Genomic DNA, 107,022 nt, shown 5'->3' on the forward strand with positions numbered 1-107,022 from the left:
GGCCTACACATCACAGTAGTCTGAGGAAGAAATTGGTATCCGAGAGGGTACCTCATTCAAATATGCAAAATTAAATTGAGTGAGTTTTATCAAACAACATAACTGCTTCGATATTAGTACTAAGTCGAAGACTACACGTTGAGGACTGCTGATTACCGGTTTTACAGAATAGGGACACATCCTTCTACTCACAGGAGAGCATGTATTTGGAATAAACTTACCTAAAGTAAGGCACCGAAAATGAAGATAATCACGTTATATTATATTTAAAAAGTTATATTTCAATTAGGCTACATCACTAAACATCCAGGAGGTTGAATGCCCTATTATTATTTGTAATATTTATTTTCCAAAATAAACTACCAATTGTAATAATCGACGGTATTCCCCAGTAATGTCGCATTTCATGTTATAATCGATGACACATGCTGCCATCTGCCGATTCTTAAGGCAACTACCCTCCGAAAAACAAGGCACTCAAAAACATGGCAAATAGGACAACGTTCACGATTCTTTAGTGCTTCAATTTAGCCAAGTCACCATTTTAAAATAATATAACCAAAAAATACTTAATTTAATTAATGATTCCCGGGATTGAAATCGATAAACAATTATGGAACAAATAAATAATTGTAGAATTATTAAATGGCGCCATCTTGTGCCCTGAGATTGCAACATACCGATAATTTGAAATGTATCACTGAATGGACTAGTACTTTGGCAGCACAAGTTTTATTTATTCAGAGTAAGATGTGTCAACATCCAGCATGACAAAAATTGTACAAAGTTCACGATTTAAAAATGAAATATCACAGCAACTTGTGATCTTACACATTTATAGCAAAATTAAAATGTTAATAAATCCATGCTGTGTAGTACAAAAATAAATTAAACTTCAATTCCACCGAGAGAGAAAGAGAGAGAAAGAGACGTAAAGAGTGTGAAAGAAAGGAAAAGAAAACACAATTGTTTATACAAAATCCGATTGTTATTCATTTGTACTTAAATGAACGTAGAAATGGATACATAAGAATAAACTCTGATGAATTCACAATTATTTATATATCAGCTATTGAGCATTCTAACATGTGACATCATCTTTTGTGTTCCCTATGGAAATAGTAACAGGTAAAATTGATATTACAATATATACCAACAGTTGACGAGCAGTTGTGCTTAATATCCCTTTGCCATTGTACCGATAACGACAGTTGATTTTTTTTAAAAAGAAAATAAATACATAAACAAACAAACAAACAAACAAACAAGCAAATAAATAAATAAATAAATGATCATTTAAAAAAAATTGAAAACGTATCAATAGCTCTAACTCTACTGGAAGCGTCACTATATCGACTAGGCTGCGGACACGATGCTTTATAGAAAGGCGAAAAAAAATGCCCTAAAAGGGACGTGTTAAGGATTGTACAATGTGCACGGTTTACGTCAGGGAGAAGCACCTTCGCGTTAGCCCTCTTTAAAGGCAAAGAAGAACATAGCCGACACAACTAACAGCACATTTAAATATGGGGATGCACAAGCACTGTAGTGCTCGTGTACCTGAATTTCATTTTCTTGACCAATAAGCTCGTTGCGGTCGCTCTACGACCAATTCAAAGAGTTACTTTTTCATGTTTACACCGCCTTTATATGCAAAAGTGCTTCTGAAATTCTTTGACTAATAATTTTCTAAATTATGTTGCAACGTATAATTACTGTAGTGTAACAATATATGCATTTAATGCTATTTGTGTCTGAAATAATTCTGAACACCGGGACATTACACAACTCTCCTTATAAAGATACATTTACAAGACAAGCGGGAATAGTCGACCGGCAGCTACATTCATGGGGACAACCCTGTTTTTCCAGCCCTGATTATCATATGTAAATTTTCGCTCGCGGAAATCAAATGATATTTTCCGTGTAAAAACATCAACAATGATGAAACGATGGTGTGCGTGTGCAAAACTAAAGTACTTAGATTAAAAAAAAAAAAAAAAAAACAGGAAAAAAATCGCATCCGTGTTTATTTTTCTAAATTATGTATTCAAAATATTCATGTAAAATATTTCTTTAGCATACAGTAAGATTACTGTTCTGCCTGTTCATTTACGTTTGCATATACAAAGACTATTTCAGTTGCATTTCAGTTCAATGAGGATTAATTTATCACGACACCCAGACCTTGGAATTTCAGAGATCAGGCATATTTGACAAAGAAATACTACTGAGGTTAGAGTGCTTCATAAAACGGCACAGTTTTTAAGCAAAATAGAGCTATATCACACTACCTTTTCTGTGCGTAAACCTATTATATATTAAAGCCCAGTTTTACAAAATTTTGCTCCGATTCGCCTCTTTTAAGGTGTCAGCACATTGGCAATATACGGTAAAACAAGAAAACACTGAAAGATGCGGCCAGCGGCTACCGAACATTCCCTTCTTATCAAATAAGAATTGATGACACATACTAATAAAAGTAATTTTGAAAGATGATATGGGTTTTCGTGTAATGATGTTTACGGCAATGTCGCATAAACAAGCAAAGAAATAATTAAGGAACACTGCTGACTGCATATGTCAGTGTTATCGAACATTCCCTTCTTATCGTATACGAATTGGTAACATAATAAAAGTGCTTTTAAAACATGATTTGGGTTTTCGTGTTATGATGTTTGCTGTGATCTCGCACAAATAAATAAATATGCACAAACAAACAAATCAATTAATGATATATAGGACTTGGAAAAACTCAGAATTCAATAAATTACATCAAGGTCTTGCAAAGAAAGAATCTGACGAAATAATCTGACAAAGGAAAAAGTCTTTGAGCATTTCCATTTCTCGGTTTCCCGTGTCCTGCTCAACTCTTGAATCCTACAATTATTTCGCCAGTTGTTCAGAGGAGCGTGTGCCCCGTGCGGCTGGTACCCGGGGAATGTGCATACTGCAGCAGCTATAAACATGGCGTCACATTATGAAAGCGTACAAAACGTGGATGTCGTCGAAAACTATTTTCGTTAGCCATTTTGAAAGCATGACCAAATAAAATAAACGAATAAATTAAGTGGATGTTGATCAAGCATAGTAGTTTTAAAACATGGAAAAATCTACTTGTTGTACTGTGTGATTAATTACAGCACAGAGTCAGGATGCTTTCCTGCTATTTCCCCAGGCTTCGTCTCCGGAGCGGACGCTACACTTGGATTCCTTGCACCGCCTGCTTTATGCTCTCCAACAGTGCCTTGTTCTCTGGACTCTGGTACTGATCCTGATGCGTGTACATGTCTGTCAGTGTCGTCACGTAGGCGTCAAAGTTGTGTTCATTCATGGGCTCCTGCAGGACACAATGTCAGAATTAGGGTTGATGAGGGTTAGGGTACGGCGGTGACATCGGCCACGAGCTGCAACACTCCCCCATTACCTGTGGAAAATGCCATCAGTATAGTCCTCTGTCATGCTGTAAATGGCACTGACTGCACTGGAAGGTGAAGTGACCATGACTGCACTGGAAGGTGAAGTGACCAGTTTGTTGTCATGCAGGGCGACTGTGAGGAGAGTTACTCCAAACACTGTCATGGAAATAGGAAGTTTCCATGCTAGCAAAACTCCTGTTATTCCCCTGTTAATGTGGTATTAAAAGTGGTTTTATTGTGGATATGGAATCGATTGTGTGTGTTGTGTACCAGCTGTTTAATTTGAACCATGCTAAACATCTGTTTGCATCTGGAGGATCCGATACCAGGCCTTGGCCAGCTAGCTGAATGATAGCAGTAACAAATACACAAGCTGATAAACAAGCTTTTTTCCATTTGGATAAATGACAATGAGGATGGTGTGGAGGAAAATCTGGGGGTTTGGGTAAGATGTGACTAAGACAAAGAAAACTTTCTAAGATAAATAAAAGCAAAGGTGTGCTTTCCTGTTTGTGGGTGGTGGAGGTCATGAGTGTGTCTGTGTGCAACATTCACGAGTAAGATACCTTTTCCTGCCCAGTATACTGGATTAGAATTAAACTCATCTGTCTTTTTCTGCCTAGTAACAAGTCACTGACAATTTTTTTCTTCTGACAACTTTTCTTCTTTTGCAAATAAAATTATTCAGTACCAATAGCATTTACAGTTACCCTATGGTTGTTGTTTTTCTGTCTATTTGTACTTTAAAGATTCTCAGAATTAGAAAAAAAAAGACATTGGTTTTATACAACCAGCCATGTTTGACTTATTGCTAATCGCTAATTGAGTTTTACCAAATGTTGGTAAATAAATCAGTGAGATTAGATTTTAACTATAATGCTGTTGAATAATATCCAGATATTTTTACACTGAAATGTATGAAATCTCCTTCAGAAAATGATTTGCAACCAAAATTCAAAGAATAAAAACAGCATGTCACACGATGACGCCTGTTCTGCTCTCGAGGCCTTCCCTCCTTGGTCAGAAAAGCAGGCCGAGCCAGCATCCCACATGTGTGTTTCTGCAAAACTACAGTGCACACGCTACACTGTGTCGACAAAGAGGAGGACTTTAAGGGGAGGAAATGAATGTGTAACGAGAGAACAATCAGATTGTGGAAAATGGATCTCTTACGCTCTGATGGGTCTGTAAACAGCTGCTATTTCTAACGGAAGCCTCTTTGTGTGGCAGCGGCTTCTATGGGGAAAGGTATAAAGAAAATGCTATTAGCCTGCTGTACACATGCTGCTGTATTCACATCTCAGGGTAAGGTGGAGTTGGGGCATTTGCACTGACAGAGAGTCACTGCTGAACTTGGTTTGAGCTGGGTAGTCAGAGGATCTTCTCTGCGGCTGCACCAATCAGCCGGCCAGTCTTGAATGGATGATTCTCATTGGGCGATTTAAGGCTCAGCTGACAATGAGACTTCCTCCTGCCCAGCTGAAACCAAGCTCTGCTGTAGTAGGGTTGCCATATTGGGAAAAAATGAAACAAAAAGCGAAAGAATGATGCAGAGCTGTACGCAAACTGATAAAGAATGGAAACAGAGACGTCTGGACGCAAATAATAGCCAGCAGTGTGTCATTTGGTCTGGACACTGAAATGCAGTCTCAGTACACATTTAGCATTGTGGTGGTGTAGCTGCCTTGGGTATGCAAACAAACGAGCAAAAAGGCAAGTGTGGCAATATAAAGACTGTCAACTGATTGGCTGACAAATGAACATCTTTATTCTGTAGGATTAATCAACAACTTCATTTGTTTTGTAGTAACATGATACTAAATAAAACAATAGTCAGAGAAGGTGTTGCAGTTTTTTATTAAGATATTATTTGTTTCCTTGTTGTGTATTTTCCTAGTTTGAGATTTATCCTGACTTAAGTATTATTCTCAAAAACCTTTTCATAGTACTTTATGTTTTTAGCTGTGGACAGAGATTCCGCTCGGACTGAACAGAAATAAAACATTCTCATTCTGTTCTCATTCATTCCTGGTCTTGAGTAGAGTAAGTATAAATTCGTCATAGTTTGAGGATAAAAATGCTTCCCGTACCATATTGGTTTTTCTTAATTCAGTGGTAGCTTCTGACCATACTTGCTATTTGAAATCGTAAGGACAGAAATAAAGAAATAAATGAATGTTTATGGGAAAAAGCTGTTTCTGTTATGCTTTCCATATTCTATAAGAGCATAAAGACTTGTTTTAACAAAAGGTACATCAAAACAGAAGGATGAAATGGTTTATGTATTTGGTATAAAAATATAGGGAACAACCTTGAAGAACCACAGGACATGGCTATATTTAACACACACATTCGACTGGAATACGTGAAGGACTCAAGAGGCCAGATTGAAATGAGTAAGTATTCAGAGTTTTACGGTTTTCTCAATCCATGTAGTCAGAAATAAACATGTTTAGGTCTAATTACTTTAAGGAGCATCAGGAAGGTTGAGGCTGATCCATATAGGATGGCCTTTAGGCCTCTTGGTGAGTCCCGTTTTGTTATCTCCAGACTGGGGCAGACGTAAAGGCCTGTTACACCTCCCTCCAGGTATTCCATGAGGCCCAGACCCCGCCACCCCCCCACGGACATGCATGGAGGCCCCCTCGCGTCAGAGCACACTTCCCGCCAGGCCCCGTTTGCCGCCCGTCTGTGTCTCTTACCATATGTGGAAGCTGGATATTAGCTAAACTGTTTATCAATGATTGGCTGAGGCTGGCCAGCTCATGCAGTAGGGAGTCATTCTGCTGTTCAATCACCTTGTTCTCCTCCTCTATAGACTTCAGGTTAGTCTCCATTGTGGTGATCTCGGGGAAGACAAACACAGACACAGGTGTACATGAAACTGATGTTTAGATAGGGCAACGCCCTAGGCATACACACTGAACATTTTTAAAAAGAAAGCACATTGTTTTATGACTCCAGTGGAAGTAGTCTTCAACATCCTCCTGGAAAAGGTGATCTGCTGTCACAGATATATAGATATATGGAGGCAACCAATCAGATTTCGCCAAATTCCACTGGTTTGCAATTAACTTGCTTGTAGGGGTGTACACAGGGGTGGGACCATAGAGGCATTGGCCCTAAGTGAAAGCTGATTGGCTCCTGGAGTGCCCTCATCTTGTCAGACACTGATTCAAAACAAATCATTGGCTAATGATATGGTTGGCCCCGCAGTATGAATTATAGCCCCTCTTAAGCACCTCACCTTAAAAAAATCAAGTGAATTACATTGCTTTACAATGGTTATTTTCACACAATAATATCAGCAAATTAAACTCTAGGCTTCATACTTTGGCCCTCTACTTGATAAGAATTCACATCAAGACCCAGTGTCCTACCTGTGTTCTCAGTTTGATCATATCAGACTCCACTTGTGTATTCGACTCATTCAAATCTTTTATTTCTTCATCCAGCTGCTTAATTTCCTCATCATTCTCTATCCCTGAAAGTAAAAGGTGCAGGTCACAAAACAGCTCAGTACATGCAAGTGCATGCACCTGTGACGCAGCACTTACAAATGCGCACAAAGGCTTAATGGCTACCTGTGGGGTAAACTGAAACATTAGCACGTCACGTATGAAAGCCACAGACCCTGAGAATAATCACAACCGGTCAAGCCTTATGGATGCCCATTACGGATACTTCTTAGGTTCTGAGATGTTATTAATGATGCTTAATGTCATTTGGAAATCTCATTTAATCAATAAAATGCATTTAATCCAAGAAAGCATGACCATTCAGTTTTGTGTTGGAAGACATGGATGTGGTTAAGACCATTTTTGGTTTTTACGAACTACATGATAACTGTGTATCTAATAAGCATGCAAACGATACACGCATTGGCAGTAAAAATATGCTGTGATGTACAACCATTTAGTACGACTGATTAAGTGTAGAAATGTCTGTAATAATTATTCTTATGTTCAGGAGGCAGTGTAATTTCCAGTAATTTTCCACATTTATGTCTGTCATTCACTAATTGTAGGCCATCATTATGTCTCTCTTACTGCCGAATCGCTGCAAAATTTATCAGGACACAAGCCAATTCCTGATTGGCTTGCATAGAAGGACATGCCACATGCAAAATCCTGATTGGCTGTACTATGGCCTGCACAGCAGGGCCTGTATGCCACTGTCTGTCAATTGGCAGCCCCACGTCCTGCATGACGGGCCGTGGCACATGCTGATCTCCGATTAGCTGTGGCATAGCCTCGTGCAGCAGGTTGGTCACTATGTGGAATTCTGATAGGGCAACGGCGTCCCAGAGCCAGACCGGCCTCCGCATGCAGATCGGGGATTGGCTCTGTGCCACGTGGGGGAGGGGGAAGTAGTGATGGATACCTTTGCTGGCCCGTTGTTTTATTGTTAGCATTTCCACCCCAGACATTCTGGCCTTCTTCATGGCTGACGTGGCCCGGGGACACCCGGAGAGGCTGGGGGGGGGTAAAATGTGGGGCGTTAGCCGTAGGAAAGCACACCACCCCCCAAGCCAGCCGAAGGAACAGGAGACTTCACCTGCGGTGGGTCAGGAAGCTGCCGCTGACGTGGCCCGACCCATCACAGCCCGGGGTGGGACATGACATGCCCTCCGTCTTCCCTGACTTCCAGGCGAACTGGGAGCCATTGACGTAGCCGTCCTTCTGCCGCTTAGCCGCCAGGGGGCAGCCAGATGCGCTGCGGTGAGATGCATACTTCCCTGTCACATGGCCCTGGCCATCGCAGCCGGGGACAGGACACCTGGGGACATGGAGGACTGAGGAGTGACAGGGCTTCATGGCCGGGCAAACTGTCAGCGAAATTCTGCTGGTGTCGAGTGGGATTCTGTTAAGCCGTAAGCAGCCATCATGAACCGTGGGGCACATCTGCTGCTATATCTCTGCAGCTAACGATAGCGCTAGATTAAATTCAGTGCTTATCTCTGCAGATAACGATAGCGCTAGATTAAATTCAGTGCTTATCTCTGCAGCTAACGATAACGCTAGATTAAATTCAGTGCTTATCTCTGCAGCTAACGATAGCGCTAGATTAAATTCAGTGCTTATCTCTGCAGATAACGATAGCGCTAGATTAAATTCAGTGCTTATCTCTGCAGCTAACGATAACGCTAGATTAAATTCAGTGCTTATCTCTGCAGCTAACGATAGCGCTAGATTAAATTCAGTGCTTATCTCTGCAGCTAACGATAGCGCTAGATTAAATTCAGTGCTTATCTCTGCAGATAACGATAGCGCTAGATTAAATTCAGTGCTTATCTCTGCAGCTAACGATAACGCTAGATTAAATTCAGTGCTTATCTCTGCAGCTAACGATAGCGCTAGATTAAATTCAGTGCTTATCTCTGCAGATAACGATAGCGCTAGATTAAATTCAGTGCTTATCTCTGCAGCTAACGATAGCGCTAGATTAAATTCAGTGCTTATCTCTGCAGCTAACGATAGCGCTAGATTAAATTCAGTGCTTATCTCTGCAGCTAACGATAGCGCTAGATTAAATTCAGTGCTTATCTCTGCAGCTAACGATAGCGCTAGATTAAATTCAGTGCTTATCTCTGCAGATAACGATAGCGCTAGATTAAATTCAGTGCTTATCTCTGCAGCTAACGATAACGCTAGATTAAATTCAGTGCTTATCTCTGCAGCTAACGATAGCGCTAGATTAAATTCAGTGCTTATCTCTGCAGCTAACGATAGCGCTAGATTAAATTCAGTGCTTATCTCTGCAGATAACGATAGCGCTAGATTAAATTCAGTGCTTATCTCTGCAGCTAACGATAACGCTAGATTAAATTCAGTGCTTATCTCTGCAGCTAACGATAGCGCTAGATTAAATTCAGTGCTTATCTCTGCAGATAACGATAGCGCTAGATTAAATTCAGTGCTTATCTCTGCAGCTAACGATAGCGCTAGATTAAATTCAGTGCTTATCTCTGCAGCTAACGATAGCGCTAGATTAAATTCAGTGCTTATCTCTGCAGCTAACGATAGCGCTAGATTAAATTCAGTGCTTATCTCTGCAGCTAACGATAGCGCTAGATTAAATTCAGTGCTTATCTCTGCAGCTAACGATAGCGCTAGATTAAATTCAGTGCCGGAATTTTCTGTTGACCAAGTACAGCAAGTCTCACCCACTCGAGTTGTTTCATACAGGACTCAATTACCAAAAATAACATAAAAATTGAGAGGAACTGTTTGGAAATTAGAAATGAATTGGGGAGTGAGCCTTTACAGAGGCCGCAGGACTGAAGTGGTGCCACATGATATTCCATTCGGAGGGCTGATCTGCTTTAGCGGATGCCCGCTGGTGTCCTTGGAAGACAGGCTGAGCCTAATTAAGATGAACAGCATGTTTCCTTTCCTCCAAACCTGCAGTGAGGATGTTTGCACACTGTGCTACGTATCATTACTGTGGTAATGATGACGGTCACCTGCAGGTCTGCACAGGAGGAGCAATAGCCTGTCATGGCTTAGGAATATTTAATTACAAAAAAGCATAAGTTTTACTGCGATGCAGATGTTGCGTGTAAAAGCCGCAGCAAAGCAGCATCCGTGATTCTGTAAAACTGAAGGTCGCTTTCCCAGAATGCACTGCGGGAGGGAGCATGCAGATGACTCACCTGATCGGCTCTTGATCTTCTTTGTCCTCTTTGCTGTGCGTGATCTTAATGCCGCTCCTCTTGGCCCTCGGACAGCCGGACAAGCTACATGCGGAGTGAGAGAAATTAACGGATGAAACAAAAAAACAGTCATCAAAGGAGGGAACGGTAAGGTGATCATCATTAGGGGCAACATAAGACAATCACACATTACCAGCAGGTCAGAGACACCAATTCGCTCAGGCACACGTTTCTGCTAAACCAGGAGGACACCCACACGACATGAGACGCGCGGAAGCCAGAGCCATAGAGTTGGCCTGGACTCTGCACCCCTGACTCTGGGGTTGTGAGGTGACAGTGAGGTGACAGTGAGGTGAAAGTGCCGCCACTACAGCTTGCAGTTCACACTAAACACTCAAAATGAGAACAGCAGCAACAGCATCTGCTACATGTAACTGGGATCTTGGAGGATAGCATCAGAATTTGTCAGAAATAAATGCAGATATATTATCCAAATATTATACCAAATAACTAACCAGAAGACCTCACTTCAGCCTGCTGGCTGCAGGGCCCAGCGGATCAGCACCCTAACTGTGATTATAAGTCTATAAACACCCCAGGCGGACATTTTCCTGCATGACTCCTGCTGACTGCGTGGTGATTATGTGTCACTAACTAAACACAGAACATGACATTTGAGGCGTCTTGTTGAAGGGGGTGTCTGGTTCCGACCATCAAAGCACAAATGTTCAGAGCTTCTTCTAGCTACTACAAATTAAAGAACTAATTAAACTGAATACAAACATCCATCTTGCAAATCCTTATCTAGAATAAGGTCAAGGATGGGGTCTGGGGCGATCATGGGCAGCAAAGGGTACTTTCATCCTATTTTGTTCTGTCTACTGTCTATATGTACTGTATTGCACCTGCTGTTTACTTGTAAAATTGCATTGTGCAACTGTGTATTTTTTTAATCCAGTATTCATTGTTCCATTTTTCTTTGTCAGCTGTTCCTCGTGATACCCGTGATGCTCTGCATGAACGCAGTTTTGTTTCATGTGGGTGAAATGACAATAAAGTGACTTGACTTGAATACATTCTGGATGGGATACCGGTCCAGTCCAGGGCAGACACAAGTACACAATCTAGACATTATTAGGATGCCAATTAGACTAACTGCACATTTCCTATCTGCATTAAAACACCCTCATGACGTAGAGAGCAGGGGTTGGATTCAAACCTGCAGCCACGAGGTAATGAGGCTAACCCACAACACAACTAACAAACTACCAAGAAGAAGAGGTGAAAGGTGAAAAGATGACATTCTCCTTACCTCCTGTGGGAGGCGTAGTTCCCAGTGATGTGTCCTGACCCATCACAGCCTGGTGTGGGGCACCTGACAAGACAAACCACCACACTTCACATAGATGGATCATTTGAAAGAAAACCACTTTAAAGTTACTTCAGCAGTCTTGAGGGCACGCATGAAAAAACAGCTCTGTGGCTGTAATTGATGGACCCAAAGTGTGAGAACCAGATTAGAATTCACACAAATGGCTACGGTGATTTAAAAAGTTTTTAAAAGATATCAAAACATTGAATTACTCCGATGAGTAGAGGCACATATAATGAAACTATTAATGAAAATAATTCAGGCTTGAAGCATATGGAAGCAGTATTTTATCCTGGGTTTCTCATTTCCCTGTAATTTTACTGGGAAACATGCAGATAATGAAAGCATTTTAAACAGCAACCAAGAAGCACCCATCTCACTTGATGTCTTGCGCATTGGTCGCCATCATACGGATGCCTTTTTCAGCCATTGGACAAGCAGACAGGCTGTAAAACATGGCAGACAGGCAGGGGATTTAACACAGGGGAACAATACAAGCAGGTCCTGGAATCCCCAGCAAACTGGAGAACGCCTCCCTCTCTGATGATTAACATTTGGATTCATCCCAAACACCTCCAACATCTAAAGACGTGACGCGATCATTTTCAGCTCTGGTGGAAAACGAGGCCGGTGCTAGCAGGACAGACTCATTTTAAAATTAGCACGCATGAATAAACTCCCACCCCCCCCCCCCCCCCCCAGGAGGGTAAGCGGGTAGCTAGAGCAGCGCCGACGTCACCGGGATGCAGCGTGAACACGGCGCTAGTACAGCGGGTCACACCAACCCTCCAGGTATAACCAGCCATGGAGTCACAGGAGAGATCAAATAATTCTTTTCACAGTTTCTCAGATCAGCAGATAAAACGCGAGCACCTTCTCGTTCTGGTTTGATGTTATTCAAACTGAAAATTAATATGCGGTCTGGATGAAATGGGATCTATGTACAAAATCATTTACCGTAATCTACTGGCTAAATTTGCATTAGCCACATTAGAATACTGGGGGTGATGCCTTTTAACCCCCACCCTCACAGTCAGTTTCACATTGTCTCATGGGTGACTAATGGGTGAAGACCACCCCCCCCCCCATAAGCTTAAAAAAAACAACCTAAACCTGCAAGCATGAACAAAAAGACACAACAGCAGTCGATTAGATGAGAAATTCACGGTTGATAATAAGCATCCCCCTAGCAGAATGAGCAGCCCACAAACCCCGCCCCCCCCCAGGATTTACCCTATCAGTTCCTTCTTGCTCTCCTTGCATGGAGGGTACTTGGGCTTGGGGCTGGCAATCGTCACCTCTCCTGGGTACTGGCGGTCCTCCAGAAGGTCCTGGAATGGGTCCAAGTCGGCGGGCTGTGTGTGTGCATGTGTTGGGGGGGGGGATTCGGGGGGAGGTAGAGATGTGCATCCCATTTTAAGCTGTGGCGCAGTGTCGATCACAGTGACAGATTTAGGGCAGGGATCACAGTCAGTACACCGCGGTAACACCCGTGCTACGGCGGGCCCAGCACCTCGCACACAGCGACGCCGTGCTTTCCGGCATTTTCCTGACACCGTGTCACATCTCCTCTTTTCTTTCACCTGACTGGTTGTAAAGTTCATGTAAAACTTCCCACCTCCACATGATTTTTTTTTACATTCACACTCAGAATGTTTGCGTATACGGAACTTCTGTCCCTTTAGATAGGATTAGGATAAAATGTCGGAAAATGCTGTCTTTAATGGAGCTGGTGACCGGGATCATGGAGACCGAATAACCTGGAGACAGTTGTGTATGATGGAAGCCACTTGTTTACACTGAAATGTGACAGACATCATCGCACACCTTAGCCAGTCACCATCCTAGGATTTTTTAAGGTAGGGGACAAAAGAGGGACCATAATTCACCCTGAGGTGCCAACCTTATTCTTAGCCAATGATATGACTTGAACTGGTGAGTGACAGGGATGAGGCATTCTGGGGGGCAATCAGCTTTCAGCTGGGGCAGACCTGTGGCCCCACCCCCTGTATACAACCTGCCTTTAGCAAATGATACACAATCACTTTGTGCACTTGGATAGGAGTCACATGTCCATGCTGTCAGCAAATGACACCCAAAGGCCACTTTCATCTTCCACGAGCATCGTACAGAGAGCTCTAAAAACAGATTGGAGTTTTCATGCTCCACACCACATTACTCACAAATAAACTTTTTAGATTTACCACGCCTGTCATCCCAAAACATGAAATAACAGGCGATGATCGAAACCTCATTTTACAGCTTCTATGATTTTGTTATGCTTTGAGCCTGTGGTTACCTCCAGCCTGCAGAGCTGGAGTGAGCTCACTGCAGTACCAGCGACCTGTCCATAGATGGCACTCTAGTGCAGCTGTGGCTGCAAGCCAGGCAGACAGAACACCACTCACTGCATCCCTTCTCTGTTAACATGGATGGTGAACGGTCACAAGTCAGCTTCCGATGTCAGTCTAAACTATTATACTACCCATTTATTATACATTAATGCAATTTCAAATTGCTTTGGCTGAATGTAGCCAAATAATGACCATCCATCCATCCATCCATCCATCCATCCATCCATAACCACTTCTCCAGCAAAGGGCACATGGTGGAAACAGCTTGGATGGGCTTCTGCTCCATCTAGCAGTAAAAATAATAATAATAATAATAATGGTTATGTGCCAGTATAACTTGGATGGCATTAGTTGCATAGGTTCTGGTGTTTATCTGACTCCTTGTCCCTCCAGGCTGTGTGGGTGCCGTACCTCTTTGGGGCCGTCGCTGTGCTCCAGGGGCAGGTCCCAGCAGTCGGCGTCACCCAGCTGGTAGCAGCGGCTGCTCAGCAGAGCCTGGCGCCGGGGTGACATGGGCTCCAGCGGGGTCAATACTGTGCAGTTACTCTCGGGGGCGCCGTGCAGCTGTGTCATGTTCATGTCCAGCGCTCCCTGGTCCTCCACGTCTGCATCAGGGCTCTGGGGGAGGCATGGATGGATGGAGAGAGAGAGAACGAGAGAGAGAGAGAGAGAGAGAGAAGGACAGCATCACTCGGAGGCTCATACACACCCCTTAAAGCTCCAAATGCTGATGCACCAGCCATGTGACGCATATATCTCCCAGCACCACCCGCCGCCCGTGGCCCTGTGTGTGGCTGCCTGTGAATGTCTATGTGTGGCTGCCTGGCTCATGCATCAAGCACTACTAGAGAAAGTCCACCGACTCCTACAAAAGGCTAAGCTAGCGCTACACGCCCCGTTAAAATCACAGTCACACTCATCACCCCCCCCCATCTCTGAGAGAAAAGCCCCGGCTGACTGAGGCACCCGACCACAGCGGGAGATAGATGCTGTATGTCACAGGAGGTCTGGTACCTGCAAAGAGCGAGCCAATCGCACTCGCTAGCTAGGATATCTGCTTTAATACTAGTGTCCCTTCTTATGAACAGGAGGGATATGCAGTATCTTTTAGCTAAGGTGCGGAGAGCACTCCAATCATGGGGTATATTTCATTTAAAAAATGTACGATGAGTAATTTTCATTAAGCGATAATGAAAATTAACGGATTTTATTGCAGAAATTGGATAGATGGTGCTGTCGTGGATCCAGGCTTCAGGAATTCACGACACCACAAGATCTTTATCATGCTCCGCCCCCTCCGACTCAACGCACCTTCTCCATCTTTATTATGCTCCACCCCACTGACCCAATGCACCCTCTCCATCTTTATTATGCTCCACCCCACTGACCCAATGCACCCTCTCCATCTTTATCGTGCTCCACCCCAATGACCCAATGCACCCTCTCCATCTTTATCGTGCTCCACCCCACTGACCCAATGCACCCTCTCCATCTTTATTATGCTCCACCCCACTGACCCAATGCACCCTCTCCATCTTTATCGTGCTCCACCCCAATGACCCAATGCACCCTCTCCATCTTTATCGTGCTCCACCCCAATGACCCAATGCACCCTCTCCATCTTTATTATGCTCCACCCCACTGACCCAATGCACCCTCTCCATCTTTATCGTGCTCCACCCCACTGACCCAATGCACCCTCTCCATCTTTATCGTGCTCCACCCCAATGACCCAATGCACCCACTCCATCTTTATTATGCTCCACCCCACTGACCCAATGCACCCTCTCCATCTTTATCGTGCTCCACCCCACTGACCCAATGCACCCTCTCCATCTTTATCGTGCTCCACCCCAATGACCCAATGCACCCTCTCCATCTTTATTATGCTCCACCCCACTGACCCAATGCACCCTCTCCATCTTTATCGTGCTCCACCCCACTGACCCAATGCACCCTCTCCATCTTTATCGTGCTCCACCCCACTGACCCAATGCATCCTCTCCATCTTTATCGTGCTCCACCCCACTGACCCAATGCACCCTCTCCATCTTTATCGTGCTCCACCCCACTGACCCAATGCACCCTCTCCATCTTTATCGTGCTCCACCCCACTGACCCAACGCACCTTCTCCATCTTCATCATGCTCCACCCCACTGACCCAATGCACCCTCTCCATCCTTGTTATGCTCCACCCCACTGACCCAATGCACCCTCTCCATCTTTATCGTGCTCCACCGCACTGACCCAATGCACCCTCTCCATCATTATCGTGCTCCACCGCACAGACCCAATGCACCCTCTCCATCTTTATCGTGCTCCACCCCACTGACCCAATGCACCCTCTCCATCTTTATCGTGTTCCACCCCACTGACCCAATGCACCCTCTCCATCTTTATCGTGCTCCACCGCACAGACCCAATGCACCCTCTCCATCTTTATCGTGCTCCACCGCACTGACCCAATGCACCCTCTCCATCTTTATCGTGCTCCACCCCACTGACCCAATGCACCCTCTCCATCTTTATCGTGTTCCACCCCACTGACCCAATGCACCCTCTCCATCTTTATCGTGCTCCACCCCACTGATCCAATGCAGCCTCTCCATCTTTATCATGCTCCACCCCACTGACCCAATGCATCCTCTCCATCTTTATCGTGCTCCACCCCACTGACCCAATGCACCCTCTCCATCTTTATCATGCTCTGCCCCCACCCAGGCATCATGCTGAGGAGAGAGGAGGAGAGGCATTGACCGGCTGCTCCCCACAGAGTCTAGCGCGGGTGGTGGGGGGGAAAGATGGATGACTGGTCTGCTTCAGAACACATTTATAAGCAGGCCCCGTGAGCGCGAGGCAGCCTTGGCCAATCACCGGCCGGGAGTGGTTCCCTGGGGGAGCGGGGGCACTTGAGGGGCAGACTGTGTGAACTTTGTCTAGTTTATCCTGTTTACTTTTTCACTTTGGAGCACCTGAAGGTGAGGCGTTAAAAAAGAACGAATAAAAAATACACACTAGAGAGGAGGGAAGGCAACACTTTGCCAGTGATGCGGTGCTGCACCAGCAGCCTCGTCGCAATTAAAAGTCGGCAGGGGGAGCTGGGTCCGGCTCGCAAGCCGCAACCCAACACGAACGCTCACATCCCCACCGGAGCTGCTGCAGGGCTGCATTTTTTTTCTCGTTCTTTTTCAGGAAACAGGAGAAAGCAAGAGGAGTGCCAGCTCCTTCCTCAGCAGCTGGCAGTGGTGGCAGAGCTCCACGGGCGCCCTGAGGTGACAGCAGACAGTGGGGTGACTGTAGGCGGTGGGAAGGTGGGGGATTCAGAGGTCGTTGACCTTGAGAACTCCAGCATCCATGAGTTGATGCTGCAGCTTTGCTCCACCATGACGCCTGTGTTTGTGTCATGGATACCTCACTTGGGCCAGATTCAGAGTGGCGGGATGCATATACAGGAAAGCTGATTGGCCCTTGCCCCTGTCACTCACCGATTCAAAAAAATTATTGCCTAAGGATAAGGTTGCCCCTCTCTTTATGAATTATTGCCCCACCCCTCCCACCTTATAAAATCCTAGAATCGACGCTTAAGAATTGTCCCTTAGGATCAGAATTCAGCAAATCCATTATATAAAGAGGGAGGTAAATGCAGTACTAACATGCCAGTTACAGGCCCTAACAGATATCACTGCTAACCAGCAAGCACATCTGCTCTGCTCATCAATTGACACTTATGATTTGATTAGTTGGACCCCTGCCATTGTGCCTCCCCCTTTTGTGCCTGATTCTGTCTGAAACAGGCCCCCTACCTCAGACCCAGTCCAGGATAAAAAATTGCAAGAGGGATGGATGGATGGATGGATGGATGGAGCTGTCTTGTTATACATAGAAATCTTAGGTCTGAGCACAAGACAAGGCTTAATGTTTCTCTGTCATTAAAATTGCATAACTTGTATAACCTTTTCATTGAACAATCACTATAATTAGATTAAAAACAGCTCATCTTTTCATGATTTTCACAATTTCCACATTTTCATATTAAACATTCACGCAAAATAAGCAAATTATTTGACTTTCATCTAGGTTCCCTCAGCCAGTTCCATCAGAAGAGGAAAGACGTGACTGGGAAGCGTGGATTTCCCATGAAGAGCCAGCGACGGAGCCACGAGCAGCACTGACACTCTAACAGACACAACATGGCCGAATTCACAAACCGGGCCGTGTGAAAGAGCTCGAGGGCAAGATGGCCCCATGAAATCCCAATGTAGTTATGGTGCAACGACATGCCTTTTCCCACAAAGCTAACAGGAAATGAATCAGAAAAGTCTTGCCAATTGTATCCTAGCAGTGTAAATGAACGCCATTATCACAATGGAGACTATAGAGGTGAGATGAGCTCCCTGTGATTCCTGGTACAGCCTCTAAGCTCACAGCCACAGAAGGATAGAAAATGATACAGAAATGCACCTTGCAACACAGAAAGCAAGCAGTTGCTCGCTGCTGCAGAAACCAGTGGCGAGGCTGAAGCAGATCCATCACGCCGACCCTGGAGCTCCTCAAAACACACCCCCCTCTGTGCGGATGCAGGCTGATGGTCTTTGCCAGGCATGACTGAGGAAATTCAACCCATTTCAAAACCTTTATCCTCATGCCAGGCTTCCAAATCTCAAAACCCAAGACTTTCTCGCCATAATTGTTCTTTCTGGGGTTTGCATCCGATCTACAGCATTTCCTAACCATAAAAATAACAATTTATTTTCATCTTGCACAAAGAACTTAATAATCTGTTATGATGAAGCTTTGCATATAACCTGGCCGGTCACCACTTCTATTTAGTGGAATATGATGACACGTGTATTAATGTATCATGCTAACGCTACAATTGCATTAATTAGCAGGTGATAAAGTAAAGCTCTGTGCGCCGTACAGAAATACAACACAATCTAAATGAACTAACCTTTTAAAGCAGTCTTCAATCTACTGCCAACTAACTGAAATTGAATCACTAATATATGGCTAATCATGTGCTCATTATTATGCTACACCTTGTTAATACTCACAAGGTTTCTCCTCCGATGTCTGCACCTCTTGTACCATCAAGATGCCGATACCTGAGAGTTGTGGTAAGGCTACAGTAATCCCTCGCCAGAAGGTTCAAGGACACAAACAAACAACACAACTGGAATAAGACCTTCAATCCGCATAAGAGGAAGAACTATCCCAGCAAGGCACCTGGAAGTCATCCAGCAAATGCTCATTACCTCAGCACCCTTCAAGCTCCCCTCCCCCCCACCAAAACCACATGGACTCCTGGAAATCAGAGGCCATCAGATCAACAGCCAATCAGAAAAGGTTACATCACATCCACGATCACCAGCTCCCTAGCCAATAAAAAGTGGTCACATCCATGACCTCAGGCTCCCTCGTCAATCAGAGGAGGTTACACCCATGAGAAGTTGCTCCCCAGCCAATCACCGGTCGAATCCATAACTACCAGCTCCCAAGCCAATCAAAGGAAGTCATGTCCGTGCCCGCCTTCTCCCCAGCCAAACAGAGAAGGTTACATCCATGACCACCAGCTCCCTAGCTAATCAGAAGAGGTCCCATCCATGATCACCAGCTCCCTAGTCAAACAGAGGAGGTTACACTCATGACCACCATTTCCCCAGCCAATCACAGGTCATGTCCATGATCACCTGCTTCCCAGCTAATTACAGGTCACGTTGACAACCAACAGCTTCCCATCCAATCAAAGGAGGTCATCCCATCCATGACCACCAGCTCCCCAGCCAAACAGAGGAGGTTACATCTCTGACCCATTGCATCCATATTTACCAGCTCCCCAGCCAATCACAGGTTGCATCCATGTTTACCAGCTCCCCAGCCAATGACAGGTTCTGTCCATGAGCACCAGTTCCCCAGCCAATCAAAGGTGGTTATGTCCACGACCACCAGCTTCCCCGCAAGCTGCAAAATGTCATATTTATAACCATTAGCTCCCACAGTTAATCCGATCCTGTAATCTCTACTCTACTGTACCAAAGAGACGACGCCTTTTCCTTTCGGAGGCACCAGTCACGTGATGCAGAGGAGAGGAAGTCGATGAAGGGGGGGCGTACCCGCGCACAGGGCTCCGGCGGTGGGCCGGCCAGGCTCTGGGGCATCTCGCGGCAGCGCGTGGACAGGTTGAGGATGGCGGTGGCGGCCATGTGCGCGGCCTCCATGTCGTGTGTGTAGTCGAAGCTGCTCCGGCTGCAGGTGCTGCTGGCGCTGCTGCCCCCTCCGCCCCCGCAACTGAGGCCGCTGCTGCTGCTGCTGCTGGGCACGTAGCTGCTGGTGGTGCTGCTGGCGGGGCTCGAGTTCTTACAGTAGCGCTTGGCTGCGGACAGCACACACACACACAGACACACACACACACACGGAGAGGGGTGAAGCTCGCCTCCCTCTGCTCTTTCTGGGACTAGGCCGATGATTCTGAGATGGTCATACCATCAGACGCACGGACCGGCAGGCGGTTCAACATACGGCCGCAGGAACGGGGGACGACTAAGGCGGCAAACGGGCCAGATCGATACCGTGACAGACACGGAGCGAGACGGACGCGTGCAGGCAGCCACCAGGTACCGTTGCTGCGGCAGAGCGGTGAGGGAGAGAGGGAGAGAAGCCTACGATGATGGATCTCGGCGGCTCGCCGGGGCCACGTGCCGGGAGCTGGGGATTTAGAGCCTACTTTAAGAGGCGTCTCCAGTGAGAGCGAGTCGGCGGGAGTGGTTTTCGTTATCGGCAGAGCGGTGCAGCGATCCCTAGGGCTGCGGAGGAAGCCCCAGGCCCTGATCTTGCTCCCCCCTTGAGTCCCTGTCGGGCTGCTTAGCAGCGGATAGGAATGATGTTTCTCAGGTGCTCACACACTGCGGTACCCTTCCCAAATCCTGTGGTAAACATGTCACTGTAGCCTGCGTTAATAAGCTAGCTTTAACTCTTCATAACATCAAGTTGATTGTTTGTTCAATGGGAAGTCCCTGAAAAACTTATAATGCTGGGTTATAAGTAGTTATAACAGTAGATGTACAAGCCAGCAGATAAGGAGAATGGGGCAAAAACGAAGGCAGGAAGAAGGTAGAATTTTGTATAACAGGAAAAACTCCAGAAAAGATTGTGGGATCTGAGAGCTAGCGCTTAATGATCAAAGTCTGCAGACGTACATGGGAAGGTCTATGGAGAGTGTCAGGGCTGCAGCTGGGATATGCATGCTTACCGTCGTATCCCTTCGGGGAAGGGTCTCGCCCTTGGAGCTTTGGCGCGATGGCACGCTTCCCGTAGACGTGATGGTGGTTCTCATAGCTGCTGTTGTAGTCAAAGGTGGTCTTGGAGTATTTCTCCAGCTCCTTGGCCAGGTTGGAGCGCGGGGTGCTGGTGGGGACATTGTTCTTGTAGCCATATTGTGGGATGTCCAGCTGTTTCACAAAGCACATAGGCCTGGAAAATAACCAGCCACAAGGGGGCGCAGGTTGTGTATAAATGTGAATGCAGTCATAGCTGCAATCCTCAGGGGGCAAATAGTCTGGAAATATATGTTGTATGTTTTTACTAAGGTCCATTTTATTGTGTACCTTTAACCTAAAATTTTGGTGATTCGCTGATAATGCATACATGAGTATTCTGGCTGCCAGTATCGTTCAAATTAAACAATAAGCGCCATGCCAACAGCTCAAATAAAAGTCACTAAATAGTCAGAAAACAAAAAAATCAATCATTTTCTGACAGGGGAAGTATGGTAAAAGCAGTGTTGCTACTGGGTACAATGTTAATAAATATTTAAAGCAATACAGGGCAGCACTGAGACTGAGTGGTTAACATTACTGTCTCACATCACTGAGTTTGGGGGTTCAAATCCTTCCTCTGCTTGGTGTGTGGATTTTGCAATGTCTTCTCTAAATTGGCCATTGAGTTTATATGTGCACTGTGATGAACTGGCATCTGATCTATCATGTTCCCCTGCCATGTCCTCTATGCTAGTGTTTCCCAACACAGTCCTCGGGGACCTCCAGACAGTCAACGTTTTTGCTCCCTGCCAGACAGTCAACGTTTTTGCTCCCTGCCAGACAGTCAACGTTTTTGCTCCCTGCCAGACAGTCAAAGTTTTTGCTCCCTGCCAGACAGTCAAAGTTTTTGCTCCCTGCCAGACAGTCAACGTTTTTGCTCCCTGCTAGACAGTCAACGTTTTTGCTCCCTGCTAGACAGTCAACGTTTTTGCTCCCTGCTAGACAGTCCACAACGTGGGTCCCCAAGGAGCGAGTGGGGAAACACTGCACTATGCTGCCAGGGTTGGGCTCCAGGCTCCCGGTAATCCTGTCCTGGACGGAAAATGGATGGATACGCAACTATACTATATTTTACTGTACCTGCAGTTCATTTTCTGTGCCTCAGTCCTGTCTTTCATGTGGTACCTAGTACGCCAATCAATGTGAACATAGGCTGCGCATTTGCTTATTTTTCAGTTCATGCCGTATCAGTAGTGTAACAGTAGTGCAAAATGCGCACACACAAACAAATGCCTTGTAGTTCAGACTGCAGAGAACAAATGCTTATTGTGGTTATATTCCACACAAGTGCACCAACTATTTAGGCATAATACCAAAGTATTTTCATTTTTTAAAATTTTGTCCTTGTACTGTGGCCGGGGCTGTCAGGGGTGCACAATGTGATAAACATCGAAGTCACATGATGCTCGGAGGTCCCCTTATTAGGTAAAATTGCTCATTAATGTTAACAGCCTGATCCGACAAACAGAACTGCATACAGCAGGCAGACGGGGTAAAGAGGTTCAGTTACTGTGCAGCTAAACACTGGAGCAACTAACACATATGATCTAAGTGATTTTGAATGTGCTCTAACGAAAGGTAAAACACCTCACTGTAATGCTGGTATGCGGAAAGGCTTCTCTAGATGCACGACATCGAATCTTTCAGCGTATCTAAATGCAAAAGGGGGTCCGACCTCTTACTAAGTAACTGTGCTTGATAAAACAGCCACTGAGTATACTGTGTAACACAATGATACTGTAATAATAAGGTAATAGCTGAATCACAGGCATTACCTTTTAGCACAGCAGTTGGGATTTGTATGATTTATAAATGAATAAGTTTCAAATAAATGTATGTTCATACCATGATAATAGTATCATCACAGCACCCCCATTGCAGAAGGTAAATAACAATGCTGAGAAGATTGCTGATTTCAGGAGAAGGGGCAGGGTGTGGACGGTACCTCAGCACCCGGTCTGAAGCTTGGCAGGACTTGGGGCCATCACAAGAGTGGTGCTTCTCATGGACTTTGGCCATCTTCTCAGCGGCAGCGATGGGACATCCCGACAGGCTGCAACAGCATTAGAGGGGGTCGGCGGACGTGCCCGGACACTGCCTTTAAATTCCGCTGGCACTGACGCCCCCCCGAACGCTCAGTGACACACAGTGACATTAGGAGTGGCTGTGGAGAAATGCTGGAAGTCTCACGCTGGGATATGCACACGTCAAAGACAAACACGGAGGTGTGTAAGCAAACATCTCAAGGCTCACCTCGGCCTGCATGGTGCTCTCAGGAATGCTTTACTTTATAATACTTTTAAAGATGTGTGTGTGCGTGTATGTGTTATGCATATGTTACATTGTGAGGACCAAATGTCACGTGGGGACATTTTTTTCGGTCCCCACAAGGGGAACCTCAAGTTTCTGAAAATCTGTGACTGCAATCAAAAAACTAAAAATGACAAAAGTTTTGTATTTCATTTGGTTACTTATGGTTAAGATTAGGGCTGGGCAGGGGGTAAGGTTGTAATTGTTGGGATTATGGTTTTGCTCATAGAAATTAATAGAGTCCCCAAAAAGATATCAATACCTAATCTGTGTGTGCGTGTGTGTGTTTGAGCGACTGGCCTGTTTGGAGTTATCTGCCAAAGCAGACTGTGTACATGGGGATGCTGTTGCCACGGAAGCCTTCACCGAATCGCTTCTCTTTGGGGAGGTTATTTGTTTTGAATTATGCTTTTATTTAGTCCAAGTTTTAATTACACCACCAAGTTTGGGTACATCTGCTGGGTAATTGTGCTCCCAACCCCCCCCCCCCCCCCCACGCCCTAGAGAGCTCCACGCTGCCTCAGAGACGGAGAGCCTGAGCAGCGCCGTGGGGGAACAAGGGCTCCAGGCCACGCTGCACACCCGCCGCATCCCTCTCATTCTCTTCCACTTCCCGGCTCCCATCTTTCCCTCACTCATCTCTCCTCCTTTCACCTTATTCCCCAGCCTCTGTCTTTCGCAGACACAAACACGCCCAGCTAAGTTGCCTCTGCTCTCTCTTCTCACGAGAGACACAGGGAAAATAAACGTGACTCGCACAGATTGTACGTCGCTTGCAAGGACCCGAGCGGGCCTGTGACATGTGATAAGCTGACAGAGGGATTTCTGTCAGCAAGTCTCCATGGCAACAAGGGGAAGACCAGAAAAACACACTCATATTTCCTTGAGGTTTTCATTTGCCTTCTCTGAGGAGCTCTCAAAAGAAGGCCTACCTGTGTGTGTGTGTGTATGCCAGTGCCTGAAGCTACTGGCAGCAGTGTGCGTGACCCTGTGTGTGCGGTTCTTGGTGTACATCCAAAGACTGCTTTCCAGATTCCAAAATCAGGCGGCCATATTTTTCGCCTGTCCCGCTATTTATGATTTTCCCCTGAGTAACACGACCTGTTAGCACCTGGTGTCGCACAGCATTTGCTGTGTGCAGTCTGACGGGTAAGGGCTGTGGGTTCGTGCCCTCGATGAGGCTGCTGCATTGCTCGCTAAATATTTCTGCACTAACTTTTTTTTTTTATTTTTAAGCATTCAGATAGTATTCAGTTTAGTATTCGGTTAGCATTCAATTTAACATTAAATCAGTATATTATCAGTTTAGCATTAAGTCAGCATTCAGTTTAATGTTCAGTTCAGCATTTAGTTAGCATTCAGTTTAATGTTCAGTTTAGAATTGAGTTTAGCATTCAGTTAGCATTAAGTTTAGTGTTCAGTTTAGCATTTGGTAGTGTGTCAAGGCCTTGAGAAAATAAATAATACTAAAATAAGAGGCTAAAATGTAAAGCCTACCAACCACTTTCCCCTCCACTCCTAGTTCTTCTTGATTTCAGATTTAAAGTTGTGCTGTAAAATAAAATATGGTGCCCTGGACGGAAGGTCAGGTCCTGTTATCCTTTTATAACTAATGATTGCACTATAGAGTATAATAGTGACACTTTATTCATCTTCCTGGGGAAATGGTGTTTTTGTCCATCCCGTCTTACTTTCCATGAGACAAACAGATACATATACAGGTGAGAGCAAGCTTGGGGGTCACAGCACAGGGTCAGGTAGGGTTCAGCTTCCCTGGAGCAATTGGGGACTGAGGGCTTTGCTTAAGGGCCCAACAATGATATCATTCAGCCAGCCACGTGATTTGAATCAGCAGCCTTCCAATCATGAGTCCTAACCTGCAGAGCCACACATCTCCTTAATATATATCTGTTCTGAATTCTCGTTACTGGTTAGCAGTGAAAAACCAAGCTGATCTAGACATATCGTTAGAAACACACTGTCACAAAAGTGGAGAAACGTGGCAGCTGTCAGAAAATCTCCCCGCCGCCCCCGAAGCCTCCTTCCTCTTCTTTGGTCTCAAAAACACAAACATTTCTTCACAAAAGTTCAGTTTTTAATTAAATATAACAGCTAATTAACCGTGTAACTGCACCTTTGGCCTCCACTTGTTAATTCATACAGGGCCCCAACGCTGTGGGCAACTGCTGTGGTTCTCCTGCTGACTGAACGGTGCGGCGGGGCCCTCAGCTCTTGGCGGCAGCTTGGTTTGGACCGTGACGGTTCAGACGCCCACGCTGACTGAAAGGCAGATAAAACGAGCCGTGCTGAATGACGGCCGAGGCTGCAGTGTGCCGCTCCTCACGGAGATCCGCTGGCGTTTTCTCCTCCCTGATCTGTAGCGCAGTCTGACTGAACTCAAAAATATACATCATTAAAAAGATAAGCCTATGCTTCCTTTGGACACTGGTATTCTGATGCCTCCAGATCATTAAAAGGTTTTTCACTTGGTCCTTCGCTTGCTTTGTTACGTCCCTTAATGCCTTTAAACATTTTATGGATTTAGTTGACGTTCTCTATCCAGAGACACACACATCTTTCATGGAGAGACTTTGACTTCTTCCTCCATGGACCACCCAGAACCAGGGAACCGTAAGACCACAGTCTGCACAACAAACTCACCTACCAAAGGCCCTCCTCAGACAGTCCCCATTTTTGTTCCCTCCCAGCTCCCACCACCACCTACACCAGGTATTCAGTGTTCTTGATTGTTTCAGGTTTCGGATGCTAGAAACTGGGAGGGAGCAAAAATGTGGACTGTCTGGGAGTCGCAGAGGACTTTGTTGGGAAACACTGTTTCCGATAAACACAAATGCCTTTGGACAGCTAATCTGTAAGTGACAATGGCAGGCATAAAATGAGAAGCAATTAGTGCACAGTGGACAGAGAATGGCAGAGATACGACTCCCCATCTATATGGAATCAGGTGTCGGTGAAATCCACGTGGGCGTTGCAGTTAATACCACACGTGAAACATACCTTTACGTTTTATTTATTTAGTTAGTAGATACTCTTATGCAAAGTCATGTACATTTTTGAGAAGGCAACGTCAGATAGTCTCTTGAGCAGCTGGAGGTTAAAGACCTTGCTCAAGGGCACAACAGCGAAATCAGTGTTCTGCGTCTGGGATTTGACCCAGCAACCTTTCGATCACAGGCACAGCAGCCTAAACCACTGAGCCACACACTGCCCCGCTACATATATGCTTGAAGGCAGCCTAGGTAGGCCCATTACTGAGAGACTTGATCCATCCATGTTTGTCCCACAAACAGAGAGACAGACACACAGACAAAAACAAAAGTGGCGTGCAGAAGGTGAGGGGTGAGGGGTGGATGGCCCAGACGCACTCACCTGCGGTGCGAGTTCCTGTTGCTGTTGACGTGGCCACGTCCCGTGCAGCCGGGCGTGGGGCACTTAAGAACATTCTCATACATCGCAACGACTTGACAGGACAGAAGAAGCAAGAGACAGGCAAGGTTAGGGTTCCCAGGGGACACTTTACGCTCTATTAGCGTTAGCGGCAGGAGATCACACGCATGCAGGGGTCGTGCAGCGGCGGCGTGGGGGCTGGTGTGCGTATCAGCGTGTCCGTATACAGCGGCGTGATGCTTTCTGTGGCCGCTCTGGCTGACACTGTCACCGTAGCAAATAGCATCAAACCAGCTGCTGTGTGCCGGTGAATATGCTGGCTTTTCCAGGCTTAAGTGCTTGCATGATGTGTGTTGTTGTTGCTGCCGTCTGGAGCGTGGGGGGGAGGGGCTGCAGTAAACAAGCCACTAGCGAGACACAGTGACATCTCACTCCTGCTTTTTCAGATGTTGGTGTGGCCAACTGGTTAGCCCATCCTGTGGTTGGTGTGGATCCCAGTGCCCCAGGGCAGTGACGGGACACTATACTGTAAAATGGTGCCGTCCTTCGGAATGAGACATGAAACCGAGGTCCTGACTCGCTGAGGTCTTTAAAGATCTCTGGGCATCCTTTGAAAGAGTAGGGTTGGTACCCCAAAGTCCCTGCTAAAACTGCCCACTGTAGCACTATGAAATCTGGCCTTCTAATCATCCCCTATATCTAACCGGTGAATACTCTCCTGCCCCTTCACCACCTTAGCTGTGTGGTGAGCATATTGGCTGTCGCATCATTCAGGTGGGTGATACACAGTAGTGGTGGTTGAAGAGGCTCCGCAGTGCTTCTATAGAACGCTTGGGGTGTCTTGAAAAGTGCTATATAAATGTAACATTCATTCATTTGGATTTAATTAGACAAAACTAAATTCACCTTATAAATGGCCACTGGGGCTAACAGGATTTCCTATTGCATGTTACATCTCTGAACTATTTGAGGAAAGGAGGATGCTTGGAGAAAAGCAGTGCAAAGATAAGGATCACAGAACTGGCATTTCACATGTGTTGCACATGTGATGTATGATGTCAAGTGAAGATTAGACGGGCACTAATGATGTCATCCGCACCATACATCAGCACCATATCTGGCTGCTAGGCAAAGCAGACTCCTTGTTAAGATATCAGTCTGAAAGTCCAAATTTCATCTCTCAGATAATAAGCCGGGGGAAAGGGAATGAAGTGCACCTCTTGAATCATATCCTCCATCTGTAACCAAAATAACACCAGCAGTAGTACAATGAACGGGAAATCCCTGTACGTGACTCAAACACCCAGCATCACGCTAATCATCGACAAGGACAATCAGAGACGTACACTGCTTCTGCTCTTCGTGCCTTGTTTGGATTCTCAATTTGGTCGACTGCATCATCTCTATAAAAAACCCATGAGAGTTTTTCTCTAATAAACACGATTCTTAGCATTCCATACCATTCAATTAAACTACCTGGCATTTAATTGAAAGCATGGTTTGGAAACGTATCTTTTAAAAAAAATTTATTCAGATACATTTCAATAAATTTTACGTGATGTTTCATAAATGTTATGTGATGTTTCATAAAGTAACACACATATATCCATACATAGCACAGCAGTCTGCTGTATGTTGTCCATGGCTTATATATTCTGTTATATAAGCATATACACATATTTAAAAATTCCACAATCAGTTCCTCCAATCATCAAACACAAACTAACTCGCATGGAACTGCATAGCTGATCTTTGGCCTTATTGCAAGCTTTAGTGATCACTGCAAGACACATTCATGTTTCAAGCTTTCAAGGCGTCTGTTGTTTAACATAAACTGGGGCAAACTACCATCCAGCAATCACATTGGATTAAGGTGCTTGATTAAAACCTAAGGAAGCCTGAAAAATGGCGGCAGATTCAAACGCTGAGTTTTCCCTTGGTGGCGATCAATCTGGATCCACGGTGCATGCATAGCACCCATGAGATCCGAGATCATTAAGAAAGCTGAACCAAACCAAAGGAAGCTAAATATGAGAAGCAATGGTATCCCTTGGTAACCTGTGAGTCCAAGTGTCCAGCTCTCCTGTGAAGTGAGGGACATTTGGAGATTCCTTGCTGATCCAAGGCTTGGGGAAATTAATGAGTCGTTACATTCGAGCCCTGATTTTCTGACATTTAGGAGGCTTAGATCAGGAATGGAGATTTTTTTCTTAATGTATGAGAATTGCTGTCAGCAGTCAGGATGAAAGTGGTAAGTATGATAAGAGCCTAAAATTTTGGTCTGGCTAAATAATAAATAATAATAGTAATTAAACTTAAAAACAGAATTGGATTGAAAAAATTTAAGATTGAAGTTGGGCACATAGGGAGAGAAACACAGAGCAGAATGATGAGGCCGCCGTGACACACTGCTGCTGACGGATCAGCATGCGTCTGAGGGCCAGGGGCACCCCCTGAGGACCCACTGGAGACACACATTACTGCACGTCAGGGCTACTGGAGTCTGGGAAGAACAGGGCCCACTGTTGTCTACCATGCATGCATGTCTCAGGTAGCTGCACACATTTTGATTTGAATAAATACAAGACTGAATACAGGGGTCGGGCCACAATGACACCAGCTGATTGGCCTGCAGATTTCCCCCTCACCTGTCACTCACCAATTCAATACAATTCAATATCTTTGGCTAATATTGAAACAAAAAGTCCTAGAATTGACCCTGAATAGACACGTTACTACTTAGAATGGAACAGGGGGCTTGAACCAGCTCATGAGCAGTAAGGTTGGGGCCAGACACTTGGGGGGTCCTTTCTTTGAGTAGCAGTCTTCTTTATCGGCTGTCAGAAAAGCAAACAAGCCTTGTCCCTGTTTTTATACTGGATTATGAAAAAGGGAAACTTTAATAAACACCCCATTGAGCGAAAGACTAGCTGGGGTGAGTCTCCGGAAAAAAGCCACGGCATCCTGCTCCTGATGCGATCAGACAGAGCAAGAGGAAGAGTTTGCTGCCAGGAATCACCAGGGTTAATGTTTATCACAACCTTGGAGCTTCTGCTACACAAAACCATGAGAATTCACATTAATCCAAGCGTGGAGACGCCACCCATCCTCACATTACATCAGCGGGTGTTGCTAAATGTAAGTCCAGGCACCGTGTCGCTACATAAAGTGCTAAATGACACCAACTGTCACGTCTACCTGATATTATATGACCACTACAGCAAGGGCAGGCGGAGAGGAAGAGGCCTTCGGCTCTCTGGGGGGGCCTGACCTTCCGTCCAGGGCACAACGGGGGACCCACCTGACCACACTGAACGGAACTTCACAAAATATACCAAAGCAGGAAAACGGGGCAAGTCTCAAGGAATTATAATTAAAAAAAGAAAGCTGTGTGTGTGCGTGTGTGCATGTGTGTGCTTGTGTTGGAATTGTTAGAGGTCAGTGTGGGGAGCTAGCGGGAGAGTGAGAAACACAGCGGCCAGCAGGCAGGAGCAGATGAACTAGAAGCATATGCTTCATTGGGGACGAGGAAACGGAGGTGGCATGTGGGCATCAGGACTGGCGGGCATGCGGGCATCAGGACCCACAAGCGGTCGGGCATCGGGATCAACAGGCATGTGGGCATTGGGAGTGACGGGCATGCGGGCACTGGGACCAGCGGGCATGCGGGCATCGGGACTGGCAGGCATGCGGGCATTGGGACGGGCAGGCATGCGGGCATCGGGACGGGCGAGGATCGGGACCGGAGGGCATGCAGGAATCGGGACGGGCGGTCAAGCGGGCATCAGGACCAAAAGGCACCGGTGGTCAGGCAGGCACCAGCACCGGCAGGCATCGGGACCGGAGGGCACTTGGAAATGAGCAGAGAACGAGGGCCTGTCACGGGCCGGTCCGCTTACTCTCAGGTGGCACCCTATCCTTGTGGGGGCAGCCTGACAGGCTGCGGTGGTGTGGATAGAGTCCGGTGACGTGGCCTGTCCCGTCACAGCCAGGGGTGGGACACTTGCTCTCCTTTTTCTCCCCCCGTGAAGACTCTGAAAACACAGCAATAAAGCTGCTCACCTACAGCCTGCTCACACTCCCCCCCACATCGCTAACTGATCTCACTAAATAAATCACAGCATCGATTGAAACATCTGTCCTGTCTCCATACAGCCCTGATACTTAAACTGACCCCAATACCAACCCAGGAATCAAACTCCAAATGGAAAGCCCTTTCCCAGTTACAATACAGGAGTAATTCTGACACCCCAGATTTGTGATGACATTTTTAAATGACAGATAATGGTGTGACTCCTGTTACCTAAACGAGGATGGCTTATGAATGTATCTGAAGTGTGTCTGCCTCATTTATAAAACATTTATAAAATTCTGATGGCATTAAGCATCCCAAGAGATCCTGCGGATTCAACGGCTGTTCTATCCTGTTCTACCTTGCTAACTGGTCAATGTTTTTATAGGATTTGAGATCCTATGGTAAAACACAGAGCTATATTTTAGCATGTGGCTGTCTTTAATCAGTTTTGCAACTTAGTTGGCTAAATGAAAATGAAGATACAGATATGCATGTGAGCGGAATTTGCCTTAGATTATAATGTGAGGGTGTGAGCCATCACGCACCCACCCAGACGGCTGCGCGTGCACACGCACGTACGCATGCACACACACACACACACACACACACACACACACACACACACCCTGCAGCCCTGGTCTGACTTTGAGGCCCGTCCCTGTGGATCTGAAAGCACACCCCCAACCCAGACTCCACCTGTCCACTTCCTCCTTCACTGATTTTGGCAGCTGATGAGAACCCAGCCGTGACGGGCACCCGCCCTCCCTCGCACCGCGTCCCCCCCCCCGCCTGTTGCCAAGGCCTCGGCCAGCCACTGTCCCCCGGGGGGGCCACAGAGACAGGCTCTCGGCGAGTCTGCCTGACAGGGGAGCCTCTAATTAAACGTGAAATGTGGAGCTAGCCAGCGCCACGGAGGAGAGCGGTCCCTGGACCGAGGGGGGCGGGAGAGACGGACCCACACACACGCCGGCCCGGGGGCTGAGGCGAGAGCTAAGCGCTGACGTGGCTGCTCTCTGCAGGACCCCGTTGCATCGCCACCAGGCATCATTCCTCACGACTTCCTTGGGAGTGTGCTGCTCTCGTTGGGGATGGGATCCGCTCCTGTTCTCAGCTGCTCCCCTCTCCCCGCTCTCGCAAATTATATGTGCAGGCTTGAAATATGCAGATAAGGAGCAGAAATGGGCAACAGATGTTGGCAATAAAGACGAGACACAGCACATCCATTCACATGGCCTCATCCTGCCTGCTTAAATAATTGGCTCATCAGGCAATTAAAATTCGATATCTCCCGGGTGCACACAGGCGCAATAACACACACACACACACACACACACACACACACACACAGGAACACTAATACATTAATACATAGACACAAACATACACACACACTCACTCGCTCACAGATGTGTGCACACACACAGGGGCACTAATAAGCACACACCTGCAGACACACACACACATACACACACAGATTAGGTATCTATAACTTTGTGAGGACTCTCAAAGGTGAAAATAACAGTGCAAACAGTGAGGACATTTGGTCCTCACAATGTAATATATTAATAACCACTAAGATACACACAACTACACATGCACAGTCCACGTATTCATATGAATGGGCATAACCCTAATCCCAAAACTGACAACCTCAACCACTACCATGCCCTAAACTTCACCATACGTTACCAAACAAAATGAAAGACTTTGGGGAATTTTATCTTTTTGAGTGCATTCATAAAAATTTCATAAAACTGAAGTTATCCTTGTGGGGACTGAAAAAATTACCCTAAATATTAAAGTTACGGGTTACAGGAAAATCTGATCCCCACAATAAATTGATTACAAAAATGGGCGCGCACACACACACATGCACACACACACATGCACACACACATACAGGTGCACTAACAAACACACACACATATGCACACACACACAACTGCACTATCCCCCATACACAGGCACACACACACATGTGCACACATAGGCACACACGCACAAGTGCACTAACACACACACATACATGCACACATACACACACAGGTGTACTAACACACACATACGCACGCAAGCACATAGAGGCATGCACACACAGACACGCACATAGACACCTACTGTACACACACACACACACACACAGAGTCACTAACAGATGCACACCACCACCCTCCCCCACGCACAAACACAGACACATACACAGGGCGCTGGCTCATTGCAGGAGTGGGCAGAGCAGTAACATTACTAATGCCCATTAGGGAGGAATAGGTATTGATTGTGGTGAGGACAGGTATGGTGGATTGTCCCCGTTAGCTGGGATAAGCATCCCGCCGGCCTGCTATCTGTTATCACTCTTTCTAAGGCTGGGAGGCTTCTGTCGCACCGCGTCTCAACCATTAGTCCATCCGTCTTTCCGCCCGGTACCTTCCGGAACACAGGTGCTGGGCCCTCCGAGATCTGACACGGTTAGATTCCCTAAGCAGCTCTCCCGGAGATAAACACGCCCCTCCCCCGCAGTTTCCATCCCGGCCACATGTCTGATCCGGCCGTAAGCCGGGCCGGGGGGATGGGGGTAGCAGTAGAGTAGTGGGTCCGTCACGGTGCTGTGACTCATCAGTGCAGATCAGGTGTGAAAAGTGATGCAGAGGCACAGGGGTGTGTGCATGTGACCACGCATGTGTCCTTTACATCACAATGCCCAGTCAGGAAAGCCTCTACTGATTGGTCGCCATGCTTCTGGGCCACGCCCCTGACTGACACACAGCACAGGTGACCTCCAAGTTCACCTAGCAGCTAAGAAGCAGCATCTTAATTTTGGCTGGCAAAAGAAGTGACATCATTCAAGGCCCCGTGATTCATAGGGCAGGAAGAAGCGCCTTTCACTGTGTAATGTCACATATTTGTGGCATGCTCCTTTTTTTTGGTTTGTTTATTAGACATCGATTGGAGCTCTGCGTCCTTCCCCAGGCATACAGTGAGCTGTATTAATCAGGAGCCCAAAGGCTTCCAGCACGGCCAGCATCCATGCGGATCGATGCCAGTGACAGCGGCTCGCGGTTCCAAAGCCCTCCGCCGGCGTTAAATATAGCCTGCCGCCATCCTGCAGCCGAGTCGGCCGGCTTCCGCTGCCACAGGAGGTGCTGCCCGCGCCGAGAGCAGCGACTGCATCCTGCTGAGGTGAGGCCCCAGTGACGCGCGCCGACGCCACAGCCGGGTCACCGCTCTGCGAGGATGCCCAATCGGAAGTGGGCGGTGGGGGTAGGGTGTGGCTCGTTTTACAGTCATACCATGACATGGATCTGTGTCTGTGTCTGAAACACTGAGTCTACCACACTGTATGTAAGCAGTGTGTGTGCGTTAAATACTGTGTGCTTTGGATGCATTAAACACTGTACGCTGTGTGTGTGTGTATATGAGAAACACAGTGTGCTGTGTGAAGCACTGCACGCTGTGTGGGTATTAAACACTGCACGCTGTGTGTGAAGCACTGTGTGCTGTGTGTGTGAAGCATAGTGCGCTGTGAGTGTGTGAAACCCAGTACGCTGTGTGTTTAAAACTGTGTATAGTGTGTGAAGCACTGTGCCCTGTGTGCGTTAAACACTGTGTGCTGTATATGTGAAATACGGAACGCTGTGTGTGAGGGCTGGGCAATATTACTTCGATATTATATCGCGCATATATAATAATCACCAGGGCTTCAGATGACGGGTGAAACATTTGGCCGGACGCCAGCTTTTTAGCACTATATGGACATTTATTTACTCCCACAGTTTGGTCATAAATAAGCAGATTAGTAGTACGGCTTAAATATTAATGATATGTGTTTTGTGACACCCAAAAGTTAGTAATCTGTAAAAACTTGGCATATCTTTATGTTGGAATACTTCAGTGCACTGAAGTGGTGGTGAAGAAAGGAATAGCTCAGGAGCCATGACATCTTTTAAAAGAGGAGATATTGTGGATAAACAAGGTATCGTGATGTTGGTGGTGTGGCGGTACTTTCTGCAGTTTAAAGTCTGACACATTTATTAAACATAAGGATATTCCGAATTTACACTTATCGCTAACTTTTGGGAGTCATAAACTGCATCATTAATATTTTAGGCGTACTATTAATCTGCTTAACAAATCGTGGGTGTAAATAAATGTCCATATAGTACCGAAATGCTGGCATCCGGCCAAATGTTTTGCCCATCATCTGAAGCCCTAGTGATTATCGCGCATGTGTTATATAATATTGATATGATATCGCCCAGACCTAGTATGCGTTAAACCCCGTACGCTGTGTGTGTGAAACACTGTACACTGCATGTGTGTTAAACACTATGTGCTGTGTGTTTGAAACACTGTGTGCGTAACACTGTACATACGCTTTGTGTGTATGCGTGTGTGTGTGAAATATACTATGCTGTGTGTGTGAAACACTGTACGTTGTGTGTTAAAGACTCATTGCATATAGTGTTATGAACACAGAGTAAAAATGCTGTTATAGACACCGCATATACTGTTGTTGACATGGTATGTATACTGTAATGTTATAGACTCTAAGGTGTCTATAACATATCTAGTGTCTAGTGTCTACAATATATGAGTCTATAACAGACGATACACACTGAGTCTATAACATTAAATGCACTGTGTATAATACTATGCACACTGAGTCTATATCATTAAACACTGCGTGTATAACACATGTCCATAACAGTACGCACACTGTGCCAATAACACTACACCTGACGTTAAGCAGTACTAAATGTTATATACTGGTACTATTTCATTTATTAGGATCATTTCATCATGTTTGTCCAAAGTTGTGAGCTGTAGGAATCAGGGTTAGTGCGAAAGCAGAGCAGAAGCTGGGATCTAAACCAACACCCTTAAGGTTACATGTCCATAGCGTCAAGGATTATTATGAATGGATACTAGAGTAGCAAACTCAGCTCCTCCCATTAAGTGGGGTCGCGACCCGCCTACCTTTCGGGTAATACGCCCGCCTGGCTGCGTCCTGCTGCAGGCGGGCCTTGCGCTCCTCGGCCACGCAGCTCCGGCGGGGGCTGTGCTCCTGGTGCAGGTGGGCGCCCTCTGGAGTGCCGCGGTCCCTCATCACCTTGGCCCGCTCCGATTCCAGAGCGATGGCCTTCTCCAGCAGTGACAGGTTGCCCTTAGTGATGTCGAAGGCCTCCTCGGAGCGGTCCGAGACCACAGAGGCGGCGTCCTCCTCGGTGCCCCGGAACGCACCACGCTCCCGCAAGCCCCTGCCCACCGGGCCCAGATGCTCCTCCAGCTTCATCAGGTTGGCCATGTCAGAGTAGCGGCGCTCCTGGGCAAGGCAGGGCAGTTGGTGGTCCAGGGTGGGGACATGCAGCTGCGTCTGTGCCAGCTGCGTCTCGCTCAGCTTGCGCGCGAGGTCGAAGCACTGGGTACGCAGACACTCCAGACTGCTGAGGCACACGGCCTCCTCCTCACTTTGCTCCAACCGGCCACCCCGGACACCCGCCTCCACTGCCGCCTCCAGCTGCTCAGGCAGCACGGCGCCATGCCCCTGAGCCAGCAGTTTCAGGGAGTCCACCGTCTCGCGCACCACATCACTCTCGACGTCCAGGCTTAACTGGCCACCACGCGCCAGCCGCTCCCTCTCCTCGTCTTCCTCATCATCGTCCTCGCCAGCGCTGTTCGATGAGTTGCTGTTCATCTCCGACTCGGTCATGGCCTGGTAGGCCGCGTCCTCGGCAATCTTGCCCAGGTTCAGCAGGGATTTGGCCACCAGCTCATCATAGTTCTCGTACTCATCTGCGGCACCAGCACTGGTGCTGATGCCGCCACCATCTTTCTCGGCCACCTGAGCTGCTTTGCTCTGTCCACTGTTCATCTGACCGCTCACTGTCGAAAAGAGAGCGAGCATTAAGTGCACAGGCTCCGACTGAAGGCACCATGTGGTGAGGAGCTGAGGTATGTCTTAAAAGAGAACAGGCTGAGATATGCAAAAGCTTACATATTTTTTTCCATGCAGCTCACTTCCCATAAAAATTGTGGTGACTCCACAAACAAGATACAATTATTAAGCATCTATCTCATGATCTTTAGGGATGTTGAGGGCAAAGTCAAAGGAAAAGAATAGTCAGATATATCATCATGAGAGCAATACTCACAAGCTCCTATTGAAGTGAGGGAATGAACAGATGAAGATGAAGCTAAACATTTATGGAGGTCTGCCCTTAAACCTCTATCAAGAATAAACACTGATCACAGTGTTCATGTGCTAACAGTCCTCTTGGTTATTGGCTAATAGAGGAATGGAGTTTTGAATGTGAAAGTGGTGTGTATTTCTGTGATTCTTTGTTGAGATTATAGCTAAAATCTTTGTACAAGCTATTTGTGCAGGACAACATTCATCACAACTTATGAGAGGCTTAAATTCTAGTGTCGAGATGTTTGAATAAAAATATCTACAGTATCATACCAAAATTAATGGGACAGGCTTCTGTGCTGCCCACTGCAATATTCACATGAATTCTCAAAATATCCACAAATATTTGCATATTTTAAGTTGCATGTTTTAAGACCATTGGTGCATCCCATGACAAGTAAATAAATTGAATCTTAAGTTTCATTACCAAGTTAAAAGCATTTCCAACATCTATGCAAAGTTACTCCTACCTTCCCCACTTGTGTGTTCTTCATAATCCTCCTCCTCCTCCTCTTCTTCTCCTTCCTCCTCATCTTCCTCTGCTCCGTCCTCCAGTGTCTCCGCCTCTAGCTCTTCCTCCCTCTCTGCCTCACAGACCTCTTCTTCCCCTTGATCATCATTGTCCTCTGAAAATTCCTCTTCCTCCATCTCTTCTTCCTCCTCCTCTTCATCTTCCTCCTCGTCATCCTCATCCAGCTCCTTCTCCTCCACCTCCTCCATGCCGTCTGTCTCGTAGCACTCGTCCAAGGAGGAGTTGTCGGCGTGCATCAGCGTAGGCCTCCTCTTAGGGGAGGGCTCCTGTGGCTGCCTGTCCTGAGTTTTCCTCTTCTTAGCCAGAGGGCAGCCATAAACACTGTAGGTGTGAGACAGGCAGACAGCCAGGCAGACAGACAGACAACCAGGCAGGCGGACACAGAGAGACACACAGCTTTTAGTTTAGTGCTCGGCACACTCTTCAAAACCATAACATCTACCTACAGTAGTACAAGCAATCAACGGGAATCCCTACTTATCAATGCAGGGGCATATGCAAGGGAGAGGCTACAGGTTCAATTGGCCCAATTCAAAGCTAATTGGCGTCTGGAGTGTCCCCTCCCCTGTCACTCACTGATTAAAAATACATCATTGGCTTATAAGATTGGCATCTTTATATGAATTTTGACCTTTCTTATGCCCCCTACCTTGAATGAATCAACATCAAACCAACCCGTCTATCTGTGTTTCAGAATTATTTTGGATTTCATCAAAGCTAGTATCACAACCCAAAAATGAATTAATATTAATTGATGTTTAGAAAAACTTACCAAAAGACAAGGGTACACTGTCAGAAAAGTACCAATTTGTACCTTTGAGGGTACAATTACTTGTTATTGGGGCTGTACCCTCAAGGGTCTGCAAAGTGTACCCTGGCTGTAGGTAAACTTTCAACCCTTTCAACCCTAACCCTAACTTTCAAGGTTTAGAAATGGACTCTGAGGAACATGTCTGTACCATTTGGGGTACATTCATGTTCTTTATACCTTGGGGTATAATACTGTACCAGGGCTGTACCCTTTTTTCTGACAGTGTAGGCAGCCAGCTGGGGGGCCCCTATAACTAGGGGTACCATGTAGACAGATTTCCAGAAGTTAATATTATATTCTGTCCATAAATGTATCATATAACAACATGTCTGTTATTTGAATTTTAGTGAGTTTTCAGGATAGACAAAGTTCCCCCTGTAATGGATTATCCCTATTTTGAGACTTCATGCCACCCAGCTTTCTTTTAAGACTGGAGTCGAGTAGTAGAGGCTACCGGCTGTTTCACTGCCAAGCAGACAGGCACAAAGTAGCCTAGCTGAAGAAAACAGCACAAACATACAAAACTACCATTACACCTCCCAAGCCTATGATACTGTCCCGCTAGAGTGGTAGATAAATTGTGGACAGACATGGAAAGAACACAATTAAATGAGCACATGCAAAAATCTCTGCAGAGTAACACATAGGCTATCCTAGGCTACAGCCTAGGGTCACGGCAAAATAGGCAATGGTTAAAATTCTTATATTTGGCCAATCGATCCGCTGGTGCGATACTTCCCTGCCCTCATTGTGCGAATTTTACCGAAAGCACTCCCCTCCACACTCTGAACAGTAAGTTTTCCATTACCAATGCCACCCTTGCTTTCATTAGCAGATGATTGTTTTGAATTCCCTCTCCTTCCTCTTTCGGCTTCAAAAAATAGCTGCAATGTCCCACCTAAGGCCCCCATACCAATGTCAGCCAAGGGCCTCCAGAGAAGTTAGTCCACCCCTATCTGTCAGTACAGCACAGGGAGGAAGCATAGGACTTCAGGCAGGGGACACCCTGGACCTGGACAGTCTGTTTGCAGGAAGATAGGGGCGTTATTCTAGCACCCTGGTTAGGGTCCTAACACAGGTCCGGCGCCTTCCTGAAGACTCAGACTGTGCCAAGGCCTCCTTGCTATCACTAATGCGACACACGCATGGTATCAGGTTAAAGAGCACTGCTGCAATCTATCCACGACCCCGGGGACTCACAGGGCCACACAGTCCCGTGCGTCCCTGAATTATTGAGCAGTGTTACTGAGCTTGGGGAGCCTAATCACGGCTCTGTGTTTGGGGGAGTTGCGGGGTGATCTGGGGCTGCAAAGTCTCATGGAAAACCTCACATTCATTTCCATCACCCAGTGAAAGAAGTGCCAATCACAGTTCACTGCAGAGACACACATTTTGTTACAGTTTGGGCAGCTTGTCTATAATGTGGTGTAGAGCAGAGCATTATCGATCCCCACAACATAGCCGCATAAACTGAAACTGCTGGGTGTGGATTTAACGGGTTTTTTTTAAATCACGTTTAATTTCTATCAAATATTAGATTCACCAATATACATTTCTATTCTATAATAAATCGTTTAGTTGGATATTATCACTTCATTGGCTATATCAGTGTTCTTGTGTCTTATTTTTTATATCGCTGTTTATGCGTTATCAAAGCTCCTTTGTACGGACGCCTCCCAAAGATCTTTGTTAGCGCGCGGCCGCGGGCTTCGCGCGGGAATCGCGTTAATAAGCTGCATTCCCAGCGAAGAGAGCCTGATAGGAAGGCAAACGCTTTCGATTTCAAAGTCAGCCTGTTTGCCCGTTTCATTTCCTGGTGCCACTTATCTATTCCGCGTCTGCACCCGGCGTCCCGTCATCTCTGCTATTCGCACTGAGAGGAAAACCGTGATTTTACCGCTCTGTTCATACACATATAAAACCGTAATTATTCTCACACGTTATATCATTGACATCGTTCCTGCAGTCGAGTTTGACGCAGGCGAGCCTGCAGTAAATGTCTCCGGCATTTTTACCGGCGTTTCGCCACCGACTAACGAGCAGCATCTCTCTTTGTCTACTGAGAAGCGGCACTCCCTTGCTCTCTACTGGTAGGGCACACCAATTAAAAATCCACAGGTAATTAGGCTCCATTTAAACGAGGAGGCTCGCCTGACACCCTGTTTGTCCGGGATATTCTCGGAGAGCTGTCTGCTGGTCCTGTCGCAGTCTCTACGAGAGTCGTTTTCACTTAACGGAACCGTCCAATAGGAATTGCGCAGTCCCAATTGATTTGGAATAACTAACCAATGGGAAGCCGGTCCATCTTGCTGAATCTTTTTGGATTTTTTTCTAACTGTTCCACTGATTTTTAAAGTAATTCTGGACCAGTAATAATAATAGTATAAAAAAGAAACAAACAATGAAACTCATGACATGGAGATAATGTGGGTGGTCAATTAAAAGGATACAAATCTGTAAAGTTGACAAGTGCCCTAAACCTCATTAAGGAATTTTGTCTTCCTTGAAAGAGTTCCCAGTTGCCTTTAACCCCAGACCATAATGAGCCTGTGTGGTCCCCCCCCCCCCCGCCAAATTGGTTTATAATACCAAAGGCACTTTGAGGAGGGGGAACAGCAGATAGTGCCTGTCATCTCTGCAGGGGTGGTGGTGGTGGTGTTGGGGGCGGGGATGGGGGGGTTCAGGGCACGTGTCCCCTTGCTGGCTTGGCCCGGACCCACAGGACGGCAGCAGGACCGTTTCTCACAGCCCCACGGGAGCTGTCATAAGGGCCCGGTGCTCCCTGGGCCCCGTCCATGCCTCTTCTCACGCTCCCAGGGGGGGTGTCAGTGGAGGACATGCGTCGTTCATGCCCTGTCAGTTTATCTCCTTATTTAACCCCCCCCCCCCCCACATCATTTACATAAAGGAGTTGTCATTGGGGCTCCACTCTTGTTGTTGCTGTGCCGGTGCGGGGGCTGTCATGGAGGCTTGCAGCATACTGGGCCTCATCCAGAACCCAGAACCGGCTATTTCACACTCACAGGCACACATTGCTTAGCTCGTGCCCCATCCCCCCACCCTCCCCCACTAGCACGGGGGCTGCCATAGAAGCGGAATCCGCCAGCTCACGCGGTGGAATGTGGTCTCCATGGTGATATCCTCATGGCATCCTAGCGGGATTAGCCGTCCGTGCCATCGCCTGAGCCAGGCATGGTGATGCTATAGCCAAGCAGCTAACCCCACCCCAAAAAAATGAACAATGCCGTGATGGTGGCCGCTCTGCCAGGTGTCTCTGATTACCTAAGGGGGATAACCCTAATAAGGAAGACCTTCCCACAAAATTAGGCAACAAAAAGGCGGCTAATGAAGTGCTAGTATGTATTTATGCATGGACATGTAAGTAGGCCGCTCATCGTCTGGGAGGTTTTGAATCGCAAGTCCTGCACTGTGATGCTGGGTCAGTGCCAATGGCCTCAGAAAGAGAGGAAAGGGAGAAAACAACATTATGGGCCACCAGTGGGCAGCACTGACCAGAACATCATACCTTCAAGTACAGTCTAGGAAGAGTACGGCTGCTGTACCTCCAAACAGAGTCTAGGAAGAGTACGGCTGCTGTACCTCCAAACAGAGTCTAGGAAGAGTACGGCTGCTGTACCTCCAAACAGAGTCTAGGAAGAGTACGGCTGCTGTACCTCCAAAAACAGAGTCTAGGAAGAGTACGGCTGCTGTACCTTCAAACAGAGTCTAGGAAGAGTACGGCTGCTGTACCTTCAAACAGAGTCTAGGAAGAGTACGGCTGCTGTACCTCCAAAAAGAGTCTAGGAAGAGTACGGCTGCTGTACCTCCAAAAACAGAGTCTAGGAAGAGTACGGCTGCTGTACCTCCAAACAGAGTCTAGGAAGAGTACGGCTGCTGTACCTTCAGATACAGTCTAGGAAGAGTACGGCTGCTGTACCTCCAAAAACAGAGTCTAGGAAGAGTACGGCTGCTGTACCTCCAAAAACAGAGTCTAGGAAGAGTACGGCTGCTGTACCTTCAGATACAGTCTAGGAAGAGTACGGCTGCTGTACCTTCAGATACAGTCTAGGAAGAGTACGGCTGCTGTACCTTTAGATACAGTCTAGGAAGAGTACGGCTGCTGTACTACACAGTTTCTTCCTGTTAAACACTCATATCCTCAAGGGTACAACATGAAGACCCTCCATGCTTAGCCGTATCTCCTTGAGTAAATATGTGCTGTATAAATAATGTGACAGGGTGTCCCATGTCACTGTTTGCCCTCGGACCGTCTGCATGTGGGGGGTGGCTGCTGAGACGTGCTGCCGATGCTGACAGGAGGAGCGATTCAGCATCACATCATCGGCGGCCCGCCTGTGTGGGACAGAGTCATGGGAAGGCTCCAATGTGTCTGCTGTGTGTGTGAGACCATAGGGAGGCAACCGAAATGCTCCAGCGATATACATGCTATTTGCTAATCCTTCATCCGCTGCATGTTTCTCCCAGGCCTGCCGATCCAAAGGGCTGCCCACCCCCACCCCCCACCCCCCCAAGCTCAGCACTAACAAAACTGATTCAAATAATCAGTGAATCATCAAGGCTCTGATTAGCTCAGGTGGGGCTGCTGGGAAGCAGGGCAGGGACTGGATGTGCAAAACACTGCAACGCATGACCCTCTTTGTCTAAATATACACTGGTGCTGAAAAAGAGGCTGGAGACAGAACAAGCCTGGGAGATACTGGGAATCGGAGCTGGGAAGGGATGGGCTAATGGGAGAACTGGTTGCGTTTGGATTAAAGTGCAGAAATCCAGTTTCTCTTATTAAGTAAGAGCTGCATGAAGTGTGGTTTTTTATTATTTAAATTATTTAAGGCCTTCCATAGGTGTCGAGAAAGTTTGCTCCTGTGCTGCGTGATGCCCTGTGATGGTACCTGGATGGGTTCCCGGCTGGCGCCCTCTCTGAGCGATCCGTCATGCCGCGGGTATCACGCCTTGGGACTGCTGCCGGAATGCGAATGAGGCGTTCATCAGGGGAGGAAGCACTCGACTCTAACTCCAGGACGGCATCCCGAGCAGACAGGCAATTATTCACACCCCCACCGCCACCCAACCCTGCAGCCCCTCCATCTGTAGCCATGGCAACCGGATTCAAACCGAGCAGCCACAGGAAAAAAAATATATATGTGCGCATCCGCTTTTAGCGCAGTTTATATAACACGGCGCTTGGCTAGGCGTCGGCTATGGCCTGCCGGGGGCGCCGTCACCTGACTGAAAGATGTCGACTGCAGTGCTGAGTCTTAAGGAGCTTAGGGACGTCCACATCCGTGCGATGGACCTGCATCCTGTCCCAAAAATGACCCCTCACTGAGGCTGCGTGTTTTGGACTCATATATTCATAGTTCGTATCGGCTGGCTCTAGCTGGACTAAAACCTAATTATCCCAGCTGTCCAGGTACTTATCCTGTAGCTCCTTTAGTGGCTACGAAAAGCCGACTGCTGCCAGACCTAAGGCTAAATCTTATGTATTTATCGGACGAAGGACTTGCACAGGGGAAGGACGGATCTATATTTTTGAAGGCACGATTTCGAATGTGTGTGATGTGTTTGGACTGTGAACTGGCTTTGAGCCTAGAAGACAGAGCTTCCAAACCTCTAAACACACCATAATGTGTCTGATGTGAGGCTGGTGTGCCGTTCGTTAGCGATGACGGCCTGCGATATCTGACGGATCACAGAAAGGCAGATCCACACACAGGTAACCACACGTCAAAGATGTCAATACACTCAAAGACCATTTTGGCAAGAAGCAATGTTTCATTTTAAATCAGGAAAGATGCGTGTCAGAAATTGTAATTTTGTAGTGTTACACCTTGAATTTTAAGTTATTTAATTGAAATAACTGAATTTCTCTTCTTTAGTATTACTTAGTAATTTAAGTAGTAATTAGTATTTTGACTATTAAGCATATTGTAGGACACACAGTATTATTTATATTAACACTAACGCTAGTAATGGTTTGTCTTTTGGTTGTTTAACTCTGTCCAGTTTAATAATTCATCATTCACACAGTTTTTCATTATTAATTGACCGAGGTTCTTGTGTAATAAACAGCCATGCTATTGATGGCGTGGTTCTGTGATACACCGCTGTATGGTAGCCCCTTGTCTGCATCTCGATTCCCTGAAACGGAAACAGCCAGGCCTGAGAGCACAGCTTCTCTCCGTGTTTGGCATGCCAGATATCCCGGCATTCCGGGAAAGCCGTGGAAATGAGGGTCGGGGCCTGAGTTTTACGGCACTGTGTATCAGGGTGTCATGTAACTGACAGCAGATCGAGGCTGTGCAGGTGATGAGCCATATCTAATCTCCTCCATATCTCTGCACCCCCCCCCCCCCCCCCTTCAGTCCCGGTGTGCTCACAGCACAGCCTCCTAACAGCTTCCCACCCTCAGGATTATCTCGCCCCCCAATTCCGCCTCTCAGCCCATATCTGCAATTCATCATCACTGCATTCCTCCAGTTGAAGGGAAGGCCTTCCACAGGTACAGTCTGTGACAAAACAGTCTGCAAGGGGGCGTCGCCCAATCACATGACTTGGGAGACCTGTCTTTCAATCATTTTTCGAAGCGGTAAATACCACAGAGTGAAGAGTCATTATGAAACACGCCCAGGGTAGGCTGGATTTAACGCTCTGGTGACTTGCCAGGGCAGGCGTAAAAATTGGGCAGATTTTCATAAATACTCTGTGCTGAATAAATCATCTAAAGGACACAATTATTTCTGGAACAAGCACTGGGGAAGAATTCTAACAACACATAAGAGGAATCCTGGGCTATCCAGACAGTATTTCCATTGAAACTCGGCAGAAACGGATAGCAAAGACATTCACCACACCCTTCAGGTACTACCACAGGAGTCACAAGAAACTGGAGATCCCATCCACACGCATACATGTGAGGAGCTTTGTCATTTTCACTGTTCACTATCCACCCAAGGAATCAGCAGCACAGAAGTCAAAAAGCAGGACCTTTAACCAGATGGTTATTAGTTCAAATCTTTGAAAGGTCTTAGAGACAATATTGATCTTCCAGCCACTTATCCTAGTCAGGGTTTTGGGATGATCTGGAACTTATCCTAGGCAGCATAGGGAACAAGGCTGGGGTAAACTCTGGGATAGCTTGCCAGTCTGTCACAGGGCACATACACTCACATGCAGCAACTGTGTAGGTCACTGTGTCTCTGACTGGAAGATCTGCAGTTCAAGTCCCAGGGTCAGATGAGTGATTTTGCCATTGGGACCCTAAGCAAAGCCCTTAAGCCCCTATCGCTCTCGGCACTCTCTGACCCTGCTTTCAAAAAAAAAAAAATGTCGATCTGTAAATTTAGAGAAAAATCAGCATAATAGCAAATCTTTGAACTGCGGAAGGAAACTCCAGTGACACGTGCCAACTGCAATGCCGATACATCAATATTTATCACATGATACATAGTGGACGAGTAAGAAAGAGTTCAAGTGCTCAGAGACATGAACGATTCCCGCAGGAGGCTGGCTTAGGGAATCCTATCACGGGCCGCACTTCACGTTCAGTCTTTCTGCATTTATATCTGAAGGAGATGTCAGTGGTGAGCACGTGCGGAATCCGCCAGAGCCTAATTAACATATTAACGACGGCGCCTTCTTACTGCCAGCTTCAGAGGCTCGAGACCCCTTTCATAAGTATGCAAATGCGGAAGCAGCAGCAGCGGCAGCAGTGGTGGGGAGAGATTAGACCCCGCAGACGGGGGAGGGGGGGGCTCCTTGCTCTGACCGGAGGAATGCTGCGTCTGTTTATTTTTAATTATCACACCACACCGGCGTGGCTGTGCTGCTGTGTCACCGGGACACGCACGTCCGTTAGCGGGACACGTCAGGACTCCCGGGGTTCAGCTCTGTGTTCTCCCCCCGGGACGCCGGTCGATATGTCAGGGTGTGGGAGGGCTCGGGATGGAGAGCGCGGCTGTCAGGCGGCCGGGATGCGGCACCCGCAGCGGATCCCCCCACGGCTCTGGCCGCTCCCCGCGGATCCTTTTCAGGCGCCGGTTGATGCCCGTCACCGTCAGGTAAGCGCCAGTGACAGGCGGAAAGCCTGCGGACCTCCTGGACTGTGCAGAGACAGCCTCTCAGACAGCCTGGGTGAGTGGGGGGGGGGCTGCCATCGGCCCCAGCAGGGCAGGGCACTAACCTTCCCCCCCCCCAACACCGCCCCATCTAACAGGTTGATTCTCCTCCATCTCATAATCCGTCATGCCAAGGGGGTAATTAAAGCACATTTACAGCAACCAGTTCAACATATTCTGCTTAACAGTGGAGAAAACCATCAAAAATGATTCTGAGTGTGAACAGAAATTAACCCAGAAAAAGAAGAGAAAACAGTGAATTTTTGGGCAATCCTCGCAAATTCCAAACACGTTGGTGATGTGTGGGACCGGGCCAGACGAGCACAGCACGGGTTAAACTAAAGGCTAAATGATCCACCTTGTTTGTCATGCTGTAAACAGTTATGAAGAAGAAATAAGATATTTTATTGAATTAAATAATTAAGAAAGACTGTCACAGTGCTTTCAGCATGCTTGAATTTCCTCTCAACCTTTGCCTTTTTTAGTTTATTGAAAGCAGAGTGCGTTATGTTCTGGATAAGCAATGGGAGATCATGTTTTTCTGCGCAAAATAAGTCCTGCACTTTTGTGTCTCCAATTAGCATGAAGAACACAGAGAAGAAAAAGCAGGGCTCTGTTGGAATCTTCCACAACATTTACATCACCTTTAATTAAATGGGACACACGCCAGATGGATTTGGAGTAGATTTTGAATATTTGTAACCGTGTGGCTTTAGCAAAAAAGAGGAAAAACACCTTGAATTATTAAAAAAATATATAGTTATGCTCTATAATATATGAATCTTTCCATCCATCCACTCATCCATCTACCAGCCATTTATCTTGGACAGGATTCTGGGGTGTATATTATATACTATATATTTTGCTAACCTAAATTAGTTTGAAAAAGCATATTTATACTTTATTTACATTTTTTATTGTGCTAATTAATCTTTCAGGCCCACCCTTTCTTAAATCAGGAGGGTGAAGTCACATGCCATTAAACTGGAGCAGAGCGCACACACTAAACCCAGCGATCCATGGGGGTGTAAAACACCCCCTAAAGCAAGAGATAACGCCAGCATGACCTTGCTTTGAACCCAGGCGGGAGAGACCACAGCTCACGTCACCACTGACAGAGGTGACAAGCCCAAGACCCGACTCTCGTCACGGGTGTGCAGTTCTCATACAGAAAGACAGGGGGTGGCATCTCTACCTTCGGTGCCTTGCGTATTTGCCACTGACGTGTCCACTGCCATCACAGCCTGGTGTGGGGCAGCTGCAAGCAGAGAGGGGACAGCAGTTAGGATAGGTACACATGAGGCTCATGACACAGAGGGGACAACAGTCAGGATAGGGACCCGAGGCTCATGATACAGAGGGTACAACAGTTAAGATAGAGACACACGAGGTTCATGACACAGAGGGGACAGCAGTCAGGATAGGGACCCGAGGCTCATGACACAGAGGGGACAACAGTCAGGATAGGGACCCGAGGCTCATGATACAGAGGGTACAGCAGTTAAGATAGAGACACACGAGGTTCATGACACAGAGGGGACAGCAGTCAGGATAGGGACCCGAGGCTCATGATACAGAGGGGACAGCAGTTAGGATAGGTACACATGAGGCTCATGACACAGAGGGGACAGCAGTCAGGATAGGGACCCGAGGCTCATGATACAGAGGGGACAGCAGTTAGGATAGGTACACATGAGGCTCATGACACAAAAGGGACAACAGTCAGGATAGGGACCCGAGGCTCATGATACAGAGGGTACAACAGTTAAGATAGAGACACACGAGGTTCATGACACAGAGGGGACAGCAGTCAGGATAGGGACCCGAGGCTCATGACACAGAGGGGACAGCAGTTAGGATAGGTACACATGAGGCTCATGACACAGAGGGGACAACAGTCAGGATAGGGACCCGAGGCTCATGATACAGAGGGTACAGCAGTTAAGATAGAGACACACGAGGTTCATGACACAGAGGGGACAGCAGTCAGGATAGGGACCCGAGGCTCATGACACAGAGGGTACAGCAGTTAAGATAGAGACACACGAGGTTCATGACACAGAGGGGACAGCAGTCAGGATAGGGACCCGAGGCTCATGATACAGAGGGGACAGCAGTTAGGATAGGTACACATGAGGTTCATGACACAGAGGGGACAGCAGTCAGGATAGGGACCCGAGGCTCATGATACAGAGGGGACAGCAGTTAGGATAGGTACACATGAGGCTCATGACACAAAAGGGACAACAGTCAGGATAGGGACCCGAGGCTCATGATACAGAGGGTACAGCAGTTAAGATAGATACACACGAGGTTCATGACACAGAGGGGACAGCAGTCAGGATAGTGACAAATGAGGCTCACAACACAGAGAGGACAGCAGTCAGGATAAGGACACATGAATCTCATGATACAGCTCCCTGTGTACATCTGCATGTTACGCTACACTGGTCTGATGACAGTTTTTCCATGTAAGCAGATTTTCCTCCTCTTGAGGTACCATCCATCCATAATGTTTACACTGTAGGGTTATGTCTGGATTCATGTTTACATCAAAGTGTTGTATCAAAGCCCACTGAACCAAGTCTGAACTGTGAGTACTAGCTAATCTAACGTAATCATTGACCATTTCAAATGACTGCTCATTTAAAGGCTTCCCGCCTTTTGGTGAATTATCAAAAATAATCAATAAAATTAATTAGCACCTATCAAAGAATAAGCCATTGTGTGTTTGTGTCTGTGTGTGTGTGTGTGTGTATGTTAGGTTTATATTACATCGTTATAGGTTATATAAAACCTATTATTTTGATATTGTGGGATCCCCACAAAGATCTCTGAATGCAATCAAAAAACAAAAAATGACAAAAGTATCATATTTTGTTTGGTTATTTATGATTAAGTTTAGGGCTGGGTAGGGGTTAAGGTTGTCATGTTGGGATTAGAGTTTTCCCCATAGAAATGAATGAGAGCCCCCCCACAAAGCAGGGGCTTGAGATCATGGCAGATACTAAGGACATTACACGTTACGGGCAAGACAGCACATCCAAATGATGCTTATTCTGAATAACCTAATATAACACAACATAAATATAAACTAAATGTAGTGTACACAAAGTTCCATAAGGCATCATATTGAGCATTCTATAAATCACTGTGTAAGACATACTAACAAAAATTTGTACTAGATTTTATGGGTAAAATTGCTTCCATATTTTGACGTCAGGTATTAAATGATATGTGCGTCCTCAGTAAAAATGCTTAATATTACAACAGAGCATCAATAATCTCTTCCGTCATTTTCCATTTCCATTTATCTCACCATTAGGTTTTATTACATTCTGTCGTCGTTTTACATCTATCCTGTTCATTCAGGTGCTGTAAACATGTAGCAAAAGGAAACTGACTTACAAACTGATTTCTGATCCTTTATCATTGATCTTGCATTATAAAATACATTCCTTCCTGCAGTGGATTGCGCTGTCACATGCCTGAGAGGTGTAAGGACAATTATCTCAGAATTGTACGGGAATAAGAGATATCCCAGGGAGTCCTGTCACTGGCTAAAGGATTTAGGCTTAGGACACTCGTTTCGTGGTGGAATTCGAGTGTCTCAAACCTGACACGATGTAGTTATGGCCAACTTGAGTAAAACTATATAATCACAGCATAACAGGATGTCAGGCTGGACTGGACAGCACTGGAACAGCAGAATGAGGGAACAGAGGAGAGGCAGGAGTGATGGGAGATGGGAACAAGGTGGGGGGGGGGAGGGGTTGAAGTCGACTGGCAAGGTGATACCAGCTCCACTCTGCAGGGAGACAAGGGAGGGGTACATGAAACTGCCCCCTCAACCCCCCCCCCCACCACAGATAAGCCCTACCTGAAAAATTCCTGCGCTGCTGGCTCTGCACGCACTGAGGAAGAGGAAAGAAAAATCATCAGGACCACATTTTGAGTCTGCAGATTTAACTAGGAAAGCACAGGAATATTCAAAAACCTATGTCCCTACAGACCATCCCCCCCTTCAAAAAATAAGTATGATAAAATTCCCCCAGCATCTTTTGACACTGCTGGTCTTCGGTTTTGCAGCAGAATGTGTACGGTGAGTCCTGTGATATACGGGACGGTACAGGCAGTACCTGGGAGAGGCCGGCCGGAACACAGAGGGATGGGAACAGGTGACAATGGGAGGCCGGTGCTGGGACAGGGAGGCATGCGTACCTCGGACACCTTTGGAGCGTGTGCGGTGACCCCGCTCTTCTGCATCCACCTCCATCTGGAGAAGCCAGCAGCATGCAATCAGTGTCCTTCCCACACACACACACACACACATACACACACACACACCCTCTCTCTCCCTAACCCACACCCTGGAAAACCAGCCCATTTGACATGAGTTCTTTTCACCTTGCCAGCTATATTAAGGTCTAACATTACACTCAATCTGATGACCTGACTCAAGAGAGGAAAAACTTGACACTATATTCATGAGGGAGATGTATACCTCGACAAATGTGAAAAGACATTCTTAGGTTAAATGTTAACATGTAGTGTTTGACTAATGCAATGACCATTTGATGGATCAGCTTATTGTTGTTTGCTGAGGTTAAACTCTCACTGAAAAATCCATCCATCTGTCTTCTGAGCATTTATCCTGACTGGGGTGCACCTTAGATGGGATGTCAGTCCATCAGAGGACACACAAACACACTACAAGTAACTCAGAGATGCAGTTACCTTAGCCACAGTACCAGGTAAATTAAATAAATCCTATTTTTTAAATACTAAATTAAATAAACCTTAATGGTAAGGCTCTGCTAATGAAGATACCATACTCCAAATGTATAAATATGAGTAAAATATGAGCATGTATATTCACCGGCTGTTCCGTCAACAAGCAGTTTCTAATACAAGTTTCTAATATATAAATATTGAATTTATATTATTAGTAGACTGAAGTACAAAAGTTAGACATGCTAATGAAGTTCTCCAGACATGTTTATCCACCCAAGAAGGTCGACGGAGAAAAAAAAATTCAAAAGTCTAAATTGATTGTCACATTTATTATTTTTTTAATGAATTAAATGAGTGTGCCCAAAGTCACAAAACGGCAGGGGCTTAAGCGAACACCGATGTGGGGGTTCATGTATGTAAATGCAGGGCACCTGTTCATTGGAGTGTAAGGTGACCGTCTGCTGGTTATCAGAGACCTAGACTTGCTCAGTCTCTGCCATTATCCAAAGCTGTTGTGAACAGCAATGGCAGTCCTGAATTTGAAAAGTATCATCATTAGGATAGTATTCCCCCGGTAGAAGAGGCACCCACTAGAGAGAGCTCATTGTTTCAGAGTGAATTCAAAGCCCCCCCAAATCTCCCCCCCCCCCCCCAACGGCGTATCCAATCTTTTGTGTCCTGACGCATTTTCCCCAGGAGCGTGAAATTGTATAAGCCCCCAGACCCCAGACTGTTTCTGCACTTAGTATCGTTACAGACATGCAGAATCCCTGCAATGATTTTCCCATTATGCACTGCAGGACACGTGTCAAGTTGCTACAGGATGCTTAAAAAAAAACACAGAGAAACAGAAACTCAAAAAAAACACAAATGGATCCATATGGGACAGGATTAAATAAATCAAGTTTAGAAAAAAATCACTTACAGGGAACTTAGGCTATATATATATATATACAGTATATATATATATATACACACATATATATACATATACTATATATATGTATAAATAAGTATACAGTATATGTATGCTGTAATTTCAGTTATTTCCAAGCTATACCTATTCAGTATCTCTAGTATGTGTTCAGTACCTCCAAGCAAACAGCACACACTATGATATTGTTTTTGCAGAACAAGCAGGTTACTTGGTGCCACATGTGAGTCACCAGGCTGGTGATCCTACTGAAAGGGCTGTCTGCCTCTTTGACGTTGACCCTCTCAATGAGACGGCAGGACAAATAAACCGGGGAGTAATAAGCAGTAGAAAATCAGAGTTACCCATTTAAAGGGTGTTATGTATGGGTGCTTATGAGTCATGCAATTAAGAGATCATGGTGTTAAAAGCTAGGGAAATAGTGTTGGGAAACAGGGTTCCACGCTCCTGCCAGTGTCACCAGTGAGTTGAAAAACTTGAATCCTCAAGACTTTGGATTGAGCAGCACTTTGCACAGTAGATCTATGCACCATTGTGCAAATTTAATATATCTTTGAGACATATATCTTAGTGACTTGACTGGAAAAGCATGGCTCCACACTCGTGACTCCTGCAGTCTCACTCTCAGCTATTTCCTCGTGGACGGTGATGTACTGTGCAATCTTGCCTTTGGTGGCTTTCAAGCTGAGGAAGATGATATTAAGTAGACCGAAACTCACCCTGGAGAAGCCCGCCTCTCCCTGTTCAGCCCATGCCCCGCTGACATGGTTTTTACAAGGTGATCTTGGAAAAGCGAGCATCTCCATGATGTGCAAGCTGAAATTAGCAGCACTGTTAGGAAGAGGTCCTTTAAATCAAGCTGAGAAGCATAGGTTGATGCTTACACGGCTGCTTCAAATATTATCTTTGGCTGAGAGTCCACTGGAGAGATTTACTGTCCAAGTGAGGTAGCTGACTGCCCTCATAGCGTTATAGGTCAGGTTGTGGTGAGACGTCATTATGTCTTACCCTTTAAGCTGAGGCTTCTATGTCTTATTAAGCTCATTCAGGAAAACATTTGACTGGCGTTGATCGATTTACTGGAAAACGGCTCAAAAACTGAAATATTCTAAGCCACAACGTACAAGGTTGCAAAATTTGTTCCTTTAATTTTTGTTCATAATCTACAAAACTAGTTCGGAATGAAGATTCTGCATGGCAACAAGTATATCAGAAATTAGTAGACGGAAAAATAAATAAATAACCCCCAGCCCACGTTCCGTCAACAACAGAAATAACGATAATAATTATTTAATAATTATTTGAAATCATTTTTCGCCCAATACATTAGTCAGAAACACTGCTGTTGCCACGGCAACAAGTGGATGCCGCAAGAAGCGTTGGCGAGCAGTCAGTCACGAAGGGCCTTCTTCGCGGAGAACCACGGAAGGGAGCGGAGCTGCCTCACGCCCACTCACCTGCCATATGTCTGAGTGCACTTGTCACCGCTCAGATGGACCATGAAGCCATTGTCACCCCACCCCCACCCTCTATTCGTTCTTACTTTAACTGAAATGGTTGTTTTGGAATTAATTTAATTATAGCATCGCGAGGTTTCTCTCATAAATCTTCTTAGACAGGAAGGGATCTGAGATGATTTAAAATTTTTTGGGAGGGGGTCAGTGGATTGGTGGTGGTTTAAATTCTGTGCCATAACCATGGGGAAACTAGGCTTGATTGACATTATGACCCCTAAAATAGGTGATCCTAACGAAGTAGCTTAATTACGTTATTTTGAGGATATTGCACTCAAACAGGCTGTAATTCCATTTCGGCTTTGTTTGCACATGTGCGGGTCTGTGCAGCTCTCATTAGCATGGAGATGAGAACGCAAAAGTGTCAGTAGTTAAACACGTCAGCCCGAAACCGAATCACGTCGCCATACACGTAAACTCCGGGGACTTCGGAATCTAGTCCTGGTGGGTTTCGTTATTTTTTCCCCCCATTTTTTTCCACAGAGAAAGAGACCGAGGAGACAGCGGTGTCAACCATGAAGGCATCGTTATCTCTTCCCTTGGTGTCACCTTGAAACTTCAGGAGAGAATATCACAGAGCATATGGCTCCCCTGATAATGAACACAAACTGGTAGCTCCGTCAGTATGGAGCCGCACGCTGGAGAGGGGGACAGCACATCCGAGTCGCAGGGAGGTGTTAAGCTATAACTTTTGTTTTTTCGTGGGGAGAGGTCATCACGAAAGGGCAGGACGAGTGTGGCTGAACACGGCAGGGCACAGGAAACACACAGGCTGCTAAATGAAACAGGGATTCATATCCTGTCAAAGTTGGGAGCCCAATAAGGCTTCCTGTTTGAGGGAGGAAAGACACAAAGAAAGCTTGGCTTCGTATTTCTTCCTGTCTGCTCATTGCTCTTAGCCTAGCTGACTCATTTTAGCCAAAGCTAATAAGGGCTAGCTGAGCATTCCACATGGGACTGTAGATGGGGAGGTAGTAAACGCAGAACACCTCTCTCACGCCTCCAAAAACTGGGCTTGCTGAGGAGGGAATGGGAGCAAATACTCCAAAGTCAACAGGATTGCTGTCAGAGTGAGAAATGGATTGTGTGAGATGTACCTGAGGTTACGTGGTGGCAGCTGTGACTCGTACCTGAGGTTCAGTGGTAGCGGCTATGACTCGTACCTGAGGTTCAGTGGTAGCGGCTATGACTCGTACCTGAGGTTACGTGGTGGCGGCTGTGACTCTTGTTTGTCCCAAACCTTTTGCCTCTACTCCTTTTCCTCGGTCTGCAGTGGAAGCTGTACTCCAGAGCGAACTCCTCAGAACTTCTCACCAACCTTTAGTTTCTAAAGAAAAAAAAAACATAAATTGTTACCCAAAAGGAATATAAAGGTATTTCCCCATCATGTAACCAATGGTTGCCATGATGGTCATCGTTATTATCATTATATTGTCCATTTCTTTCACGTGCAGTTTTATGTTTACGGAAAGCATTAAAACCAATTTCATTCATATTGGTGTTTTTTTTTAAATTCCCTCACATACCTCAAACATACTTCTCCCAGTCAGTCTTATAAACCAAACAAATAGTTTATTTAATTTCACTTCCAGACTATATATATATATATATATATATATATATACACACATGTATACATGTGTGTGTGTGTGTGTGTATATATATATATATATATATATATATATATATATACACACACATATATATATATTTTTTTTTTGTTTAATTGCAGCATTGCATTTTGTCTTTTCTCTCCGTGTCGGCTGCTGAGCCTCTCACCCGCTGATCCTAATTAAAAGCGGTGTTCGTAGATGACAGACGCAGTGTTAATGGGCCGGCAGTCAAGTGTGTCGGAGAATGGGGGCCCCTCGGGGCTCCGCCAGATTGCTTAAGTTATAATCAGGGCCGTACCACAGCCGCAGGAAGGCTATAGTTACCGTAAATTTCCAAATATCTAGCCACCGACTTTCCTTTCCTGCTGCAGTAAAACCCCTAATAGTCGGTACTGTGCCGTCTCACTGCTCCAAATCGAATACAACCATCGTACGTGTGTGTATCTTCTGCAGGTCTTGTGTTTTATTATTGTTTATTTTTTTTAATTAAATTTCACAGGGTTATGCTGCAATAAATGTCTTCCTCTCTGTTCATTTTATGTAAAACATGTAGTATGGGCTATACTCAAATCAGAGAACTTGCTCAACACATCATTTCTACATTCTACAGTGAAAGGCACCACAAATTATATTTCCCAGTCAGTTTCCATAGGAAAGATTTTAGTTATGGTTGTATAAAGATATTAGATCCTATTATTATTATTATTATGGCAGAGAATGTAGAGACTCACATTAAACATTGATAGAATAAATGTGAAGTGTAACGCCCTCAGCTCCAGCACAGGACCAGCTACCCTCTCTCTCGTCTGACGTTCGGCCTCCCCAGCCCCCCCGCCCACCTCTCTCAGGCCCGGAGTGCTCCTAAGAAGCAGCCGCACACCGACTGTGATGCGGCGGCGGAGATCCTCCAGCACACGCCTGATGCCGGGATACCCAGGAGAGGCAGCGTGATGAGCTCACCACTGGCACTGCTATTCTGAGGATGTTCGCGAGCGCGCACTGGGGGGGGGGGGGGGCGGGGGGTGTCTTTTCCTAAACTGCGGCGGTCTGTTCTGTGCTGCCCTCAAACCCGCACAGGACTCTCGGCCGTGCTGGGGGAGACGCCTTTGTAGCATTCCCAGCGTTTTGTACGGCCTTCTTCTTTCATCAAAGAAAAAAGCCCTAAACAGAACCATCAGCTGTACAGCACAAACAGCACGAGCGAGCGACGCCATGGCACACAGAATGCGCCACACTTTCCGCTCCCTTTAAGCTCTCTTCCCCTTGTTACCTCTGGAATCCCAGACGAAAGCCCTGAAAGCTGGCGTACCCGACACGGCGGCAGGAAGGACACGGTGCCGCTCTTCCTTTCGTCCTTTCCTCCCCTTGTCCTCAGATACTCGGCTATAATAATGCTGGTGCAGTGCAATATGACAGTATCTGCCGGCTCCTGGCAAGCCGGGCAAATCTGAGTGACTAATGCAGACCACTGTACCCCAAACATTACAGCTGCAGTGCATATAACTCAATGCATATTCTTTGGACTTTTCCTGCTTGTTATAGAAATTACTGTCCTGTAAGGCATAAAGGACACACATTCGGTGGGATTATTAAGTAAAATGAAGAAATTAACATTCATGCTTTATATGTGTCATCCATATTTCTCTATTCTGTATGTAGTTGCACTTTTAACTGTAGTAGTTCATGTCTGATGTTGCATCCATCTATCCATCTATCTATCTATCTATCTATCTATCTATCTATCTATCTATCTATCTATCTATCTATCTATCTATCTAAATGGACACCTCTCTCTCTGAGATGCACCCTCGCAGAATTTCAATAGAACCCAGCTTGGCATCCAGTGCACATCAGCAGGAGTAGAAAACGACCTGCCCCCATTTCGGTGCCGTTCCCCAAAGCCTGCTTGTGACAGGGTTTTCCCACCTCCCACAAGGAGTGGCCCCTGAGAGCGGCCTGTAGAGAGACGCCTGGACCCCCCCCAGACTGCAGCTAGCTCACCTGGGGGACTGACGTCCCGTGAGTGAATGTTGGGAAGGACCACGCCTGCTCCTGCTCTGCGCGTTGGCGGCGGTAGGCAATTCCAGCCTTAAAGGGGAATTCCACCCCGAAATGATACGGCCAAACTCCAGCCCACGCTTTCCCAGGAAATCGCACCGAAGCACAGCACTGCCTTTAATGGGCTTTTCATGTTAACCTGCATCCTTTTTCCTACACATAGAACTACTGAATCGAAGGAAGCATGGTGAGCAGCTGGGGATGGGGCTTTGCGAGCCGCCAGGCGGCCCCTCCATGTCCACGCAGCCTGTACCTGTCACCTCTCTGCGTGTTTCTAATCCCAGACAGACAGGGCCCCTCCTTCCCCTCGAGCCCGCAGAAAAATACCAGCACTCTCATCCCAGTTCCTTGCCTGCGCAGCCGAGATTTATTTTTAGGCAGATAGATAAAATCCTCAGGAAAGTATCAGAAGCCGGGCCTGTATTTCACTGCACTCCGCTCCCACACGCCTTTCAGCATGAGATGGGGACATGAAATGGGGGTGGCTTTAGGGATGAACTTGTGGATGCCCCCCCGTGATCGAGGCTTTGGCAGTGCTACTCATTTGTAGGGTGCTGAAGGCTATGGTACAGAAACCGGGTCTGCGATCTCAAGGCCCGCCCACCCCTAGCCCCCCCCCCACCACATTAGTCATCTCCTACATCAGCAGCCTGAGCTCCATTATAATTTTACAGCCCCCACCATGCTTATGCCAGGCCTGCCGCCCCCACATGGGCACCGTGAATGCCCGCTTTACGTCGGCATTGCGGCTGGCTGCACCCCTCCAGACACCAGCCGATACCCCCCCCTCGAAGCCCCTGACCTGCTGATCCATCCATGACATCTCCCCTGTTTTCACACCATCGATTGAACATTCCCCTTCATCTGGTTCGTCCACGCCCCCCTCCAAACAATGTGGCCAGTCCATCTCTCCTCTGTCAAGCGCACCTTGTCCTGACTGCTCGATTCGCGGGCAAGACGGGATGGAGATTCCAAATGTGAGAAGGGTGCTGTGCAGTTGCACAGAATGGCCCGCGATCCACCCAAAATGGAGAATACGCGCTGAGCCTCTCGCTGGCTCGCCCACTGATAGGAGGGATTAGCTTGTGTAGGCGAGGTCCACATTGTGCTGACGCACGATTCGGAGTTTTCCTTCTGTGCTGTTCGGGGACACCTGAGAGGACGTTCGGGAAATTGTCGTTCATTATTGTCCCTCCACCCACTCACATCCCATGTAATGTGCTAACTCACCACTTCAGAACTAGCATTGTCAAATGATCGCTAGAAAAGACAGATAGATAGATAGATAGATAGATAATATGCTTGCTCCCCAACACAAATCCAACTACTACTTTGTCTCTTTTGCCATTTTAACATTTTAACAGACTGCCTTGCTTCCATCACCTGTCTATATCTAAATATATAGCAAACAAAAAGAAAAAAATGTAAAGCTATGGAACGTTTTATTGTCTCACAATGGCCTTTTCTGTAAATGTGTCATATATGAGAAACCTTGTACATGTAAGTCCCTGTGTGGCACCTAGTGATACATCTATGTGCCATTTGGACTGCATGGTGGGACAAGTACTTTGTGCAAAAAGAAAGCCTCCTGTAGCAGTTCTTGAGGCTGCTTTGTTTTTTTGTAATTATATCCATGATTTTTAAAGAAGTGTTGTCTCCTAGGTAACAATCCCGAAGATGGCCAGTGATGACTGGTAATTGCATTGTGATATAAATACTTCTGAAATTAAACATAGAACAAAATGTATTTCGAAAGCAAGAGTTGTGGCGGCAAAGAAATACAGCAAATACTGTAAGCTGAACACTCGCTGGTGGAAATCATTATATTTAAATTTATATAACGTTTCCAACAAGGGCCATTGTCACAAAGCGTAGATTTCATTGAAACGACAATGGAGTGTGACATCAAACAGCCCTGATGCAATGCTATCAAGCCACTTTGCCACTTAATCAGCTGACTTATGCAATACTTGATAAAGGCTTTATTACATTAGCAAAAAGTTCAATCTTTCTTCCTACACACTAATGCATAGTGAGCACACTGATGAGAAAAATACCAGGTGCTCTCATAACAGTGCCCCCAGTCATAGGTTAAAAATAAAACCGAACAGATCCCAATTATGACTACACAGTCCCTATGTACCTCTGTCCACTGCTTTCAGTTACTTGAACTGTTTAAGTGTTTCTCCATCCGATAAAGCCACACTGTCAAATATTTATGGAAAACAAGAACTCTTGCAAGCGGTGAGAGGAGGTTCTTATCTCAGTTTTGTATGTATAAGAAATTTAATGGCGGAAGCGATTCCGGCTGCCTCCCACGGCTATTTTAATCAGTCATTACACTTCGTTGGGGATTCATGGCTCTAAAATCACAGCTTCGGAGCCTCATCAGCAGCGAGCAGCATGGCGGCTGATTATAATTGCATCCATTTTCCGGGAGCTCATCTGCATGCATAAACCCAAGGTTAAAAGCGTGGCGTGTTTGTGGCGCTCCCTCCGTGGAACCCGCGCTGCCCCGCGTTCCAGCGTGTGTGCGATTTAAGGCCTGGGTGGGGGCCTGGGTGGGGTGGAGCCTCATTACTCATCAGCTCCTGTGTGACACCCCAAATACATCGTTTTAAAAATGCAGCCGTTTGAACCGGGATCCGATTATGACCAAATAATCAAATATATTTATTTCTTTTATAATAAAAGGAAATGAAGGGGTATGCAAGAGAGGCGGGAGCAGTTTAGTCCCGCTAACGGCACGGGAATAACAGCGCAACTAGAAGCAAATCTCCCGATGTTAGGCAGATAGTTACTGCCAGAGGCCCCGTTAAAACAAGGGCAGCTTTACAGGGCAGGAAAACTGTATCGAGTGATTAAAACACGTCGGGCCCTAATGAAGGCAGCGGCTCATGGCAATGTCAGTGGCAATTAATTATTAATCAGCGACTCTTTGAAGATGGGGGAAAAAAGTTCTGGAGGAGTTAAAGTCGCAAAGGAACTTTGGCTCTCACTTTAATGCCCTTTTCAGTTTCACCTGTCTGTCTCCAAACACCAGGAAGGGTCCCATTTCATTGCCCCTCCACAGAGATGCCGTCCAAACACAATAACTTTAATTTAGATGAAACATAGCAAGGTTTAATGGCTATTTTATAGTTTAAAGTTCTCTCTGGACACACTTTGTGAAGCACTAATCCTTCTGACCCTCGCAGAAATGAGCTTGGAGTTTGGAGGGCAGCCACACGTCTGCTGTTTCAGCGTCACTGTGTGTGTTTGTGCCTGTAAACGTCATACTGCCTCCTGGTTGACTCACTGGGCTGAAACAGGATAAGCTGGGAGTCCTCGGTTGACTGGTTTGACTGTGACTGCAATACCCAGAGTAGCGGTTAGGTTGCGACTAAAATGCCACATCTTCCCATGTACAATGCTGAGCTTCATGGACACTCGCTTGGTGATTTCAATGAAGACTAAGAGTAACCTGTCCTCAGGCTGCCTCGTTCACGTGTGAAGCCAGTCAGTGACACAGCATCGATAGAGCTCTGGTCCCTGTGGGCGACGCTTTTGAGGCTCTGATATATATCACACCCACCCCCTTTCCACCTCCTCATTGGCCGCACAGCCGGAGCCAAGAGGAGGAACAGACCAATCAGGGTAAAATGAAGCAACACTCAGCGCCGAGGGGTGTCAAATTTTGGTGCCTCATTGCTCCAAAATCTCACCCTGAGCCATTAGGGAAAAAAAAAAAACTGTACGATATGAAGGCGTTGTGAAACCAAAAAGAACACATTAAAAAAAAAAACAAAGAACGAGAAAAGTTCTCTTCACGAGGGGAGCACGTCACGCATCTGACAGCAGTGACGATGACACAGGGGCATGTGATTGGACTGCGGATCAGACTCAGCATGCGTGTCAACACCTGTCCTCAAGATAACCAGCATGTCATTCCTGACCACTTGCAAAGCTATGGACTCAGTCATCTACCTGCCAGATCCACCTGGGCTAATATTCATAAAGCTTTGCACAGTTACTCCTGACATTCAAACAGCTCATAAGTAAAAAAGAAAAAATTATACTGCAGATTAGCCGGTAGGAGGTAACATCAACACTTATAATGCTGATTTTAGGCAGATGTTAAGATTAATACTTAAAGTAAGCCTTACATTATCAGTAGAATTTTTTCATGACCTGTGAGGTGGTAAGTTAGCTTCTTTTACCATTATACTCTTTCTTTCCTTCTTAATATTGCCATAGCAACACTGAAAATGCGACAGGACGTTACACCACTGCACCATGAGAACACAGGTTGGCTTTTATTGTATTCTCATACCTTGGAATAGAACAATCGCATTAAAACTATTTGCTAAGCTGATTGCTCGTAGGTACAATCTTCTATTCACATCTATCTACAGTCACATGAAATATTTTTGGCTTAAATGAATACGCCGTTTACATATTAAGACAAATTAATATAACTTTTGCTTCAAATGACTTGATCACCTGGATATATTTCATTATTAGGCATATATAAATATAACACAGAGACAGTGCCACATAAAACTGCAGCAATACAATATAAATAATATAAGAATGATTTCCAGCTGGTGACGCTGAATTGACACAGGGGGACACGGTAGCTTTACTGTACTTGCCTCCCTAAACCTCCATCTGTCTCCCCTGATCAGTTTGGAGGTTTAATACAGCCTGCAGAATGCAGACCATTGTACAGGGAGGCACTTTTTGAATACTGGGCTTGTACTATAATGGCGCAATAGTGTATGCAGTATATCAACACGTATATGATTGTTCTGTCGTGTCTCGTCTGATTCCGACAAATGAGTCATGTGCTACGTAGCTAAACGGCCTCAAACTACGCACCAGTGAGACTAACAGTTGTTTTCATTCTGTCTGTTATGGCCACTTCAGAGCACTTAAAGAGCTGAAGTACTCAAAGGAAGAAAGCGCATTTCATTAATATTTTTTAATGTGTTTGAGCTTATCTTGATGCCAAGATGTTCTATAATGGCAAAAATATTGTACTTGGAACTCAAAGTGGCACAAAGATCAATGAGTTCATTGTTTGCCGTCCACCTGTTTCATTTCCAACAGGAAAATGTGTGCCACTCATACACATATTCAGCGAAACTGCTCAGGCTGACATATCATGACCTAATGGGGTATTAGGCGTGATTGGCAGGTAACTTCAGAGGTGTATAAAGGGGTGGGGCCACAGGGCACTGGCCCCAGCTGCAAGCTGGTTGGCCCACTCCCATGTCACTCACCAATTCAAAACATATCATTGGTTATGATAAGGTTGGCCGCACTATATGAATTATGGCCAGCCCCTATGGCCCCCACCTTAAAATATCCTAGCGTTCCCTCCCTCTGACGTACCGGCCTGTGGCCCGACTCATCGCCTTAATGCACACAAAGAGGCAGAGCAGCCATTACATCCACACTGGAGGTATAAATCAGCCCAGCTCAGTGTTCTGTCCTGAGCTCATCTGAACCACAGCACAACAGAAAATGCTGGGCCGCAAAGGAAAATGAGGTCAGTGCCACAGTGGGGACACAAACTTTTTTTTTTGTTGTTTTTTTACCTCCACATAAACCCAGAGTCTCAATAATAAATGTGGGGGTACGTAGATAAAGGAAACTCAGGGTAACAGACTGGTGCCAGTGGCAGTAACGCTGGGGTGTGTACATGTGGATGCCCCAGTTCTTAGGCCGTTCCTGCACCTGCTAGGACATCCCTGTCCGTCAGATCCACCGCGACCCACAAAGGGCTGTCTGTCCATTTCTGGCCGACCAATGACATTAAAGTCCATCTCAGCACATAGCTATTGTAGATACTTCATTCACCAAAATAGCTATAGTTTGAACATTGACCACAGCATATTAAGTGTGATCGTTTTAAGAAGGTGAGTTCCATCGTATTTATCCAATTCTTCTAAAAAATGTAAAACCTGGCATTCAAAAATAGTTTTGAACACAAAAAGTAGACAAAATAACATATCAAACATAAAACAATAGACAAAACAAAACATTATCACTGATAAAATACCAGCCGATAATTTGTCACAAAACAGAATTATCCCTAATTCATAACTAGATAATTAAAACTAAGAAAAAACATGCATAGTTTCGTAATAATCTATGTGAAAAAAAACCTTATTACTGTGAATAGGTGCTTGATGAACACCTTGCAAGATGTTCATGGAAGACATATGACTATTTATTGAAAGCACTTACAGGATGAATGTGGTTTGAATGTGAGCTGATGCATTTTTCAGAGTCAGTGTTTCGTTAGTACAGCAAAGGCTTTTTGGGTAACCACCTATTTTTTTCTAATGTACTGAGCTGCTCTACAGGTGAGATAGACAGTCATTTATTTATTGCACTAACATACAAGTTGTATGTAAACACCCACACATGCCTGCCTATAAATGTGCAGCATTAGTCATAACCTTAGTCGTAGCCTGTCACACACGTGGAGCCACATTCATTGAGGCATTCGGTGGACATTGTGAACAGACAAGCAGTTTTGACCCGGAGTTCTGCATAAAAGACTCATTTTCACATTATTTTCCCATATTCTGTTCGACATGGTGCAACATGACAATAAAAGTGAAGGTATATAAAGTCACTATTATTTTGGTATGTATTACTTTAAACATTTTAGTACCGTCATTAAAGAATAATTCAAAAAGCAATTTGCTAAATGGTTTACCAACATTAAATAATATAGATTTCCAAATGTTCCATTCTTAGATAGTATGATCATTAAATTACAATTCTCTATTAGACTTACCCTGCAGTACAGGATCTCCACTGGGTGGGAGCCTTTCCCAGGCACCATAGAGAACGTGACAGGGCAGATTGCTGGATGAAGTGTTACTTCATAGTACACACACACTCTATAGGCAATTTAGAGATACCAATTAGCTTGACTGGTCTTCAGACTGTGGGAGTTAACTGGAGCGAACCACACACACACACGCACACACACACACACACACACACATTGTTTGTATTCATATCTTTTTGGGGACCATTCATTTCTATGGGAAAATCCCGAATTTTGAAAATGTTAACCCCTACCCTAGTTGAATCCTCAGTTGAGTGGTCTGACTGTGACTGCAATATCCAATGTAGTGGTTAGGTTTTGGCTAAAATGCCACATCTTCTTAGTTTTTAGATTGCATTCACAGATTTTTATAAAACTGAGGTTCCCATTGTGGGGATCGAAAAAATGGTCCCCACAATGTCAAAGAAATAACAGGTTTTCATCACATTGTGGAGACATTTGGTACCCACAAAGTAATACATACATGACCACACAAATACACACACACACACACGCACACACACACACGGGTCCTAGATATAAACCCCTAACCCCACAGGTGTGAGTCAACAGGGCGTCACCTTGCTGTCTCCTGGTAAACTTATCGTTCGCGGCCTTTTATCATCACATACCCAAAACTTAGGATCTGCATAATAATATCCATAATATTTTACTTTATCTGCCAAAATGTAAGAAGTTCTCTTTGGCACACTGTTGAGATCAGTCTTTGATCGTCATATTCTAACTAATCGAAAATTCTTGACGGCCAGTAGCTTGTCATTTATGTAACTTACTTTTAAATGCAATGTATAAACGATATATCAGAGAGATAAATATTCTCAAACGAGGACAGAATGGGAGGCTGGGATGAGGAACGAGCTGAAAACTCAGTGTGTTGGCAGCCATTAGGCAATGATTTCAGCCGTGAGCGCTGCATTTTGGGACATGAATGGAGTAATTATAGTTTTAACACGACCGGTAATAAGTACTAAACTGTTCCTGTTCAGTCAGCATCTTCCTGAAGTTCTGCATCGTTACTGAATTGTTAAACACTTGTTGCCACCTGAACGTTCACCATCCATCTGCTCTTAAATATTGGGTTACAGATGCTGTATAAATTGGATGCTGGACCTCTGAATTTTCACGTTTGTGAAATGTCATAAAACATGACCGTAGATACATGCATACAACATGTACTGACACGACGACATATTACATCCAGAGTAATTATATTTCTGACAAGGTTCGAGACTGGCGATGCATTATTCATTGCGTACCACTGCAATGCAATTGATTTCCATAACTCCTCTTAACCCCGTAAATAATATTACCATTCAAGATATGCACAACTGTTGTCTTCGCAGTGCTGCCATCTGTCCTGATCAGTTTAGGAGACCAAACTAAGTACCTGTTTCCAGGGGCGCTGCTAAGGATTTTGGGCCCCATGAAAAGAATCTTGACAGGGCCCCCAACACAGCTGAGACTTTTTTTGGGGGCTTCTCTGGGCCCCCTCTCAGTCATGGGCCCCGAGAATCGTCATCGTTTACCCCCCCTTTACAGCGCCCCTGCCTGTTTCCCACGCCTTCTGCTAATCATGCTTTATGAAAACTGGCCCTGGGAAAGTCATGATACCTACTCCAGAGCCACATAGAGCGGCAGCGTTTACCGCCACTCACACTATGCTTTTTTTGTGGCGGGCCCCCAAGCTCTTGGGGCCCCCAGTAGGCCACAAACAGTCACTACACTAAATATTTAAAAAACACATTCCTCAGTTATTAGATACTGAAGCAGCATGTTCAGTTAACCAGCTAGCTGGCTATAATCCTTTGAGTCTACTAGCTGGCTATTCATTCAATGTGAGAGAGGGTGGGGCTTTGCCCCCCCCCCCCCCACCAAAATGACTTTCTGAGAGGGGTCCTAGAAGCAGCAAAACTGCCTCTGGTTGTATGTACTGTAGCTTTTCATAGCCCGGTTTTCATTGAGTTGATGCAGTGTGTTGACAAAAATGCCATAGCGTGCTCTTTAACTGTTCTGTAGCTACTTAATGCACCTCAGTAGGATTCCTGAGTTTCTGTCCTATTCCTGCCACTGTTAATGTGTCACTCAGCCAGTTGTAGGACTGGCTATACATTTAGGCCAAAATTGAATTTGCAGAATCAATAAAGATCAGCGACTTGCTGCTGTCGGCCTTTGGCTCCTTCTGCACAGTTCATTACCTACATTATTTATTTGATTCATTGATATTTTTCAAATCCAAAGCTGTTTACAAATTCAATTTATCCATATATACAGCTGATGTTTATTGAAGTAATTTAAACAATAGTCATTCTCCCTCTAGAATTGTTCTAGGCAAAAACAGCGTATATTTATGCATGTCCATGAAAGATATCTGACACCATGGTGCTGTTCTTTAAGCCTTCAGAGTTGTTCTCTGAATCAAGGGTCTTTATTTTTTAGGAATGGAAAAAGAGACCAAAATCAAGACTTGGAGACCAAAATCAGACCAGAATCAAGATCTGGAGACCAAAATCAATTTGGAGAAGAACAGTCTCTTCTCCCAAAAGTCTTTATAAAGAATTATAAATAAATAAATTTAAACAATAACGTTGAGTCTCACAAGGAAAACCTTATCAATTAATTGCCTTAAGAAGCTTGATAAATTGATACACTTTGACATAAATATCCACAAAGGAGTCAGAACTAATATGAATAATGAAATTCAGTGCAATGCACCATATACTTTTGTGTTTTATACATATGATAGTTCTTCATATTTGCAATTCTGTGTGTTATTTGTTAATATTTTGCTAATTAATAATATTGTTAATCTTTCCTTGTGTCTTTGTCCAGATTCCACTCCCAAGTCTTACCAGGTCTGTGTAGTTTGAGCAGACAGAATCCACCTTGGGAACAAATCAATGACCACTAAAGATCAACCTGCTCTCATCATTTTGATGATGGCCGTCTGTTATGGACATGTGACTTTCACACACTATCCTCTGTGGTCTGTTTGTCACAATGTAAGACTTGCTGATGAATGTTCCCCAGCCTGGTGACACCAGAGGGCGAGAGAACGCCTTTGTCTTGACAGTTTTGCGCAATATAAAAATTAAATTAATGTAAAACATGACTGATTTTTAATTGAGCTGCTGGAAGCAAGTGTTTTGGCTCAGTTTTACGTGCACATGCTATCTTTGCCTGTGACATGCTTCCCATGTAAATTGCATGTGTCCTAACAGAGAGGTGCACACAAGCCCACCAATAAATTCACACCCTAGTCTGAACAACATTTACATGATTATTAGCTGCGGAGTCAAGCGTATTTTTCAGCTAAAACCACCACGTAAGGTGCTCGCTGCTGTCCTGTGTTGACCTGAATTGGCGTGCTATGTAAACTCTGTATCGTAAAAGCCCATACATGGATCCACCATGTTTTCATTCATTTGGTAAATCCTAGGGCATGTGTGTACTCCCCGTTAAGATGCACCAGAGCTTCCGGACATCCCTGACATCCCTGAGATACGACGGGCACACCTCTACACAAGGGAAATGGCCGCTTCGGTTGGTAGCCCTGCCCTGCGTCAGCTCCGTGAATGAACCCAGGCTTACTCGTCGCTCCCGGTTGACATGCCAGGTCATAGGAGCTGTAAATATCTTGCTTTTCATGCCTGTGGTGGACAGACCGACCCGACAGCGGTGTGGGAAGAGCCCCCCGCAATGACAAGCTCTTTGTTTCTTTGGCGTCACAAGCTTCTGACCTGTAGAATTGCGTGTCGAGCAGCTGGTCACACCTCCACCATTTCCAAAATAGCCCTGCCCTGGAAAGATCTCTAGAATTGCTGCCTATCATTAATACCAGCCCCACCAATTTTTAATTAACACCCTCAGAGTGTTCTCCAAATAATTCATCCATAATATTAAAAACTCAACAAGCTTTAAGGAATCTAATGCAATGAAAATTAGTACATTTGGTAGAAAAAGGTAAACTGCTAAAATCACTTCATTTGTCTAGCATCCAAAACATTTACATGAAAATTGTTTAGTTCAATAAAAAGCAATGGGATCAGGGAGCTGTTTTAATAACACTGATTTTCATAAAGCATGGCTTCTCCAGAGAAAGAAGAGCAATTCTGTGAAGACTATTGTGCAGGATTTTTAATATGATTATATATCTAAATAGAAATGACATACTTCATATATTCATAACAGTCTTATGGGATGTTTTTCCCCTCAATTACTTCCCGAGTTTTTCAAAGCTTGTATGGCAATAAATGTCTTATATATCAACTAGCTGCTTTTAAAAGCATTTTAAAATCAGTTCTGGTTAAGCATTCATGCCTGTTCACATGTCCTGTTTACACCATATTTTTAATCTGCCAGACTACCCTGAGCATTTTCAGAGAATTTCAGATCTACTACATAATTTGTAAAAATGGCCATTGCTTGGCGGACCAGTAAGTTCTCTTTGTGCCAGACACAGCTACCACTGGGATGTGACTGTCGACACGTTACCCTAGAAACTTCCACTGCTCCCGGTGTCTGTGCTGCCTGGTGTTGCCACACTCCAAATCTCCGACAGGAATTCTACTGTCTGCAATCCATGTCCCAGAACGTAATCGCAGTCTTGCACCAGATGAGTTATCTGTCATCCCCTCACCCTCACCCCCACAAGTAAAGCATAGATTTTCCTCTTATTGTTTTGGCAATAATGCATGAAACATGCTTTGTTCACAAATAACGTCACAGCTGATGGTTGTTGTGAGGCATGATGAAAAGCAAACAAGACAACCAGAATCATCCATATTATAATTAACCAAGAACTAGGGTTGGGTGGTCATGTCAGGAAGTTTGAGCTTTTGTCAGTCGATGTCTTTGAACACAACATTCTTAGTGGTGTGCAGAAACAAGCACAGCATTCATTCGGTCTTCTGTATGTTGTGTTTTCAGACAAATATGTCCACCGTGGCTGAATTAAGATGCCACAATCAAATCATGTAAACAGACACAGAAACAGTGACAGATAAACAAACCCCAAACACGCAGAATACAGATGCAAGCGCACTGCTTATCAGGACCTGCAGACCTGGGGAATTATGCATTTAACCCAGAGCCAAGCAGCTCACCATCTGTACAAGATCTGACTTCTTGTGAATTTCAAGCAGCACTTTCATATTTTAGTTCATAGAAGATGAGGAATAAGTACACTTAAATGCATAGTAATATATTTTTTTTTTCAAAATGAGAAAGTTTAAAGTTTTTGCAGGATTGTTTTATATTGAACAAACATGCGTAGTTTCAGAGGGAAAAGACACATCTTTGTCAAGCTGAAGTACAGGGCATGGCAAACAGTCACCGAACATCAAAATCACACAATCCTTTGTGCTTGTTTCCTGTGTGCCCACCGTGAACTTTACACTTTGGTCTATGGCGGCCGGTAGGCCAGATGCCTAAGATAAGCCAAACGGTATAACTGTGAACTGCAATGACGTGCGGAGGAGGAAAGGAAGACCTGAGCAAGAAAGAAAGTGAAGCATGTGCAGCGAGATGAGAGAAGAAAGGCTGCTAAAGGTGTCGGCTAACCTCAGAGGGGTGCAACAAACCTACAGGAACAGCAACATCCCCACCGTGGATGTGATTTAGCACTCTTGTGTTCATCCAAGTCAAGTTTCAAGTTGAGCCTTAAATCAAAGAGGCAAACTGCAAGAAGAAGTTGCAGACTTTGTTAAGATGCCCCTTGATCTGAAGCTGGTAGCGAGCCGCCTGTCTCGGAAAGACAGCTGCCCGTTCAGGTGCAGCGGGAGGCTTTTCTCGGGTTCGCCGTGACGACGTGGCTCACATCGCACCCCTTCCCGTCGCATCGTCACAAACCGACCCGTGTCTCCCCAAAACGATGAGGCAGTCCAGCCTCCCACTCCTGTCGGCTTTAAAACACAACGCTGCCCCCCCTGGACAAAGGTGGCAGGGGGCGTATCCGGGCAGCGGCTTGCCGAAGGGGACGAGGGCGAACTGAGGAAAGGATCAGCATCAGGTCTAGTCCGGCCGCGTTCGATCAGAACTGAGGGCTCTCAGGACTCTCGACTATCTGACGAGAAACTGCCACCCTAAAGCCAGACACAAGTGTTGAATATATTTCCTCTGATAGAGAAATGGAGGCACCCCCACAGCCTGAAATAAGCTGCAGCTCTCAAATGTGTAAAGTAGGTTGCACTCTAACACACAGTAATGTGATGGAATGCACAAACAGGCGAGACGGAGCGTAATCCCGGCTGCCGCTCCACACTGCAGCCGAGCGCACTCACACCTACAAGCCAGAGCAGAACAAAGGAAAGCTCTCCTTTACCTTAACATCCTCACCGCGAGTGAAATGGTCAGCCATGGAAACCTACTGAAATGCTGGGACTTCAACCTCCTCTCTGCATCTTCTCCGCTAGTGTCTGAAAGTCTGCCACCAGCTTTTCTCTCTCTCCCTCTCTCTCTCTCTCTCTCTCTCTCTCTCACTCGCGCCCTCGCTCTCTTTCTCTGGTACAGACAGGAGAGAAAGCGAGAGAGAGAGAGAGCGAGAGAGAGAGAGAGAAGGTGGAGATGCGGCTGCTGCTGGGGAGGGACGAGGGCTGCAGGCAGGCGGGGGCACAACAGCCAGGGTCTGCATGTGCAGAATGTGTGAGAGAGAGAGGGAGGGAGGGAGGGAGGGAGAGACAGTGAGGGAGAGATGGGAAGAGCAGAGGAGGAGGGAAACTGTAGCAGGGCAGAAGCGGAGTGTCTGACTTACTGCTGGGCCGGTTGCCCAACTGTCCATGGGGTCTGGGCCATGCTGCCAAAGCTTCACTCTGGCTCTGCTCAGAAGGCCAGGAGACCCGATAGAAGCCCCACGTTCGCTCCTCTCTTTCTCTGTCTCACTTTGCTACAGTGAGTGCTGCAGATTTGCAGCCCCAGACACCTTTCCCCCACTGCACCTTGGGTGGGCGGCTGCCAGTGATCTGAAGAGTGGGGTGTGTGTGTGTGTGGGGGGGGGGGACAGCCTTGGTGAACGTGCCCCAGTAAGAAGAGCCCCCCAACCTCTCCGTCCAAGATGTGGCAGGATAGGGGTTCAGAAATGCAGAGGACACCAGACCTGTGTAATACAGCCTCATTTATCTGAAACGGATATTTGTTTCTGTGCGATTAAAAACATCCTCTGAAATGTCAAGTTCAGACTCTATGACATTAAAAGAAATCCATTAAGAGGAATAGCCATTTTAAGTTTAAATTTGGAGGGAGAAACCAGAAAAGCGTCAATGTTTGATGTTTTTCAGACAGGTGCACTTACAACAAGTAATGTATTCACCTCTGCTATTCATTAATAAAATATTACAATGAAAGACAACAGCTCTGTTAAGAGATGTACTTTACCTTTACTGAAACCAGTATAGAATTAACTGTGTGATGCTCTTTGAGAATTACAATGAGGATTTCCAGTTTTCTAGCCAACCTAGACAGGAAAATATGAGAGATAATTAAATAATTACCATCACACAATACATGAGCATGTGTTTAATTATGAGATGCAGTTTTCCCTATGCTATTTTAATAGACTTACCCTTACAGCAGTCAGGCAGGCCAGCCAGAGTAATTGCCAGTATTCGTGGACAGCGCCTGGTGCTGAAATGTGAAGATGGAGAACTTGAAAGAAAATGGTCATTAACTGAAGCAAACGGATGATAGAGGAGCGACTGAGGGGGACTAGCTGGGAGAGGACAGGCTGATGGACTGAGGGGGACCAGTTGGGAGAGGACAGGCTGAGGGACAGAGGAGGACCAGTTGGGAGAGGACAGGCTGATGGACTGAGGGGGACCAGTTGGGAGAGGACAGGCTGAGGGACAGAGGAGGACCAGTTGGGAGAGGACAGGCTGAGGGACAGAGGGGGACCAGTTGGGAGAGGACAGGCTGAGGGACAGAGGGGGACCAGTTGGGAGAGGACAGGCTGAAGGACTGAGGGGGACCAGTTGGGAGAGGACAGGCTGAAGGACTGAGGGGGACCAGTTGGGAGAGGACAGGCTGAAGGACTGAGGGGGACCAGTTGGGAGAGGACAGGCTGAGGGACAGAGGGGGACCAGTTGGGAGAGGACAGGCTGAGGGACAGAGGGGGACCAGTTGGGAGAGGACAGGCTGAGGGACAGAGGGGGACCAGTTGGGAGAGGACAGGCTGAGGGACAGAGGGGGACCAGTTGGGAGAGGACAGGCTGAAGGACTGAGGGGGACCAGTTGGGAGAGGACAGGCTGAAGGACTGAGGGGGACCAGTTGGGAGAGGACAGACTGAGCGACTGAAGGGGACCAGTTGGGAGAGGACAGACTGAGGGACAGAGGGGGACCAGTTGGGAGAAGACAGGCTGAGGGACAGAGGGGGACCAGTTGGGAGAGGACAGGCTGAGGGACAGAGGAGGACCAGTTGGGAGAGGACAGACTGAGCGACTGAAGGGGACCAGTTTGGAGAGGTCAGGCTGAGGGACAGAGGGGGACCAGTTGGGAGAGGACAGGCTGAGGGACAGAGGGGGACCAGTTGGGAGAGGACAGGCTGAGGGACAGAGGGGGACCAGTTGGGAGAGGACAGGCTCAAGGACTGGAGCTTGCAGGTTGTGAGAGGACAGCCTGATGGTATTCAGTGGTGGGAAACATTGTGATTCACTATCGGCCTCCTTTTGATGAGACAGGAAAAGACTCACAAAGGTATAAAATTACACCATTGTTGCTTCCGCGACCTTCTTTGTCAGTTCCTCCATTTTACAGAACAATTGTTATGTTTCTTCTTTTTCTCTGTAAAAAAGGATGCAAAGATGCGGATAAAGAGCAGAGGGGGGTTTAAAATGTGAGAAGCAAAACAAAAAAAAGCAAACGTAGAGGGAGAGCTGCAAAGTTATTTTTGTTATTTTATTTCCCTGCTATGATGCGATAAAAGCTGCAGGCCGGATTGGTCTGCAGCCTCACGCCCGTAGACCTGAAGTGTACATAAGCAGTTGGCTGCAAATCCCCGCATAATCACGTTAATGAGATTAATTGGCGAATTAGCAGCAGTCAAATGCCAGAGTGGTGGGGGAAATCAGAGCGAGGGTAATTAATGTTTGGGAAAATTGGCTAAATAACTCCTGTTGGGGGAGGAAAAAGGACAGGATGTGTGCACTCTCCTCGGGCCCGGACTGCTCAGAACCCTCACTGGCGAAAGCCAGTAAAGTCCAGGAAAGTAGGTCAGTGTGAAGCGCACTGCCGTTCCCCCCATACGCGCGCAGCTGGCAGCCAGACCCGGCGAGACCCGGAGAGTCGGCGCCTCTTTGTTCCTGAACCCAGCCCCCCCCCCCCCGCAGCCCCATTCACATGAAAGCTCTGCTCCCCAGTGGGGAATATTTTCGGGGTGGCTCCTTTGTTTTCCGTAGCTTTGTGACAAAGTCGCGTTTAGCGGGCATAAACAGCACGTGTGACGGCGGGGTATCGTAAATAATAAGAGACACAGGTACCCAGCGGGGGGGGGGCGAATAGCATCTCAGCTGGGGGCAGATGCGGGGAGAGGGGCGTCAGCAGGGGGGGGGGGGGCGTGGGTTCTGTGAAGGCATGTCTCCAGCTCTTGAGAGGACGGCCAGTAGGTGTTAGGATCCGCACGCTCTGCACAGAGCCTGTCTCCTCACGTGTCTGTGCCCCCCCCCCGCAGCACAACTCTCCAATACCCAGAAAACATGACCCTCAGTTTCACCAGATTAAAACCCCATCACTTATCGGCGATGCAAATGAGTGGGAATTCATTTTGGCCAACAGATGGTTTCGCAGATAACCGCGATGGAGGAGGAAGCCGGCGAAGGGAACATCCCTCTTACGGTGGCCATGGCAACCGGGAGCCGAGCGCTATCGGCGTAGAGTGTGGCGCACGGCGGGGCTGTCGGCCCTGTCAATCAGAGCCGCGCCGTGGAGACGCCGGCGCTGCCAAGCGTATTCATCGCCCTGCTGCGTCTTTACCTGCATATGTACCGTAAGGGGGGGGGGGGGGGGCTCTCTGTTGCAGTTTCTCTGTCCTGCTGTAATGCGTGTCAGACTTGTCCTGGACAAATATAATCTGCAGTCAAAGATTTGTTTGCAATGCAAGGGCTCCAGTGTGGCAGCATTCCTCTCGAACCCCTGCTCCTGCCCATGTCACAGAAGTACCTCTCATCATGGACCTTCCATCCATCCCTCCATCCATTTTCTGTAACCATTTGTCCTATTTAGGGTTGCTGGGGGGTCCGGAGTCCATCCCAGATGCTATGGGTGCAAGGCAGAGAGTAATACAGGGTGGGACACCATCCCCTCATAGTCATGAACCCTCCATGCTGGCTTGATTATGTTTAAATAACATAAAACAATTATCATGAACTCGTATCTAAACCGTGTAGTGGGTGCAATCTTCAGGAAACAAAGAGGAGTATTAAACTGGCAAGAAACGGCCTTAACAACAAATTGGTCAAAGAGCGGAGTGCAAATGGAGTAACTATTGATCACAATCAGAGGGAAAAGAGACAGAACAATAGTGCAGGGAGACATTAATGGATGAGACAGCCGATGGCGGCGCGTCCGGCCCTGTCTGAGTTAATATCGGCTCAGCGTGGCATCTGGGAGGAGAGGGAGTGCCAGGCAGAGTCCCTCCTGCCGCGCGAGGGGCTCAATGGAGAGGCACGGAATAGCCCGGAAAAGCCCGCCCCCGAATTAACAGTCCCCCCCGCCCTCCGCACACACACCCCTAGTCTGTAATTAAATTTCATACATCAATGATGAGCAACCTGAGAATTTGACAACGCGCAGAGGAACAGCGCATCGGAGGAACAGCGTGCATGTGCGAATGTGTGTGCGCTTATGTACGCATGTGTGTGTGTGTGCGCGTGTGTGTGTGTGTCGATGCTCTGCCCTGTTCCCTGATGAAATGAGTTTGAAGGCTGGGGTGGCGTGACCTACTTTAGTCGTTCACGTAAATATCTCCACTGACTCCAAGGAAAATTTAAAATAAAAACGACACCAGCGTTTCCAGCACGAATCTCAGGGGGGTGTCAGCGTGGAAACTCTCCTCATCGGCGACTGATAGGCGGGAGGGTTAACACAAATTCAAAGAGATGGTACACGATCTTCCTGTGCGACGTGACCACACACATGCACGCATATGTCATAACCGGTGGTCTGGGTTAACGAGAGCTGAACGCCAGACATGTAAACAGAGTAAAATGGGGTACATTTTTTGTTTCTTGCCAGGACTGGCACGGGCTGTTCGTCTGGCGTCGCTTGGTGTCACACACAGGTGTCTAAATCCCTGAACGTTGATTCTTGCATGAACGGGAGTGAGATTATGAGGTGGAAGAGTGTGGGAGAGAGAGAAGAAGTAAGCGAGATTTAACAAGGGCCTCCACTAAACTCTCATTAATCTAAGAAAGTTAATTGCAGTTTAACCCAAATGTGGAGAGGTCTATCAAAATCAGCCTGCAACAGGAAGGGCCACAGCGGAAAGAAGAAAGGATGTGAAATTCTTTCAAAGATGAAAAGAATGTGAGAGAACGAGCAACAAAACCAGGTAGGAAAGAAAATAGCCAGTTAAGAGTGCTAATTAAGAAGGATCCAAGGACATCTGATCAGGAGTAAATTTCACCACATTTCACATTAGCTGTGTTGCTATTAAAGATATGTTTGAACATTTGAACTGGTTTCCATGGAGATTATTTACCCTGTAGAGCTGAGAAGTGTCCAAGTGAAGGATGAAAAATGAAAAACTTTAGCTGAACACAGTGAATTAATCACTCTTTAAAAACAGGAAGGTAATCAATAATCTCTTCCTGCACATTCCCAGGTTTGGGACGGCGTGCTGTGTAAGGCATACCCTTTAATTAGTGCACACCAAATTATGACAATACAGGATGGAGCCGTCCTGATCCGAGCCAGTTTCCACCCCTCTGATAATTTGAATCTGTTCAACTGGAAGCTCGAGCGGAGGATGTGAAAAACTCCACACCTGCCGCGGCACCACCCAGCGGCACGTCTGCTGCCGCAGGAAACGCAATCCGCTGAACGCAGGAAGCACATGCGAGCCCGACTACCTCAGGCGGTCCCTGTGCAGCGGCTCGTGGATGACATCACCCACACGAGGAGACGGAACTCTGCGCCAAATGAGGCACTGAGACGGCTGGGCATCGTCAAGGCAACGCGCCCCAAGAGCCCAGCTGGTTCCCTAACCCACTGAGAAGCCTCGTCCAAGACCTGCCGCCCTTCCTTAAGACGGATCCTTGGGGGCGATCTCTCAGCCAGAAACAGACACCGAAGGTGACCATCAAAGGGCAGGAGCAGACTGAACAGGAGTCCCCTGATTCATGAGGTCATCTCCCCTTTCTGGCTGTAATTACAGACCTCATTCTACCATCCGGGAGATAGTTACAGTGGGATCCACAGTCACATGCGACACTTAGCATGCCAAACCACAGTCACATAATGGCACCTTTATGATGCGTATAAACAAGGACATATCAGCATATTCCCTGCCTTTTAGCTGGTGTAGCTGTGGGATGCTTCCATCCCTGCCTGCCCTGACACTGCACGCATGACCGCAGCCTTGCAGGGCGCCGTCACCTGCTGCCACCGGCCGTCACGTCATTTTGGGAACCTTGTGACCAGCATGGCTGGCGCAAGCCTCCCGCCCGTGTCTCCGAAGCAGAGAGATGGCAGACGTGGGAGTTTCAAACGGCTACTTGGCATTCTCCGCGGTGAGCCACTCCGTATAAACAGGGCATGGCCTCGGGAATCAGACGGGGGAAGAGCTGGCGCTTAAGAAAGGAGTCGAGGAGCATTTAACTTTACAAACCAACGATACCGGGGAATGAAAATGAATTTATTTTGTCTTAGTGGGTCGAAAGTAAATGAATGGTATTGCTTCTGGCTTAATGACTGCAGATGTCTGTGAGGTGGACAGAATGGTGAAAATTTGATTTTAGAGTCTTGGTGGGAAATGGTGTTCTGCCCCCCCCGGTTAAAAAATAAAGTCGGCGTGCCTGAAACACATTCGGGGAGGGCAGTGCTGTGGTGCAAAGGGGGGGATCTTCCCCAGCACACATCAGCCGGCCAATTAGGCCAATCGCACTTATGGCTAAAAATAGCTGAGCCAGCCAGGATGTGCAGGCTGCAATCCACCAGCAGAAGCAGGCTGGTTTATTGGGGAGTATTTCCACACCATCCCTCGCCCCCCACTCAGAGATCGAGACACCAGATTACGGGCAAACTTCACACGAGACTGCGGAATTAATCAATCAAAGTCACTTCAAGGAAGAGCGGAATAATTTACACTCAATAAAACCACAGGAACCGGGTTATAGAAAATTGAAATATTTATGAAAGTCTTTTCAAAGGAATGGCACGAAAACAAGGCATGTAATCAATGCGAAATGGAATAATAAAAATATTAACTTTAAATGAGGACAACCTCAATTTACGAATCGAAAGCAATAAAGGCCTTTTAGATTGACCTGTGAGACCTGTGAAAATGATTTAAAAGGACATCACATAAGTGATGCAGAGAAATGATTGACAGACATATTCCGATGGACAAAGCAGTTGGATCTTTGTTTTATGTATTTCACCCAGTGGTACTCACTGTACAGATTAGGAGTTCCCGAACCATGCAGATCTGCTGAAATAATTCCAGAATTACAGAATGACGATATGGGTTATAAGTAAAAACAGCTTCAAAGACAAATGCATTGAGTTAATTAACGAATGGATGGAAAATTTTTCTCATTAGAATATTGGTTAAAGTTTTTGCCTTTTTCTGAAGTGTGATGTAATAAAATTCAGTTGCAAAGGGAAATGTGATATTGGGGTTTACCCAGTGAGTGGGAATACAGCAACCAGGAAAAGCATCCAGCTGAAAACCAGCATGCTGAATTTCGCAGGAACATTTCACTGATTCAAAAATACTACCGCCTTTTGTTCTAAAGCATCTAAAATCAACCCAAATTTCAGTCAGCCGCCGCAAAATGATAGAAGTTCAATCAAATTCAAAGCGATGAGCAATCCTGGCCGAGTGCAGCCACAATGACCACGCCCCAGCAGAGACAGAACAAGAGTCTGCCCAAGCACGTGACTGCAGCCACAGGCAAGGGAGGGACAGACAATGCTGCTCCTCTTTTTATGCTGAAAAACACAATTACAACATGGTTCTTCAGTAAGTCATCTAACGGTTTTTAAGACTGGAAAATGAGGAGGAAACCACGAGAGCCACCTGCTTCAGCCATCGGCAGCGGCATGATGCCAGACTTTCACAGCTACTGCTGTGGCACGAGTGGGCTTGGGTGGTCCTGGACCCACCCAGATGGAGCTCAGGCCCACCCACTCAGCGTCACAGTGAGTGATACAGTACGATAAAACAATTGTGTTTGACAGGTACGTGTCTGCGTGGTTAGATCAATCGGAGGTGTTGAGAGGCAAATAGATTTTTCTTTCTCCTTGTTCATTTGCTCTTCATAATGCCATCGGCCACTTAAAAACTGATTAAAAAAATGTAGCTGAGTCTGTAGTGTGATCGTGTCACCAAGTGAATCGTTATGGACTGTCCCACCTGATTTTCTGCCGGTACACCCATGCTATGATTTCTGACTCTGCTATTGTTTCATAGTGAGAAAAAAAAATAGAAGTGACTGAAGAGAACATAAAGTTACGGGGATTTTTTTCGTCAGCTGTCTCATCAGTATCCTTAGTATTTTCTCAAGTCTATTACTACATTTCTATGTTTCTAACTACTACTTGTAAGATTCGGGCAATAAGTAACCCAAGCCAATAGACTGTTATGGGAGTGATGAGAAGAAAGATAATGGAGAGAGAAAGAAATAGATTATTTAGAAAAAGAGATAATGGAGAGTAGGAGAGGAATTATGGAGGAGAAGAAAAAGATTATGCAGAGGAAAAGAGATTATGAAGTGAGTTATGGAAGAAGAGCGAGATTATGGAGAGGAAGAGAAGGAGAGATTTATGAAGAGATGAAGAGAGAGAGAGAGATTATGGAGAGGGAGGTGGAGAGAGAGAGTGAGGTCTGGATTAGGGTGTCACCCCCTGCCTGTGTGCATGCCGGCCTATCAGGTGTGGCCTGTGATACTCGCCCAGGAGAAACCGGCCTGAGAGGGGAGGCTGCTGTCACGGTGATGAGGACGCCTGGCTGAGAGGGAAGGCGGGGATCGGAACTCCGCCGCAGGGGCTGCGATTCTCCAGCGGCGTGATCTGTTCTGGGCAGGTGGCACGACACGGCCCTGTGAGGTGGGGGCCGGGGGGCGTGGCCTACTCAACGCGGGCATCCGGTGTCGTGATTGCCTATAAATAGTATATTAAAGTACATTAAAGTTTCTGTCTGGCCCCCAATAATATGATCCTGATCACAGACAGCCACTCACGTTTCTGATGCCCTGCTTCTGTTTGTCCATCTTTCCCATTTGGTCTCTCTCTCTCTCTCTCTCGCTCACCTGCCACTTTTGCAGTGTTTCTCCCATTCCAGCTGGCCCTGTCTCTGTAACCCTTATACCCCAAATGAAAATCATTCCCCCTACCCTCCCTGTGCCACATGATTCTGTGGGATGAATTTCACAGGAGTCCTTTACTCCCTGTGCAAAACACAGCAATCTGTTTATAGAATTTGTTTGCATTTCTGAAAAGAAAAAAAAAAATCATCCTTACCTTGCCGTGGATCATTTTTTTGTTTTCTTCTATGCCTAACAGCCGGCAGTTGCCTTTGGTGGAAAATGAGCATGTTCTGCCTGGGAGAGAGGCCTCACGTTAAAAGACCACAGAGAGAACTGAGCAGGATGGACCGGATCACCTGCAAAAGCCGCTGGTTAACACTGACCGCTCGATTTCAAGAGCCCATGTCATAATCGTGCAGCGTCTTCTCTGAGATGCATCCATGTACATGCAGGACTTAAGCATAAGTGGATATGTGCAGCATAAAGATTCATCTTGCTGTAGTAGAGATACTATCGTCTATTCCTACTAAGAATTGCCACCACAGGCTTTGAATGAGGATTGTATTTTTTGGGGGAAAATGGTCTATGAAATGTGGCTGGTCAACAATTTCCTCTCCCGTATAAGGAGGTGGAGAATCTATACATCGTCAGCCCAGTATTAATTACCGGAAAGGTACTGGGAGAAAAGACTGACTTGCTTTTAGGTGATGTGACAAGTTTCCCACCTCTGTAATTACGCCAAAATCTGTAAAACAAAAAAACTACAGCAGATCTGCTGAAAAGGATGAGTACATATGGAGAACAAGTGGCGTGTGAGGTGAAAAGCTGGGATTAACTGTGCCCTCTGACATATGGGTGGTCAGAGGGGTTTATGGACAAATCGGCCAGAATCACAACATAACAGATAGGTAGATAGGGAATCTTATATAGCTGCATTATTAATCTTGCTGTTATTGCTATTTATTGATTTATTGATATTGTTGTAAAGAAGGGGGCGGCATGGTGGTGCAGTGGTGAGCACTGTACCCTCACACCTCTGGGACCTGGGTTCAAGTCTCCGCCTGGGTTACATTTGTGTGGAGTTTGCATGTTCTTCTCGTGTCGTCATGGGGTTTCCTCCAGGTACTCTGGTTTCCCCCCACAGTCCAAAGACATGCTGAGGCTAATTGGAGTTACTAAATTGCCCTTGGGTGTGCATGTGTGTGTGAGTGTGCCCTGTGATGGGCTGGCCCCCCCATCCCAAGTTGTTCCCTGCCTTGTGCCCATTGCTTCCAGGATAGGCTCCAGACCCCCCACAACCCAGTAGGATAAGCAGGTTGGAAAATGGATGGATGTTGTAAGGAACAATTTTATGCATTTAAGAGCTGCTTGATATACTGGATCAGTTCAGGAGAACCCTTCATGCTGTATCCAGCAGTATTGCTCCTTACTCTTAGTCATGGCTAGACATTAGATTCTGCTAAAGTGATCACGCAACACTGGTTCTGTCCTGACTTGGGCCGATCTGTCATTCAGCCGCTCTCAGAGGGCTCTTTAACCCCTGGTGGTGGTGTCACCATAAAGCGCATTGGGCCGCGGCGCTGAAATATACCGGCAGGCGTGTGACTGAAGGTCAGGATCCAGCCGCAGCCGCCGCTGCTCTTAGCGGTGGGCTGGTGACACGCTCCCTGGGTGGCAGGCGTGAAACGAGGCAGGGAAAACTCAATCCAGCGGGGAGGCGGGGGGAGTTACCTGTGTCGAGAGGCAGGGTGGGGATTTAAGAGGGAAAGGAGGCAGACAAACAGAGTTTTGGAATGGGAGGGGGGAGGCTTCAGCCTCCCTTTTTTCCTGTGTGTGTGTGTGATTGTGTCTCTGTGTGTCTCTGTGTGTGTGTGTCTGTCTCTGTGTGTGTTTGTGTGTGTGTGTGCGCGTGTCTGTGTGTGTGTGTCTCTGTGTGTGTGTGTGTGTGTGTGTGTGTGTGTGCGTGTCTCTGTGTGTGTGGGTCTCTGTGTCTCTGTGTGTGTATGTTTCTGTGTCTGTGTGTGTGTGTGTGTGGGTCTGTGTGTGTGTGTGTCTCTGTGTGTGTGTGTCTCTGTGTCTGTGTGTGTGTGTGTGTCTCTGTGTGTGTGTGTCTCTGTGTGTCATGATGGATGTGCTGCTGTCTTCTCTGGTGAGAGGAGACAACAGGGAGTGCTGGCTGAGACTGTCTCTTGGCAAGGAAAAGGGGGGGGGGGTGGAAATTGGAGGACCACTGTGGCCCCCCCTCCACAAAATTAGAGACGCAGGTGTACCTGGGTAATTATGCATGCGTGCCCTGCAGGAAGACGGAGCAGACGGGCTGCAGCTCGGCACCGGCGTGCTCTGGTGTATCTGAGGCGTCGGTGCGGGCGGGCGGCCGGTGGGTCTGCGTGGCCGGTGTGGGGAGCCGGAAAGGTCAGCAGGCTGGTCTGACTCAGGTTTGTGCTGTAATCAGCTGCGTGACACTGGTGGAGGGGCGGAGCCTGCGGCACCATAAAGGGGGTCAAACGCATTGGTGCACGCGGGGCTCACCAGCCGCCCCTGGGACAAGGAGAGCCTCACGTCACGACGAGACGAGGACGACTGCCGGGCGGCTGCAGGAAGGAGAGAGGCCTGGGCTGCTGCTTTGTGGCACAGAGAAGGGAGTCTGTGGCAGCCATTTTCATTGGCACGCTGACATCAGGCTGTTTTCACACGTCGGGGGAAAGGAGCAGGAGGAATGAGAGAGCGTTGTGTCTGTCCATAGAAAGGGAGAAAAAATGCTCAGTGTGTGGGCGCCATGCCCATGTGAGTCTGTATACGTATTAACACACAAGCACACGTGTAAGCACACACACACACACACACACACACACACACAGTTGGTGTCCTTTAGACAAAAACAGACACAGGCAGAACTGCTTCCTTCAAAAGCTCAGCACACCCATGGTTCCTCCAAACCGAAGGGACACACACACACGCACACGCACACACACACACACACACCCACACATGCGCGCGTGTTCCCTCTCTCGCCCTCGCAAACAGACCGTGAAGGTCGCCTGAGTGAGAGAGTGATTCAGGCTGCAGAACACAGCCGATGACACCAGCATCTGCTAACGCTCCCGTGTTCGGCTGCAGATCCAGCTCGGATAACCCCGGGACCTGAGCCGCGCTCAGGCAGCCATTGCCCGGCGAGATGTGATTATCGCCATGGATCACGTTTTATTGTTTATCTATAAGTTTCCCAGTGGTCCACAAAAGCCGTGCATTGCAGCGAACGTAAATTTTCTGTAATAGTTCTTGGACCGAATATAAATCCAGCTCAGTATACAACAGCGGAAATCAATGGGTTGTATCTTTAATTAAAAAAATGAGGACTGATATATGGATCAAACATTCAAATACTGATAACCTGGTTATGGGCTGGCATGGTGGTTCTGTGACTGTTGGTCTTGTCTCACACCTCTGCGACCAGGGTTCAAGTCTCTGCAGTGGGTACATGTGTTTGGGGTTTGTACATTCTTCCTGTGTCACTGTGGAGTTTCTTCCAGGTACTCCAGTTTCCCCCCCCGCAGTCCAGAAACATGCTGAGACTGATTGGAGTTACCCAATTGCCCATAGGCGTGAATGGTGTGTGAGTGTGCCCTGTGATGGGTTGGTGCCCTACCCTGGGTTGTTCACTGCCTTGGACCTGTAGCCTCTGGGATAGGCTCTAGACCCCTCACAGCCCAGAATAGGATAAGTGGTTACAGAAAATGGAAGGATAACCTGGTTATGTGGCATTAAGGAATGTACACTAGCTGGCTCTTTTCATAACTTCATATATTTTAAAATCTTTATATATATCATCATTATACATTCATCTGACTTTAATCTGAAGTATCATACAGTAGAGGGAAGGCTTACAATTTATATGTCATCCCTGGGATTTGAACCCATGACCTTTTTGTTGGTAGCACAATGCTTTACTTGTTGATTTACAGGAAATACCCCCCCCCTCTATAAATATTCGATAAATCTGCAAGTTTTGTGATTGGTTCACTTTCAGTATTGCCTTCTGTCCCATAAGGAAATTAGGTAGCCTACAGACCTACACCACCTGCAAAATACAACAGATGAAAGTGTCTCGCCCCTTATTAAACGTGTCAGCCATGAGTGGAGAGGGTCTGAGACCCTTGGAATCGCCATGCTGTCCTTTCTCACCTTGATTCTCCATCCTTCCTCCCCAGAGCGGCTTTGTCTCCGGATTAGTGTCAGACGCATCAGGAGAGCTTCAGAGGTGTGATCTCAAAGGGTGATGACGGGCCGTACGTGCGAGCATTTCCTCTCAGAGATGAAAGGAGAAGTCTTTAAATGAGCCTTTCAGATGATGGGGCTTTTATCTCCCCCTCAGAACTTGCAGGGTCCACCCTCCTCTGTGATGCGCTAAGGGGCCTTAAGACATCAGCATCACCTTTCCTTCCTGTTGTCCTAAATTCACTGCTGTTCCTTAATCCATCAGCTACATCTTAACTTCCCATTGTCTTCATTAACTGCTGTTATTTAAGCCATCAGCTAGATATTACCTTCCTATTGTCCTCACGCACTACAATTCCATAAGGAATCAGCTAGACCTTATTTTCAAATTGTCCGCATTCACGCCCATCAGCTACACCTTACCTCATTCACTGCTGCTCCTTCCTCCATCAGCTACACCTTACCTCATTCACTGCTGCTCCTTCCTCCATCAGCTACACCTTACCTCATTCACTGCTGCTCCTTCCTCCATCAGCTACACCTTACCTCATTCACTGCTGCTCCTTCCTCCATCAGCTACACCTTACCTCATATACTGCTGCTCCTTCCTCCATCAGGTACACCTTACCTCATATACTGCTGCTCCTTCCTTCATCAGGTACACCTTACCTCATATACTGCTGCTCCTTCCTCCATCAGCTACACCTTACCTCATATACTGCTGCTCCTTCCTTCATCAGCTACACCTTACCTCATATACTGCTGCTCCTTCCTCCATCAGCTACACCTTATCTCATTCACTGCTGCTCCTTCCTCCATCAGCTACACCTTACCTCATATACTGCTGCTCCTTCCTTCATCAGGTACACCTTACCTCATATACTGCTGCTCCTTCCTTCATCAGGTACACCTTACCTCATATACTGCTGCTCCTTCCTTCATCAGGTACATCTTACCTCATATACTGCTGCTCCTTCCTCCATCAGCTACACCTTACCTCATATACTGCTGCTCCTTCCTTCATCAGCTACACCTTACCTCATATACTGCTGCTCCTTCCTCCATCAGCTACACCTTATCTCATTCACTGCTGCTCCTTCCTCCATCAGCTACACCTTAGCACCAATCATTGACTGCTGTTACTGCTGTTCTGATTCTGATTACTGACGCCATCAGCTATACTTTGCCTTCTTACTGTCCTCATTCAGTGCAGTTCATAATGCCATCTGCCACACCTTACCTTACAGTCCAGAATTACATAACCCATGACCTACACCTTACCATCTTTTTTTGTCTCATTCAGTGCTCTTCTTGAACCCAACAGCAACACCAGACCTTCTCATTTTCCAGACCTACTCCTTAATAAATCATCTATACATTACCTTTAAATTATCATTTGCCGCTGTTACTTATACCATCAACTACACTGTACCATCTTATTGACCTCATTCACTGCTGTACAGAACACCATAAGCTTCACCTTACATTCCTAATGTCCTCATTCAGTGCTGTTACTTATGCCATGAGCTACACCATACCTTCCCTTTGTCCTCATTCACTGCTATTTTTAAAGCTAACAGCTACACCTTTACTTCCTATGATCCTCGTGCACTGCTATTCCTTATGCCACCAGCAACACTTTACCTTCTTACAGTCCAAATTAACTGCAGCTCTTGAAGCCATCAGCTACACCTTTCCATCCAATTGTCCTCAATCACTGTAGTTCCTCAAGCTAATAGCTATAATTTATCTTCCAAATGTCCTCGTTCACTGCTATTCCGTAACCAATAAGCTACACTGCACCATTATATTGTGCTCATTCACTGTTGTTTGTTCATCGTCAGCTACACCTTCACTTTCAATTGTCCACATTCAGTGTTGCTTCTTACGGTTTCTGCTACACCTTACCTTCCATTTGACCTCATTTACTGCTGTTACTTACATCATTAACTAGACCATACCTTCCTCTTGACCTCATTCACTGCAGATTTTTATGCCATGAGCTACACATTAAATGCCAGTTTGTATCACACATTGCAGTTATTTATGCAATCAGCTACATCTTACCTTCTTATTGTCCTCATTTACTGCTCTTCTATAAGCCATCAGCAACACCATACCTTTGTATTCTCCTCATTCATTGCTGCTCCTTAACAAATCAGCTACATTTTACCTTCTAATTGTCCTTATTCACTGCTATTCCTGATTCCATCAGCTACGCCTTACCTTCTAATTGTCTTTATTAACTGCTATTCATTATACCATCAGCTACACCTTACCTTCTAATTGTCTTTATTAACTGCTATTCCTGATTCCATCAGCTACACCTTACTTTCTAATTGTCTTTATTAACTGCTATTCCTGATTCCATCAGCTACACCTTACCTTCTAATTGTCTTTATTAACTGCTATTCATTATACCATCAGCTACACCTTACCTTCTAATTGTCTTTATTAACTGCTATTCCTGATTCCATCAGCTACACCTTACTTTCTAATTGTCTTTATTAACTGCTATTCATTATACCATCAGCTACACCTTACCTTCTAATTGTCTTTATTAACTGCTATTCATTATACCATCAGCTACACCTTACCTTCTAATTGTCTTTATTAACTGCTATTCATTATACCATCAGCTACACCTTACCTTCTAATTGTCTTTATTAACTGCTATTCATTATACCATCAGCTACACCTTACCTTCTAATTGTCTTTATTAACTGCTATTCATTATACCATCAGCTACACCTTACCTTCTAATTGTCTTTATTAATTGCTATTCATTATACCATCAGCTACACCTTACCTTCTAATTGTCTTTATTAACTGCTATTCATTATACCATCAGCTACATCTCTCCCTCCTTGTTACCTTACCTTACCTTCTAGCTGCATCTTACTTTCTTATTTGCCTCATTCACTGCTCTCCTTGATGCCATCAGCAAGTCTGCTTCCAGTTGTAACTCATTCACTACTGATCCTTAATAAATCAGCTACACCCTGCCATCCGATTGACCACATTTACTGTGGTCTTTATGCCGCATCTTACCTTCTAATTGTCCTCATTCACTGAAGTTCCTTATGCTATTACGTATACATTACTCTTCTGTTATCTTGAATTACTGTTATTATTTAACCCATGAACTACCTCTTTCCATCTTACTTGTCCTCCATCACTGCTGTTCTTTAAGCCATCGCCAACCCTTACACTCCTATCCACTGCAGTTCCTTACACCTACAGCTGTACCTTATACTCCTACTAATCCCATGCACTGCTACTTTACATCAACAGCTAAAGTTCAATATCCTAAAATCCAGTGTTGTTTGTAAATGCCATCAGTTACACTTACACTTCTTATTGTCTTCTTTCAACGCTGCTACTTACATCGTGAGCTACAGCTATCCTCCGTACTGTCCTTACTCATGGCTGTTTCTCACGCCAACAGCTGCACCTTGCCTTCCTCTTCTATTAACCACTTTGACTTCCCATGAGCTACATCTTACCACCGTAATATCGTCATTTGCCGCTCTTCCTGAGGCCATCAGCAACACTTCACCTTTCCATTTTACTCACTCACAGCTGTCCCTTAAAGAATAAGCTGGCCCACCCCGTTCCTTTGTCCACAATCACTGCAGGTACAGCTACACTGTACCATCCTATTGACCTCATTCACTGATGTCCCTCAGCTACAGTGTATACTGCTATTGTCCATATTCAATGGTATAACTTGTGCCGTGAGCTATTCCTTACCTTCTTATTGTCCATACCTATTGATGGTCCACAAGTTGTCACAATACCAACATTTTTCTTTCGGTATTGATACTAAGTCAGGCATTTCATTTTGATATTTTTTCGATATTTTCCATAAAAAGGGGGAAACACTCTCAAATGACATTATTGGGCTTTATTTCAAACAAAAAAATTGTAATGAATTTCAGGTAATTTATAGGTGGGCCAGTTAGAATTTAAGCATATTAATCAAAAAAACAGGTTAGGAATCTTTTTGTCTTTATAAATATTAGAGGTTCAAGTCACCGTCGGATTGAATGAATTGGCGGGTTTGAATTGCTTCTGAAATGGACCCGTGCATCATTATTGACTATGTATTACAACTGTGGAGAGTCTTTTCAATCACTCTGGACTTTCATGGACATAACAAGGGAGTGGACTAGTCAACTGTTTAGCTAAAGTAATGATTTGCTTTTCTCTGGGCGTCTTGCACTTGAACGATATAAATAGCTAACAGCACGACATTTTATAGTAGCCAGCAAAGTCCTACAACTTTCCGTCTATCGCTAATAGTAAAATCACTAAAACCTAAAGCAAAATATATAACAATTAAATAGATTCACATCTTTAAAATAAAAACTAATGAAGGTACCCCTAAAATTAAACTACAGATTTCAAATTAAATTAAAAATAGACCTAATATAAAAATTTTATTTAATAATCAAAATGATATCACTGATGCAAAAACATATAGGAATATCTGGTGCTTCAGTACAAATGTATTATATTTTAGTTTGTAGCTATGTGGGAGTTTTTATAATCCTGTGGTAAGGAATCATATAAAATGCTGGTATTTCCGGACTTTCTCAGTTGACCATTTTTTCAAGTCCACTAGCCATGTTTGTTATCATTCTGATCATAGAGGGTATAAACGGTGTTTATATACAATCTTTGGTGCTACTGCTTTCTGACCACTGGCCAATGAACAATCGAGGTTCATTTGCGTCACTGTTGTAATAATTTTTCAGTGCTTTGAGAAAAGAAGAGGAGGAGGTAAGGTGCAGGGGCTGATTACAGTGTGTAACACAACAAACACAACAAACCAGCTCAGGTATGAGAACCTGAGCGCAGTCGTGCAGTGGGTGATACCTCAGCACCACACTAGTGGAAATGGAACAATGTGAGTTTTTTCCGGTGATTGGAGTGTCAAGTTGGAGGACTTGCTAGCAGGGCTGGATGCAGATTAACCTCATACCCAGGATGAAGCAATTGGAGGATAAGGACTTTGCTCAAGGCCTCAGCAGAGTAGGATCACTTGTGGCATTCATGGGATTTGAACCCACAGCCTTCCGATTGCTGGCACAAGAAAAGAGCCAGAAAAGGAGTAGTAGGGAAAAAACTGTAGATGGGAAATCTCCACACAAGAGTCTTTGTATTATGTTCATAGAGATTCTAAAAGTTGTCCAAAATGTGGCTTTGGCCCATTTCCCCCACCGAAGTGCAAATGCACTGAGACACTACACACTTAGGTGATGTATGTTGATGTGAGATGCAAAGTGTGCAAGTGTATGTGAAGAGCTGAAGTGCACGGGGATTTCTTGAAAGCAATGGGATACACTTAATACCTGAAGAGCTAAATAAGAGACACACAACAAGAATGTTGTCATTTGTGTTGGTTGTGTTCGGAGTTGTCCGTCACTGTAACCTAGACTGTAACCATTAATTGTTGTACAACTTTGTACACTTAAATTGAAACTTCTTCAGAGGCATGCTGGACTGATAAGCTAGCAGACTTGCTGTGTTCAATGTAAACAGTAATCGTCACTGATGCAGTGCATTGTGGTCTATACACTTAGTCAAAGACCACTTCCATGCGTTATTTAGCAAAGTGTGGAAAAAGTGCACATCAAATGCTCTGCACTTTTGAGGGACAGGACACCCTTGAATACTCGCGCTAAGCACATGGATGCCCTTGTCAAGTGTGGTAGTGTGCGAATGTGGACCTAGTGGGGCAAATGGGACGAAACCTGACTTTATGTTCTTATACACTCACCTAAAGGATTATTAGGAACACCTGTTCAATTTCTCATTAATGCAATTATCTAATCAACCAATCACATGGCAGTTGCTTCAATGCATTTAGGGGTGTGGTCCTGGCCAAGACAATCTCCTGAACTCCAAACTGAATGTCAGAATGGGAAAGAAAGGTGATTTAAGCAATTTTGAGCGTGACATGGTTGTTGGTGCCAGACGGGCCGGTCTGAGTATTTCACAATCTGCTCAGTTACTGGGATTTTCACGCACAACCATTTCTAGGGTTTACAAAGAATGGTGTGCAAAGGGAAAAACATCCAGTATGCGGCAGTCCTGTGGGTGAAAATGCCTTGTTGATGCTAGAGGTCAGAGGAGAATGGGCCGACTGATTCAAGCTGATAGAAGAGCAACTTTGACTGAAATAACCACTCCTTACAACCGAGGTATGCAGCAAAGCATTTGTGAAGCCACAACACGCACAACCTTGAGGCGGATGGGCTACAACAGCAGAAGACCCCACCCAGTACCACTCATCTCCACTACAAATAGGAAAAAGAGGCTACAATTTGCACGAGCTCACCAAAATTGGACAGTTGAAGACTGGAAAAATGTTGCCTGGTCTGATGAGTCTCGATTTCTGTTGAGACATTCAAATGGTAGAGTCAGAATTTGGCATAAACAGAATGAGAACATGGATCCATCATGCCTTGTTACCACTGTGCAGGCTGGTGGTGGTGGTGTAATGGTGTGGGGGATGTTTTCTTGGCACACTTTAGGCCCCTTAGTGCCAATTGGGCATCGTTTAAATGCCACGGCCTACCTGAGCATTGTTTCTGACCATGTCCATCCCTTTATGACCACCATGTACCCAACCTCTGATGGCTACTTCCAGCAGGATAATGCACCATGTCACAAAGCTCGAATCATTTCAAATTGGTTTCTTGAACATGACAATGAGTTCACTGTACTACATGGCCCCCACAGTCACCAGATCTCAACCCAATAGAGCATCTTTGGGATGTGGTGGAACGGGAGCTTCGTGCCCTGGATGTGCATCCCACAAATCTCCATCAACTGCAAGATGCTATCCTATCAATATGGGCCAACATTTCTAAAGAATGCTTTCAGCACCTTGTTGAATCAATGCCACGTAGAATTAAGGCAGTTCTGAAGGCGAAAGGGGGTCAAACACCGTATTAGTATGGTGTTCCTAATAATCCTTTAGGTGAGTGTAGTTGTTAGTTATATCTAACTTACAGCCACTATGTTGTTACTTTTTATTGTTTGTTAACAAAGGTCCTAACCATTGCAAAACTGGGTTGGCACTATATTGCCTGTTAAGAAATGAAGAAGTCTCTATACCCCCATGCCAAATGTTTAATATTTTGTGCAATTCTTGTTAACAGAACCTGAGAGTCCATTTTTATCTACTTCTGGTTAAATGATGTTTTTATGTTTTATTTATTGAGGAAATTTATTTTTTTGACATTCCAATTCCAATGTCTGAATATTCCAAGGAATCAATTCAAAAGTCCATTGCTTTTTGAAAGGGTGGACTACTTAGCATTATTATCCTACTATATTATCATTATATCAATGGTATAAAATGGTCGCAGAATGACAATAATATAATTTACAGCAATTATTAATGGGTCAATATATTGTCTAACAAAAGTAGTTATTGTGACAGGCCTACTATAGTCCTCAATTACTTCTGTTCCTACCGCCATCAGCTACAGCTTACCTGTCTACTGCCCTCATCCACTGATCCTTCTTGAGGAAGCAGTTACACTCCGCTTGTCCTCATCTGCTATTCCTTTGCACCATGAGCTACCTCTTACTTTCTTCATGTCCACATTCACTGCTCTTCATTAAACTATCAGCAACACATTACCTTTCAGTTGTGCTCTCATTCACTGTTGGTCCTTTATGAATCACCTAAATCTTACCTTCTTATTGTCCTCGTTCACTGCTGTTACTTAAGCCATGAGCTACACCTCACCTCCTTATTGTCCTCATGCTACTCCATAACAAATCAGCTACACTTTGCACGAATGGGGATCCCCACACAGAGCTGAGGTAGCCACAATATGTGATATAGCCCTGGAATTATGAACATGCTGTCTTTGTACTGCAAAGCAAAATTTTTGAATGGATCAACGTTATAAAATCCTAACTCATTTGTTATTGGTTTCACTCAAGCCGTGCTCTTAAAGGAACATTTGTTGATTGGTCATTTTAATGTTCACTGTGCATCCTAACTATTTCCAAAGAAACCTGAGATTGTGCTATTTATTCACCGTACTTCTTTAACTCATCAGCAACACCATACCTTTCTATCATACTCATTCACTGAGGCTCCTCAAGGAATCAGTTATATGTTGATTTCTAATTGTCTTCATTCACTGCTGCTCCTGAAGCCATGAGCTACGCCACACATTCTTATTGGCCTCATTGACTGCTGTTCCTTATGCCATAACCAAGACCTTAACTTCCGATCATCCTCATTTACTGCTGATCCTGAAGCTATGAGCTACGCCACACATTCTTATTGGCCTCATTGACTGCTGTTCCTTATGCCATAACCAAGACCTTAACTTCCGATCATCCTCATTTACTGCTGATCCTGAAGCTATGACAAACACCTTTCCTTCCAGTTGTTATCAATTACTCCTGTTCATTATGTTATCTGCAACACATAACCTTTCTACTTCCCTCATTCACTGATGCTCATCAAGTAATTAGCCACACCTTATCTTCTTGTTGTCCTAATTAACTGCAATTCCTAAAGCTGAGAGCTACACCTGTGCCCTATTGTCCAAATTCACAGATGTTCCTTGCGCCATCAGCTACACCATACCCCTCTTACTGTCCTCCTTCAGTGCTGTTATTTAAGCCATTTGCGTCACATCACCTTTCTATTGTCCTCATTCACTGCTCTTGCTTACCCCATTAGCTACAAATAAGTTGTATGTTGATGTTTATCGTCATTGACTGTTGCTCCTTTTGATGTAAGCTAGCTTACCTCCTTATTTTCTTCATACACTGCTGTTTTTTGAGTTGTCAGCTACACTTTTCTCTTCTATCGTATTGTCCTCATTCACAGCTGTATTTTTCAGCCATGAGCTACATCTTACCCTCATCTAAACATCACCTTTCTATTGTCCTCATTCAGTGCTTCTCCAAAACAAATCGCCTTACTGTACCTTCTTATTGTCCTCGTTTACTGCTATTCCTTATGTTAGAAGCTACACCATAACATCCTATTGTACTCATTCACTCCTAGTCATTCACCATCAGCTAACCTTCCCATTTACCTCATTCACTGCAGTTTTTTGCCATTTGCTACAACTGCCCTTCTTATTGTCCTCATTCACTGCTGCTCTTTAAGAAGTCAGCTACACCTTACCTTCCCATTTACATTATTCACTGCAGCTCCTTATCCATCAGCTCAGGATTGTAGTCAATTCATCCCATCCCAAGCTGTATTATCCACACGTCAACACACACATTGTCTTATGTTTTGTTTATAGTCGTTTCTAACTATGTTTGCAATTTTAATAATAACCTTAAAACAAATTCAGTTTCCCCGCTGTACCAAAGTTGCACCAAACTGTGAATCTAAGCAGCGAGCCAAACTCATGTCTAAGTGTCCGATTCCATTATAAAATCCAAAGTTTGCCCAAACGTTGGATTTAAATTGAGAAGGTGTTGGAAAAATCTCTGCACATGCTTGCACATTCATGATAGTACCATGCCAGACTTGCGTATGTCAGTCCCTTAACAAAATCAGGCCATGTGCAAATACACAAATAATATGCGACAAACATAGTTACAGTAATCTACATTCAAAGTGATGTTTAAAAATAAATTTTTCAACTGTGGCGATATAAAAACACGATTTGCTACTGTATCCATTTTACCCCTCCCCTAATACGCATCGGTAAACACAATTAGTAGGCTAGTTAATGCGCAATGCATTTGTCCTCATGCACTGCTATTAATTAAGCCATGAACTACACCTTACCTTCCTACTGAGCTCATTCACTGCCGAACCATAAAAAAAAATCTTCACTTTAGAACAGTTGAGTTAGGTGTTGCATGCAGGGTCACTGTATGGGGGGGGGGTTTAGGATGATTCCACGGGGCCCTAAAAAATTTGGAAAATAACTGGACTGGTTTGGACTGAGGGACAAAATATGATATGCTGTGACCTAAAATTTCTAGCAACATCCTGGTTTCAAGACATAAGATGTTTTAAAGGTGAACAGTTATGTCATGAAAGTCAAGTCAGCTTCGAGTAATTGTTGACGATGCCATTAATAAGACCACAGGAGGAGGGAATGCTTTCCTTCAAAGCAACAATCTGGCGAACCCTAATGCATATGCTGACAACAGACAGCTCATCAGACACATCTTTTATGTGGAATAAAAACAAGCAGAAACAACAACAGGTTGCAAGTCAGCCACTACAATTTATGCAACAATAACCCATATATGCTACAATGAATGAAGAGACATTGAAATGTCAGTATAACACTTACAACAAAACAAACCTCATGCAAGATTCTGGTTCCGAGTTCCTCAGCTGTCTCGACCTAGAACCTTTGTAGCTCCTGACCACTCTCGTGAGTCGTGTTACAGAAACTGTAATGATAAATAAGTTCATAATTTCATATGAAACTACACCACCACCCCAAAACAATGGAGGATAAACAAGTTGTATTGTTAATTATTTGTTAGTTATCGGGGGGGATCGATTGCATTCAAAACGGAATAGGTACATCCTGTTATATGTATTTTATTTATATGACATGTTTATAATTCATTTTTTAATTTGTTCAGCAGATTGATCTGTCAGTTTCCACAGAATTAAAACATTGTAATCCTATCCTCCTAATAACTGCTAGCAAGTTTAACAACCAGCACTGACAATATTACACAAAATTATATCAGTTATCAACTGAATTTTTCAAGACAAAAATATGGAGATGTAAGTAAAAAGGTATTCATTCAAGCATTACATGTAACTCAGGTACAAAAAGAGATTCATCTGCTCAATTTTCGCTCTGCTACTTCTCTTTTCCCAGCACTTCTCTGAGGCATCCATACTGTTAGTGTCATAATCATGTGATCAGCTTGAAGCATCATTTTTGAGCAGTAAAGTAACATGTTGGCTATGCAGATAACAAAATGTTCACGCAAACATCCGCTAGACGTTGTTTTTGTGGAGCCCATTAAACATCATTAGGATGTTCTCACAGGACATGCAGAAAGACATCCACTCTTCGTCCAGCACGATCTTTGCAAGGACCTACAGTATAATCTTGATTTGACAGCCATGAAATAACACATATTGTTAATGATTGTTAATTGTTACAGTAACTGCCATTGAATTTGAAATGCTACAGTAAATCACTTTAACAAGTATTACTAATGTATTGAAATGTTTACTGGTTGTATATTTTAGACATTAAGGAATAAAGAACCCCCCCCCCCCTTCCCTTGGAGGTGTTTAACCAGTTTAACTAGACTGTCTTTATAGTGGTTTTATAACGTGGCTAGATTCACCACGTTCTGAAGGAGCCCAGAACACTGAAAGTGACAAAACAACGTGAATAGTGACCAATAACAGGAGGGGCTTGTTGGCTTATCAGAAAAGGGGGAATTACTGTTACCTACATGTATCTCAGTCATGTAACAAGTGCCTACCCAAGTCAAAACGAACAGCTAGATGGTGGCTTTCTCAAGAAAAGCAGAATTACCTTTATATACAAGAATAATTACCTCAGTCATGTAACATTAACTAACCTTCTTCAGCTTAGCCCAAATAATAAAATATCCTATACATGTTCTTTATGGAATACAGTTCTAGTGAATTGGGTAAAGTTACTAGGTAAAGTCAATTCTAAATTATTTGGGGGGGTTTGTAACGCTATTATTGGACTATTGATGTTCATCTCTAAACATCTCCTCTTTAACCTGATTTATTTACCAAGTCAGCATATTAAGGACCATGTGTGTTCGTTCATGGCACAATTCTGATTCCCATAATTTCCACAATCATTGCTATTTATTTATTTGTTCATTCATACAATGGATACAAGAATAAATTATATTTAATATGAAACAATGCAACACTGGCATGGTTGTAAGAAAATCATAAACTAAAACCCCAAATGAGGAAAAGTTGGGATGGAAAATGCATTTTTAAAAAAAGCAGTGATTGCGAAAGTTCCTTTGAATTTTATTTTGTTGCAGGCAGTATAAACCCAAGATGTTTCATATTTTGTCTGATCAACTTAATATACATCCAATCCTCCAACACACACACACACACACAGTGTCCCTGTAATGCATACACACTATCAGGGTCAGCACCCATCCAACCCTGCTCTTCGTGTCCTTTCTTCTTGTCTCTTGCCCTTCAGCCCCAGTGTGTCTAAGTCCCTAGTGTGTTTTCCCTACTCCCTGAACTGTCACATGGTTCAGTGTGTGGCATGGAGAATGTAACCCTGAAGTCATGGGGTCAAGGCCTGCCTCACCTGTTTTAGTTTGTTTATTGGTTTTCTGTTTTTCCTAGTATTAATTACTCATCTTTCCTTCCCTGTTTTGGTTTATCCTGCTTGGGTCTGGTTTGGTTCTGTTCTGCTTGTGTTTCTGGTCCTTCCTGGTGTTAGCTCTCGGTGTTTGTCAATGTTCCCTAGCTCCAGTGTTTGTAATTTATGCCCCCTGTTGCCCTGTGCCTTAACTGATTAATTGATTTGATTGTCCTCACCTACTCCTTGTTGCCCCTTCTGTACTGCCACACCTACCCTTTGTTAGTCATTGTGCTCAGTGTATTTAAGTTCCTGCCTTTGTTCTTTTCCCAAATCAGTCATTGTGCTAAGTAGCTGCATTTGTATGCAGTCGTGGTTAGTTCCTGTGTGTTTGTTGCTCTGTTCTGGTGCTCAGTCCTGTCCCCTGTGTTGCTCAGTTCCCCAGTGTATTTGCTTTCTGATTCTTTGTTACATTGTTATTTCTCCGATTTTGTTTTGACCGCTTTTATTTTGTGCCTTCTCAGCTGTGTTCAGTATTATGAATAAGCCCCTTCTGTCTCAGAGAAGTAAGTGGATCGTCACCTTTTTGCCACCTGTGTCATGTCCCGCCGTGATCATAAACACTTTCCATGACTGATGCACACAGATGAAACTAGACACTAGGTTTGGGCTAATGGACGATCGTCCATTGCTGATGGCTGATAGACGTCACGATATTGAGCCAGTATTGTGATCCCCCCCCCCCCCTCGCCAATATGCACATGTTTTTTCTGGTCTGCAACACATTCCAAAAAGTTAGGACGGTAAACCATTCACCAATTAGTCATGTTGCCATTACTTCTCAAAACACTTAAAAGATATTTTGGCACTGAGGCGATGAAGCGTTTCAGGTGTTATTTTTCCCATTCTTCCTGTAAATACGTCTTAAGGTGTGTGACAGTATGAAGCCATCGCAGTTGCATTTTCCATTTCAAAATTCTCCATACATTCTCTGTTGGGTACATTTCAGTATGGGGTTCTCCCTACATTCTCCGTTGGGGACAGGTCAGTATGGGGTCTCCATACATTCTCCGTTGGGGACAGGTCAGTATGGGGTTCTCCCTACATTCTCCGTTGGGGACAGGTCAGTATGGGGTCTCCATACATTCTCAGTTGGGGACAGGTCAGTATGGGGTCTCCATACATTCTCTATTGGGGACAGGTCAGTATGGGGTTCTCCCTACATTCTCTGTTGGGGACAGATCAGTATGGGGTTCTCCTTACATTCTCCGTTGGGGACAGGTCAGTATGGGGTTCTCCCTACATTCTCTGTTGGGGACAGATCAGTATGGGGTTCTCCATACATTCTCTGTTGTGGACAGGTCAGTATGGGGTTCTCCATACATTCTCTGTTGTGGACAGGTCAGTATGGGGTTCTCCATACATTCTCTGTTGTGGACAGGTCAGTATGGGGTCTCCATACATTCTCTATGGGGTGTAGGTCAGTATGGGGTTCTCCCTACATTCTCTGTTGGGGACAGGTCAGTATGGGGTTCTCCATACATTCTCTGTTGTGGACAGGTCAGTATGGGGTTCTCCCTACATTCTCTGTTGGGGACAGATCAGTATGGGGTTCTCCATACATTCTCTGTTGTGGACAGGTCAGTATGGGGTTCTCCCTACATTCTCTGTTGGGTACAGGTCAGTATGGGGTTCTCCTTACATTCTCCGTTGGGGACAGGTCAGTATGGGGTTCTCCCTACATTCTCTGTTCGGGACAGATCAGTATGGGGTTCTCCATACATTCTCTGTTGGGGACAGGTCAGTATGGGGTTCTCCATACATTCTCTATTAGGGACAGGTCAGTATGGGGTCTTCATACATTCTCTATTGGGGACAGGTCAGTATGGGGTCTCCATACATTCTCTATTGGGGACAGGTCAGTATGGGGTCTTCATACATTCTCTATTGGGGACAGGTCAGTATGGGGTCTCCTTACATTCTCTGTTGTGAACAGGTCAGTATGGGGTTCTACTTACATTCTCTGTTGTGGACAGGTCAGTATGGGGTCTCCATACATTCTTTGTTGGGGACAGGTCAGTATGGGGTCTCCATACATTCTTTGTTGAGGACAGGTCAGTATGGGGTCTCCATACATTCTTTGTTGGGGACAGGTCAGTATGGGGTCTCCATACATTCTCTGTTGGGGACAGGTCAGTATGGGGTCTCCATACATTCTCTGTTGGGGACAGGTCAGTATGGGGTTCTCCATACATTCTCTATTAGGGACAGGTCAGTATGGGGTCTTCATACATTCTCTATTGGGGACAGGTCAGTATGGGGTCTCCATACATTCTCTATTGGGGACAGGTCAGTATGGGGTCTTCATACATTCTCTATTGGGGACAGGTCAGTATGGGGTCTCCTTACATTCTCTGTTGTGAACAGGTCAGTATGGGGTCTCCATACATTCTTTGTTGGGGACAGGTCAGTATGGGGTCTCCATACATTCTTTGTTGAGGACAGGTCAGTATGGGGTCTCCATACATTCTTTGTTGAGGACAGGTCAGTATGGGGTCTCCATACATTCTTTGTTGGGGACAGGTCAGTATGGGGTCTTCATACATTCTCTATTGGGGACAGGTCAGTATGGGGTCTTCATACATTCTCTATTGGGGACAGGTCAGTATGGGGTCTCCATACATTCTCTGTTGTGAACAGGTCAGTATGGGGTCTCCATACATTCTTTGTTGAGGACAGGTCAGTATGGGGTCTCCATACATTCTTTGTTGAGGACAGGTCAGTATGGGGTCTCCATACATTCTTTGTTGGGGACAGGTCAGTATGGGGTCTTCATACATTCTCTATTGGGGACAGGTCAGTATGGGGTCTCCATACATTCTCTGTTGGGGACAGGTCAGTATGGGGTCTCCATACTGTACATTCACTGTTGGGGACAGGTCAGTATGGGGTCTCCATACTGTACATTCTCTGTTGGGGACAGGTCAGTATGGGGTCTCCATACTGTACATTCTCTGTTGGGGACAGGTCAGTATGGGGTCTCCATACTGTACATTCTCTGTTGGGGACAGGTCAGTATGGGGTCTCCATACATTCTCTGCAAAATATGGTTTTACATTGTTTTGTTGAAAAATGCATGGATGTTCCTGGAAAAGATGTCATCGTAATGGCAGCATATGATGCTCTAAAATCTCAGTGTACTTTTATGCATTAATGGTGCCGTCACAGAAGTATACATTACCTTTGCCTAGGGCACTGACATGACCCCTAACCATGACAGAGCCTGGCTTTTGGATGTGTTGCTGATTACAGTCTGGATGGTCCTTTTCGTCTTTGGTCCGCAGCGTCCATTTTGTCCGAAAAAGATCTGGAATACTGATTGGTCTGACCACAATACACATTTCCACTGTTTGATGGTCCATCCCAGATACCTCCAAGCCCAGAGAAGTCGACGCTGCTGCTGCACATGGCTAACATAAGGTTTCTTTGTTGCACAGTAAAGTTTTAAGTGGCATTTATGATTGTAACTCATGCCCATGTGGTTATATCATCTATTGATGAATGACAGTCTCTTTGATCTCTTGATGATATATTGTTCAGCTCAGGCTTGTGCCCCTTGCCCCTTTATGCATTGGAAATATGCATCGGAAATTCGATGGTCCGAATTCACATGCAAAAATACGAGGTGAAAAATATGAGTTATACATCTGGGATATCAAGGCTAAGCAATCGAATCTGTGGCTGCGTTCGATTTGGGCTTAGGTCTGTCTGCAGCTGAGGTGACAAGAGCATCTGCCGGCAGCTGCAGGGATGGAGTATAAACTGACTGCAGCCAAGTCGGACAACTTCTACTCCTCGTAGTGTGCAAGACCTGACTGCAATGGCCGCACTGCCAGAAGGGTGTAGATAAATGCAGCAAAATGTTTCAGCCTCAGTTCTTTTAAGTGAGGGACCTTATCTTGACATTGCCAAACGTCCTGTGAACGTCCTTTCCGGAATGTTCTGTCAGGACTTATTACAGAGGACCTGTTTGGAATGTTAATAATAATGTCCTGTAAACGCCCCTTATGGGGACATCAGCAAACGTCCTGAGGACGTCGTTTGTTTGCTTGTCTGTGCAACCCCTAGTTACCACCAAGCACAATGAAATTCTGTGCAGATTCACATTTAATGTTAACTCGGGAATTATCAACATGATACCTGTATACTGCAAAGCAAAAATCTATAATTGAGCGAGGCAGCCCAGGTTCAGTTTTGTATTGGCTATATTGCAATGACAGAGAGAGAACTGAACCATCTTACAAGCTCAAAATGATGCACCCATTTATTTCAGCGATGAAATATTCTTTATTGCCAACATCTTTGAATTCATGTCATCGCTAAGCATTATCACCAAGACAGCGACGCCCACCTGGGATCTTGTAGGGCACGTGCATACAGAGAGGATTCTGTCAAGCTTATTGGTTAACAGGTGCAGTGTATTTCAATAAAGCAATTCCATTGCTGGGGTACACCCACAGTCTGCTCTGCCTCTCAGGCTGGCCTGAACTGCAGGTTCCCCCTGGATATCGGTATGTGTGTGTGCAACCATCAGCTAACACATAAATACACGTGTAGGTGTGTATATCCTTTGTTCAGTCTGTTTTCATGCACAGACCCAGGTGTCCATTGTGTCTGTTTGCATTGTCTTTTTTTTGTCCCAAACTCACATCACTGCTAGGCAGTAATTCACTGGCCTGGAGCCCAGATGCAGCTCACTGGCCCAGGTTTGGGTAGATGCTGATTTTCTGACAGCAAATGCTCGCATGCAGACACGGTCGTAAATGCACAAATGATACGTCCTGCAGTTACAGTGTGTCAGTCAGAAACAGCCCCCACCCGCCCACCCACACACACAGACACACACAGACACCCACACACACACAGTGTCCATTGGCGATGGCTGACTGATGTCACGATGTTCAGCCAGTATTGTGATCCCCTCCACCCCCCACCCAATGTGCACACCGACAATTCCAGTGTCTGTGCTAGCTGCATACATAAGAATCTGGTTTGCATCTGTCTCAGTAAATAAGTATACAGTATGAGACTTTATTTGTATTGCAAAACTGAGGATTAAAACTTACCTACAGAGTAGATTCTCCCACTGAGCACCAGACATCCATGACCGTTGTTATTTGGGGTAAATCTGGTCAGCCTGTTATGCCCTTTATTTAGACCAAAAATAGTTGTCGAAAATTGGGCTGGGTTAGTCTGTCTGTTTTGGTCTACATTTAGCCCAAGGTGGATACTGTATGTTTTCGGACCACCTACAGCCCTAATACAGCCATGAAAATATATTGCAGCAAGTGGGGAGTATCATGATGATTATTGTGTTTTGTACACCCAAATCCTGTATGATATTAAATATAATGAATTTTATATCAACGAGCAGTTAGTTCGCAAGATACAGTGTGCACCTTTAATATCAGTACCGAAGCACACAGGACATTCTCTTATAAGACAGTAACACAACTTTTCTTTCGGCTATTGGTCCATTGCTCTTCCCAATATGAATGACATGCACACATATTGGTGCACGTAGGTGTTTTATAGAAAAAAATATACCCCCGTATGTCCCGCGTGTCGTACAATCCTACAATCTGGGGAGGCTGGGTTCGTGCACCCAGTCGGCGAAAATCTGAAGCTGTGCATGTCGGCAGCTAATGCTAAGCGCCATAACTAGGTAGCACATAGTGAAACTGGATTTGGCGACATTTTCCGTTTGAATTGAGCACAGGCATGTAGGTAGGCGTTTTGTTTGTGGTGCTGTTTTTAAAATGTACATGCATGCCAAAAAATCAGGAAAATTTCTTTAAAAAAAGGGATCTAAACTCCGCGCCAAATCTGAGTAACCTTTCCACCCCGTCGCTAATTCGATCCTGTCTATTCTCTCACCCTAACCAACACCGTCCTTCTTATTTGCCAGTCATTATTAGTCCCCGTCTGTTGCGGTCTACGTGTTATAAGACCAGTTATATGTGGTGCTCTCTGTAGTACTGGAGCATTTTGGATACCAGTACACTACAGTGGTGTGCGATATATCTTGTCTACAATATTAGCACCATTTCCCCTTCCACAATATGCAATTTCATATACTTTCAAGTTATTTCTCATTGCAGCTGCTGTCAAAAAGTGGGACTGCAGTGCCACCGACTATGACGTATCGTGTGCTTTGGCAGACCACCTAAAGCATGCTCCTGGGCGTTCTGGCGGTGGGGGCTACCATTCCTCAAAATAATAAAAGGACACCAATTTTTAATAAGATTTTATTTTAATCTTTAAAACGTTTTTCCGTTTAATAACACGACCCTGAGATGTCCAATAATTAAACGTTTTATTGGTACTTCTATGTATTTTGTAAGTTTTATTGTTATTTTGTGAGTTTTATATTATTAATATAATAAGACATAATGAATATCACACACACACACACACACACACACAGAATTCCCATATTACAATAATAATACGTTCATGGTTAACTAAGCAAACTGGACCGTAGAGGGACGTTCTACGACCAGAAAAAGACGGCTTTTTACCTTTCACTTTTCAACCAAATCTCAACGTTTTTGAGACATCTGACAAAGTCACCTTTTCTTCAATTTTTGCTGGGTGGGTCTGGCTCTGCTATATCTGTCTTAAACAAATAAGTCCTTTTTTGCCATTTCTCCCCATGCGCTTGTAACTGAGAATATGTCATGGGTATGAAAAATATAATCAAAGGATTATTAATATTCTAATGACTAAAGGAATCTCTTGATATAATTGTTATATTCAGGCTGTTATAATCCTAACTTCGCTTTGCATTTGAGTGGCCCTAGTTTAGGCTAACTACCTGGCCAGATATTAGCGATTACAAATAATTGATTACATTTTTCTGATTAGTTAATAATTACCTTAAAAGACAAAGAATATGTTACTATAAATCAAAATAAAGGAATGAAGTTGTTCCCGATCACACCTTTATTTAGAAAACACAGAACGGCACGTTGTAAGCGTATTTATAAATAAATTATAAGTGTTTAATGAATGTATTGTAGTGCCGAAACACCGACGATTAGTGAGAGCGAGAAATAGCGAGGAGACTTGCTGGGAAGAACGAGGCATCCACCCTCGTGACGAACCCCTCTCACTCGGCATTGCCACGCCCACTCGACACAGCTCACAGCTGCAACGATATATACTTGGGGAAAGATCACGCTCCTTTATTGCAGTCCTTAACAAGACTATAACAGACCCACAACAAGCACCAAATTAACTACAACAGCAGGAACACAAGGAGGTCAGACACCGAACTTTAAGGTACACACATGGTGGGAGAATTATACAAACCTAAGGACACGCAAGGATCTGACAGGGTGCAAAAAAGACACGGGCAAACATGCATGTCACAGTCGGGAAATACAACTATTAACGCAACAGTACAACAAGAGGCTATTTACAGTACTCGCACGGGATGCTGGGACATGCAAACCCAGCTGGCGCTACAGTATGAATGGTAATTTAACAAGTGTAAGAGAAACTATATGAAAATGTACAATACCTTTACAAGAAGACCCCGACCCCCAATGTCATCATCCATCATGATGTTTAATTGTAGTCATTGTCATATTCCAGGTTCACATTGCTCATCCCTAACACACACACACACACACACACAGACCTGTCTTCATATCTTTGTGGGGACCGTCCATTCATTTCTATGGGCAAAACCCTAACCCCAACAATGGCAGTCTTGAGCCCTACCCAGCCCTAACCTTAACCATAAGTAACCAAACAAAATACAATTCTTTTTTACATGCATGCATGTACATGCTGACTGAGTAATGTGCACACGCATACACACAAGCACTTGCGTGTGCAGACTGAGTACTGCACATACACACATGTGTGCACAGACTGAATAATGCACACATAAATGGACTGCATTTATATAGTGCTTTTCTACTCTTACGAGTACTCAAAGCGCTTTACAATTTATGCCTCACATTCACCATCCAGACACACACACATTCATACACTGGTGGCAGAGGCTGCCATGCAAGGTCCCAACCTGCACACCAGGAGCAATTTGGGGTTCAGAGTCTTGCTCAAGGACACTTAGATAGGGTCAGGAGGAACCAGGGCTTGAACCTGCAACCTTCCAGTTGCCGAACGATAGCACTACCTCCTGCGCCACCATCTTCCCCATACACACACACACACACACACAGGCACACACGCACACAGACTGAGTACCAAATACACACATGCACGTGTGTGCACAGACTGAATAATGCACACATACACACACATACACACATGCACGCGCATGCAGACTGAGTACCACACACATGCACACTTATGCAGACTAACACACGCACTCACACACAGGCAGACTGAGTACCGCACACACACAAACGCACGCAGACTGAGTAACACATACACACACATACACACAAACATGCGTCCGCAGCATGAGTAACACATACACACATACACACAAACATGCGTCCGCAGCATGAGTAACGCATACATACAAACATGCGTCCGCAGACTGAGTAACGCAACGCACACACACACATACACACACACAAACACGCACATGTAGGGTAAACATATCCTTATGGGGACCGCTCATTCATTTCAATGGGAAAAATGCTAACGCTAACTATGACAACCTTAACCTCTACCCTGCCCTAACCATAACTATAAGTAACCTAACAAAATACAAGAGTTTTTGCATTTTTAGTTTTTTCATAGCAGTCACCGATTTTTATAAAATAGAGTTTTCCCTTATGGGGACCAGGAAACCGGTCCCCAGGAAACCGGTCCCCATAAGGGAAAAAAAACAAATATTTATCACGTTATGGGGACATTATGTCCCCACAAGGATAGGTAAACCCGCTGGCGCGCGCGGACTAACGCACACACACACACACACAAACACGCGCGCAGACTAACACACACACAGGGAGTGTTCCAAGGCCCGCTGAGCCTTTAGGCTGCCTCCATGTGACAGATGAATCACAGCATGAGCAGTTTTAAAAATGGTTCCTTCATTAAATGCTTGGACACAGGCTCAGCCGGCCTACAGGAAGCAGGAAGACCCAAGCGGCTAAAAGGGGGCAGCCTCTGCGGAAGGATGGCGGCTGGCCGCGCTCACATCACGCACGGCTGTGTGCCGCCGTGCCGCTCGCAGCCCCGCCGCGGGCCGTGCTCCCGGCCAGGCCGCTCGGAGGCCAGGCCGCTCGGAGGCCAGGCCGCACCAGGAGGTCAGCGGGACGTTGCCGTCAGGCTCCATCTGTGACGTAGCTCGGATAGTGTTAAGCTGCTGTGACAGAGCTCTGTAATCATACTGACATTAAGCAGATCACATCTGAAATCTCTGCTGAACGGCACCTCTGTAACACTAAACTACAAAACACGTAAGGCACCCTGAAAGGCGATGACTGATATATGTTAACATACAATTTAATTTAAATTCAATTGCCCCCCCATCCCAAAAAAAAAAATCAACAGTATTTTTGTGATGTTTTTGTAATACCCCTTTTACCGCATTTTCCAATCTTTTTCGAAACACAAGCAGCCAAAGTGGCTTAGTTCTGTCAGAAACACGCTGTTTGTGATGTTGCTGAAGCTGCTCCCCGCAGTGCTCACAGCGGGTACGGATACAAAACACTGCTCCCTGATGACTGACAGCAAGGGGGAGGAGTCAGGGCCAGGGCAGCTAACCTCCATGGACCCACCCACCGGAGGACAGCATCAATACTGGGTGTGATTTTCCGATGTTTTTAAGTCAGGGCATAAGATGGGTCATAAGTCATTCAGAGGGGGCAATCTTATCATTAGCCAATTACATTCTTTGAATCGGGGAGCGCCGTGGGAGGGGGCACTCTGGGGGCCAATCAGCTTTCAGCTGGAGCCAATGTCCTCGACTTACAGTCCCTGACACTACATCTGAAAACATGTAATTAACTTGCATCCAAATGTCATAATCCAAGTATCAACATAAGGCCATGCAGTGATGGAAGCACACTAGAATTGTTGTCAGACGACAGTGAGCTCTGGAGAAGATATATTGTCCAAAAGGAACTCCAACATGTAAGCACAGATTAACAGTTGTGATGTTTAATTGTTGTATTCTTGGAAATTATGGTTCCCTTAGACTTGAATGACTCACACGCTCAAGGGAGCCACACAAACTGAAACACACACACACACACACACACACATACATATGCACACACACGTCAGTCAAAGCAACCTAGAGGAGCAGCAACACAAACATGGTATCTTCTACAGGAAGCACAGCACTGTGATTCATTCTGGTCTTTATTTTCCTCATCCAAGGAGCTCATCAGATCCCAATGTAGCATGAATTACACACATACTGCATCTCTACATTTCTCCATATTGCTGAATTTGCAAACAGCGAATCCGCAAACTTAACATCATAAATCCTCTGACGTCAATGCACAATATTGAGAATAAATAATATCGATATCGGTTTAATAGCAAAAGCGACTGACTTGTTCCATAAAAGAAACGAAAGGACGGCAGTGGCTGCATTGCGATGCCTGCACTAAATCGGAAAGCCTCAGGTCTTGGCTGCTGATCCGCCACCACTGTGACTGTGACAGCCCACGGGAAGACAGCGACGGAGACTCGGGGAGACAGAGGCGCAGGAGGAGAGAACGAGGGCAGAGAGAGAGAGAGAGAGAGAGAGAGAAGGAGAAAAGAGAGAGGG

General features: G+C 45.5%; 1 protein-coding gene across 12 annotated transcripts; it reads right to left on the minus strand.

Annotated features, from left to right (window-relative positions):
• Positions 1-716: 716 nt before the first annotated feature.
• myt1la (myelin transcription factor 1-like, a) lies at positions 717-70,834 on the minus strand. Of its 12 annotated transcripts, none has more exons than XM_023824847.2 (23): positions 70,644-70,834; positions 54,954-55,084; positions 50,797-50,851; positions 50,456-50,489; positions 47,771-47,833; positions 37,568-37,950; positions 35,885-36,790; positions 30,735-30,869; positions 26,818-26,908; positions 23,063-23,170; positions 21,051-21,271; positions 19,915-20,174; positions 14,212-14,418; positions 12,680-12,801; positions 11,827-11,892; positions 11,387-11,449; positions 10,075-10,158; positions 7,977-8,198; positions 7,803-7,894; positions 6,800-6,903; positions 6,122-6,265; positions 4,593-4,655; positions 717-3,340 (listed from the first exon to the last, which is right to left on the minus strand). In XM_023824847.2, exons 3-23 carry the CDS (start codon positions 50,849-50,851, stop codon positions 3,200-3,202), a joined length of 3,564 nt encoding a protein of 1,187 aa, XP_023680615.1. In that variant the 5' UTR covers positions 54,954-55,084; positions 70,644-70,834; the 3' UTR covers positions 717-3,199. The 12 variants fall into 12 exon arrangements, with proteins under 12 accessions (XP_023680615.1, XP_023680618.1, XP_023680614.1 ...); XM_023824850.2 differs by having other exon boundaries at positions 21,051-21,205; positions 70,598-70,834; XM_023824846.2 differs by having other exon boundaries at positions 70,598-70,833.
• Positions 70,835-107,022: the final 36,188 nt, after the last annotated feature.

This window comes from Paramormyrops kingsleyae, chromosome 19 (assembly GCF_048594095.1).
Source record: "Paramormyrops kingsleyae isolate MSU_618 chromosome 19, PKINGS_0.4, whole genome shotgun sequence".
Taxonomy (NCBI): Eukaryota; Metazoa; Chordata; class Actinopteri; order Osteoglossiformes; family Mormyridae; genus Paramormyrops; species Paramormyrops kingsleyae.

Coding starts and splice junctions, on each gene's coding strand:
- myt1la (XM_023824847.2), bottom strand. CDS start 50,851: ATGGAGGTGGATGCAGAAGAGCGGGGTCACCGCACACGCTCCAAAGGT. Junction 37,951..47,770: donor AAATACGCAAGGCACCGAAG/GTAGAGATGCCA, acceptor TCACACCTACAG/TGTTTATGGCTGCCCTCTGG. Junction 7,895..7,976: donor AGCTTCCTGACCCACCGCAG/GTGAAGTCTCCT, acceptor ACCCCCCCCCAG/CCTCTCCGGGTGTCCCCGGG.